General features: G+C 39.5%; 1 protein-coding gene across 5 annotated transcripts; it reads left to right on the top strand.

Moving 5' to 3' along the window:
• Positions 1-53641: 53641 nt before the first annotated feature.
• SGMS2 (sphingomyelin synthase 2) lies at positions 53642-134030 on the top strand. Of its 5 annotated transcripts, none has more exons than XM_057706472.1 (7): positions 53642-53709; positions 85072-85246; positions 115680-116379; positions 119777-119894; positions 124912-125065; positions 129780-129946; positions 131260-134030. In XM_057706472.1, exons 3-7 carry the CDS (start codon positions 115925-115927, stop codon positions 131461-131463), a joined length of 1098 nt encoding a protein of 365 aa, XP_057562455.1. In that variant the 5' UTR covers positions 53642-53709; positions 85072-85246; positions 115680-115924; the 3' UTR covers positions 131464-134030. The 5 variants fall into 5 exon arrangements, 4 of the variants coding, with proteins under 4 accessions (XP_057562455.1, XP_057562454.1, XP_057562452.1 ...); XR_009048840.1 differs by lacking the exons at positions 53642-53709; positions 131260-134030 and adding exons at positions 53799-54129; positions 128438-128563 and having other exon boundaries at positions 129780-129905; XM_057706471.1 differs by lacking the exon at positions 53642-53709 and adding an exon at positions 53799-54129 and having other exon boundaries at positions 85072-85191.
• Positions 134031-144179: the final 10149 nt, after the last annotated feature.

Below are 144179 nucleotides of genomic sequence, written 5' to 3'. Positions count from 1 at the left end.
TGGTGGTCCAGTGGTAAGGATTCCAAGCTTTCACTGCAGAGGGCTGAGGTTTATCCCTGATCCGGGAACTAAGATCCCACAAGTTGCATGGTGAGGCAAATAAATAAATAAATAAGAAATACACACAAATGCACAAGGAGTTACACTTCCTTTTCCCTTCCTACCCCTCCCGTGGGTATCATTCCCTCTGCCCTGTCTATCCCTTATCAAAAAACTTGCAAAAGAAAAGAAGCAAAACCCAGATGACCAGACAAACCAAGGATTTCTTCACACCAAAGTAACATAATGAATCACTGGAAATGATGTCTCAGGTCTCCGAGTGTAGAGATAGGTGTCATCAACCTAGGTCTCTGGAGAATGAATAGCATGCAGGATGGACTCTTTAAATGTCCATCAACCTCCAACTGGGGCAGGCAAGGAACAGGAACCTTAGAACCCCCCACCCAACCCCACACACGTTTAAGTAGCTGTGTCAGATAAAGTTCTAGAAACAGAATTACTGTGCAAGGTAATGCAAAATAAATTTGTGGACCAGTGTCAAATTTCTTCCCAAGATGGCTGTAACATTTTAAAATCCTTCATAATCGAATACTAGAGTAAAAATATAAAAATTATCTTATTTAATTTACATTAAATATTAAGCATATTTTTTTAAAAATGTCCATCAACAGAGGAATGGATAAAGAAGGTGTGGTACATCTATATAATGGAAAATTACTCAGCCATGAAAAGGAACAAAATTGGGCCATTTGTAGAGATGTGGGTGGACCTAGAGACTGTCATACAGAGTGAAGGAAGTCAGAAAGAGAAAAACAAATATAGTATATTGATGCACATATGTGGAATCTAGAAAAATGGTATAGATGATCTTATTTGCAAAGCAGAAATAGAGACACAGATGCAGAGAATAAATGTATGGATACCAAGGGGGAAAGAAGGGGGATGAAATGGGAGATTGGGATTAAGGTATATACACTATTTATACTATGTATAAAATAGATAGCTAATGAGAACCTATTGTATAGCTCCAGGAACTCTACTCATGGCTCTGTGGTGACCTAAATGGGAAGGAAATCCAAAAATGATGGGATATACGTATACATATAGCTGATTGACTTTGGCGTACAGTAGAAACTAACACAACATTGTAAAGCAGCTGTACTCCAATAAAACTTAATTTAAAAAAAAGTTCAACAGGAATCTAATGAAGTATGCTTTAATCTGTAACACACACACACATGCACACACACACACACACACAGCTTATAACTGTCTCCCTAGTGACTATATTCTTTTTTTAAATTGTAGTTAATTTACAATGTTATATTATCTTCAGGTGTACAACTTAGTGATTCACTATTCTTATAGACTGTACTCTACTTAAAGTTATTATAAAATATTGGCTATACTCTTTGTGCTATCCAATATATCTTCTATATTTTATACATAGTAGTTTGTACCTCTTAATCACCTACTCCTATCTTGTCCCTCCTCCCATCCCTCTCCCCACTGGTAACCACTAGTTTGTTCCCTGTATCAGTGAGTCTGTTTCTATTTTGTTATATTCATATTTGTTTTGGTTTTTAGGTTCTACATCTACGTGAAAACATACAGTATTTGTTTTTCTCTGTCTGACTAACCTCACTAAGCATATTACCCTCTAGGTCCATACATGTTGTTGCAAATGGAAAAATTTTATTCTTTTTTATCACTGAGTATTATTCCATTGTATATATATACTATAGTTTCTTTATCCCTTCATCTGTGAATGGACACTTAGTTGCTTCCATATCTTGGCTATTTTAAATAATGCTGCTATGAACATTGGGATGCATTTATCTTTTTGAATTAATGTTTTTGGTTTTTTTGCATATATACTCAGGAGTGGAATTATGGGTCACGTAGTAGTTTCATTTTTAGTTTTTTTTAGAACCTTTATACTGTTTTCACAGTGGCTGCACCAATTCACAATCCCACCAAGTGTCCAAGTGTTCCCCTCCTCCACATCCTCACCAATATCTGTTATTTGTGGTTTTTTTGATTATAGTCATTCTGACAGGTGTGAGGATATTTTATTGTGGTTTTGATTTACATTTCCCTAATAATTAGCAATCTTGAACATCTTTTCATGTGCCTATTGGCCATCTGTATGTCTTCCTTGGAAAAATGTCTATTCAGTTATTCTGCCTATTTTTTAATCAGGTTTTTTCTTTCTTTGATATGGAGTTGTATGAGCTGTTTATATATTTTGGATATTAACCCCTTATTGGTCATATCATTTGCAAATATTATCTTCCATTCAGTAGGCTATCTTTTTGTTTTGTTGATGGCTTCCTTTGCTGTGCAAAAACTTTTAAGTTTAATTAGGTCCCATTTGTTTATTTTTGCTTTTGTTTCCTTTGCCTGAGGAGACAGAGCCAAAAAATATATTGCTACAATTTTTGTCAAAGAGTGTTCTGCCTGGGTTTTCTTCTAGGAGTTTTATGGTTTCTGGTTTTACATTTAGGTCTTTAATCCATTTCGAGTTTATTTTTGTATATGTTGTGATAAAATGTTCTAATTTCATTCTTTCACATGTAGTTATATAGTTTGCCCAGCGCCATTTATTGAAGAAACTGTCTTTTCTCCATTGTATATTCTTGCCTCCTTTGTTGTAGGTTAATTGACCATATGTATGTAGATTTATTTCTGGGCTCTCTATTCTGTTCCATTGATCTATGTGTCTGTTTCTGTGCTAGTACCATGCTGTTTTGGTGACTGTAGCTGTGTATTATAGTCTGAAGTCAGGGAGCCTGATACCTCCAGCTTTGCTCTTTTCCCTAGTGACTGTATCCTTGAGTCAATATTTCTGATACACAAATTTCAGAAAGTGTAGGCTCCTGCAACTTCTTTGAAGGGAATTTTGGAAATAACTATACGAATGTAAAATATACTTACTCTTTAATCAGCAGCAGTTTAATTTCTAGAAATTTATTCTTCAGGACTACTCAAGTGCACAAAAAGCATGTACAAAGATGTTAGTAGAGCATTGTTTATAGTTGAGAAAAATTAGAAAGCACTTACATATCCATCAATGAGGAAGTATTGTAGGTGCTGGGGACACAGAAGTGGTACCTGCCCTCCTGGAGTTTCATTCCAGTGGACATCTGATTTATCCTGAAGTATCTGTCTTAATCTGAAGCACACTCTGTGAATTTGCATTCTGGAACCTCTCCATTGCTACCTCAGATGGTATCACTGAGAGATCATTAAATTAGCTTCCCTTATGCAGGCAAGGCAGGAACAACTAAATGGAGGACAAGCTAGCCTGTGTCATTATTTGTTTTGTTTAAATTAATCTACCTTTAATTTTTTTTTCTACTGGAACTCTTAAAATATGCTTTTCTCTCCCCAAAATGACAAGGAATTCACATTCTCTATTTGCCTTTCAGATTTTCTTGTAGTGACAGTGGCAGCTGGGTATCCAAATCAGTTTTTAAAACACCAGAGCCACCACTGGGATCCTTCCAGAATTCCCACGAAATACAGTAATTGTGGAAACAGGAGAATAACAGTGAAATTCCTTCATAGCCACTTTCCCCAAACAGAGGTTCAGGGACAAGGATTATAGTGTATGTGATATCCTGAAGTCAAACATCGCAAAATGTGAGCAAAATATATCTTTTGGAACGGAACTGAGCAACAAATATTGTAAATCTTTGAATGGGATTGCAGCCAACCTTTGTGTGTGTTTTCTAGAATCTGTTTACCCTTTTTTGCTAATACAACTAATTAGGAAAAGATGGGGAAAATCAGGTCAAAATCAATGTTGAGGCTATATATTTACTTTAAATAAATATAATTTTATTAATTTCATATAGTAATATATATGTAACTACCATAAGAATCATGCCAAAAATTTTTTTAAAGATATAGAGTATCCTTCCTTTAGCTTAGGACATTAACTATATGCAAATTGGATTCCCAGGGTTTTGATTGGGCAAAGGGAAGCTTCAGCATAGCCAAATCCACTATGTTATCACAAATTCAGAATAGTGAAATAAGGTTGGAAGAGATCTTATAGGTTATCTGATTGAATCATCCAATACTCCCTATCAGTTAGTAAATATATATTTGTTAGGCACATACTATGTGCCAAGCCTGTAATAGGTGATTTCTAGCCTATTCTGAAGAAAATCTCCAAAAGGAGGAACTCTCCCACCTCACAGAGCAAATTGTTCCTCCTTGGGCAGCTCTAACAACTAACTCTGAGCTGCCAGCAATATATCTTCCGAAACTGCCCTTACCACATTTGTCACTGACCTCCCTATTGCAAGAAACAGTGCCCTGTTTTTGAAGTAACTGGGGCACTTGACACCAAGGACTACATCTTTTTTTGAACTGCTGATCTAATTTCATTTATTCCCCCCAAATTAGATCAAGAGCCCCTGGTGAGAAGCTGTTATTGCACCCTATTGCCCTTTTCCTACAGAACACTGATGAGAGTTTGTAAATGCATGCTTCAGAGCATAGACCTCACTTCCAGGCAGCCTAGATTCAAATCCTGCCCTAACATGCACTAGCTGTGTGACCTTGGGCAAGTTTCCACTATCCATCTATAAAATTAGGCTAATATATTGATACCTACCTCACAGGCTGTTATAAGTATCAAATAAGTTAATATTTATAAAGTGCTTAGAAGAATGTAACTGGCAAATAGTAATCACTATGTGTTTGTAAATTAAATGTTTGTTTAAAATCTGTGGTTGCTACTAAATTATAAATTCCATGCGGATAAGATGAAGTCATGTCTACTCCACTGACCATTTTACATCCACTGCCAAGTTCTTGTGTCTTTCACATCAAAGTGTTAGTTGAATGCGTAAAAGAGTAAATTTACACGTGAAGGAAGAATCAATTCTGGGATAGGTTTTACTGTCTCATGTGCAGAGTGTACCCACTCAAGGATCCTCCCACATCTGGCCCATGATGGTTACTGGCAAACACCTATTCTAGATAGTTTCTCTGGAATGTACCCTCCTTGACAGCACTCAATCAGCAGCCCTTGGTCTCTTCTGCTGACTTTCATGTTTCTGATTCCAGAAGCTGAGCTTGAGAAATGCTCTGGCCCCTTCAATCTTAGCAGCCTGAGACGACATCACTTTCTAGAACACTTTCCCTCTTAGCCTTCAGTTTTGCTCGCTCCCTTGACTTTGGTGTTCCCTTGAAGCCCAGGGTCCACAGCCGGTGTGTATTTAAGCTGACACTAAACCCAGATGTCAGCTTACGATATATGATGTCATTTTAACTCTGGAAATCTGCAGTTCTTGGATAGAAGGTAAAGAAATTTGGCAATCTGTCACTCAGAACTTTTTATTCTCTTTATTTCTCTGAGGTAGGATCTTTCCATTTTGGCCAGATCGAAAGGTGTGGTTCCTATTCAAGGTTTGCCTAGTATACGTTCGATAAAATTAGCTTTGCATTTGCAACTTTGCTGTTTTGTTCTTGTTGTTGGGTTCTCTGTCATCCTTTAAAGGAATTGCCTTATAGCATTTCGATCCTACAAAACACTGGACCATGCCAGAAATTATTTGGCAAAAGGGAAGATTATGGTGGTAAAAAATCAGCACTTCTATAAAACAATGGCAAAGATCCTCATGGTCTTCAGGTTAAGAGATAATAACAGGGTGTAGGAGGAAAGGGATAACAACAAACAGACTTTGTGTAAAAATCTTAGTTTCCTCATATAATATTTAGTCATTAGGTCATGAATATGTGCCCACTGTAAAACATCTGGGCACAGAAACAAAATTTGAAAGCTACAACATAAATTCGTGGGTGTCAAAATGAGTTTATCTGTCTCCATTCATTTCCTTCAGGCAGAAATATTAGTAGAACTTGGTTGAGGAGGTAGACCTGTTGACCTTTGAAAGTAAAGAAAATTAATACAACAGAACCATAGGATAACTAAGGTCAAAGTTCATAAAAAGGGCTCTTCTCACCATCTCAATTTCCCCTCTGGATAGTTCTAAGACAATAAGATAGATAATAGATAGATGATAGATAGATAGATGATAGATATATAGATAGATAGATAGATAGATGATAGATAGATTCTATTTGCCCAGAAATAAGTCCTTCTCTAAGACAAGAAAAGTGGTGGTAAATTTAACTCCAAATTATGTGATTTCTAAAAATTATTAAAATGTTCAAACCTTTTCAAACATACACACACACATCACATTTCAAAGTTAATATTTGAGAATTTTTTATAAATGTTAATTTTGTTGTTTAAGATTTCTCTGGTGATACTATTTGCTATTTATCTGGTATTAAAGGAAAAGTTTACAATTTTGTATCAAGGAGACTCACATGGATTAAAAATAATGAAGTCTGTTTTTCTCTCATTTAAAAGTCCCACAGGGTGAGTAAGTGGGCTGCTGTGCCCCACCTAGTTATCCAGGGATCCAGGTTCTCTTCATCTCTCTAACTTATTTCACTTGCCTATCACACTTACTCCATATACCTCCTATCTTTCTTGCTGCTCCTTCTCAGTTTTTTGGGGTGGGGCTCGTTGTCCCTCATCAGCCATATCTCTAAAGGTACGGGGTTCAGTCCTTAGACCATTTATGTTTTCTATATCACTCACTTTCTAGGTGATCTCACCCAGTCTCGTGGTATTAAATAACAGCTATATTGATGACTTCCAGATGAATACTTGTAGTCTTAGATCTCTCCTGTGAACTGCAGACCCATATTTTACTGGTCACGTAACACCTCCGTTGGAGTCTAATAGGCATCACAACCTTGATATCCAAAACTGAGCTATGGATATTTCCCTCCAAACCCTCCTATGGCCTTCCCAATCTAAATTAACAGCAACACTATTTTTTGAGTTCCTCAAGCCAAAAATTTTGGTGTTAACTTTGACTGCTTTTTTTTTCAGTCTCTCCCACACCCCATTTCCAGTCCCTCAGCAAATCTCCTTGGATCTACCTTCAACATACATTCAGAATGCAACAGCTTCTCCTCCCATTGCCTTGTCTATACCACTATTTGGTCTCATTTAGTTTCCTATAATCACCTAATTCCCAGTCGAGATTTCAAATCTCCCTCCCCTGCTTTATTTTTCTCCTTAACACTTATTTCTAACAAACTATGCATTATATTGACTTATTTTTTTATTGTCCATTTGAGCTCAAGGGGAGCAGGGACTTTGATCTCTTTTGTTCACTGATGTATCCCCAGAATTTAGAATGCTGCCTGCATAGAGTAGACTTTCAGTAAATATTAGTTGCAAGAATGAATGTCCCATGTTTCTCCTCCACAGTCTAGGGTATTTTACTTACCTACGTGATTGAGACCTGGTCCTAGGATGGTCCATGTTTTATTCCTGGAGATGGGGAAGAGTACAGAGGAGTTTACATGTAGTGTTTCACAGTCTGAACCAGGAAATGGCACACATCACTTCCATTCATATTCTATCAGGGCCATAACTAGCTGTAAGGAGGTTTGGAAATGGCACTCCTAGCCTGTAAGCCACGGCTCACGTGCAACTCTATAATTTAAAAGGGTGGAACAGAATCTAGTAGACAGCTGGCAGTCTCCACCTTATCTGCTATTTACACAGCTCGTTTTATCCAGAATGACAACACAATCAAACCACTTTGGAGTTCCAGAAGTAAATTACAGACTGAAGGTAGACCAAGCCTTTCAGTGGGCTGCAAATGAAGAGTATTTTATAAATCATTGATCACAGGTTTGTTCACTAAAGCATAGCCAAAGCAAATCCCATTGGAAAGGCTGTGCCAAGGCTCAGATAGTCTTACTAATTGCTTTATATGTAAACTGCCTAGAACATATGGACCATATCTTGAGGCTTTTATTATTTTATTGCTTAGTGTGACTTACAAAAGTCGTGCAGAAATAATATTGAGAACTAAGGGTAAAAAGAAGTGTGGGTGAAAACTCCTGAAATAGTATAATGAAGGAAACTTGTTACTGAGTTTTCTATTCTTATCACCTCAGTTACTAGAACTCCTGAAATAACTAAACAATGGATTAACTTTCCTCCTTCTAAGAGATTCTAGCAGTCTATGAAGTGACCTCCAGAGAATTGGACAATGTAGAAAAACAGGGTGTGGAAAATCTACAATCTGAAGTCCAAGCATAGATCTTTGCAGGAAACACAATCTCAGGTGTTGGAATTAATCAGTAGGCTAATAATTACATTGCTGTGCTTTACCCAAAATAAAAAAAAAAAATCTTAAATCCTTTCTAATCTTGCAAGTTAATTAAAGAAATCTGAAAATAACCGTGGTTCATATCAAAAAGGGTTATTATTGCCTTATTGCAAGAATTGTGATATTTTAGGTAGTGAGTTTGTTCCTCTGCCAAGGAATCCGAAGAAACAATTTCAAATGACCATCCTTTTCTCCATTTCTCACACTGTCCCATGAAGAGTGTTCAGATAAAGGCAGCTGGTGTGAGCAAAGCAGAAAGATGGGGCCTCTCAAGTGTACATGTAAAACTAATATCTCAATGGCTGTAACTCCAAAATAGCTCAGGATCTAGATATTTTCTCCTCCTTTTAAAATAACTAACAGAATTTTGGATTTCACCTGACTTAAACTTTATTAACGTATTGGAAATATATACGATATGCAAAGTTAATTTTTAGTTACTATTTCAGAAGTTTCTTTTCTTGATTATAGCTATATCAGAAATTCAGTTTATTGAAGTTATGTACCTTTTGCTCTCACCATTTACTTGTTTTTATTTTATTTTATTTATTTTATTGAAGTACAGTTGTATAGTATTATATGTTATAGGTATACAAATACTGATTCACAATTTTAAAAGTTTACTCCATTTATAGTTATTATAAAATAGTGGCTACTATCCCTGTGTTTTACAATATACCCTTCCAGCTTATTTGATTGATTCATTGATTGATTGCAGATCTGACCAATTTTATGTTACTTAGTGAGTAATAACATTCATATAGGAAAGTGCATAAAGTGCACTAATCTTAAGCATTATAGTTTGAATTTTTACATTTGTATACATCTGAATACATGTGTACCATATATGTATATAGATACATCACATCTTTATCCATTTCATCTGTTGATGAAAATGTAAGTTGCTTCCATATCTTTGCTATTGTAAATAATGCTGCTGTGAACCTTCGGATGCATGTACCTTTTCAAATTTGTGTTTTGGGGTTTGGTTTTTTTTTTTTCTGGATATATACCCAAGAGTGGAATTGTGGGTCATAATGTAATTCTAATTTTAGGGGGGTTTTTTGTTTGTTTTTTTGGCCATGCTACACAACTTGTGGGATCTCAGTGCCCCGACCAGGGACTGAACCTGGGCCATAGCAGTGAAAGCCCGAAATCCTAAACACTAGGCCTCCATCGAACTCCCTATTTTTAGTTTTTTGAGGACTCTCCATACTGTTTTCCACAGTGGCTGCACCAATTCACATTCCTACCAACAGTGTACAAGATTTCCCATTTCTCCACATCCTAACCAACATTTGTTAGTTGTGGTCTTTTATTTATTTATTTATTTATTGGCTGCATTGGGTCTTCGTAGCTGCGTGCAGGCTTTCTCTAGTTGCAGCGAGCAGGGGCTACTCTTCATTGTGATGCGTTAGCTTCTCATTACGGTGGCTTCTCTTGTTGCAGAGCATGGGCTCTAGGTACGCGGACTTCAGTGATTGTGGCACGTGGGCTCAGTAGTTGTGGCTCATGGGCTCTGGAGTACAGGCTCAGTGGTTGTGGCGCACGGGCTTAGCTGCTCCACAGCATATGGGATCTTCCCGGACCAGAGATCAAATCTGTGTCTCCTACATTGGCAGGCAGATTCTTAACCACAGTGCCACTGGGGAAGTCCCAGTTGTGGTCTTTTTGATGATAGCCATTCTGACAGGTGTGAGGTGACATCTTGTGGTTTTGATTTACATTTCCCTAATGATTAGCAATGTAATTAGCCATCTGTATGTCTTCCTTGGAAAAAATGCCTATTCAGGTCTTCTGCTCACTTTTTAATCAGATTGTTTCTTTTCTTGATATTGAGTTATATGAGCTTGTTTATATATTTTGTATATTAACCCCTTATTGGTCATACCATTTGCAAATATTATCACCCATTCAGTAGGTTGCCTTTTCATTTTGTTGATGGTTTCCTTTGCTGTACAAAAGTTTTTAAGTTTAATTAGGTCCCATTTGTTTATTTTTGCTTTTGCTTCCTTTGTCTGAGGAGACATTTATGTCAAACGATTTATGTCAAAGAGTATTCTGCCTATATTTTCTTCTAGGAGTTTTATGGTTTGTGGTCTTATATTTAGGTATTTAATCCCTTTTGAGTTTATTTTTGTATATGGTATTAGAGAATATTCTAATTTAATTCTTTTACATGTGGCTGTCAGTTCTCTCAGTGCCACTTATTGAAGAGACTATCTTTTTTCCATTGTATTGAATATTCTCACCCCCTTTGTTGTAGATTAATTAGCCATAAGTGCATGGGTTTATTTCTGGGCTCTCTATTCTGTTCCATTGATCTATATGTCTGGTTTTTTTTTAAAATAAATAAATTTATTTATTTATTTATTTATTTATTTATTGGCTGTATTGCATCTGCATTGCTGGGCATGGGCTTTCTCTAGTTGCGGCGAGCCGGGGCTACTCTTTGTCGTGGTGCACAGGCTTCTCAGTGTGGTGGCTTCTCTTGTTGTGGAGCATGGGCTCTAGGCACACATACTTCAGTAGTTGCAGCACGCAGGCTCAGTAGTTGTGGCTCACTGGCTTAGTTGCTCCACGGCAGTGGGATCTTCCCAGACCAGGGATCAAACCCATGTTCCCTGCATTGGTAGGCAGATTCTTAACCACTGCACCACCAGGGAAGTCCCTACATGTCTGTTTTTGTGCGGAGTGCTTGGTTTGAAAATTTTTGCTAGACTAATAACAAATTTCATCAGGGTAGTCTGGGTCTCTCACTTACCACTGTAGTCCTGGTAACTAGCATGTAGCAAACAATAAATAAATATTCATTGAAAGAATGAACTTTATTTCTAGATTAACACATCAGGAGGAAAGGTCTCAGAACATTTGGCCAACCATTTTCCAGATTCTAGGTCCCTGCCCTATGATGTTTTTAAAAAGGGCCAGAATGTGCCTTTTAATTGTCACTGAGCCACTCATGCCCAGAGATTGCTATCCAGCCCCAGTCACTCAGCTAATCTTCAGAAAAACAACTAGCTTGTTCTCTGCCTGGTTCCAGCAAGAGAAGGCTAAATACAAGTGGACATAAAGTCCCTGTGTGTGATAGGCAGAAGCTATTTGTAACCTTCCCTCTGTTCTCCATACAGATTGTACACTTTCCCCACCTTCTTCTGGACATCTTCCTCTGCACAGTTAGAAGGCATTAAAGCACTCCTGATAACTGTTTTATGTCTTCAACCGTTGTTAGGTGAAATTAAGGAATGTTATCTTTCAAAATGCCTCAAATCAAATTGTCACGTGTTGTTAAGCCTGAACTTCAAGGAGACCACATCATAGGAGTGCCAAGTCCAACCCTTTTTCTACAGAGTCCTCTAACTGGGAGAGCTTAATGTGGGTGCTACTACTTTGGTGCAGGATAACTGTTGCTTCAAGACCTCCTTATGCAGCCATGGGAAAAGCCATGGCCAAAGAATGTTCAAACCAGCAATGCCACTGGCCCTGACATTGGCCACGTGCAGTCCTATCTCATGCCCTTCTGAAATTTCTGCACGTCATGACATGAGGAGAACACTGCCCAGTTGTCAAGGAAGGTCTCATGAGAGGAACTCGGTGGCCTGTGGGCCGTCATCTGTGGACATAACCATGGTCCTGAAGCCGCTCGAAATAGTAACCCTTAGTCCTAGGCAAGCACTGAGTCGTGTGTGCCCCATCCACAGCTGGCACCTGACCCATGGCTGTAGCCACACCAGAGACACGCCTTAGCATCTTCCAGGACCATGAGCATGACTACTAGCGGTTAGAAATAAATTATTATTAGAAATTCTTGCTCTAAGCCAGCTGACTTTACAGTTCTTGGGCCATTTATTTTAAGTGCAGTTCCCTTGCAGTTCTTAATAGATCTTGGCTATACATAATTTATAGCTTCTATTTTAAAATTGCTATCAGAAATCAGTAAGAAAACAAACACACCCACTGTTCAAAATGTCCTCACAGCAACTGTTGTCCCATGCCATGCTATTCTTTTCACAAAGGCGACTAGAACTGATGCCTTTTTTTACGTCAGTTGTTTCACGCAGGTTGAACCACAGCTGAACAAAATATTAGCTAGTATTAAGGAAGAGCACTCTACCCTGGGACTTCTAACTCAGGATGAATCATTTAAAACATAGGTAGAACTCAGCAGCACTGTAGCACAGTTGAGGTTTCAATATATTAAAGAATGTTTACTGTATAGATGATGTGGGATATTTTTCCGACCAGCAAATCTCATTTAAGTTACTACCATACAAGTCACCTTTTGGTATTTTTTTAAGTCTTCAATTATGTTACATTTATTTAGTAGTTTAACACTACAACGTGATCATCGTTTTATTAATGTATGACCAATACCTTCATTGTCATTCAATAAACACTTATTAAATGCCTCCTATATGCCATTCACCATGCCAGGGATTGATGTTACTGTGATGAATGTCTCCATCCCTGCCTTCAAATTGTCTTCCGCCTACTCCATTTCCATATTTAAGTTCTTCCCTAAACCCTGGAGGATAGGCAATAGGTCTCACTCATTTCTATATCCTCAGTGTCCTACCTAGTGCCTAGCACAATGTAGGTACACAGTAAATGCTTATTGAATAAATTAATAAGTGGATAAACTAATACATTGATAAACTAATAAATGAATGAATGAAGAAAAAGAAACTACTGAACAAATATTTAAAGATCCAAGATGCCCAGAGACCACCGGACCAAGAAGTAATATTCATTTTTCTCTCTCTTTGAGTTTAGGAAACAGAAAGGATATGGTCTTTGCCACCAGTCCTACCATTTGACTTCCACTCAGCCTCCAGTACCTACCATTTACCCATGAACATATTATTTCCCTTTGCTCTTCCACTTGTTCTGTGTGAAAAGATCATCTAGAGAAGCACGAGGACCAGGCTATTTAGTTTAATAAACAGCTAATAGCTGGGGCTTTCTCCCCTTCCATTTCCCAAAGCAGGTCACATGGTCAGTTACCATTAGACTTTGAGATTCTTCTAATATGCGCATGTCCCTCTGTGAATATACCACACCAAGCCTGTGCTCCAGGGGTTCCAGAAATCAGGCACCTCATGAGTAGCAGAATGTAACACAAAGTTCAGCCAATTCCTTGTATTCCAAAATTCACTATGTAAATGAACTCCAGGTTTGAATGGAGCAACAGATTCATCTGTGGTTCTCTAGTGACAATGGCCCAGAGTCACCCTTGTCCCACTTATTTTAGGAAGAGCCTGAGTCAGAGACAACTCAGCAGGTTCCTCGAAGACACCAAGGCACCCGGCATTGAGCACCACGCCCTGGACACTTCCATGAAGAGACCCAGGAAGAAATCGGGCTTTCTCAGTTTAAACTATGGGGAAAGTTCTAAATAATAAAAGAGACTGGTCAGCATATCGTCAGTGCTCTAATACAGATCCTTAGCCTGGATGTCTTTGTTTCTGCATGTACAGCAATCCTAATTCATGAATCATACTACTTTGAAGACTTTCTGATCCATAATAACTGTGTGGATCAGAAAACTCTTCAAGGGTTCTTTAGTAAAAAGTTATTCGTTGATTTAACTAAAACTTACCTACAAGGTGACAGACGGCAAATTAGGCAATGAACGTGAGTGTGGACCAGTTCCTGTTCCAGAGGGGCTCACAAATCAAGAAAGGGAAGAGCTCCAGATGTACTCGGTGCTGCGGAAGAAATTACAGAAACTGTTCTCAGGACACGGAGGTAAGAGCAGCCGCCTGTGTTTCAGACAAAGGAGGCTATGTAGCTCAGTGCTTAAGAGGACAAGCCCTGGAGACAGACTGCCCTGCCCCACAGCCCACCAGCAAGATACGCAGGGTGTGAGGATTAACCAAGCTAGTCCGTATCAGGTACATGGTAAACACTCAACAACTGTAGCTCCTCTCCCCAGACGAAGAGGCCTGACTCGTTCTAGCCATTGCTATTTGAAACACTATCTTTGCCTCATGTGTACCTCCATTTTTTCCCCTCATTATTGAATATTCATTCCCCTCGTCCAAATCTTCATTAAAAATCTAAATATGTTTTGTTGTTGTGTATTAGCTGCTAATCGCTCTTTCTAAAATGAATGAGGATATTTTTTCCCCTACCCCCCAAAAAAGGTCAGGCATGAAAGAAGCTTGTTCCCAAGGGCATAGCCAACTGAAAGTGGCCCCAAGTGCAATACCAGGGAGTCCTTGAGTCCCCCAGCATCTAGGTAACCAGTTTTTTCAGTACACACAGGGTCTACCCTTGGGCCCCAGGAGAGATGGAGGGACTCCAACTGACAAATTTTAAGGCAGGACCACAAACAGTTCTGAAGACCTATTTAAACCCAAAGTCATCCTTGGACTACATTTTGGTGATGGGGGTGGGGATGGGGATGTTTCCCTACTTTCTCATTTTCCATAGAGCAAGGGGGAGATTTCTCAATTCCAGCCGTAGGAGGAGAGAAAAGTCTGGGAGCACTTCTGGACTTCCTTGACCCCCTTTCACTCCCCCACAAGCAAGGAGACGTGATGTCTCTGATTGTTAACATGGGGAAGAAGGATCAGAACTTATTTTCAGTCCCTTCTCCTCTATTTTGGATGGCCTGGTCTCAGGATGTTATGGGTTGCACTGGGTCCTCCTAAAAAGGATACGTTAAAGTCCTGACCCCCAGTACCTCAGAATGGGACCTTATTTGGAAGTAGCATTTTACAGAGGTAATCAAATTAAAATAAGGTCATGGGACTTCCCTGGCAGTACAGTGGTTAAGAATCCACGCTTCCACTGCAGGGGGCACCGGTTCGATCTCTGGTCAGGGAACTAACATCCTGCAAGCCACACAGCACAGCCAAAAGAAGAAAAAAAAAAAAAAAAAAAAAAACACAAGGTCATTAGTGTGGTCCCTAATCCAATATGACTGATGTCTTTATAAAAAAGGGAAAATTTTAACATAGAGACAGACACACACGGAGGGAAGGCTGTGTGAAGAGATGGGAAAAATGCCATGTGATGATAAAGGCAGAGATGAGGATTATGCTGCCAAGGAACATCTGGGGCTAGAGACACTGGAAGAAGCAAGGAAGGATCCTTCCCCTACAGTTTTCAGAGGGTGCATGGCCCGGCTGATACCTTGATTTCAGACTTCTAGCCTCCAGAACTGTGAGACAGTAAATTTCTGTCGTTCTAATCCACCTAGTTTGTGATACTCTGTTACAGCAGCCCTAACAAACTAATACACAAGACATACACTCTGTTCACTCCTCTGTAATTACCTGGCCCTACAAAGAAAGCCTGCATGTCCATCTCTGCCTGTGACTGAGAGGCTGGAATCAAATGGGTGTGAAGTGGGTGAGGCAGGGTGGTGGTGAGTCATATCATATTAACAAACGCAGTAGCAAGCCTCCTCTAAACAGCTTTTGGGACTGATTTTCTGGCCAAAACTCCAGATTTTGGCTGAGATACACAGTTTACATGTATTAACTCATTTCACTGTCACAACAGCCCTCTAAGAGCCCTCTCAGAGTCTGTCCCTCCTGTTATGCACATTTTACAGATGAGACAGCTTAGGCAAGTAACTTGCTTAGGTCAAGAAACTTATCCGAGGACATTGAATGCTGAGGATTGGGTTGTAGGCAGCTTGGAGCCAGAGTCTGTCCTTGCTGCCTCTGCGATGGCTGCCTTCCAAGGAGCAAGTCCTTAAATGGTCCCATTAAAAGGATCCCACAGCCAAATATATAAAGAGAGCCCTGTGTGAAAAAAAAGCAAACTTTAATTTCTCCTGGTCTTCTCGGAGCCTTTACAATGCCAGTGTGTCCTGAGACTCTATCAGGATATGGAGGGCAGTGTTTGACCACAGAACACTTTTCAGGAAGCATCTATTGGGACTCATGCTCTGAGGAACACTGGTTTGGGAAACACTGAGAGACTACTTTAGGTGGGAGGTACTCTTTTGTTTGGATGCAGTTCTAGGATTTTTAAATAATTTCTATATGCCAATTAAAATACTCGGAAATTCCTTCATTTAAATTTTACAGAGAGTGATGTATGTTTACACAGTAAGGCTGGCCCTTGAGATCCAGGGCTGAAGCTGACACACATCTAGGCCGTCGCAATCCAAGACCCGGGAGCTGCCGGAACAGAGGTACAAAGCAGGGTTAGTGGAAGGTAAGGCACCTCAGAGGGAGAAAGGGATGATTTCACGGAGGAGCTGGGCTTTGAGCCGGCCTTGAAGGCTAGGTAGGACTTCTGGCGGTCATTTTGGATTAACTGCCTGAGGCCTAAGTTGGTTCTGCTCGAGGATGGGGTCAGAAACCCTGGTGACTCTAGAGGGCAGTTATGGTCTGAATTTGTATAGGGAGCATTATCCCCACAGCTAAGCAGAGATCACAGACAGGCAGCCACTAGGAAAGGTGTGGGCAGCAGACTCTTGTTTGGCCAACACACTGGCTGGTGTGTGTATATGTGTGTGTAGTGTGGGTTTAATTTAATCCATGAACTCTTGGGTCTCACTCTCACTCCCATTTTACTTGCTTGTTTGGTCCCGGAAGGCATCTGAGAGTTTCTCCTCCGGGCTGGTGTAGCCACAGGCCACAGCTGAAAGGCGTGCAGCCTTTACTCCTCCATCAACATTCTAATAAATGGACAGTATTACGGAAAATATCAGGGAGTTAGGTCCCTGATGAGGAATACTCATCAAATATCCATCTGGGAATGGCTGATTCTTATCAAGTTAGTTACCGCAACCTCCCTCCAAAATGAATTCTCACTCCAGGGCAGTGGCATATATCTGTACACTAGCCCTGCCTCTAGCATTCAAGTTCAGTAATTTTAATAATGAATCACATTACCTTAAACTCCGGCAGACCTATCATCCTCTTAAACATGCTGTAAAAGAAGCATAGGATGGGGCTTCCCTGGTGGCACAGTAGTTAAGAATCTGCCTGCCAGTGCAGGGGACATGGGTTCAATCCCTGGGCAGGGATGATCCCACATGCCACAGAGCAACTAAGCCCATGCGCCACAACTGCTGAGCCTGTGCCCTAGAGCCCGCTAGCCACAATATTGAGCCCACGTGCCACAACCACTGAAGCCCAGGCGGCTAGAGCCCATGCTTTTCAACAAGAGAAGCCACTGCAATAAGAAGCCCACGCACCGCAATGAAGTGTAGCCCCCACTCTCTGCAACTAGAGAAAGCCCGCCTGCAGCAATGAAGACCCAACGCAGCCAATAAATAAATAAATTTATAAAGAAAAAAAAAGAAACATAGGATGTCAAATAATTTAAAATATAATCTTTAAGAATCATTAGCTAATGACCTACATGCCATTTTCCTTAGGGGCTTTTTATGTTTGTCTTAAAATCTCTCATAGTTTTGGTTGTTCTTCTGTACTTGTATGGTTGTTTCATTAACGTTCAGAAAGTAAACACTGCATGTGTACAATACATTCTTATGGTTATAGGCACTTGAGTGCAATAAAATCTGTCCCTACCTACACACCATCCACAGTAGAGGAATGACCACAAGAACTCTCCAGTGCCTCTTTATAATTACGGTATACAGGTCTGGATAAAGATACCAACAGAAAGCTTTTGTGAGCCTCTTTTCACCTTTTCTTCTCAATAGTGGCAGAGACAGGAAATCAATCTCTTGACTTGTCCAAATCGAATTAGGCCTCACAGCTTTAAGCTCTGCCACAAACAGAACTGGATTTTTCTTTCCTCTTTGCACAGGTCCTAATGAGGACACTGTGATTCCAAGAAATCACAGGATTCTGCAGAGCAGTGCCCCAAAAATGCCCTAACTGCACGCTTCCCAGCCTCCCCTCTGGGTTTTCCTCTCTCTGAACGGGCTGCGTGGTGGTAAGACCTGGGCAGAGCCGTGTGCCAGATGGCTTGCTCACAGGCTGGTGAAACATTGCTCTCCGTTGGCAGAAATCCTGTTTGTGCCCTCCTCTCCCAGGGCAGGAAACTTCGTTCATGCTACTGGGCTGAGAGGAGCCATAGTTTAAATGTTTACAAACGAGTGAAAAGCAATGTGTTGGAAAAGGGCTGGGGGGGGCAGGAAACTTTGCTTTTCATTATAAACCCTGCACTCTTTGATTTGGTAACTAAACATTCTCACTTTAATTTAAAAACATTAGATCCAGCGAATTCCCTGGTGATCCAGTGGTTAGGATTCTGAGCTTTCACTGCAGGGAGAACGGTTCTATCCCTGGTTGGGAACGAAGATCCCGCGAGGTGCGAGCAAAAAAAAAAGAAAGAAAAATTTAGATTCACCCTTGAATATTTGAGCTGCTACCTCATCCCTTTGCTCCCCTCTGCCAGCAAAGCTTCCTCAAAGAGCTGTCCACACTTCCTATCTCTTCTTTTAAACCTCCCGTACAATATATTTTATGTATTTATTTTTTCAATTGATGTATAGTTGATTTATAATATTATGTAAGTTTCAGGTATACAATATAGCGATTCACAATTTTTAAAGGTTATATTCCATTTGTAGTTATTATAAAATATAGCCAATATTCAGCTGTGTAATACATCCTTTCAGCTTGTTAATTTTATTCATAGCAGTTTGTATCTTATAATCCCCTACCCCTATCTTGTCCCTCTCTCCCTCCGCCTCCCCACCAGGTAACCACTAGTTTATTCTATATATCAGTGAGTCTGTCTCTTTTTTGTTATATTCACTAATTTGTTTTATTTTTTAGATTCCACATGTGATACCATACAGCATTTGTCCCATACAGTATACATTTTTCAGTTTTTTTATTGAAGTATACATACAACATATTTTGAAAAGTTTTGTGTATCTGATTTTTATCCAACATATGCAAGTAAGTTTTAAATATTCAACTAGTAATGAAAGGCTTTAGTGACAACCACACTCCCTTGCCCAGTCCGCAGTCCTGCTCCTGCACCCCACTCCCAGTGGAAACCACTTTCAACACTTAAACTGCTTCTACTAGTAATTATTGAAATATTTTTATAGGAGTATACTGCTATTTCTTGATCTATTTTAAACATTTTCTAAACACCTCCTGTAATAGAAGTTAAAGTATTGGGTTGGCCAAAAAGTTCGTTTGTATTTCGCGTAGCATGTTATGAATGAACTTTTTGGCCAGCCCAATATGTTATCTCTCTCTTTCTCTCTCTCCCTCTCTCTCTCTCACACACACACACACACACACACACACACACACACATCCCTTTCCTTTCCTTCTTCATCCCCTCCATGTAACCTTATAATTTTTGGCTAAGTCAACTGTCATTTACATTGGTATAACCAGTAAAGATTCCCTATTTAACCCAAGCTGCATGTTATGAATATTTCCTTTTCATACAACATTTTGTTTTTCCTGGAGTTGAAATTGCCTTTGCTTAGCTTCCCATGTGTTTATTATTTATTTTTTTCTAAATGTTTCAATAGACTTGCTGAACCTTTACCAATAATTTTTCCCAAATGTTTGAACAAATCAGTTCCATTTTTCATTTGATGCCCTCCCTCCAAAAGCCCTCTATCTTCTGTTCTAGGCAGGAGAGGTTGATTGCCCTCTAGAGAAGTCTGGTGTATGGCTCTCTCTTCAGTAGTCTCCTCTGTTGGAACCCCTTGTATTAATCAAGCTGGGATAACTGCCATGAAAACCACATCCCAAATGTATTAAAAAACACACTATCAATGTTTATTTCTTATTCACTGACGTGGACTGAATTCTGTTCCCCACTAATGTCATATATTAGAGCTCTAAACCCAGTGTGATTGTATTTGGAGATAGAGTTTTTATGAGGTAATTTAATTAAGATTAAATGAGGTGATAAATTCAATAGGATTGGTGGCCTTATAAGAGGAAAAGAGCAGCTGTCTGCAAGTCAGGAAGAGGGCGCTCCTCAGAGACTGTACCTTTCAGTCATCTTGGACTTCCCAGCCTTCAAAACTGTGAGAAATGTGTCTGCTGTTTAAGCCACTCAGTCTATGATATTTTGTTATAGCAGCCTGAGCAGACTAAGACAGTACCTTTTTATCGTATGATTCTGAAAGTACCAGTATCTGTCAGTCTTTTCTCATGTGTAATTTAGATTCTCCAGAGAAGAATCCTCCAATCTACTTTCCAATCTATTGACAGAATTCTGGGAGTACAGCAGGAGAAGGGAGTCTAAGAATTATAATTCAGTATGAAATTCTTCACTTAGTTCCCACATTTATAACTCCACGCTTTGTTCTATCCTTGTCTTAGACCTGGTGTGCTGAAGTCGAGAGTCTGTTTCTAATCCAGTTTCTCCATAGAATAAAACTCTTTGGGCAGGCTGGAGGTACATGGAGTCGTAGTCCTCTGGGTAGGTCACGTAAGGAGGGGAATCAGTGAACTCAACTATTCTATAAAAATTTTCAACCACTATCCCTGATTCTATCCAGGCATATTACCTTTACCTTCTGTAGTACCTGCTAGATCCAAGGGCAGAACATCTAAAGAGTTCCACATGGCAAACTGACTTGTTCATCATCAAAACTCCTCCATTTTGCCACTGCCTCCAGGTACATAGGTGTATATGCCCCTGCTCGGCTAAGTTAATCAGCTTCTACTTCTTCACATCTTCCAAAAATGTATTGACATTGCTGATCTGCTGCTGTCTCCTTTCCTATTAGTTCTGACCCTGTGAGTTATTATCTCTTGTTATCCTTTGTTCTTATTTGGTGGAGCTGTATTAAAGAACAGCCCCCAGTATATCCTCAAGCCATTTTGGCAAACTCCACTTCAGCTTCCATCTTCCCAGAAACTGTTCCTACCAAGGTTGGCAGCGATCTCCATTGTTGCCTATATAATGGAGGCTTTTCTAGCCTTATCTTACCCAGCTACCGTGGGAGGAGATGACAGTACTGACCCCTCTCTTCTTTACACAATACTACCCCCCAGGCATCTCCTGGTTTTTCTCCTACATTACTGGTTCTAAATATCTGCCTTTTTAAAATTGGTTTCTCCATCTCTACCTGATGTCAAAACGTTGGCACTTCCTGGGTGTTAATATTAAAACCTCTCTTTACCTTGTCTTTACCTTGGGTAACTTTATTCATTCTCAGAGTTTTAACTAATTCACCCAGATGAATATTTCCAGACCTCAACTATCTTCTGAGGTCTAGACTCACCTATCCAACCATCTATCTGACATCTCTTAAACATCGAATAATTATTTTTACTCGCATTTAACCATACTCATAAGTAACCAATATTTATTGGGTACTTACTATGTGCCATGGAATATTCTAGGTTCATGATGCTTACACTCCAGTGAGAGGAAACGAAGATTAACAATTGACCTTACAAAAGAATCTTAGTATAGCGAATTCCCTGGCAGTCCAGTGGTTAGGACTCCAAGCTCTCACTGCCGAGGGCCTGGGTTCAATCCCTGGTCGGGGAACTAAGATCCCACAAGCCATGCAGTGTGGCCAGAAGAAAAAAAGCAAAAAAAAAAAAAAGGGGGGGGCTCCTAGTATAATAGAAAATGATGAAATAGAAGTGCTATTGTGCTATGTAAAAAGAGAAAGCAGAGTACTGGAGATGGAAGAGCAGTGATAGTTTTAAACAGGGTGATCAGCATAGACCTTACTGAGATGCTGAAATCTGGGCAAACGTTTGGAGAAGGTGAGTTCAGGAAGATAGCTAAGATATCTGTAGGAACAGCATTCCAGCAAAAGGGAAGAGACTGAGGTGGAAGTGTACCTGGTATGTTCAAGGGACAGCAGGGAGAACAGTACAGCTGGAAGGGAATGAGCAAGGACTAGTGTAGAAGATGAGGTCATGACTTTGGCTTTTATTTGGAGCTAGGTGTGGCGTCATTGGATGGCCCTGAGTTACAATTTAAAAGGATCCTCTCGCCTCTGCACAGTGAATAGATACTGTAATAGAGTGTGAGTAAAACAAGGGTGATCAGGTAGGGCCCTCATGCAGAAATGTCAAACTTAGCATGTACAAAATTGAATTTAAAAAATTTCTCCCCTAAATCTATTCTTGCGCAGTCTTCTCTCTGTCAAGAACTGACTCCACCCAGAAGCTAAAGCCACACACCTAGGAGTCATGCTTGTTTCTTCCTTTTCTGTCACCTTCTTCTCCTTAAATCCATTAACAAATCCTGTCCCTTATCTGTGAACTCCTCCCCATCACCAAGCCATTATCCCTGATCAGCAACCGTTGTCACCTGTCTTTAACAAAAGATAGCAGCCAAGTCAGGTAAGGGTCTGACCTCAACTTTGTGACAATTACTGGTGTCCCGTGCACCAGAGCTGCCATCTGCTGCGGGGACGCATCTCCTGCCGATGAGGGGGACCCCTCACTCACCTAGAGATCCTCTGGCCTTCATCTCCCCCAAGTCATCCTTCTTCCTCCACTCTCTGAAAAGTAAAATGTTTTCCATTAATTATTCAAAATTTTTTGTTTTATTAAAAGGAAAAAATGCTCAGATGGTCTTTTAAAACAAGTCATTGTGGTATAAACCATCAAAACAATTCAGAAATCAGAAGAAACAGCACTAGAATTTTCCATTTGGGGAAGGGAGAAAAACACAACTACGAAAGCATTCCTTTGCTTTTTTCTCTCTGCCACCCAAGTTCTATTTGTACTTGACAAGGCCAAACTAAACTGCTCTTTGCCTTGTTAGGAGCTACAGGGATTTTTCCATTCTTCGTTTTTGTCCCAGACCACAGCGGTCCTCTTCCAACACAGCAGGCTGACTTCAATTTTTCACCATAATCCCACTGGATTTCCCTCCCCATTTTCTCTAGAGAATGTCACTTGAGTACATGTCGCAGTGCTAAAAAGGAAATTTTGGTTGAATGTTTTTAAATCACTGATTACTACTCAGTGAAGCTGGGACACTCCAAGATAGAAAATTTTTTTCTTCCAAACATGTTTTCATTTGACGGGAACTATGCATCTATCTTTCTGTCGTGGGTACTGTGAAGACTTCATGGGAGGCTGTCTGAAGGACCAAGAAGTTGCCTTATTAAAGGTGGTCTTGGGGAATTCCCTGGTAGTCCAGTGATTAGCACTCTGGGCTTCCACTGCTGGTGATTGGGGTTCAATCCCTGGTCAGGGAACTATGATCCCATGAGCTGTGTGGTATGGCACAAAAAAAAAAAAAGGTGGTCTCGATTTGCTTTGCTTTATTGACTGTTTTATCTGTTTCCTTAACATTTCTGCAACTTGAAGCATTTCTGCTCATGCAAAGGAAGAACAGTCTGGCAGTTAAGAGTGCAGCAGTTCTGAAGCCAGCTGCTTAGATTTAAATACCAGCATGGCTGCTTCGCTGTGTGACCAAGGGCAGGTCACTTAACCTGTATCTCCGTTTCCCCATCCTATTGACATAAGACTGAGACATGCCCAGCACATTCCAAGTGCAATGTAAGTGCTAGCTACACTTCAGGGCTAGGTGTACATTTGTTGCTAGGGATCAAATGATAGGCAAGACTGACACCATCTTGCCCTATGGAGCTTTCTAGCTGTAGAACTTAAGCAAATGACTTAACATGAGCCTCGGTTTAATTACTTGTAAATAAGTGTTTCCCTCACAGGATTCTTACGGGAATCACATGAGCTATGCCAAGGAAAATGCTTAATAGGATGTGGTGAATATTAAACACTCAACGTAAGCTAATATTGTATAGCAAGACAGGCAGATAATTAAACACCCTAAGAGATGCAATAACTTATGATAGGAGAAGTTTAGGGTGTTACAGGAGCTCCCACTAGGATATCTAAATGGAGTCCTGAAAAATAAGGAGGAGTTCATCAGAAAAACAAAGAGGAAGAGAGTTCCCAGAAGAGGAAGCTCTCACCCGTTTAAAGAAACCTGAAGTTTAATGTAGTGAAGAATGAAAGCTGGGAGTGGCAGGTGGAAATCAAGTCATTAATAGAGCTTTTCAGCTATACTCGGAGTTGACCGATTTATCCTGAGAAATGGGAGAAATGAGAAGCCGTGTAATGGGCTCAAACGGGCGTGATAAAACCAGAATGGCATTTTAGAAAGAGTCTGATGACTGCAGACTGTGGAGTGGAATGGAGGGGGCCAGGACTGGAGGCAGGATGCTGGTTGGGAAGCTGCTGCAGGTTCTAGGTTCTCAGTGAGCGCTGGAAAGTGGTGACCTGGGACAGCATGGTGACAATGGGATGAGAGACCTGGTGTCCTTCCTCAGTCCTGCTGCTTTGGTGAGCACTTCATGGCTTCAGTTTGAAATCTTCTCTCCTATGTGGATTCCACTGTGACTGTTTCTCACCGCCTCTCACCTACTGCAGTGAGGGGTATTATTTGTCCTCCTGAAACTTCCCCAAACATCCTGCCACAGCAGCAGGCACTGGATGAGAGGTCACCAGCTTAGCTGGTTTGAGTGTTGATTGTCTCCCACAAAGAGAACCACTCTCTTTTTTTAAATATTTATTTATTTGGTTGTGCCTGGTCTTAGTTGCAGCACACGGGCTCCTTAGTTACAGCGAGCGAACTCTTAGTTGCGGCATGCTTGTGGGATCTCGTTCCCTGACCGGGGATCAAACCCAGGCCCCCTGCATTGGGAGCACAGAGTCTTATCCACTGTGCCACCAGGGAAGTCCCAGAACAATTCTTAATCAAATATTGCTTGAGGCCCCGCATTTGTTTTACCTGCTGCCATCTGTAGCTGCCCCCAGATATGTCATATGACCGCAGTGCCGCCAATATGATTAGGACTGCAGTTTTCCATCTAGAAAGTTAATATTTACCTCACCAGGAGGGAAGTGCAACTACTTCATACAATAAAATAATGATTTACAAACTTCTTCACCACCTGACCATACTGTGTCCAACTATTTATAAATAATCCCTTGGAAATGACATGGGTGTTGGGCAGTAAGGAGAGTAAATTAGCTCTGTCCTGGGAGCCCAATCCACCCTAATCACCTAATCCACCATCAGAGTTCAATGTAATCCCATACAGAAGTTGTGAGTAATGATAAGAGAGCAGTAAATAGCTAATCAAATGAAGAAGCAATGCCATTTTAGAAGTCATTGGCCTCACTGTGTTTCTGCTAAACCATTATGGGATTTGGGTAGGAGGTTAGTTTTATGGTTTGTTTCTGTTTTTGCTGTCATCTTTGCTCAATAGAAGCCCTGAGTGGAATTGCCTCAAGCGAAATTGTAAAGGTGGCGCCTTTAGAGAGCATCTTCTACTTTTCACCACTCTTTGCTTTTCTAATCTGCAATGCCTTCACCTGATACTCTCTTGAAAGCAAGAAAATGAATGAAATCATTTACAATAAGACTTTAGTATGTGTGTCTTAGTGTAAGGTAGACCCAGTCCCAGGGAAGCAAAGGCGACTTCAGACTCAGAGGGCCTGGAAAATTTGCTGAAAAACATGAATTTAGGGTCATGAAGATAATAGGAAGAAGTTCAAGTCAGTACCAGTTCAGCTAAGATCAGTGTCCAGTCTGAGAGCTGTGAACTTGAGTCTTCCTGCCCTCCTCCCCTCTGGTCATGCCCTGTGCAACTTTAACTTTTAACTTCATAAACTATCCAACACCCTAACTTCAAATCTTAACCGCCATACTGTAGCAAGCTTCATCCCATGGTACCTATGCAAAAAGTCCCTTGGCCAGAAATAGGTTAAATCGTATCACTTGGAACTGTGCCCACTCCAAAATAATAAACTGATAAATCTCTCTCTGAAAACAATGGCCTCAAACAATGGCCTACACTTCAAGTTCACAGAGACTTCAGTCTTTATCAAATTTCTCAACCTCAATCCTTCCTAGTTTTAGAGCCTTTCTAATCTACCCTGAATTCCATTCCCTGAACTAAACTTATCAAGTTTCTACTTTATGCCAGACATTGTTCTAGACCAGTTGTTGTCATCCTTGGCTGTAGACAGAATCATTCAGAGACCTTTAAAAAATATCACGCCTGGAACCCACCCAGAGATTCCAAGTTAATTGGTTCAAGATGCAGTTTAGGCATTATGAATTGCTGAGGCTCTCTAGGTTAATCCACAGATAAGCTCCAGGTACTGGAGATACAGCAATGAACAAGACAAGGCAGAACCCTTATTCTAACAAGTTCAGATTCTGCCCCTCCTCTGATTACCAGCTGCCTCAATACTCTTGCTAGCTCATCTTTACTGTTCTTGCTCTTCCAGGTCCTGGTCCTAGATGAAACCATCTAACACGGTCTCACCTCAAGCACCCACGTGTCCTGGCACAGCCGTGTGAAACACATAACTGCTGATTAGCTTCATTACAAATTCATGAGCTCCATTCTCAGTCTGGCTCTCAACATGCGCACATTTTTACTTATCTTTTGGCAGCTTCCTTTCTCATTTCTGATAGCAGATATTTCAAATCTTTATTTCGCTCTTAAAACCCCATATCAAGATCCCGTCTCTCTCACTCTTCAGCAGATAACGCAACCTCTTTTTAACAAAGAAAATAGTAGCCAGAGTGAACTCCCTCAGCATTCCTCCTTCCCACATTAACAAAGCATTCCTTTTCTCCCCCTTGTATCTGTAATTCCCCTCTTCGGCCAGATCTTTCTCTACTCACTACAAATATCCTCAAGCATCTGCCTATTAAACCTGCTCGGATGGGGGGGACTCGAGGGGGGGGGAGTCAAGGAAGGGAGGGAATACGGGGATATGTGTATAAAAACAGATGATTGAACCTGGTGTACCCCCCAAAAAATAATAAAATTAAAAAAAAAAAAAAAACCTGCTTGGAATCAGTCTATTCGCTCTCTCTGCTTTCTTTCACTGACATGTATATCTGGAAAGAATTCTCTATACTCACTGCCTCCACCTCCATTTCTCCAGCCAGTCCTCCTGAATTGCAATTTGACTTCCCTGCTATCACTCTACAGCTGTGCTTTCCAAACTTTGCCATGTCATGGCAACCAGAGGAAATTACTGTATTTATTTGGTATCCTAAGCACAACAATCAAGGCCACTCTTGCTCCCCCGGCCATGTCAGGAACTTAATGGGCTTAGTTTTCAGCTCACCTGCAATCATTCATGCTTACCAGCCCACCTTGGCATACCAGAGGGGAGGTTCTTCTCCACTGAAACGGCTCTGGCAAAGGACACCAGTGACCTCACTGACAAACGCAACATGCGCTTCTCTGTCCTCATCCATTCCATAGCAGAGTTTATTGATCCTGGAGATTCTATTTAAAATGACCACAGTTTGGTCAAGACAATGTGGAGCTGGACCCCAGGAAGTAGGTAGAGATGAGAACAGCAGGCTATTCGCCTTCACTGTCTCCTTGATCAGAGCCCAGTTGTTTAAGAGAATTAGCAGGCAATGCCTGAGAATCCATAGTCAGGTTATGTGGCCAGAGAAGGTCATTTGCTGCAGGCAAGGGGCCCCAGAGTTTGTTTGTTTGTTTGTTTGCATCTCTCTGCGCCATACAGGATCTTAGTTCCCCAACCGGGGATTGAACCCATGCCCCCTGCAGTGGAAGCATGGAGTATTAACCCCTGAACCACCAGGGAAGTCCCAGGGGCCTCAGAGTCTTAACTGACTAAGCAATTGGTAAATTGTGACATTCCAGAATCATTTTGTGTATTACTGTACCCCTAGAGTGATTTCACAAATTAATTCTAATTAATTAAGATCCTGAGCATGGACTATCTTTGTATTTCTGAGGAGAGGCCATTTAGGGAGTCTTTGCATTACAAAACTTAGGATGGTTTTTGTCATGTGTGTGGTTTAACTTGGGATTGTCCGTGGCATCATGTTGGCTTCATTTTCTCTCATTTGGCCCTTACTCTCAAGGTAAAGTTTGGCCTGACAAAAGAGCATTTTCCCACCAAAATAATGGGAGTAGAATGTTAACAACTTGGCTACATTTAAGTAGGGCAGTTGGTGTGCTGGTAAGGGGTTTGGGAGACTGGTTAAGTTAAATTCTAAGGACATAGGTCTCTTCAATTTGCACTGTTTTGCCTATTCCCAACCAGGCTGAGGATGCTGGAGTTCACTGCCTCAGAAATACCTTATCATAAACCCACCTGCCTAGACTCCCAAATCTCTGTAGGGATTTGTGCTGCTTATTCTCTATTTGCCCTTCCAGATCCATTCTCACACATCTCAGCTCTGTTCTGTACCCCTGGACCCTGAACCTCTACCAACTGCATCATCTGGGCCTTCTCACCCTTCAGCGTTGGATTAGGGTCAGTCACCAGCAGGAAATCTGAGGGCGGGAGGAGAGGTCAGGGTCATTGTTCTCAACCTTTCCCGTCTTGTAACAGTTCTGAGTGGTGACATTCCTCCCCCGAGCCTATAGCTCCCTTCCGGCAGCCCCTTTTCCCAGAGCTGGCTCTTATCTGGTGCTGGAAACACCGTTCCCTTTCTTCCCTCTTCAGGCCTAGACTTGGTAATGACTTCCCAATGTCCCCTGGAGCTTCATCATTTCTTGCTCTATCTTTGTATTGGCATCTCTGACTACAACCTTTTTTTTCCCTTTAAAAAGAATTTTATTGAGATATAATTGGCAGAATATAATAAATGGCATATATTTAAAGTGTATAGTTTGATTTCTTTCTTATTAGTCATTTATTTTATACATACTAATGTATATATGGCAATCCCAATCTCCCAATTCATCCCATCCCAACCACCGCCATCACCACCCCCACCCCCACTTTCCTCCCTTGGTGTTCGTATGTTTGTTCTCTATATCTGTGTCTCTATTACTGCTTTGCAAACCAGTTAATCTGTACCATTTTTCTAGACTCTGCATATATATGTTAATATACAATATTTGTTTTTCTCTTTGACTTACTTCACTCTATATGACAGACTCTAGGTCTATCCATGTCTCTACAAATGACCCAATTTCATTCCTTTTTATGGCTGAGTAATATTCCATTGTATAGATGTGCCACATCTTCTTTATCAGTTCTTCTGTTGGTGGACATTTAGGTTGCTTCCATGTCCTGGCTATTGTAAATACTGCTGCAATGAACATTGGGGTGCATGTGTCTTTTTGGATTATGGTTTTCTCTGGGTATATGCCCAGTAGTGGGATTGCTGGGTCATATGGTAATTCTATTTTTAGTTTTTTAAGGAACCTCCATATTGTTCTCCACAGTGGCTGTATCAATTTAGATTCCCACCAACAGTGCAAGAGGGTTCCCTTTTCTCCACACCCTCTCCAGCATTTATTGTTTGTAGATTTTCTGATGTTGCCCATTCTAACCAGTGTGAGGTGATACCTCATTGTAGTTTTTTTAAATAAGTTAATAAAGAAATTTATTTATTTATTTATTTATTTATTTATATTTTTGGCTGCATTGGGTCTTCGTAGCTGCACGTAGGCATTCTCTAGTTGCAGTGAGCAAGGGCTACTCTACCTTGCAGTGTGCGGGCTTATTGCAGTGGCTTATCTTGTTGCGGAGCACAGGCTCTAGTTGAGGGGGCTTCAGCAGTTGCGGCACTTGGGCTCAGTAGTTGTGGCTCAAGGGCTCTAGAACACAGGCTCAGTAGTTGTGACATGTGGGGTTAGTTGCATGTGGGATCTTCCTGGACCAGGGCTCGAACCCATGTCCCTTGCATTGGCAGGCAGATTCTTAACCACTGCACCACTAGGGAAGCCCACCTCATTGTAGTTTTGATTTGCATATCTCTAATAATCAGTGATGTTGAACAGCTTTTCATGTGCCTCTTGGCCATCTGTGTGTCTGCTTTGGAGAAATGCCTGTTTAGGTCTTCCTCCCATTTCTTGATTGGGTTGTTTGGGATTTTTTGATATTGAGCTGCATGAACTGTTTATATGTTATGGAGATTAATCCTTTGTCTGTTGATTTGTTTGCAAATATTTTCTCCCATTCTGAGGGTTGTATTTTCCCTTGTCTTGGTTATAGTTTCCTTTGCTATGCAAAAGCTTTTAAGTTTCATTATGTCCCACTTGTTTATTTTTGTTTTTATTTGCATTACTCTAGGAGGTGGGTCAAAAAAAGATCTTGCTGTGATTTATGTCAAAGAATGTTCTTCCTATGTTTTACTCTAAGTTTTATACTATCTGGCCTTACATTTAGGTCTTTAATCCATTTTGAGTTTATTTTTGTGTATGGTGTTAGGGAGTGTTCTAATTTCATTCTTTTGCGTGTAGCTGTCCAGTTTTCCCAGCACCACTTATTGAAGACACTGTCTTTTCTCCATTATATATTCTTGCTTCCTTTATCATAGATTAGTTGACCATAGGTGCATGGGTTTATCTCTGGGCTTCCTATCCTGTTCCATTGATCTATATTTCTGTTTTTGTGCCAGTACCATATTGTCTTCATTACTGTAGCTTTGTAGTATAGTCTGAAATCAGGAATCCTGATTCCTCAAGCTGTGTATTTTGTTTTGTTTTGTTTTCCTCAAGGTTGCTTTGGCTATGTGGGATCTTTTGTCTCCATACAAATTTTAAGATTTTTTGTTCTAGTTCTGTAAAAAATGCCACTGGTAATTTGATAGGGATTGCATTGAATCTGTAGATTGCTTTGGGTAATATGGTCCTTTTCACAATATTGATTCTTCCAATGGTATATCTCTCCATTTGTTTGTGTCATCTTTGATTTCTTTCATCAGTGTCTTATAGTTTTCTGAGTACAGGTCTTTTTCCTCCTTAGTTAGGTTTATTCCTAGGTATTTTATTCTTTTTGTTGCAATGGTAAATGGAATTGTTCCTTAATTTCTCTTTCTGATCTTTCATTGTTAGTATATAGGAATGCAAGAGATTTCTGTGTGTTAATTTTGTATCCTGAAACTTAACCAAATTCATTGATTAGCACTAATAGTTTTCTGGTGGTATCTTTGGGATTTTCTATGTATAGTACCACGTCTTCTGCAAACAGTGACAGTTTTACTTCTTCTTTTCCAATTTGGAGTCCTTTTATTTCTTTTTCTTCTCTGATTGCTGTGGCAAGGACTTCCAAAACTATGTTGAATAGTAGTGGCAAGAATGGACATCCTTGTCTTGTTCCTGATCTTAGAGGGAATGCTTCCAGTTTTTCACCATTGAGAATGATGTTTGCTGTGGGTTTGTTGAATATGGCCTTTATTATGTTGAGGCAGTTTCCCTCTATGCCCACTTTCTGGAGAGTTTTTATCCTAAATGGGTGTTGAATTTTGTTAAAAGCTTTTTCTGTATCTATTGAGAAGATCATGTGGTTTTTATTCTTCAATTTGTTAATATGGTGTATCACATTGATTGATTTGCATATATTGAAGAATCCTTGCATCCTTGGGATAAATCCCATTTGATCATGTTTTATGATCCTTTTAATGTATTGCTGGATTCTGTGCTAGTATTTGTTGAGGATTTTTGCATCTATATTAATCAGCGATATTGGCTTGTAACTTTCTTTTTTTGTACTATCTTGGTCTGGTTTTGGTATCAGGGTGATGGTGGCTTCATAAAATGAGTTTGGGAGTGTTCCTCCCTCTGCAATCTTTTGGAAGAGTTTGAAAAGGATGGGTTAGCCCTCCTATAAATATTTGATAGAATTCACCTGTTAATCCATCTGGTCCTGGACTTTTGTTTGTTGGAAGATTTTCAGTGACAATTTCAATTTCATTACTTGTGATTGGTTTGTTCATATTTTCTATTTCTTCCTGATTCAGTCTTGGAAGGTTATACCTTTCTAAGAGTTTGTCCATTTCTTCCAGGTTGTCCATTTTATTGGCATGTTGCTTGTAAACATCTCTTATGATGCTTTTTATTTCTGCAGTGTCTGTTGTAACATCTTCTGTTTCATTTCTAATTTTATTGATTTGAGTCCTCTTCCTCTTTTTCTTGATGAGTCTGGCTAAAGGTTTATCAATTTTGTTTATCTTCTCAAAGAACCAGGCTTTAGTTTTATTGATTTTTGCTATTGTTTTCTTTGTTTCTATTTCATTTGTTTCTGCCCTGATCTTTATGATTCCTTTCCTTCTACTAACTTTGAGGTTTTTTTGTTCTTCTTTCTCTAGTTCCTTTAGGTGTAAGGTTAGATTGTTTATTTGGGATTTTTCTTGTTTCTTGAGGTAGGATTGTATTGCTATGAACTTCCCTCTTAGAACTGTTTTTACTGCATCCCATATGTTATGGATTATCATGTTTTCATTGTCATTTGTTGCTAGGTTTTTTTTTTTAATTTTCCTCTTTGATTTCTTCAGTGATCTCTTGGTTATTTAGTAGCATATTGTTTAGCCTCCATATGTTTGTGTTTTTTACAGTTTTTTTTTCCTATAATTTCTTTCTTTTTTTTAAAGAATTTTATTGAGGTATAATTGACATACAATAAACTGCAGCTGTAATTTATTTCTAATCTCATAACATTGTGGTCAGAAAAGATACTTGATACGATTTCATTTTTTTTTAATTTACCAAGGCTTGATTTGTGACCCAAGATGTGATCTATCCTGGAGAATGATCTGTGCACACTTGAGAAGAACGTGTGATCTGCTGTTTTCAGTTGGAATGTCCTACAAATATCAATTAAATCTATCTGGTCTATTGTGGCATTTAAAGCTTGTGTTTTCTTATTAATTTTCTGTCTGGATGATCTGTCCATTGGTGTAAGTGGGGTGTTAAAGTCTCCCACTATTGTTGTGTTTCTGTTGATTTCCTCTTTTATAGTTGTTAGCATATGCCTTATGTATTGGGGTACTCCTATGTTGGGTGCATAAATATTTATGATTGTTATATCTTCTTCTTGGATTGACCCCTTGATCATTATGTAGTGTCCTGTCTTATCTCTTACAACATTCTTTATTTTAAAATCTATTTTATCTGATATGAGTATTGCTACTCCAGCTTTCTTTTGATTTCCATTTGCATGGAATATATTTTTCCATCCCCTAACTTTCAGTCTGTATATATCGCTAGCTCTGAAGTGGATCTCTTGTAGACAGCATATATATGGGTCTTGTTTTTGTATAAATTCAGCCAGTCTGTGTCTTTTGGTTGGAGCATTTAGTCCATTTACATTCAAGGTAATTATCGATATGTATGTTCCTATTACCATTTTCTTCACTGTTTTGGGTTTGTTTTTGTGGGTTCTTTTCTTCTCTTGTGTTTCCCACTTGCAGAAGTTCCTTTAGCATTTGTTGTAGGGCTGGTTTGGTGGTGCTGAATTCTCTTAACTTTTGCTTGTGTGTAAAGCTTTTGATTTCTCTGTCAAATCTGAATGAGATCCTTGCTGGGTAGAGTATTCTTGGTTGTAGGTTTTTCCCTTTTATCATTTTAAATATATTGTGCCACTCCCTTCTGGCTTGCAGAGTTTCTGCTGAGAAATCAGCTTTTAACCTTGTGGGAGTTCCCTTGTATGTTATTTGTCATTTTCCCCTTGTTGCTTTTAATAATTTTTCTTTGCCTTAAATTTTTGTCAGTTTGATTACTATGTGTCTTGGTGTGTTTCTCCTTGGGTTTATCCTGCCTGTGCTTCCTGCACTTGGACTTGGATTTCCTTTCCCATGTTAGGGAAGTTTTTGACTATAATCTCTTCCAGTATTTTCTCAGGTCCTTTCTCTCTCTTGTCTCCTTCTGGGACCCCTATAATGCGAATGTTGGTGCATTTAATGTTGTTCCAGAGGTCTGTTAGGCTGTCTTCATTTCTTTTCATTCTTTTTTCTTTATCCTGTTCTGCAGCAGTGATTTCCACCATTCTGTCTTCCAGGTCACTTATCCGTTCTTATGCCTCAGTTATTCTGCTATTGATTCCTTCTAGTGTATTTTGCATTTCTGTTATCATATTGCTTACCTCTGTTTGTTTGTTCTTTAATTCTTCTAAGTCTTTGTTAAACATTTCTCACATCTTTTAGATCTTTGCATCCAGTCTTTTTCTGAGGTCCTAGATTATCTTCACTATCATTATTCTGAATTATTTTCTTAGAAGGTTGCCTATCTCCATTCCATTTAGCTGTTTTTCTGGAGTTTTTTCTTTTTCCTTCATCTGATACAAAGTCTTTTGCCTTTTCATTTTGTCTATCTTTCTGTGATTGTGGTTTTCATTCCACAGGCTGCAGGATTATAGTTCTTGTTACTGCTGTTTACCCTTCTGACTACAGCCTTTATAACTAGTCCCTTCATTAAACTCTTTGTGGACTTCCCTGGTGGCACAGTGGTTAAGAATCTGCCTGTCAATGCAGGGGACATGGGTCCAATCCCTGGTCCAGGAAGATCCCACATGCCAGAAGCAACTAAGCCCTTGTGCACAATTACTGAGTCTATGCTCTAGAGTCCAAAAGCCACAACTACTGAGCCTGTGAACAACTACTGAGCCCACATGCTGCATACTGAAGCCCATGTGCCTAGAACCTGTGCTCCAAAACAAGAGAAGACAATGCAATGAGAAGCCCACGCACTGCAATGAGAAGCCCATGCACCACAATGAAGAGTAGCCCCAGCTTGCCACAACTAGAGAAAGCCAATGCAGCAACGAAGACCCAATGCAGCCAATAAATTTTAAAAAATAATAATTAAAAAAAACCAAAAATAAACTCTTTGTACTTAAACCCTTTGGGTATATCATCTTTTTCCTGCCAAGACCCTAACTGTATGAGGACACATATAGCCATATGCCTATGGTTCAGCATTTCATTGAGTATAATTACTATTGTTATTCTATGTTTTTCTCTTAACTTTTTCTGTTTATTTAGTTACTTATGACTTTAATTCCCTAACATATTTCAAAGGGTATTGTCCTAGGGATGGAGGGGCAGTGGAAAGCCAGAAGCTTTTGGCACTGGTAGACACAGTTACAGTGGGTTCTAAACAGCATGGCATATCATCTATGAGTTGGGTTGAAAACCTTTGAAAACAAATGTGAAATAAGTACATTACGTTTTAAGTTACTTCCAGGTGAAATATGATCACATTTTGATAAATGTAATTCTAATGTGTTTATCTTATTTTCCCAACTGTATTTAGAACATTTTGAGACCAGAAATATAGGCTATACTTGTGTCTCCCTTATAAAACTCAGTATTTTCTATAGTAAATACTACAGTACTACATACTACATGATCTACAGTGGGTTGAATCTGCAGATATGGAGGAACCGAGAAAATGGAGGGCCAGCTCTAAACTGTGCTCAGATTTTCAACTGTGTGGAGGGTCAGTACCCCTAACCCTAGAATTGTTCAAGTGTCAACTGTGTAATGAAGGAAAACCAGAGGAAGAGAGGATTAAAAGAAGTAGACGATTTGGGGATTATGGTTTTCTTTGGGTATATGCCCAGTAATGGGATTACTGGATCATATGGTAGTTCAATTTGTAGTTTTTTAAGGAACCTCCAAATTGTTTTCCATAGTGGCTGTACCAACTTACATTCCCACCAACAGTGCAGGAGAGTTCCCTTTTCTCCACACCCTCTCCAACATTAGTTGTTTCCATAATGTTTATTGCAGCACTATTTACAATAGCCAGGACATGGAAGCAACCTAAATGCCCATCAACAAATGAATGGATAAAGAAGATGTGGCATATATATACAATGGAATATTACTCAGCTATAAAAAAGGATGAGATGGAGCTATACGTAATGAGGTGGATAGAACTACAGTCTGTCATACAGAGTGAAGTAAGTCAGAAAGACAAATATTGTATGCTAACTCACATATACGGAATCTAAAAATGGTACTGATGAACTCAGTGACAAGAACAAGGATGCAGATACAGAGAATGGACTGGAGAACTCGAGGTTTGGGAGGGGGCAGGGGGTGAAGGGGAAGCTGAGATGAAGTGAGAGAGTAGCACAGACATATATATGCTACCAACTGTAAAGTAGATAGCCAGTGGGAAGCTGTGGTATAACAAAGGGAGTCCAACTCGAGGATGGAAGATGCCTTAGAGGACTGGGGTGGGGAGGGTGGGGGGGACTCGAGGTGGGGAGTCAAGGAAGGGAGGGAATACGGGGATATGTGTATAAAAACAGATGATTGAACTTGGTGTACCTCCAAAAAATAAAAAAATAATAAAAAAATAAAATAAAATAAAAAAAATAATAAATAAAAGTGAAAAAAAAAAAAGAAGTAGACGATTAATTAATTTAAGACCTAGCTGAAAAAGGACAAGGGCAGCAGAGAATGAAGATTGCCAGGTTGGGTGGGTGGGGTGATATAATGTCAAGAAATTAAATGGAAAACAATGGGTTTTAAAAGCACAAAGGAAAACAGAAAATGGTTTTTTAAAACTATTATAGGCGATTACTTTCTTCTGAATCTTGGAACATTTAATATTCAATACTGAATGCAGACTGAGTCATCAAAATTTAAGAGAATGTTGTAAAGATGTAATAAACAAGTTAATGACATGAAAGTACTCTGGATTCTTTTCAATAACAACATTAGTACAAAAGCAAGATGTTATTTCATGTTAAATTTATAGATTGCATATATGATATATACTCTAATGGCCACTATCTGAAAATACACCTAAGATTAGAAGGGTTGAAGAAACTGGAAAGTCAAAGATTTTCATCTATTATCACTCATCTTCTATATCTCTCTATCCCTGACAATATTTAACTACTAGAAAGTTGTAAAGATGATTGATATAGCATTTATTACATATCTGAGGTCACTGACTGAATATTCTCATATAGGAAGTACAACACAGTGCAATTATTACCTCCGCCCTTCATTACAGAAAAGGCTTGAATAAACAGGCAGACTTTGTATCTTTCTCATTAGACATTTTAGTTTGAGCTAACAGCTGAAAAGTCAGGGCTGCATAAAGTTGCCAGGTCCTTCAGCAATATCATCCTCCTTCACATTTTAAATTAAGGGGGGGGGGAGTCTGTTTTAATTTGCAATTCAAGTCCCATCCCTTTTAAGAAGGTCAAATTGGAGTGAGGTGACATGATCCTATACAGTGCCATAATAAACTGTATGGAGGAAGATGTGTGTATGCGTGCACATTCTAATCGGAATATGACCAGGGAAACAATTGGAGATCCAGCCAGTGAAGAAAGTGAGTGAGATCTGGGAGGCCAGCAGGCTGTCCAGATGTGTTCTACAGGGAGTCATTTTCCTGGTATGGGCACCAGTCTGTGAAGTCCAGTCTTTAGTTTGGTAGGATTTTCAACTTTGTTAGAATAGCAAGGTGACTGGCTTTCTAGAGACAGACTGACAAGAATTATGTCATATAACACTCTAAACATCAGAATATAACTATTAAGCTCATTAGTGGCTTCTCTTCCTCTTGGCTAGGGTCCAGACCAGCGACTGTCAGAGAAGCAGGTTGGGAGTGGGATGGTCTATTGAGAAGAAGCCTCAGTTTCTCTGGGAAATCTTAAATCCTTACTCTCCACCCTTCCTGCCACCTTCTTACCCAACCCCGGACAGTCTTTTAATTCTGATAGCCCCTTCCAGGATGTCATGGTCCCTGACTGAAGATTATGGCTAACATTTCTTTAGGACGAGTATAATTTGCTCAACTATATAGGGGAAAGGGGAGAGAATTATTACCTTGAGCTAAAATTTTCCAAGTTTTTCTCAGCATAAGCATCACCTCAGGGGAATTCCCTGGCGGTCCAGTGGTTAGGACTCGGCCCTTTCATTGCCAAGGGCCCGGGTTCAATCCCTGGTTGGGGGGAACTAAGATCTTGCGAGCCATGCAGCATGGCCAAAACAAAAAGTCACCTCAGGCATTTACTTAACATGGTGTCAGGAATCCCTCCCCTGAAGATTCATTAAGTCACGGGTGTGGGCATAATGATGGTATTTATAAAACTGGCAAGTTTGGGCAATGCTGCTTCAGGCTGATCTCTCTGGGAATCAAATTATTATCATGTAGGCCTCCTTTTTTGCTGTTGCTGAATTTTCCAAGGCACCTGTTCCTAGTGCCCTCCAGGAGACTCTCAGAACTATATCTGCCATTTCTCATATGGTCCTAACACTTGTCAAAGAGTGAAAACAAAGCAATCTTAACATTAGCCGGTCAAGCATACACACAGACCGCAGAGGTTAGATTATCCCTTACTTCTGGTTCAAGTATTATATTTCAACCAACCAGATTCCCCTGAAAGATGGACATTTGGTACTATTCTCTCTATCCCAGTCAATTTACTGCTCCATCCGCAGCTATATACTATCTTGTTTGATTCATGGCATCCGATCTTGACCAGCAGAGAGTGGCCCCCCAAGCTCCACCCTTACTAGAACTTTCTCTCTCTCTTCCCCAAAAGGAGCTGCTCAGTACTTTTAAACTTATTTTCTCCTGCCTATTCCCCAAATATGGCCATGATTTGTCATTCATTAGCAAGTGCATGTGAGTGCAGGTGGTTAGAGAAAAGTTAGTGGTTTTTGCATCCTACAGGAGGAAAAGGGGGAGAGCAGGGACCCTCACAGCAGTCTGACCTCTGAATGGAACAGCTAATATAAAATGAGGACATTTGTGCTAAGATTCGTCTCTTGATGTATCTCCTAAAATTTATTATGCTAAATAAGTATGTGTCCATTCCAGTCTTGAGTTACATTACACAAGACCACTTTCTGTTTACGATGACTTTGGCAAAGAGTCATGCTATCAGCTCCAAAAAAGGTAGGAGTAGGTTTAGGGAGAAAACCACCCCCATCACACTCACATGCCTATTCCATGTTCATACACTTATTTCCATAATACTTTGTGATTTATTTCCCCTGACCTCCCTGACTCTAACCATGGCCCCCAACCCTTCTCCTACATTCTCTGAAATCCCTGTTTAATGATCACGAACTCTTCTATATGCTCAGTCGCATCTCTGAATATTCCCTATATTTTTTGGCCTTAACTGAAATCTGCAGACACGCTTTGTCTGCAGCCTATCAAGGATGTCTGATTATGTTATCTATGTACCTTAGAATTGAAAGGTAAATTCTGTGTCCCTTTGATTTCTACAGATACTTCTGGACCAAGATTATACCAGGCTTTTGTGAAACTCCCCACTCCTTTGAGGCATTCATGTCTTCTATATCATCCTTTTCCTCTCCTCATTCCAACTCATCATTAATGGTTTTGATCCTGATTTACAGTCTGCTTCCCTGTCTCTGGTCTGGCCATCATTCTGCATAACTTCAGCATCCATGAGAATTACTCTTCTAATGCCCTGAACTCTGAAGTGACTTCTTTTTCTTCCCTTCCTTCCCTTCTCCTCACTTATCCACTCACAGCCACATGCTAGGCCCTGCCATTGCCCCAAACTGCTCAAATAAATTGTTCATAAATCTCACCACCTGATCTCTATGCTTCCAAAGTCTTCCATCACTAGCCCTAGTTCACATGTTCTGCAGTGTCACCAAGATCTCTAGGCCATTGATCCTTTTATTTTTCCCTTGTCCATTGGCTCCTCCTCTATTTGTTGTCTCCCTGACCATCTTTTATTCCCTAATCCATTGTTTCACTAACACTACCTTAGACTCTCTCTCTTTTGCCTGTCTGTTCCATCACTACCCCATTCTCTGTGCTGTGCTCAAGTGGCTGAGTGTTGCCAGAGAAAGCCACTCTTGGTATCACCATGGCCCCAACTTCAATTCAGTCTTCAGGGCCATCTGTCACATTTACAGAATTTCTCTAGTCAGTTCATGTTCTTACTCTCCAGCATAGCTCCTTCAAACTGTTTCCATTCTTTCTAAAACCTCCCACCTCTTCCACTTCCTGTTCTCAGTTGATGACATCACTTTGTGCTCAGCAGAATGGGTCTCTCCAAGATAACATGCCCTAATCCCTGAAACCTGTGAATACGTTATATTACATGGCAAAAGGGACTTTGCAGATGTAATTAAGATTATGGGTCCTACAAAAGAAAAAGTATCCTGAATTATCGAAGTGGGCCCCATTTAATCACACGAGTCCTTAGAAACAAAGAACCTTCTCCAACTGAGGCAAAGAGAGGTGGCAGATACAGAAGTAAGAAAGATTCCAATTGTGAGAAGGATTCAACATGCTATGACTGGCTCTGGGACAGATGCCTCTGCTGTCAGAGGCGACCCCTGAGCTGACAGCCAGCAGGGAAATCGAAACCTTTGTTCTGCAAGTGGAAAGAACTAGATTCTGCTAATGACTGAGGAGTTTGGAAGCCTGCCAGAGCCTGCTGATAAGAGCCCAGCTAGCCACACCTTGATTTCAGCGTCGTGAAACTTGGAGCAGAGAAACCAACAGACCTGCAGAACTGTGAGCTAATATATTTGTGTTATTTCAAGCTAGTAAGTTTGTGATTATTTGTTACAGCAACAATGGAAAACTAATACACACAGCCTAACTCACAGAAAAATGGAAGCATCTAAAAGGGTGATTTCAACTTTCTACACGCAGTCTACAAACATAACTGAGTCACTCCCACTCTTCTCTTTTTAACTTTCCCCCTCTCATTGTATTAGACTGGCTGTTCTTTCTCATCTCTCAGGCCACTCCTTCCATCTGTGTTCTGAGTACCACCTCCTCTTGACTTTGCCTGAACTTTGACTATTGATTATCCTCCCCGTTGTCTCCTTCCTCATTCCTTTTACTGATTCCTTCCCAACAGCATTCAGTCAACTGTGGAAAGTTTTCCTCACCTCAGAAAGAAACCCTATACCTGATAGTCCTCATTTTCCACCAACCCAAGTTGTATTTTATAAATTTATTCCGGTAATGCTTTAGCACCCCTCCAGGAAGATACTCACTGACCGGCTGCTGAACCCAGCTCTTTTTCACTCCCACTCAACCAGGATTCCACTCAACATAACATAACCAAACTCCCTCTGGTTAAGGCTAACAAAGATGTCTATGTTACCAAATCCAATGGACTTTTACATCTTTATTTTACCTGTGTTCTCAGGAGCATTTGCTATAGAGAAATGCCATTCTGCCTTTCTCAAAAAGTCTTTTCCTTGTTTTCCTGGAAACAGCACTCTCCTGGTTTTCTTCCTATTGCTCTAGTTGTGAATTTACAACATCATCTGCACCGTTCTTCTTTACCAAACCTAAAATATTGCACTCTCTCTTCAACACTCCATATTCTCTTTCCAGGCCATTTCATTTTTCCCTATGGCTTGCTTTTTTTTTTTTTTTTTGATAGGTAAGAAGTTTATTTAGAGATTTACTTAGAGAGAAACACACTCCAAAGACAGTGTGGGCCATCTCAGAAGGTGAGAAAGTTCTTTTTTTTTTTTTTTTATTGAGGTATAATTTATTTACAATATGTAAGTTTCAGGTGTACAACAGTGATTCACTATTTTTATGGATTATGCTACATTTATAGTTATTATAAAATATTGGCTGTATTCCCTGTGCTGTATAATAAATCCTTGTTGCTTATTTATTTTGTACATACTAGTTTGTATCTCTTAATTCCCTATTCCTATCTTGCCCCATCCTTTCCCTCTCCCCACTGGTAACCACAGTTTGTTCTCTATATCTCTGAGACTGTTTCTGTCTTGTTGTATTCATTCTTTTGTTTTAATTTTTAGATTTCACACATAAGTGATAACATACAGTATTTGTCTTTCTCTCTCTCTTATTTTACTAAGCATAATACCCTCCAGGCCCATCCTTGCTGTTGCAAATGGCAAAAGTTCATTCCTTTTTATTGCTGAGTAGTATTCCATTTTATATGTATACCTTCTTTTATATGTATATCTTCTTTATCCACTCATCTGTTGTTGGACACTTAGGTTGCTTCCATATGTTGGCAATTGTAAGTAATGCTGTTATGAACATTGGGGTGTGTGTATCTTTTCAAATTAATGTTTTCATTTTCTTCAGATATATGCCCAGGAGTGGAATTGCTAGATCACATGGTAGTTCTATTTTTAGTTTTTTGAGGCGCCTCCATACTATTTTCCACAGTGGGTGCACCAATTTATATTCCCACAAACAGTGTCCAAGGGGTCGCCTTTCTCCACATCCTCACCAACATTTGTTATTTGTGGTCTTTTTGATGATAGCCCTTCTGACAGTTGTGAGGTGATATCTCCTTGTTTCAATTTGCATTTCTCTGATAATTAGTGATTTTGAGAATTGTTTCATGTGCCTGTTGGGCATCTCTATGTATTCTTTGGGAAAATGTCTATTCATATCTTCTACCCCCACCCCCCACCCTGTTTTTTAATATTGAGTACTGTCAGCTGATTAGATATTTTTGACATCAACCCCTTATTGGTCACGTTACTTACAAATATTTTGTATCAGTATGTTGTCTTTTTGGTATTAATGGTTTCCTTTGCTGTGCAAAAGCTTTTAAGTTTAATTAGGTCCTATTTGTTTACTTTTTCTTTTGTTTCATTTGCCTTAGGTGACAGATCCAAAAAAATATTGCTACAATTTATGACAAAGAGTGTTCTGACAGTGTTTTCTTCTAGGAGTTTTAAGCTTTCCAGTCTTACATTTTGGTCTTTAATCCATTTTGAGTTTATTTTTGGAGATGGTGTGAGAAAATGTTTTAATGTCATTCTTTTACATGTAGCTGTCCACTTTTCCCAGTGCCACTTATTGAAGAGACTGTCTTTCCCTCATTGTATATTCTTTCCTCCTTTGTCATAGATTAATTGGCCATAAGTCATGGATTTATTTCTGGGGTCCCTATTCTGTTCTGTTGATCTATGTGTCTGTCATGCTGGTACCATACTGTTTTGATTGCTGTAGCTTTGTATTATAGTCTGAAGTCAGGGAACATGATACCTCCAGCTCTGTTCTTCTTTCTCAAGATTATTTTGGCTATTCAGGATCTTTTGTATTTCCATACAAATTTTAAGATTATTTTTTCTAGATCTCTGAAAAATGCATTGGTATTTTGATAGGGATTGCAGTGAATCTGTAGATTTCCTCGCATACTATGGTCATTTTAACAATTACTAATTTTTCCAGTCCACAAACACAGTATATCTTTCCATCTGTTTGTGTTATCTTCAGTTTCTTTCATCAGTATCTTATAGTTTTATTATGTTTGTTTGTTTGTTTTTGCCACACCACACAACATGCAGGATTTTAGCTCCCCAACCAGGGATCGAACCCATGCCCCCTGCATTGGGAGGATGGAGTCTTAACGACTGGACCACCAGTGAAGTCCCATTTTATAGTTTTCTAAGTACAGTAGATTTATTCCTAGGTATTTTATTCTTTTTGATGAAATTGTAAATGGTATTTTTTCCTTAATTTCTCTTTCTGATAGTTGTTAGTTTTAGAAATACAACTGATTTCTGCATATTAATTTTCTATCCTACAGCTTTACCAAATTCATTGATGAGCTCTAGTAGTTTTTTGGTGGCATCTTGAGGATTTTCTGTGTGTGGTACCATGTAATCTGCAGTGACAATTTTACTTCTTCCTCCCTAATTTTAATTCCATTTTTTTCTTTAAATTACAATTGTCTTTATGGCTGTTACCTTTGATTATTGTATCCTTTAGCTATTGCCACATAACAAGTGGTCCTAAATCAAATAGTTTAATATAATGCCTTTATTATTATTATTTTTAGTTTTTATTGAAACATAGTTCATTTACAATTTTACAATGCTGTGTTAGTTTCAGGTATACAGCAAAGTGGTTCAGATATATCTATATATCTATTTTATATATATATTGTTTTTTAGATTTTTTTCATTATAGGTTATTACAAGAGAATGAGTATAGTTCCCTGTGTATACAGTAGGTCCTTGTTTGCTATGTATTTTATATATAGTAGTGTGTATATTTTCAATTTGGATTCCTTTTATTTCTTTTTCTTTTCTGATTGCTGTGGCTAGGACTTCCAATACTATGTTGAATAAAAGTGGTGAAAGTGGGCATCCTTGTCTTGTTCCTCTTCTTAGAGGAAAAGTTTCAGCTTTTCACTATTGAATATCATGTTACCTGTTCGCTTATCATATACGGCCTTTATTATGTTGAGGTATGTTCTCTATATGGCCACTTTGTTTAGAGTGTGTGTGTGTGTGTGTGTGTGTATGTGTGTAGAGTTTTTATCATAAATGGATGTAGAACTTTTTCAGAAGCTTTTCTGCATCTATTGAGATGATAATATGATTTTTATTCTTAAATCTGTTAATCTGGTGTATCACATTGATTTATTTGCAGATACTGAACCATTCTTGTATTCCTAAGATAAATCCCACTTGATCATGATGTATTATCCTTTTAATGTATTGTTGGATTTGGTTTGCTAATATTTTGTTGAGAATTTTTGCATCTATATTCATCAGTGATATTGGCCTGTAATTTTCTTTCCTTTTTTGTGATATCTTTGATTTTGGTTATCACGGTGATGCTGGCCTCATAGAATGAATTTGGAAGCATTCCTTTATAATTATTTGCAATAGTTTGAGGAAAAATAGGGTTAACTCTTCTGTAAATGCTCAGGAGAATTCATCTGTGAAGCCATCTCTTAGACTTTTGTTTGTTGGGAGTTTGTAAATTACTGATTCAATTTCATTACTGGTAATTGGTCTGTTCATATTGTTTATTTCTTACTGATTCAGTCTTGGGAGATTATACATTTCTAAGAATTTGTCCATTTCTTCTAGGTTATCCATTTTATTGGTATATAGTTGTTCCTAGTAATCTCTTATGATGTTTTGTGTTTCTGTGGTGTCCATTGTAGTTTCTCCTTTTTCTTTTCTTTCCTTTTTTTTTTTTTAAGTTGATTTTGGCCACACCAGGTCTTAGTTGCAGCACACAGGATCTTTAGTTGTGACATGCGAGATCTTTTTTTAGTTGTGGCATGTGGACTTTTAGTTGTGGCATGCATGTGGGATCTAGTTCCCTGAATAGGTATTGAACGCTGGGCCCCTGCATTGGGAGCTTGGAGTCTTACCCACTGGACCACCAGGAAAGTCCCTCCTCTTTCATTTCTGATTTTATTGATTTGGGCCCTCTTTTTTTCTTGATGAGTCTGGCTAAAGGTTTATCAATTTTATCTTTTCAAAGAACCAGCTCTTGCTTGCTTGCTTCCTTCCTTCTGTCTTTTTTTTTTTTTTTGTCTCTATTTCATTTATTTCTGCTCTGATATTTATGATTACTTTCCTTCCACTAACTTTGGGTTGTCTTTGTTATTTTTCTAGTTACTTTAGGTGTAGGGTTATATTGTTTATCTGAGATTTTTCTTGTTTCCTGAGGTAGGCTTGTATCACTATAAAATTCCCTCTTAGAAAAGCTTTTGCTACATTCCATAGATTTGGGATTATTGTGTTTTCATTTTCCTTTGTCTCTGGGTATATTTTTCATTTCTTCTTTGATTCCTTCAGTGATCCATTGGTTGTTTAGTAGCATATTGTTTAGCCTCCATATGTTTTTATTTTCTAGTTTTTTATTTGTTTGTTTAGTTGATTTCTAGTCTTATAGCATTGTGGTTGGAAATGATGCTTGGTATGACTTAATTTTCTTAAATTTACCAAGGCTTGTTTTGTGGTCTAGTATGTGATCTGTCCTGGAGAATGTTCCATGTGCACTTGAAAAGAATATGTATTCTGCTGCTTTGAGATGAGATGTATTTGTTTTAATGTGTCATGTAAGGCCAGTGTTTCCTTATTGATTTTCTGTCTGGATTATCTGTCCATTGACGTAAGTGGGGTGTTATGTTCCCCTCTATTATTAGGTTGTCCTTGCCCTTGATTTCTCCCTTTATGTCTGTTAATATTTGCTTTATGTATTTAGGTGCTCCTAAGTTTGGTGCATATATATTTACAATTGTTATGTATTCTTCTTGGATTGATCCCTTGATCATTATGTGATGTCTTTCTTTGTCTCTTGTTATAGTCTTTGTTTAAATGTCTATTTTGTCTTGATATAAGTATTGCTACCCTGACTTTCTTTTGATTTCCATTTGCATGTTGTATCTTTTCCCATTCCTTCACTTTCAGTCTGTGTGTGTCTTTAGACCTGAAGTTAGTTTCTTGTAGGCAGCATATAGGTAGGTCTTGTATTTTTATCTATTCAGTCACCCTAAGTTTTTTGATTGGGACATTTAGTCCATTTACACTTGATTACGGATAGGTTGTACTTAATGTCATTTAGTTAATTGTTTTCTGGTTGTTTTTGTAGTTCTCTGTTTCTTTCTTCTTCTCTTGCTCTCTTGGTGATTTGATGATTTTCTTTAGTATTATATTTGAATTCCTTTCTCTTTACTTTTTATGTCTCTATATTAGGTTTTTGGTTCATGGTTACCATGAGGTTTATGTATAGCAATCTTTATACATACTTGACTATTTTAAGTTGCTGATGTCTTCATTTCAAATGAATTTTAACAAATTTGACATCATATTTTACATCTTTTTGTTCTGTGTATCCCTTAACTGCTTGTCACAGATATAAATGGTTTTACTACTTTTGTCTTTTTAACCTTCCTGCTAATTTTGTGTTAAACATGGTTAATTTACTACCTTTTGTGTATATTTGCCTTTACCAATGAGCTTTTTCTTTTTGTAATTTTCATGTTTCCAGTTGTGGCCTTTTCTTTCTCAGAGAAATCCCTTTAACATTTCTTGTAAAGCTGGTTTTGTGGTGCTGAACTCTTATCTTTTGCTTATCTGTAAAACTTTTGATCTCTCCGTCAAATCAGAAAGAGAGCCTTGCTTAGTGGATTATTCTTGGTTATATGTTTTTCCCTTTCATCACTTTAAATATATTGTGCCACTCCCTTCTGCCCAGCAGAGTTTCTGCTGAAAAGTCAGCTGATAGCCTGATGGGAGTTCTATTGTACATAATTTATTGCTTTTCCTTTGCTGCTTTTAATATTCTCTCTTTATCTTTAATTTTTATCATCTTAATTACAGTGTGTCTTGGTATGTTCTTCCTTAGGTTGATCCTGTTTTGGACTCTCTGTGCTTCCTGGACCTGGATGTCTGTTTCCTTTCCCAGGTTAGGTAAGTATTCAGTTATTATGTCTTCAAATATGTTCTCAGTTCCTTTCTCTCTCTCTCCTCTTTCTGGGACGCCTATAATGTAAATGTTAGTATGCTTGATGTTGTCCCAGAAGTCTCCTAAACTATCCTCATTTCCTCTTACTCTTTTTTCTGTGCAACTTCAGTGATTTCCACAACTCTGTCTTCCAGCTCACTGATACATTCTTCCATATCATTTAATGTACTCCTGATTCTTTCTAGTTTATTTTTCATTTCAGTTATTGTATTCTTTATCTCTTGTTCTTCTCTATATTTTCTCTTTGTTAAAAACTCCTAATTTCTCACTCTGTTCATCCATTTTTCTCCTGAGTTCTTTGATCATCTTTACAATCATTACCTTGAACTCTTTATCAGGTAGATTGCCTATCTCCACTTCACTTATTTCTTCATTTGGGGCTTTATCTTACTCCTTCATTTGGAACATCATCCTCTGTCACCTCATTTTCCAAGTTGCTATTTTTATTTCTATGTATCTGGTAGGTTGGTTACATTTCCAGACCTTGGAGAAGTGGCTGTTTGAAGGAGGTGTCCTATGCATCCCAGCAGTCACTCCCCTCTGATTACCAGAGCTATATGCTCTAGGGGTGCTCCCTATGTTGGGCTACATAGGTCTTTCTCTTGTAGTGGGCTGACTATTGTGGGCAGTTTGGTAGTCATGGCTGGTCTTCTAATCCAGTTGGTTGCCAGGTCCTGCCTTGTGCAGAGGCTGCCAGCTGCTGTTCGATGGGGCCAGGTCACAAGGTGGGTACCTATGGAACCCCAGGGGCTGGCTTATGATGGGCAGAGCTAGGTTTTGTGGTGGGTGGTTCTGGGGCTGGGCTTTCCAAATATAGTGTTGGCTGGTGGGTGGGATCAGTTCCTGACACAGCTGGCTGCAGATTCTGGGATTTCCCAAAGCTGGTGCTGGTTCCCCCACTGGTGAGTGTGGCTGGAGCCTAGGGTCGCTGACTGAGGAGTCCAGGTATCTCAGAGCTGGTGTTGGCCTGTTGGTGGGTGGCCCCAGGGCCCAGGGGGTTCCCAGGACTAGTGCTGGCTCACTGGTGTGTGGAGCTGGGTCTCTGGGTCTCTAGCTGCAGGGCCCTTGGTGTTCCAAAGCTGGTTTCAGTCTGCTGTTGAGTGGGGCTGGATCCTGGGGCTGCTGACTAAAAGGCACAAAGTGTCCCAGAGCTGGTGGCCATGCCCAGGGTCTGGGGGTTTCCAGGGCTGATGTCTGGCTGCTAATGTGTTGGTTGGGTCCCAACAAGGCAAGCTGCAGGACTGCATTGGTCCTGAGGCCAGTGTCTGCCTGCTTCTTTGTGGGGTCAGGGCCAAGAGATCCCAGAACTGGTGGGTCACCCACCTGGGTGTATGGGTCTTGTCTATACTATAACTCTACTCCTCCTACCATTCTCATTGTGGTTGCTTTCTTTATATCTTTAGTTGTTCATGATCTTTTCTGGTAAATTCTGGTCTTTCTCATTAAAAGTTGCTCTCTAAATATTTGTAATTTTGGTATGCCTGTGAGAGGAGGTGACCTCAGGATCTTCCTACTCCACCATCTTCACCAAGGTCTCCTTTGGCTTTCTTATATACATGCTGATTATTCTCAAATTTACATATGCATTTCTTGGTTCTTTTCTGAGTTCCAGACTACTATCATCAGCTGCCCACTTGACATCTCCAATTATACATCTCATATCTCAAAGTCATCATGTTTAAATAAAATAAACCATCTTCTTTCACAAACCTATTCTTATCTTGGCATTCCTTGTCCTGGTAAAGGGCACTACCATCTACCCACCCAAGTGCTCAAGTAAACAAAAAAAGTAGGAGTCATCTTTGGCTCCACCCCTATACCCAACTGATCTACAAGTTCTGTCCATTATACTTCAAATCTACTCTACTTTTTACATTCACATCACTACTCTCCTAATGCATTCACACCCAGACTGCTGCAAAGCTGCTTATTGCTCTCCCTACACCCTCCCCATTTTCCTCCAGTCCAGAAATAATATGGACAGTAATATTAATACAATGTGGCAAATAGTACATTTCACTTACTTTTCTGAATACCCAAAATACTTTCATTTAATATATAACATTTGTATATGTAGTGTAGTAGTACTAACTCTAAAAAAGATAGCCTAAGGGTTCTCATTAATAGAAAATATAAAAATATTAAATTAAATTGCTCCCCAATCAAGAACTAGACTACCAGATTTCAGAGAGACCAAGTTCGATGCATACAGATACATGTACAAGCATATATTTTTTTGGCACAGCTTCCAGACACTAAAACAATAATCCTGAGGAAAAAGCATATGATATAGTGCTAAATTTTCTAAAAAATCAGAATAAGAATCATTTGTATAATGTTGTTGAAATTATCTTAAACAATGGAAATCTAAGGGAAGGAGACCAGACATCAAAATTTTAACAGTGTTTATATTTTTTTCTTTGTTTTCCAATCGCTCCATAATATGGTACTATTGCCTTATAAAGTTTAAAATAAACATGTTTTAAAAACCAAAGTAAGAGTATTGTTACATCAAAAGAGTTTTATCAGTGTGGATGCAATTTAAGGAACAGTGGCCAAAAGCATGAACTTTGGGTCCAGAAGACCCTGGTTTTATGTCCCAATGATGCCACTTACTTTTTTTTTTCTTTTTCTCTTTTTATGTCATGTGGCTTTAGTTCCCCGACCAGGAATTGAAACTGGGCCCTTGGGAGTGAAAGTGCAGAGTCCTAACAATTGGACTGCCAGAGAATTCATATGATGCCACTTACTAGAATGTGATCTCCAGAAAATGACAATCTTTCTTTTCTTTGGTTACCTTATATGTAGAGAAGGGTATTATGAGTACCTATCTGAGGTTGTTGCTGAAATTATTAAATGAGATAACATAGGTAAAGCAATTTGCATAGTCCCTGGCATACAGTAAGCACTCAATAAATTGTAGGTGCTTGCTCTTTGGATGGACCTGGCACAGAACAAATAGCTGAAACCCTAAATTCAGAGAGTGATCAGCCTTAATCTCTAGTTGTTCTGGGTATTATTGTCTCTCCAACTACACAGTAAGCTTCCTTATGTCATGGACTTGTATTACTGCCTTCTCAGTTGTAATACTGCTTGTGTTGTTGTTTTTAATTTCAAAAACAATATGTCTCATTGAAAAACAGTCCAGAAATACTAGTTTCCCCGTCACATTCTTCCATTCTACACAGTTGCCCTCAGTATCTGCAGGGTATTGGTTCCAGGACCCTGGTGGATACCAAAATTCATGGATGCTCAAATCCCTTATATTAAATAGGAAATATGTTGCATATAAGCTATGCATATCCTCCCATATACTTCAAATCATCTCTAGATTACTTATAATACCTAATACAATGTAAATGCTATCTAAATAATTGCTGGCCCTGCAAATTAAAGTTTTACTTTTTGGAATTTCCTGGAATTTTTTTATGAATATTTTCAATTGCAGTTGGTTGAATCAGAGCCTACAGAACCTGCATATACAGAGGTCTGACTATATCTCATTGCAAGTGGTAATATATAGTTAGGTTCTGGATTTTTTGGGGGGAAGGTATGTTTGATTCATAAAAATAGTGTGTGTGTGTGTGTGTGTGTGTGTGTGACAAAGAATGTATTTCCCATAAGCTTATATTTTTCACTTAACAAGGACAGTTTTCTAAGTCAGAGCCTATGGGACTATTTTATTCTTTTTTTTTTCCTCTGTTGCCTATATAGTATCTCATAACGTGGGATCACTTCACTATTAGTTTGTTCTTTAAGGTGTGTTCATTCATTTATTTCACTCACTGAATAATTATATGACAGGCACCCGGATCCTGGGAAAATTATAAACAGCACTGCTATAAACATCCTTATGTAATTATTTTAAAAAAGCAAACTTTCCCATTGCTGAGACATATGTTTAGAAGATGCACATGGTGATTCTTAGATAAACAACGTGGGCACAAAGTGGGAACTCAACAAAACATTTGTTGCTTGAGTCAATGACTTAGGTACAGCCAGAGTAGGAGTTATTATAAGAGCAGATAAGTACTACAGATATGTGTTTTCCTAACTTAATCAGTATGTTTTATCATACCAAAGAAATAGCTGTAAAACTTGATTTACAATACGTACTTGTTTAGAAAAAAAATTGACAAGAACATAACTGTCAGCCCTTTCCTTTAGAACATTCAGCATTACTATTTTTGGAAGGTGATTAATCAGGGACTTAGTAAACTTTGATATGTTGTACGAACAAAAAGGTTCAGTTCAAAAAAATCGCCTCTTTCTGTGAGATGGACAAGTCAATAATAATGTTTTTCAAAACATGAAATTAAGATGAATAATTTGCTTTTTTACATGCTGATAATGAGTAGGGTGGAATAACTTCATGGCACTCAATCAGAATTATATTATTCACATATTATACACATATACACATATGTGTATAAAAACAGATGATTGAACTTGGTGTACCCCCCCCCAAAAAAAAAAAAAAGAATTATATTATTACATTTACTGGAGGACATTTAAGTGGTATAATAAAATCATCTAAATATTTATTTCACAATATTTAAACTGATACACAATAGTAACTGCAAATTTAAAACTACCCATTAAACAACCTCGCATACAGACAGTGACCTTTGTATGATAGAGCTGCAAGATTTACATCTGCAAGAAGTCACATAGGATGACAGACCTTTTTTTTTTTTTAATAAATTTATTTATTTATTTATTTAATTGTCTTTGTTGCTGCACACAGGCTTTCTCTAGTTGCAGCGAGTGGGGCTACTCTTCATTGTGGTGCACAGGCTCCTCATTGTGGTGGCCTCTCTCGTTGCGGAGCTCAGGCTCTAGGCCTGTGGGCTTCAGTAGTTGTGGCGCATGGGCTCAACAGTTGTGGCTCATGGGCTTAGTTGCTCCGTGGCATGTGGTATCTTCCTGGGGCAGGGATTGAACCCATGTCCCTTGCATTGGCAGGCAGATTCTTAACCACTGTGCCACCTAGGAAATCCTAGGCCTTCTTTTGAGCTTTTTGACTTCACCCATGTACATAGACCCTAAAACCCACAATATCATTTTTTGAGATCTGTAGAAAATCTTATTTAAACATATCTCCATAATGTCTAAACAGCTGGGTCATCAAGTAGGGAGTAGGTGGAATATTCACTCAAACTTGCCTGTGGCTATACATTTGAATCTAGTCCTTCTCTGTTACCAGTGGACAGGACACCTAAGTCTCTGATTACATCAGTGATTATCTATAAAAACTGTTGGTTTGAACCTCTATTTAATTTGCATCCTAGCAAACTAATCCATTTGCTAGCGCCTTCTAGGCAAAATGCCTGGGGTTTGTAAAAAACAAACTCCTTTTGAAAAGGAAATGTAAACCCAAGGAAAATAAATTTCAGTTGTCGGTGGAAAATAAATTTCAGTTGTCGGTGTTCTCTTCTGGGTTCTTACCCTTCTGTACCTAGAAATGCAGGTTTTCCACAACAATGATGTTGAACCTCTGGTTAAATTCAGGAGCATTTTCATTTCAGGGAAACTACTGTAGTGACAAAATCATGCAGTTGTCTGTTTTGGGACTGTCCTGCATGTTTGTTTGTTTTTCTGTTACCATCCTGTTTAATTATCATAAACAGATGATTGTTTACCTCCATGATTTCTGCACTGGGCACCCAGACATGCCTCTGGATTATTTTTGTTGATTATATGGAATCACCCATAAGCCAGTGCAAATCCTAAGTATAATTACCCTGTCCGAAAGTAGAAATTAACATAAAACATATCTGTCAATTAAATTCAATAAAGACTTGGCCAAATTTCCTCTGATTCATCCTAGTTAGAATCTGAAGCAGCCACCGTTTACTTTGAAAACTACCCAGCAGGTGTATGAATAGCAACTGCAAAAAATATAGAGCCTTGACCATTTTAAAGAAGGCAACACCCCTTCTAAAAACATAACTGCTGAGCTCATCAAAGAAATCTCACACGGCCGCCTCGTGCGCCAAAAGCTGCGGAAAAGCGCAGTGTTCAGCCGAGCAAAGAACTACTCTATCACTGTTTATTTTCGTTACTGTTTTTTACCCTTAATGAGAAGCAAATCAATTAACAGGACCTATGACGTGGTGCTTAGTCACCTAAGGGAAAGTATTATTAGCCTCATTAACTTGGAGAACCCTTCCAGCTCACACCTGGAGTTACCATCGAGCGGATCCATGACTAACCCTGCCAGGCAATCTTGTGAGGTTTGCAAACCCACCTCTTCTGACCTAGGCCCGGGCAATACCCCGTGAGTAACCGCGGGTGCCCCAAGCCCACTCACACCGACAGCAGGAAGCAGTTTCCGAAAAAGGCGAGGTGCGGGGGTGGGGGAATCTCTTTCCGGCCCCACCCTTGAAAGTTGCAGGGAGTGGCACCCAAAGAACTTTCCCAGATTGTTCCATGTCACCGCTCGGGGAGGTCCGCCCCAGCCTTTTCTTCCTGAGCCGATCTGCCCTGCCTGCCAAGCCCCTCCTTCCCTGCACCTTCAAGGGCTGGGAGAAGAGAGCGGCGGCTGGGGTTCACTTCTTGAGAAGTCGCACCGGTTTTTCGAGCTCGGCTCCGCGCCTGGAGAGCCCCAGCCGCGGGAGCGGGCGCCGCCGGGTGAGTCACTGTTTGGAAATGGAGTGGGCGGGCAAGGGTGTGAGAGAATGAATGATGTCAGGAGCGCGCAGGGCGGCGGGCGGGGAGAGCGGGCCGCGGGGCCGCGGTAAACACGGAGCGCCGCGCCGCGGCCCGAGCGGGGAGACCCCGCCCTCGGCGCGCAGGGAGCCGTCCTCGGCCGCCCGAGCCCGGCTGGTGCTGCAGCGCCGCCGAGAGCGGCCTCGGGGCCGGCAGCCGCGGGAGCGACCCGGAGAGCCGCTTCCCTGGCGGGGCCGAGGCAGGAGCGGGCGAGACCCCGAGCAAACTTTGCCGCGGCTTCGGCCGGGGGCGGCTGCGGCAGCGGGCTCGCTCCCCTAGCGGATCCCGGGCCCGGGAGCTAGCGCCTCCGGCTGGGAGGATCCGGAGCCCCAGCGGAGAGGGGTAAGGAGCGCCGGAGGGGCCGGGGAGGAGGATGGGCTGGAAAGCGGCGCCGCGGGCGCCGCGCGGGGCGGGCAGGCTGGACGGCGAACGGGGACGTGGCTCCAATTCGGCCCCTACGCGCCCCACCCCAGGGCATCCTTCCTTGATTTTGCCTGAGAGAGGATGGCCGTCCCCACGCTCTGAGCGTTCATCTCATTCATTTGCAACCATTGCGGGTAGCTCGGTCCTGACGTGGAAAGCACACAGATTGAACCATAGGTTGGTCCAGAGTCACTCTGGAGGTCAGGGCTGAAGTTCAGGAGGTGGAGGAGGGACTGTCTTTAAGCTTTTTGGAGAGGCACTTACTGATGATGTGTGAACAGTGGGAACCCCGCTCTGGGAGGCCCACACCGAAACCTTTCAGCGTTTGGCATTCCAGAGGTACTCCCCTTAAGGAAAGGGAGGTTTGGTGTTTCTGCGCAAGTAGGTGGGAGTGGACCTGTCCACTTCTCTGAGGTATGGAGAGCTCATAGCCCGCGGCTACGTCTTGAAACAACTCAAGCGTTACGTCCTGTGATTTTTTTTTTTTTATATCAGCCTTTGCCTTTCTTCTTTTTCGTCTTGCTTGCTCTAATATGACCTTGACACGTATGTCAAATTTTTTGAAGAGATTCAATTGTTTAGTGTCTCTAGGTGGGCGTGGATTTTGAACTTAACTTTCCAAGTGCTTGGTTTCACTCCCAGTCTCATCTATTAATGGTGGGTTCTCAGTCACATTAAACACTCTGAACTAGCAAAGTGGGAGTGTACCTACTTCAGAGGATAAGTAGCGAGGATTAAAGTTCAGAAGACCTATCATGATGTCTGGCACAAAACAGACCTCAACAAATTTTAACTGTTTATATGTAAATAAACAGTGTGTTCCAGCCGGCTTAGATAATCACCAGTTAAGTTCCACAAAATGTCCTAGTGGGTTGAGGTTTAGCGTGTGAAATCCTCTGGCAAGTTCCTCAGAGTGTGAAGTGAGGTGAGTTAAATGCTTCTGTGTGGATACCTGAAGGAGTTTGGGTTCCCAGCCAATGGCAGGGGAACTGCCATTCACTGTTTAAACAGAGTCAGAGCAGTGGCTGGACAGGTGGAATTTCGAGGAAGATAAGATGGATAACTAACTTTATCCGTAACTATATATATATATAGCCTTTTAAAAAAATAATCAGTACAAAATTATAGCCCTTTTCTTCTTTTGCAGCTAGCCTTACTTCACAATAGTCTGGTTGAAGTTTTTTTAGCGAGTTAATATTTAATTTGGTTTCTCTAGTTTCATTTTTAAGTAAAGCTGGTTGACTTATGAACATGGAGGGAAACACTCCAACCTCTTTGGGTCGCTGCCTATTTTTTTTAATAAATTTATTTATTTATTTTATTTATTTATTGGCTGAGTTGGGTCTTTGTTGCTGCACACGGGCTTTCTCTAGTTGCTGCGAGTGGGGGCTACTCTTTATTGTGGTGCGCAGGCTCCTCATTGTAGTGGTTTCTCTTGTTGTGGAGCACGGGCTCCAGGCGCATGGGCTTCAATAGTTGTGGCACATGGGCTCAGTAGTTGCGGCTCATGGGCTCTAGAACACAGACTCAATAGTTGTGGCACACGGGCTTAGTTGCTCCATGGCATGTGGAATCTTCCCAGGGCAGGGCTCGAACCCATGTCCCCTGCATTGGCAGGCGGATTCTTTACCACTGCGCCACCTAGGAAGTCCTGGGTCACTGCCTATTGTCCTCAGTTTCTCTTTTTAGGGAATCTTATAAAAGCCCCTAGGAAATATTTGGAGGGATAGGGAGCATTGCTCCGGTGTTACTGAAAACATTTGTTCCTACCTTATCTGCAACAACTTTTAGGATCAAAGGTTACAGGGAATTTTTTTTTTTTTTATTCCACAGTGTTATGTAGAGATCTTGGGCATCAGAATCCAGAAGACCTAAGGCTATCTGGGTGGTAACTGACTGGCTGTGTTACTGTGAGCAGTTTACTTAAACTCTCTGGACTTCTTGTGAGACTTTAAACAGAATATCTTACATCTATTAAAATAGACAATGGAATACAAATGAGAACTTTTTAAAGAAGTGATACTTTGAATTGAGATGTTTGTTTTCTTAAGGAAGAATTACTGAGAAATCTAGACAGTTTCAGATAGAGTAGCCTATCCACCTTTATCTAATTCTCTGATGAGGGATCTGAAGCCTCCATCCTGAACTACTGCTATTAAATATTTATTCAGTTGGTGAATGTTTAGTGAGCAGCTACTATATTCCAGCCACTATGCTAGATACTAGCAACGCTAAGATGAATGAGGCACTGTAACTGGCGTACAGTCTGGTAGAAAGCACCCCTAGGCTTTGATTATGCAGAGGAAAAAAAGAGTCAAAAAGGAGAGAGGAAGGGAGTTGGGAGGAAACCAGTAGTGATTAGGCTATGATAGACTGCCTCCCCTTGATGATTTGAGATCTGCTGGCTTTCTAATGGGTATTGAATTGGGGCTCGTAAGTTATGAGGTTGAACAATGCAAGTATGCCTTGTTTCACTCACATAGACAGATTTAGCCCTTAAGTCAAATAATTTTAAACATATCAGAGCAAACTTGTTTAAATGAAATCTGAAGGGTACAGTCGGTTCAGCCAAGATTTATTTACTGTGAGCAAAGAAAGCGCTGTCATAGATTTTTAAGAGAATAATCACTGTGTGTGAATAGCATTTCGGTTTATTTTCCCTCATATTATAATAAGTAGTATGTTACTTGTAGAGGTTTAAAAGTACAAGGTAAACAAATCAGCCACCACCCAGAAAATTATTTAGTGTTATATCCTCAAATTCTTTCTCACCGCTATGAACATGGAACGCCCAGAACTAACACGTATTGCACTTACTGTGGGTGGGGCAATGTACCAGTTACTTTATACACAGAATCTCCTGGTTAGCTTCACTCCAGCCCTATGAGGTACATACGATTCTGGAGGAAAAAACTGACTTAGAGAAATTAAGTAACTTTCCTGAAGTTACACAGCTAGAAAATTATTTTCTACAAAACTGGGTTCTTTCTCTACATACTGTTTTCTACATTTTCTTTTTTACCCAAATATGGATGCCTCTGTATCACTAAAATAAGTTTAAACAGCGTGTTTTATAGTTTTCAATTGAATGGCTGCATCTCAACTTAACCAGTCCCCTATTGTTGGACAGTTAGTTTATTTCCAGTTTTCACTATTTTACACAACTCTGCAGTAAGTATCCTTGTGTGCAATCCATGATTATTTTAGTCATTTTGCAGTTTAAAAAGTGAATTATGGTCTTTAATTTATCTGCCTTTTTTTCCACCATATTCAGAATTAGAAAACTTTCTCCTTTCTCTTTAAAATTTGTCTTAATTTCTGTGTTCCTTTAGTGTTTCTCATAAGATTTTAGCAATAGGATCAGCATTCCCTGTGGAGCTGCACAATAGGTCAGTAGCTCATTACGCAAGGGATTTATCTGATGAAAACGAACACAGAGGCTTTCTTAAAGAACTATTTGTATTTGTATTATTGTTATTACACATAAAGCTGAATTTCTTTTGTGGGGAAATAGAATGGAGCAGTGCTGACTTTACCAGGCAAAAAAGAAATTTTTAAAAAATTTTATCGAGGTATAGTTGATTTACAGTGTTGTGTTAATTTCTGCCGTACAGCACCGTGACTCAGTTTTACATATGTATATACATTCTTTTACATATTCTTTTCCATCATGGCTTATCACAGGATATTGAATATAGTTCCTTGTGCTATACAGTAGGACCTTGTTGTCTATCCATCCTATATATAATAGTTTGCATTGCTTAATCCCAAACTCCTGATACTTCCCTCCCCCACCCCACCTCCTCCCTTGGCAACCACAAGTCTGTTGTCTGTGTCTGTGAGTCTGTTTCTGTTTCGTAGCTATGTTAATTTGTGTTGTATTTTAGATTCTGCGTATAAGTGATGTCATGTGGTGTTTGTCTTTCTATTTCTGACTTCGCTTAGTATGGTAATCTCTAGGCTCATCCATGTCGCTGGAAATGGTATTATTTCATTCTTTTTTATGGCTGAGTAATATTCCATTGTAAATATGTACAGTATCTTCTTTATCCATTCATTTGTTGATGGGCATTTAGGTTGTTTCCATGTCTTGGCTATTGTAAATAGTGCTGCTATGAACATAGGGGTGCATATATCTCAGAAAAGAAATTCTCCTTCTATGATTTGCCTCCTTGGTACCCAGTAGGATAGACAGGTTACGTTTTACAGATATTACATTTAGCAGATTTATCACTAGATTTAGAATAAGCTCCATCACATTTAAATAGATCACCTTTAAAAAAAAAAAAACTTTAGACATTTGTTGTTTGATCTCTTGAAAAGTGTATCGTTGCTAAGACGTTTTCCGGTTGATTTAATGAAAGTGCAAGAAATATCTATTAGCTAGTTTTCATTATAGGTATAATGCATTTCTTCATTTAAACGTTTCTCAAGTTTTATTATAATATGATACCCTCTTTGCTACCATGGGTCAAACTTTTAATTTTGCTTTGGATTTATATTTCCATATCCAATGCTAGTTATTTTATCTGCATGGTTTGGAATATGAGTAGTGTTCAATTCAGTCTTTTCATACAGAAACTCAGATCAGTTCAATTTATTAATTCCTAAGAGTGACTTTTAATTCAAAGCAAAATTTAAAGAAACAACTAATAAAATTACAGTATAAATAGGGTAATCAGTTATTTGCTGATTAGTTTTCCCTACTGTCAAACCCTAATTTGATGATTTGCTTATAGTTTAAAATTCAGCCTTACAATTTTGTCTTTAGTTTGATAGTGTCACTTAAAACTTTCAAACAAACTTGTGTACGTTCTTAGATTTTTTTTTTTAAAGCAGTGCTAACTGGATTGAGTGCCCTATATTTACATCTTTACTCTCAGTAACCCCCTTGTACTATTTAAAGAGAATAAAACCACCTACTAAAATTGTTAAAGTGGAGGGAATAAAAGGAAATGAAAGGTAATTTTGAAGCCGAAGTGTCAGAAAAGGTAGCTAGCTTACTAAAAGTCAGATGAAGTGAAAGGCCCTGGAAGGGCCCTTCAGATAAGTATCATTTCTCTGCCTGGTACTGCCTGTGTTGATCTTCATTTAGGGTGATACATTTGACTGTGGAAAGAGAGATACCCAAATGTTAGAGCTGGCCTCAGGCAAAACTGAGAAACTGAGCTGAAATACTCACCTTAGGGCATCCTTAACTCTGAGTTTACCTGGCAGGACTTGCCTACACCAAGAAAGTGCTCGATGAGTACCTGTACAGGGGCAAATTGCTGTCCGATTGAAACTGTGAACCTGGAGGTATCACATTTATAGAAAACTAGGGGATGAGTATCTACGTCTGGAATTTTTTAGCCTCACCAGGCAGCACGAGGGACCTTAGTTCCCTGACCAGGGATCAAACCCGTGCCCTCTGCAATGGAAAAGCAGAGTCTTAAAACTGCTGGACCACCAGGGAAGTCCCCTACCTCTGGAATTTAATCACTTCTTTTCAGTTAAGATTATTAGAAATGCAAAATACATGACAAGAATTAAACTTTTGAAAAGCTTTTCCACAAATGGGAGGGACTCAAGGGAAGAGTAGCCCTGGAGGTGGGAAAACGACTGTGGAAAGAAAGATACAGATGTGCCAAAGGCAGATTCTGTGTCCCTTGGAAGGTAGTACCTGATCCCAAGGCTTGCTGGGAGTTGGCTCCTGCTCTTGGAACTGGGGTCACATGTGATCCTGAAGGGTCTGGCCTGCCAGGGGTGAACATGCATGTTCCGGGCCTCTCTGACCTGCTCTGCAGGTGAGAATCATCCTGAGAAGCACCTCTTAACACGCACCCCACCCAGATGGGTTAAGGGTACTTTTCCTTACCTGGGAGTACTTCAAGGAGGTAGTCCGATCTAACTAGAGAAAATGTGAAGGAATGAGTTTTCATTTAGGGGGTAGGAAAAAGGCTTAAAGAATAAGTGGTTTTGGATCAGGGATCGCTTAGCCAATTGGGATGCCAAGGAGGGATATCTCTAGATAGCAGCCCACTTCCAGTGAGAAGTGAAGACCTTTCAGGAAAAGACCGGCAGCAGTAGCTGAAAATGACGCTAAGCCTTTAAAACAGAGAGATGCCAGACACTTAAGTTGGTTCTCCCAGGCTTCACTGAACACAGAAGCTGGAGATAGTGCAGTAAAATAGTGATGGTTACATAATGGTAGATATGCTGAGATAGGTTCTAGAGAACATTAAATCAAATCGTTTGTCTCAGATAGCCCTGCAAAACAGAAATTGTATTATCTCCACCGTGGAAGTAGGGAAACAATTTAGAAAGGTTAATGTACTCAAGGCTGTAGGGTTGGTAGGAAGAGGAGCAGGAATTTGAAGCCAGGGCCAGCTGAGTCTCTTGCCCACGCACTGCCCAGTACCCCCTTAGCCTTTCTGTAGTCTCTGCACTAGCTTTGGAGATACGGCAAGTTTGAGGGGATATATTTTGATATGGGATTGCGTGTCTACCACCCCATCTCCTGGAGTGCTTCTCTGGTCTCTGTTGCCTTCAGGCCACGAAGTAATGCCAGAGAGATGAAGGCCTGTAGGCTTACTCAGGCCAACTTAGACTTAAGTCTCAGCAACACTCCTTACCACCAGGTGACCGTGAACAACTTTCTCCAATGAACCTCCGTTTCCTGGCTGCAAAATGCGAATCAAGTAGAATTTACTTCCCAGGGTGACTATGAATTATATTACTTTATGTGTATAAAACACTGAGGATAGTGCTTGGTTCATAGTTACTATTTGGGTGGCTCAGGCATTACTTTTTTGCATATAGGCTGTCCTGCTAACTTTTAAAACAAAGGGTTCATTCCTATTGTCCAAAAACCAAATTGTGTCTCATTATTTCTCATGGAGGTAGTGTATTTTTCTTGTAACGGAATAGCCGTTTGTCACATCTTGCCTATATTGGTAAGGTCTAGGTCCTACCCCTCTCTCCTCCTTTCTTTCGGGGTTAAAATGAAATGATGGAAATTGGTTGTCTACTGCCATTGAATTCAAGAACTTTCGTAAGAAGTATGTGACATCAGCTGTGAATGCTGAAAAGCTTTCAAAGCTGCCATCGCAATATGCTGGCCCTCTCAGCAGATGCTGGCAGCACTGGTGAGCACAGCCGCCGCTGTCTCTCACAGAGCTCAGCCTCCAGAGGAATATTGTACCATGAGCGCCACTGTCCCAGAAAATGCCAGGGCCATTAAGAATCACAGACCCTACTGTCCTCCCCGGACAGTATGCTGTACGTCTTTCTTTAGGAGGCCCTGAGACGGTTTATCTAACACAGCCACCACTGTTTTCTGAGATTTGCATTTGATCTGCAAGTTATTTAACCATCCAGTTATTACTGCCCCAGAAGTTACTACCAAACTTTAGTAGCTACAAAGGGACAAAGGGCATTGTTTCTGTTAAATTAATACCTATGTGTGTACATATGTGATATCATATCCTCGATGATGGATTAGTTAGTCCTGAGAGGTACACTCCCTTGGTGTATATGTGATTGGCAAGTTATAAGCAACAAGCAGGAACATTTCCAATTTTATTTTCCAAATACTTAAAGCCCTCACTATGTGGTGGGGTTTGTTCTGAGCACTTAGAACCCTTACTCATCTGTTCCTCCTTAAACACTCTGAAACAGGTATTATTATCTCCATTTTAAGAATCCTCTTTTGAGACAGAGAAGTTAAGTCACTTGCCTGAGGTTACACAGCGCGTATGAGGCAGAATTGGGTTTTGAACGCAGAGAGTTTGGCTGTGGAGTCTAACCACCGCACTGTCGTTTGTAGAATCGAGCATATATCTCACACTTTGGTTCTCATGTTGTCCTCGCACGTGCAGTTTTAGCAAAGGAAACGTCACACCTGTCCATACATGCTGTCAACTCCTTATGATTTACTGTGTGGAGGACTACGGCTAGGTCATACATTTGTGTTGCTATGGCAATGTGTTGGTGATGTGGTATTGTCAAATGCTGCTCTCTAAAAGCTTGGGAGTGCTCAGTCAGGCTTGGTGCTGTGTCCAGGAAAGCAGCAGTGCCTTCATTCTCCCAGTCCCCTGATCCTCATGCTCAGCTGCAACCTATTCCTGCTGCGTGACTGTCACGTATTTTTTAAGTTTTAGGGCTTTTACCTGTTGTAAATTAAAATATTTAAAAATCCTTATTGGAAGAGAACAGCTTGCCCTTGTGAGGTTTCTTTGAATGTTTTCTAGTTACTCTTGGAGGCGGTCCTAGGCAGAATAATGGTGCCCCAAAGGTGTTCACATCCTGATGCCCAGCAAGTGTGAATCTGTTATGTTACTTGTGAAGGAGGGATTAAGGTTGCTAATCAGCGGACTTAAGGTACGGAGACTATCCTAGGTTATCTGGGTAGACCCAATGTAATCACAAGGGTCTTTATAAGCGGAAAAGTGAAGGAGAAGAGTCAGAATCAGAGCGTTCACACTGTTAGAAGAACTCAAGCTGGCTTTGAAGATGGAAGGGGAACCTGGAGTGGAGGAATGCACGTGGTCTCTACGAAGCTGGGAAAGGCTGGGAAACGGATTCTTCCCTGGGCCTCCAGAAAGGAACACAGCCCTGCTGACATTTCACTGTTAACCCACTGAGTCCCCTTTTGGACTTCTGATTTCTGGAACTGTAAGAGAAGAAATTTGTGTTGTTTTAAGCCATTAAATTTATAGTAACTTATACAGCAGCAGCAGGAAACTGATACAGAGAGTTACTACAACAGTCAGGGCTTTAATTTGTTCCTTTATGCCAGCCCTGCGAAAGAGCTGCTTCATCCTGTGATTTATGTTATGGACATGTCAGGTATAGCAAGTGTTTACATTCGGGGGGCTGTTTTATTTTGCATGTAAACTGAACCACTTTGGGGCAGAGGGAGTTAACTTTTGATAATTATATACGTCTGTATACTTGTATACAAATGTGTATAAATATATAGTGTCTATTTTAAATGACAGTATCAAGGTTTTAGCAAAAAGAAAAGAAGTCTAGTTGATTCCAGATCAAGTCGAGCCACTTGGGCCTTTCATCGATTGCCTAACAGAAATGTGGCTCTGCACCCCATGCCCTTATAACCTTGCATTTGTTTGGGGTAAGATGATGGTCCCCATGTGGTAGTGGTGATGGTTGTGAACTTTACCCCTTGAGTTTTGACTCCAGATTCCCTTTATTTTTTATAGGGAATATAAAAAGGGGAAGAGACTGTGTAGAAGTAGAAAAAAATTGGAAACTTAAAACCACGGATAGGATATTTGGAGTCACTTTGTTAAGAACATATTTTATTTAAGAACATATTTTCAACCAGTATATGAAAATGTTATATTTAATATTATCGATTATAATCAATGTAAAAAGCTTTAACTTTTTTTCTAAATCTTCGAAATCTGGTGTGTATTCTGCACTTACTTCACATCTCAGCTTGGACTGGCCACACTTCAGATGCTTGGTAGCCACGTGGGGCTAGTGGCTGCTTTGACAGGCAGTGCAGCTCTGACCAGCCTAATCCTTTTTTTTCTGTTTGGCCGTGTTGAGTCTTCATTGCCGCACGCAGGTTTCTCTAGTTGTGGTGAGCAAGGGCTACTCTTCATTGCAGTGCGCGGGCTTCTCAGTGTGGTGGCTTCTCTTGTTGCGGAGCACGGGCTCTAGGCACTCGGGCTTCAGTAGTTGCAGCACATGGGCTCAGTAGTTGTGGCGCACAGGCTTAGTTGCTCTGCAGCATGAGGGATCTTCCTGGACCAGGGCTCGAACCTGTGTCCCCTGCATTGGCAGGTGGATTCTTAACCACTGGGCCACCAGGGAAGTCCCTGACCAGCCTTATCCTTAAGGACTAATAGCCTGCATGAATCTGAGCTTTTCCTCAGAACTATCCCTCAACAGTTGTCATTCAGTGACTTTGGTGTATTGTGTTTACAAACTGAATTATATCATGGAGTCACCAGAGAAAACTGGTTCTTGTGCCTTTTGCTAGAATGAGTGAACAGGCTGAATGATACAGTGGAACATCTCTCTAAGGTTATCTCTGTAATATAAATTTGTGAATTTCAATGCCAGGAGTTGTGCCTGGGCCTATAAATGAAATATTTAGAGTATTAGACTCATGTGTATAGGAAAGTTGGCTGCTCATATGCCTTTGTGAGCTGTGGTAGGTGGGATGTGGGCAGCATCTGCCCTAGTCCCAGCCCCAGAGCCTCACCACACTTACCTCCTCTCATGTGTCACCTCCCTGTCTACCTGTTCACCCACCACCTCCTTCACCTTATCCTTGCCCTGTCTATATCCATGATGTTGCTTACTAATTTGTGTTCTTGTTCAGTTGCTTGTTGTGACAATTTAGGAAGCAAGGCCACTGTAAAACCTACATCAGAGAAATCATTACTTGATATCAAATATCAGTCTGCCAGGAATAGATAAGATTAGACTGTAAGAAGACACAGGTGCAGTATGAGAGGGAGAGAAGAAGAGAGGGAGAGGGGTAGGGGAGAGAGGGGTAGAAGTGGGGGTGGGGAGGAAAGGAGGGAGGAAGGGAGGGAGGAAGGAAGGAGATGTTAAATGGCCAGCAGGGATTCTGAGAACCGCATTCAGGGACAAGATCAGGGCCAGCGGGTGTCAGCATAACAGTGCTATATAAAGTGATGGGAAAGCTAGACTCACCTGGGGAGATTCTGTAGGCAGAGAAGAGAAACAGAGATTAGGCCCTGAGGAATAACAGAGGTAATAAATAGATCAAGTAGGAGACCAGGGAGTGACCAGTGAGGTAGGAGGAGGACCAAAAGAGCAGTGTTCCAAACGCCAACAGAATTGAGTGTTTAAAGCAGGGTGGCGAAATCAGTTCTGTTGTAAGTTCTTGAGGAGTTGAGTAAGATGAGAACACAGTGTTCGTTGGTTTTACAATGTGGAGGATTCCTTTACATGATGAGCTTGTTGAACCTTTTGGAGGAGTGATTTAAAGCACAAGTGACCTCCAGCATCCCCTGCAGGGAGCTTTCCTTATTCTCTCCTTTCTCCACTTCAGCGCTGTGGGCTAGGTGTCCCCTCTTTGTTGCAGAATAGTTAGGCTTTTCTCTGTCACTGGACCACCATACTATAATATGATTTTTCTGCTGAAACTGTTTCTTCCAGATTAAGCTCCTTGGGAGCAAAATTTATACATTATTTTTGTTATTTTCCAGCATGAGGTAGGCACTCAACACATGTTTTCTAAATTAATGGGTATTCTCAAATACTGCTTTTTTAGTTGCATTATTTACCCCTGTGTTGTGTTGGGCAGAAGCCAGTGAAGAGCCCAGGTTTCCTGATTCCCAGTCTGCTGCCCTCTGGTTTCCATAGCCACTGTCTGGCCTGGGCCAAGGATGTATTTTGCCCAGGATTGGCCCACTTCTCTTCCCCCAGCTCACCAGTGGCCAGTGATTGGTTTGGGAGCCTAGCTTAGCTCTAATGCCCTCTTAGACGGTTTACCTGTACCTTGTACCCTATACCTTCTCCGGAGCCACGTGTGAAAACCTGTGGAAATCACTTCTTATCTATTTCAGGAACCTCATCTCTTCCCCACCTCAGAGTTCTTTGAGTGAAGTCATCTGCACTTGCTCCATACAGTTTATCATTTTGGAAACTTTTATTTGCCTCGTTGCATACTTAGGTATCTTAAAGGCCTAGTAGCCACTGACTAAAGCAACCCCCAAAGGGTTCTTTTTGGGAAGTTTCCTTTTTCCTTCTTGGTCGTTATTTTCCCACCAAGGCTGCGTGGAGATGTTATTTTCTTCTACACTACTTCTGTCACTTTGTTTTCCACTTCATTATTCTCCTGTTGCAACACCCCAATTATACTAGTTGCTGTGGAGATATTAAGTGTATTGCTAATAATGGAGGATTATTCCTTTAGGTGGAAGAATAGAAGCAAGAGAAGGATATAAATCTTGTTTTTGTGCTAATGTCTCCTAGTAACGGCAGTAACTAAGGTATTAGAGACTGTGGTACAGAAATGTCTATATGGGGTTGGTTTATGTTTTTAGAAAGGATTGGCTTTCTTAATTAAAGAAAATATTAATTTAAGCTTCTGGTCCTATTAGAGATTAACTCATGTTAATACTCTACTATTCATTCTTTAATTTATATCCTTTCTTTAATAGGATGTTGCTTCATATGGACAAAATCTTTTGTGGACTTGAGCTTTTACAATTCATTTCTTAAAATCTTTTTTTTTCTTTAAAAACTTTACTAAAGAAGGCACATTTTAATATTGTTCATCTGGTTTGTATTTCATGAAACTGTGCAATTTTCCATGGACTATGTTATAATTAAGGTGATTGTGTGTCCTAATTTGCCTAGGACAGTCCCAGTGTATACATATTGTCCTGGTGTAATTATTAAGTCTCTTTCACTCAAAACTGGCCTGGTTAGGATGTTAAATTATATGGTCACATTTAATGGAAAAGTGAGGAAATGAAGTATTTTACATATTTTTTTTGTTTTGGTCCATATAACTTATATGGATAGATAGATGTAGATGTATTTGGGTATATATGTGGATTATATACGTAGACGCGTACATATACACACATAAGTATATAGATGTTTTTTGTTTTACTTTCTCCAACTAAACTTATAGTTTAGAACCTTCCAAATATCTTGATACTGTGGAAAGATATATATTTGTTGTTGTATGATATCATGCCCGTGGTAGCTGTTCTGATTTGAAATGACTTCCTATATGTCAAGTTTTGTTTCCCTCTGCCCAATACACATGTCCCCTGTTGTTCATATTAGCATTTCCCCTCCTGCGTGTGGAATGGGTGTCCGTCCTAGACTGTTCCATTGCCTCTGTTAGCGGTTCCATTATGGATACTCCTGGAAGTAGAACAACAGCTGCTGGAGTAAGACGTGACAGGTCTTTTAAAATCTTGGACACCTTGAGGAATAGAAAGTGCAATTTTGATATTCAATCTTGCATTTAAAAAATATGCACATTCCTTCCCTGATCCATTTCCCTTCATATCAGGTTTATTGTTATAAAAACTCTGAAAATCATACTTAAGTTTTCATAATTGATCAAAGACCCCTGGGAAAATTTCTGGCAGGTTATGCTCTGGGGCTAAGGGGACCTCAAAATGGTGTTAAAAGAAAGTAAGAGTAAATGAGAAGTATTGGAGACCATCTCTTGCAGTTCATCTCTGGAAGAGGGTCCTGACACACCCTTCAGCATGTCCGGAGAATAAAAGTTGGTCAGGGGAACAGGGGAAAGGGCTTGACAAAAACCAGCAAGTGCCTGTTTTGTGCCAGGCGGGGTGAACTCCTGTAAACAAACAGGCGTGGTGCATCACCTCATGGAGCCTGTCACCCAGCGTGAGAGACATCCAGTCAAAACACGGAAACAACGGACTTACAAATTGTGAAAGTGGATCCGCAGTGCTGGGAGAGAATAAGGAGAGATTTACTATAGACAGTGGTTAGGAAAGGACTTCTTTGAGGAAGGAGCATTAAAGTTCTGTCTGGGTTCCTCTATCACTGTTCACTTTTTTTTTTTTTTCCATTATTGCCTTTTTGGACGGGTTTTTTTCTAACCACTCCCTTCCCCCTGAGAAATTTTAATGCCCTTTGGAGGACCACAAACCGTTTTCCACCCTTAGAGCACTAATTTTCACCACGGAGAAGGCACACTCAATCAGTTACTATCTGCTGGCCTTTTATTTTGGGGGCAGTCAGAAATAAGCTTTTATTAGGTTTAACATAGCGTCCTTGAATCTTCAACTGGATTTTAAGTTCCTTGAGGCAGAGAACCATCTCTAGTAAGGACAACATAATAATAAATGGCACTTAACATGACTTAAAAAAAAAAAAAAGGTCTTCCATGAGGTTGAGAAGGGTGGAATAAAAATGATGGAAGTAGAGTGTGAAAAAAAAAATCCGTAAATGGTCTAGTTAGTCTAATTGTTTATTTAGGTAAAGAAACTAAGCTTACTAGGAAGTTATTAATCAGTCTCTCTAATCCAATGTAGTGCCGTTTCCAGGACACTCTTGGTAAGGAGCAGATTCAGGCAGGTAGAGATGGTCAGGAGGAGGAGTTTGGTTTTTACTGTAGAGCCTGAAGATATGGATGTGCACAAAGTTGCGCTCCTAGGAAGATTAATTGGGCAGACTCTTCTAATTCTTTTCTGGGACATGATGGTGATCATGACAAGGGTCTTGTTGCTAATAGGGGCAAAGAGGAAAACTTCGATTAACAATTGCTTCTGTATTTCAGAGGCGGCACAACGCTTGTCTGCAAAGAAAACTTCATAGGAATTGAGGAGAAAAGTGAATGAAAGATACAGGATACTAATAACCTTTTTTCAGAGAAGGGAATTAAGGGGGTGATGTAACTGTTCTTTATCATTGAAACTCTTTTGTTATTTAGGGTGAGATTATACACGTCTAAAGGACGTGGGTTTATCAAGGTCATATAGTTCATGTGATGTATGTTAGGTTGGGAGGGAGGCAGGGAATGTATTTGAAGTTAAGAGAAGAAAGCTGTGTTCCGGAGCTTTTCCTGTGTATCTGTCTCTCTGTGTTAGTGTGTATGTGAGAGAAATGTAGCTCAAGCAGGTTCTAGTTGTCTGGCCAACAGTCATGGAAACTGGAGTAGGGTGTACCTGTCTTAATGAACGGTCTTGTAATTTCCAGTGGTGCCTCAATGAATTTTGGATGTAGGCTCAGTCTGTCAAGCAGACACATGCATTTTGCAGTGATTTCTTCCTTTTACTGTTTTTCCACCACTAGTCACATATAGACCTTAATTTTTTTTTAAAGACTCTGTATTCAGTGGTGTAATCTAAGCCTACTTCCTCCCAACCCCTTTTAACCTTTTTTTGTTTTGTTCTTCTTCTTGACAAGTCAGTTGCCTTTAGTAGGTGAGCAAGGAGCAGGAAAATTATGAAAGTTCTTTCTAAATGGCTTAGTAGCGAAGACGGAATACTAAAAGTAATATATGGTGTTAGACCCTAAGTTTCATTTCTGTTCTTTTTGCCCCATTTGCCATACATTTGAGCCCTGCCCTGCTCTGCCCTCATCATTAAAGAAAATGAGGCCGAATTCTTTTGTTTTAGACGATGTACTTGAACCTAGATTCTAAAATGCTGTTTGTAAAAATAATCTTAAGATTGGGTACATACTCATTTTTTCATACAAGTAATTAATTAGCTATTTTTGAATTCTAAGAATCCTTTGATCTCTTTCAACATGAATCTTAAAAAGAAGGAAATATTGGCAATATGCTTTTTTGAATCACTTGTCCTCAAACACACTTTTATTCATTTATTCATTTAAATGAGATTTGATTATATTCTAATGAGAATTTGGATTCACTCTTTAAGTATAACCAGTTCAACAAATACAGTTGTCTGATGAGCCAGCTTTATTATTAAGTATTTGTTTATAAACCACAAGTGTTACTACTAGTTTCTAAATATTGGGTATGGAAAGGGAAGTAGTGGAAGTAGTGTGGTGTCAGCTGTGAATTGCCATGGACACAGTTGTCAGTGACAAGCAGAGTGAGCAGAGGATGTGACAACAACAGGAAACTGGAGGTGGAGCTTTGAGGTGCAGAGTCCTTAGAGTCTACCTGCATCTTGTGATGCCCACAGAGGAAAAGGTTCAAAGATCTCAAAGATTAAATTGCCATGCGGGGGCTGCTTCTTTACAAAAGGTGATCAGGGTGACCAACTAGATCACCTGCACATGGTTCCACGTGCAATTCTGAACTGTAATTCACAGAAGCCTTAAGAAGGCTGTTTGAAGTTGAAATGTTTTAATTTAAAATCTCAGCATAAAAAACTCACATGGAATTTCGCAAATGGTTGAAAAAATATCTTTGGGGACCTGGCCGTTATTTCTGTGGTCAAATTTCTGTCTTATTGGCAGATGTGTCTCACGTTAGCTGCTTATTCTTAGCTGATAGCAAGGCTCTTGGTGTCAAGGTTCCTTGAGGGAAGCAGTTTGGGAACTCTTCACTTAGGGAGCTCTATTAAAGTGCATCTTTGGCTAGGAGAATGTTCTTAAGGGATATCCTAAAAATGTCATTTTGGAAGGAAAACAAGTCTTCTCTTAGGTGTAGTTTCATCAGGGTGCGAGTTTGCAAATGGCACGTGACAGATTTGTGCTCAGCCACCTCCTAATATGTGCTTATGCTGCACCTTAATGAAGCCTTTAACTTCAGCAGGATAAGATGTCCCCTGCCATTTGGTACACAAAGTGTCACCTTCACGCCTGTTGGAATGAATATGTACATAGAGTATGAAAACCTGTGGGGGCAGAGTTACAAAATGGAGTGCTGCCCTGACCACAAATGTTGTTTCATCAACATTAAGCAGTATTTAGAAAGTTCTCTATATTTGAAAGACGTAAGTGCTTTTGAATTATAAGGCAGCTTTAGATCAGTGGTTGGTGTTTGAGCAAATTGTCATTGTCCTTAAAGGACATAACTGCAGGCTATTTTGCCATTAATTTTCAAGTGTTGCTTTACAGGTTAAATCACAGTATTTGGAGTATTTATTTTCATTTTTCAAAAAAGTTATTGCTCTCTTAAACATGTCTTTAAAATGAAAGAGTTTATAGGTAATTCTGAGAAGTACTTTTTTGTAAATTAATAGGCTTTATTTTTTGGAGCAGTTTTAGGTTTAGAGAAAAATTGAGCAGGAGGTACAGAGTTCTTGAATGCTATGCCCCCAGTTTCCCCTATCATTAACATCTTGCATTAATGGGGTACATTTGTTACAATTGATGAGCCAATATTGATACATTATTATTAACTTAAGTCCACAGTTTAAATTAGGGTTCATTCTTGTACATTCTATACAATTTCTTTTTAAATTGGGGTTTATGGGCTTTCCTGGTGGCACAGTGGTTAAGAATCTGCCTGCTAATGCAGGGGACATGGGTTCAAGCCCTGGTCCGGGAAGATCCCACATGCCACAGAGAAGCTAAGCCCATGCACCACAACTACTGAGCCTGCGCTCGAGAGCCCGTGAGCCACAACTGTTGAGCCTACAAGCTGCAGCTTCTGAAGCCCGCGCACCTAGAGCCTGTGCTCCGCAACAAGAGAAGCTGCCGCAGTAAGAAGCCAGTGCACCGCAATGAGAAGAGTAGCCCCCACTTTCCGCAACTACAGAAAGCCCATGTGCAACAACAAAGACCCAATGCAGCCAATAAATTAAAAAAAAAAAAATGGGGTATAGTTGCTTTACAATGTTGTGTTAGTTTCTGCTGTACAAGGAAGTGAATCAGCTATATGTATACATATATCCCCTCCCTCTTGGTCTCCACCCCACCCCCATCCCACCTACATCACCAGAGAGCAGCAAGCTGAGCATAGCCATTATTTACAGTATCATATAGAATAGTTTTAGCACCCTAGAAATCCCCTGGCAACCCCTGATCTTTCTACTGTCTCTGTAGTTTTGCCTTTTCTAGAATGCCATATAGTTGGAATCATACAGTATGTAGCCTTTTCAGATTGGCAATTTTACTTAGCAGTTTGCACTTAAAGTTCTTCCATGTCTTTTTGTAGCTTGAGATAGCTCGTTACTTTTTGTCACTGAATAATATTCCATTGTATGATGTGTCACCGTTTGTCCATTGAAGGACATCTTGTTTGCTTCCAGTTTTTGGCAATTCTGAATAACCTTGCTATAAACATTCGTTTGTGTGCAGGTTTTTACGTGGACATAAGTTTTGGGTAAATATCAAGGAGCACGATTGCTAGATCATATGGTAAAAGTGTATTTACTTTTGTAAGACACCACTAGACTGTCTTCCAAAGTGGTTGTACCATTTTGTGAGTACTATATACTCACCATCATTTGGTTTTGTCAGTGTTCCAGATTTTGGGCATTCTGATAGGTGTAGTGGTATCTTATTGCTGTTTTAATTTGCATTTCACTGTGATGTATGATGTGAAGCATCTTTTCATATGCATGTTTGCCATCTCTATATCTTCTTCGGTGAGGTCTGTTCCCACCTTGACCCATTTATTAATTGGGTTGTTTGTTTTCTTATTGTTGAGCTTTAAGAGCTTTTGGTATATTTTGGAGAACGGTCCTTTATCATATGTTCTTTTGCAAACATTTTCTCCCAGTTTGTTGCTTGTTTTCTCATTCTCTTCACATTGCCTTTCACAGAGCACAAGGTTTTAATTTTAGGGAAGTCCAGCTTATCAATTACTTCTTTCAAGGACTGTGCTTTTGCTATTGTATCAAAAAAGTAATCTCCATACCCAAGGTCAGTTGGTTTTCTCCTGTGTTATCTTCTAGGAGTTAGATAGTTTTGTGTTTTACATTTAGGCCTCTGATCCATTTTGAGTTAACTTTTGTGAAGGGTGTAAGGTCTGTGTCTAGATTCACTTTTTGCATGTAAATGACCAGTTGTTCCAGTACCATTTATTGAAAAGACTATCTTTGCCTCAAGGTATTGTCTTTACTCCTTTGCCAAAGATCAGTTAACTTTATTTATGGGGGTCTGTTTCTGGGCTCTCTATTCTATTGCATTGACTCGTTTGTCTGTTCTTTCACCAATATGAGACTGTCTTGATTACTGTAGCTTTATATTTTCTTGAAGTCAGGTCGTGTTAGTCTTCTGACTTTGTTCTTCTACTTCAAAACTGTGTTGGCTATTCTGGATCTTCTGTTTCTTCATATAAACTTTAGAATCACTTTGTCAATCTCCACAAAATAACTTGCTGGGATTTTGATTGGGATTGTGTTGAATCTTTGGTTCAGTTTAAGAACCGACATCATAACAACAATAACTCTTCCTATTCATGAACATAGAATATCTCTCCATTTATTTAGTTTTTCTTTGATACCTTTAATCAGTCTTGTAGTTTTCCTCATGTAGATCTTATACATATTCATACCTAAGTATTTCATTTGGGGGGGGGGCTGCTAATGTAAATAGTTTTGTGTTTTAAATTTCAAATTCCAGTTGTTCATTGCTGATATATAGGAAAGTGGTTGACTTTGGTATGCTAACCTTGTATCCTGCAACCTTGCTCTCATTGCTTATAGTTCTAGGAGGTTTTTTGGCCACTTCTTTCAGATTTTCTACATAAATGATCATGTTGTTTGTGAAACAGATAGTTTTATTTCTCCCTTCCCAATCTCCACATTTTTTATTTCCTTTTCTTATCTCATGGTATGAGCCTGGATTTCCAATTTGATGTTAAAAAGCAGTGGTGAGAGGGAACCTGCTTACCTTGTTCCTGATCTTAGTGGTAACGCTTCAGGCTTTCCGCATTGAGGATGATGCTAGCTGGAGGCTTTTTGTAGATGTTCTTTGTCAGGTTGAGAAAGTTCCTCTCTCTCCCCAGTTGACGGAGAGTTTCTATCATGAATGGGTGCTGGATTTTGTCAGATGCTTTTCCTGCACTTGTTGATACGATCATGTGATTTTTTCTTCTCAGCCTGTTGATGTGATGGATCACACTAATTCATTTTCAGATGTTTAATTAGCTTGTATACCTGGTATAGATTTCATTTAGTCATGCTGTATAATTCTTTTTTTACATTGTTAGATTCAGTGTTTGGTATTTTGTTGAGGATTTTGCAACTATGTTCATGAGAGATAGTGGTCTACAGTTTTTCTTGTATTGTTTTTGTCTGTTTTTGGTTGATACTAGGGTAATGCTGGCTTCATAGAATGAATTAGGAAGTATTTCCACTTCTGTCTTCTGAAAGAGATTGGTATAATTTTGTCTTTAAATACTTGGTAGAATTCACTAGTGAACCCATCTGGGCCTGGTGCTTTCTAGTCTATAAAGTTATTAATTTTTTTTTTTCCACTGCGTGGCTTGTGGGATCTTGGTTCCCCAACCAGGGATCAAACCCAGGGCCCCAGAAGTGAGAGAGCTGAGTCCTAACCACTGGACTGCCAGGGAATTCCCAAGGTTATTAACTATTGATTCAATTTATTTAATAAATATAGGCTTATGCAGATGGCTTGTTTCTTGTGAGTTTTGGCAGATTGTGTCTTTGAAGGAATTGGTACATTTCACCTGGGTTACTAAATTTGTGGGCATAGATACATTCATTGCATTCCTTTATTATCCTTTTTTAAAAAATATTTATTTATTCATTTGGCTGTGCCGGGTCTTAGTTGCTGCATGAGGGATCTTCGTTGCTGCATGAGCTATCTTTAGTTGCAGCATGAGGGATTTTCAGTTGCAGCTTGCAGGCTCTTCATTGTGGCATGCAGGATCTAGTTCCCTGAGTAGGGATCAAACCCAGGTCCCCTGCATTGTGAGTCTTAACCACTGGACCACCAGAGAGGTCCCTATTATCCTTTTGATGTTTGTGGGATCTGCAGTGATGTCTTCTCTTTTATTTCTGTTATTAGTAGTTTGTGTTCTCTTTTTTTTCTTAGCCTGCCCAGAGACCTGTGTTTTTTCCTTTTTTAAGCTCTTTATTGAAGTATAGTTGCTTTACACTGTTGAGCCAGTTTCTGCTGTACAATGAAGTGAATCAGCTAAATTTATACATATATCCCCGTATCCCCTCCCTCCCACAACTCCTTCCCATCCTCCCTATCTCACCCCTCTAAGTCTTCACCAATCATCGAGTTGATCTCCCTGTGTTATGCAGCAGCTTCCCACTAGCTAGCTATTTTACATTTGGTAGTGTGTGTGTGTCAGTACTACTCTCTCACTTCGTCCCAGATTTTATTGATCTTTTCAAATAACTATCTTTTGGTTTCATTAATTTTCTCTTGATTTCCTGTTTTCAAGTCCATTGATTTATGCTCTAGTTTTGTATCATTTCTTTTCTTCTATTTACTTTAGGTTTAATTTGCTCTTCTTTTTCTAGTTTCATAAGGTATAAGCTTAGATGATTGATTTTAGATCTTCTTTTGTAAAATGTGCATTCATTGCTTTAAAAAAAATTTCCCTCTGCTTTTGCTGCATCCACAATTTGTTTTCTTTTTGTTTTTTGGCTGCACCTTGTGGCATGTGGAACTTCCCTGACCAGGGATCAAACCCGTGCCCCCTGCAGTGGAAGTGAAGAGTCTTAACTGCTGGACCACCAGGGGAGTCCAAATTTTTTTTTTTATAAACAAATTTATTTATTTATTTATTTATTTATTTATTTATTTATTTATTTTATTGGCTGTGTTGGGGCTTCGTTGTTGCACACGGGCTTTCTCTAGTTGTGGCGAGCGGGGGCTACTCTTCGTTGTGGTGCGCGGGCTTCTCATTGCGGTGGCCTCTCTTGTTGTAGAGCACGGGCTCTAGCCACGTGGGCTTCTGTAGTTGCGGCAAATGGGCTCTGTAGTTGCGGCAAATGGGCTCAATAGTTGTGGCTCACGGGCTCTCGAGTGCAGGCTCAGTAGTTGTGGCGCACGGGCTTAGTTGCTCCGTGGCATGTGGTATCTTCCTGGGGCAGGGATCAAACCCATGTCCCCTGCATTGGCAGGCGGATTCTTACCCATTGCTCCACCTAGGAAGTCCTGAATTTTTTTTTTTTGGCATGCCACGTGGCATGTGGAATCTTAGTTCCCTGACCAGGGATTGAACCTGCGCCCCCTGCATTGGAAGCTTGGAGTCTTAAACACTGGACTGCCAGGGAAGTCCTTGCATCCATAAGATTCGATGAGTTGTATTTTCATTTTTATTTAGTTCAAGATATTTTAAAAATTTCCCTTGGGATTTCTTTATTAGCTCATGTGTTAACTAGAAACGCATTATTTAATCTCCAAATATTTGGAGATTTTCCAGCTATCTTTCATTATTGATTTCTAATTTAATTTCATTTTGATCTGAAAGGAGACATTGTATAATTTCTATTCTTTTAAATTTATTAAGATGTGTTTTATGACTCAGAATGTGGTTTCTCTTGGTAAATGTTCATGTGAGCTTGAGAGGAATGTGTATTCTGCTGTTATGAGATGAAGTAGTCTGGAGATGTCGGTTAGATCCAGTGGATTGATTGTGTTGTTGAGTTCAACTGTGTCTTTGCTGATTTTCTGCATGCTGGGTCTGTTAAAGTGACATCTAAAGATCACACTTAGTAATATCAGAATCCAGATTCAAACCAGGTCTCCTGGTTGTAATAAAGTGTTCTTTGCCCATGCTCTGTCCCTCAGAAAGCCTCTTTACTTTCTTATTTTCATCATATTTCCCACTGCTCTCAGAGTGTGACTCACCACCTAATACATTATTATAGTTTAAAGTGCCGTGAAAGAGTGAAAAATGAATGTGTGTATTCTCACTGGGGAGAATATACATGCTTGCATTTCCTTGACATATTTTTGTTTGTTTGTTTAGAAATGTGATCCCACATTGGGATTATTTATGACATTGGGATTATTTATGATCTGTAAACCTTTCTGTAAGGGTGAATAGGAATTATTCTTTACTTTTCTCTATAGCAAGCTTTAGACACTTTGGGGAGGTTAGGGAGGACCTCAAAGTTTCTTTCTCAATGTGCTAAACCTCACCCTTCTTTTCTCTGAAATCAAGGTGATATCCAAAGTATCCAAAGCCCATGGATTGTATTTTGATAGCAAGAGAGAGGGTAGGATGGTCATTAATAATGACATTCATAATGCTTACTCAAGCTTTTCCTCCGTGTACTCTGAGGTATAGCCTCTGACCACGCCTGACTTAGAAGCTCAAAGTTAAAGCACGTGGCTGATTTATATACTTGGTCAGCATCACTATTCATTTTCATTATAGTCCTTTAGAGCCTGGTTTCTACCAGCAGCTCCTACCAGCAGGGCCTCTGGTTTACATCTTGATTCTCACCTCTGGCCCCTCCCCTCAAAATGTACTCATCATCCCTGACTTTTGGATGCTTTGCTTCATTTTCCTTTATTTTGCTCAAGGTTCAAAAATTTCTACTAGTGTGCCCCTCATTTCACTTCTGTCTTCTTCCCCTTTTCCAGTTATTCCTGGTATTTTAATTATTCTTTTATTTGGACACCAAATAACTTTTCATGGTCCTGAGAGTTTACTTTCTTGACTCACATTTTGTTCCCTGAGCATCATCCTTCCTCCAAGACTTAAAAAGAAAACCTTGACAGATGTTGCTTTGTGAGATAGAGCAGGGGTCCCCAACCCCTGGGCCATAGACTGGTACCAGTCTGCAGCCTGTTAGGAACGGGGCTGCACAGCAGGAAGTGAGCAGCAGGGGAGCCAGCGAAGCTTCATCTGCTGCTCCCCATCACTCCCCATTGCTCGAATTACTGCCTGGACCATCCCCTCCCCTACCCCGTCCGTGGAAAAATTGTCTTCCACGATACCAGTCCCTGGTAACACAAAGGTTGGGGACCACTGAGATAGAGGATTATGTAAATATGCCAAAATGTAATTTGCTTTGAGGTTGCTTAGAAGGAATGTTGGAAACCTGTTGGATGAGGATGTCTGAGATGGGTCATGAAACACAGGTAGACCAGGTAAACTTTAGGAGTTAAAGGAAGTACAAATTATTCATTTTCTAAAACAAGAGAAGCAAACTGCTGATAATTAGTGAGGAGGCTGTGGTATTCAACCTCTTAGAAATCTTAAGAGCAAGGACAACAAAAGATTAAGAGAGAGAAAAATAAGAACTGGAGGAAATGGATTACAGAGCTAAGAAACTTGGGAATCTAACGGAGACTTCTCAAGGAAGAGCTGGCGAGCTCGCACAAGTTTCGCGCTAACTAATTACTCAGGGGTAGCTAGTCTGCTCATTCTGTTAACCTACTCCGGTATCTCTACTACAGAATCCTTGCAGCTTTGATTATACTTCTATATCCTGAGGAGTTACTCTGCCTCCCCACAAACGTCCTTCCTCCCTGACCAGAGGTGAACGCTCTCTGTCTGGCAGCCTCTTTCTAATAATATCCCCCCACCCCCGCCGCGCCAATTTGTTTCTGTCTTAATTTACATTTATCCATGTCTGGTTTCATTTTTACTTCGTTTCATTTCAGTTTTCAAAGACAGCATTTTTTTTTTTTGAGCAAGAGTAATAATTACAGTAAATATGTACATTTTACTTTAATTTTATCAACTATATAATTATGCTATATTTAACTAGAGAGGCTGATGTCTGTGCTACCTAGTGGTATAACACCACGAATGGCGTCTTGCTAAAAACGAAGCTTTTTAAGTTTCCAGGACAGAATACTTTTATTTGCCTACCCCACACATAGTGACCAAAATGAAAAATGAGGCTTATTATTTTTATCCTTAGTACGTGATATTAAACAGACTATGTACTTATCGTAATAAACTGACTCAAGAGACTATTAATATGATAGCCGATAGTTAAATATTTATGTTGGGAGTTTGAGACTCACTTTTTCCCTTTAACTTTTAAATTATGATAACTCATGTTTATTTTAGAAAAGTGTGAATCTTGAGAAGCAAAGGGAAAACTTCAGTCATCTATAATCTATCATCTCAAAATTTTGTATGATCTTTCCAGTATTTACATTTATGCATGCAACTTTTTTTTTCCTTTTCCCCCATGCTGCCTGGTGTGAGGGATCTTAATTCCCCCATCAGGGATCGAACCCCTGCCCCCTGCAGTGGAAGCACTGGACCGCCAGGGAATTCCTGCATGCAGCTTTTAAAAAAACACGATAAGTAGGGTCATACACATATCACCATTTTGCACTCATAGATACATCAAGAATGTCTCACCACTCCCCACTCAACATGGTAGAGAAGTATTTCAGTATTCTGTTGCATTCATCCATCACAGTTTATTTAAGCAACCCCCTGTTGTTGCACACTTGGTGATTTCCAGTTTTTCACTGTGACTACTGATGTCAGCGGCTCAGAGTTAAATCTTGTTCACGTTCTTAGTGTGTTTGTAAAATATAAGAAATATATTTTACAGTAGTCCTGGAGAGCAGCTTGATATTTTTGTGGGGTTTTTTTTAGCCAATTTAATATGTTGAACCATGGCATCTCACTTTTTTGATTTGGATTTCTTTGCTCACCAGGAAGTTTAAAACACCTTCTCACGTTCATTGTTAAAGTACGAGTATAAAAAGGTGTTTTCTTTGGTTGCAGAAAGTCTGAAGGCATTTCTTAAAATTAAGTAATCATTGAAGTTTCACTGTTGTGATTCCATGTGATACTATTTCTTGTGACTTTTACTTGAAGGAGTTGAGGAATTGAGATGTAACAACAACTTTGTGTCTGAAGGAAAGAACTAGATTGAGGATTGTCTCTTCATGGAAGACCAACAGAAAAACAGTAGAGGCTGGGGACGCAGGGCTTTTTAATCTAGTAGTTCAACCTTTCTTTCTGAAAAAAAAAAGGACTCCTGTTTCTGGGATGTTTGAATGCTGCCTGTTTCAGGCAGAGGGAAGCACAGAGTGACCTTTCAAGACATTTCAAATTTAAGAGTCTATAATTAGAAAACACTATTTGAGTTCTCATCATACAATTTTACTCTTAAAGCCCCCGTCTAAATTAGTGGGTCATCCTTCCCCCTATTTCTCCCTCCCTCTCACACTCATACCTGCCTTGTGTACATCCAAGGACTCTGCTTATGAAAATCTTCAAGGCATCAAACTTGTAGGTTTGATGATTATCTAATGCTTTCCTCCCTTCCTCCCCCCTTTATAAGATTACTTCAGGGACTTTATTGTCTTACTTGCAAGGGGCTTATGGGGAACTCTTTAGGAACACAGCTGGCTGTCTTATAAAGCGGGGGTTAGTCAGTGAACAAATAACATTAACTCTATGCCAGGAAGACAGCAGAAAACCTGATGGATGTGGTCCCTTCCCTCATCGGGTTTACAGTCTGACAGAAGAAAGCCAGTAAATCTTTACCAATAATGACTAGATAATTACAATTAGCAAACAGTTATGATGGAGAAAAAATATAGAGCGATGTGGAGCAGGTAAAGGGGACCCTAATCCAATCTGGAAGAGTCCAGAAAAGGCTTCTTTAAGGAAGTGATGTTTGTCCAAGGGGGAATTTGTTATACATGCCATCCCCTGCTCTTCTTCCTTGCCAAATGCTATGTTTAGTGCCTGTGAACTGCAAGGGAATTAATCTATTTCTGCTTTCTTTGGGTGGCTTTACTAATACCCCCTAAGAATTAAAATGAAAATACGTTGCTATAGTTGATTGACAACTTTAAGATGAACACTATTTCAATCTGAAGAAACATTCTTAAATAATCAGTCTTAAGAACAACACACATCACCTGATAGAATGAAAAAGCTGACAAATCACTGGAACATCAGCGTACTCATAGGATTTGTGGAGTAGCCATGGGAGTTCAGCCGCCATGTCTTCCATGTATAGCAGGGGACTATCTGAAGGAACAAAGGTCCTTTGCTAGCTAAGGTTTGCTGTCTAATAACTAGTCTTTAAAATAAAAATTAATCTGTTTTCCAGCTTACAATCAAATGTGTCTGTAGCACAATGGCTTCTGTAATTTGGAAATGCTCCATGTTTAACTGTTAGGTAGCGCCTGAGCTGGCTATATGACAGATAGGAATATTCTTTTGACTTGTTTAATCCCCTGAGATAATTATGGCTGTTCTTTGGCCAGACAATGACTCTCAAGTCCATTAGACTTAAAAACAGATGCTTCCGTGGAACGTCACTCGCGGTGCATCAGGTTACTTAGTGGTTTTACGTGGCTGTATCTTGGCCATCTCCTGATGGTAGAGAACGTGTTCCGCAAATCTGGAACTGTCTTCTCTTCAGCTCTTATCAGATGCATGGCTGAGGGATGTGGAAGTAAAGGATGGATTTCTGGTGCAGCTGTGTCCCTGAAATGAGCCAGACCATCAGAGCCACTTATTTGTGTTGCATGGCCTTGGCTTCCTACCAAAGAAACTGTAGAGAGTTATGCTTCAGAATTTATTGAGGGTGGTGATGAAAAAGTATCATGTGACTTCATGCAGTGGTCTCCCTGGTCTGTGCTATCGCTCATTGCCTTTTGTGTACGGACCTACAGTGAGCGTGCTAGAGCTGTGTTGAGACACTTTTTTCCCCATGGGGAGCAAAACGTGGTTCCCCATTCCCCTCCCCCCAACACGTGCAGGTATGGAGATACGTACAGTCTGTCTCTGAGTTTGGAAAATTTTGTTTCTTCTCTTTTTTGCTCTAGCTGCAAAGGAACTGAGAGCTAAATGTGTAGCCCAGTTTTTGTTATGTTGTAAGACTTAACTAGTACACCCTACTTCCCCATTCTTTCCTTTCTATTTGTCAGTTAACAGATATGGATAATGCATACTGTTTGCCAGCTCTTTATAAACATTAACTCCTTCACCCCTCTTAAGGACCCTCTGAAGTTAGTGCTATTGTTATCCTTATTTATAGGTGAGGAAACTGGGGCACCGGGAGGTTACGTATCATGTCTGGAGTCCCAGAGGTGCTGCGTGTGGCAGTTCCTTACTGGGAGCAGATGAGATAGGAAACACACCCTCACTCTTCCCACTGCATCTTGTGATCAAGAACCCCTGGTCTCTATTTACCTGGCTTTCTGATCACACGTTACTTCTTTTGTAAGAGTGTTTTACTTTGTAAGTTGTGTCATTTACTTTATTCCTTTATGAAGTGATGCATGGTATATATACTTCAAATTCAAACAAATGAACTTCCGTGACACACGTTTAAGTGGGTCTTCTCTTAACTACCTTAGGACATGTACAGAGTGTTTGGAGTAGTCAGTATGAATTTGCATTCTAACAACCACCGCCTTTACCCATCTCCTTTTCGACAAGAGCACACATTTTAAGGTTGACTAGATGAAAAAAACTATGAGCTGACGATGTTATCGGCATCAATATCATGTTATAAACGATTATAATTGTCCACAGACTTAAGTTACGGCCCAGGAGCCACTATCTGCTCTTCTTTAATTCAACTCACCCCTGCTACCTAAGAAATAAACTGCTGCGCTGTTTTATGAGCTACTTTAAGTTTCAGCTTCTCCCAGCTTGACACTCTGGGCTTATTTCTGTATATTGCTGTGTGCAGGTACATGAAAAGCATTGGGCCTTTGGGATGTGTGCCTTCTTGAGAAATCTCTTCATTTGGGATGTGTGTCTTCCTGAGAAATCTCTTTGTTAGCCCAGTTCTTACCTTATCAGGTATTTATCTAAGCTAACTTAACTCTTGACCTTATAAATAGGTAATTAAATTTTGATAGAGAAGCTCAAGTTGGCAGATGCGAAGATTAGTCCATGAGATTATTGGTGGGTGTTAACAGTGCAGCCAGTGGCCCTGAAGGCAGGGACAGGCATGGTCTGGGGATACTTTGAGGCCATATTTGTAGGTACCTTTAATATTAAGAGGTACATGACCCTGATTGAATATGAATATACATTGATTTCTTCTAATAGTACCTCAGTGTTCGAGAAATGGCTTAAATATGGGGAACCTCTGAAGGGTTTAAAGTGAGACAGTAAATTTTTAGAAAGGTCAGTGTGGAAAATTGGGGGCAAGAGAAGATGAATGCAATCCAGGCGGAAACACGATGGTGGCTGGAAGTAGGGTCGGGTTAGTGGGGGTGGGGGGTAAAGTCAAGAGAGAGGTGACAGCTGGAGTGAGGTCCCAAGTGAAATGAGAAAAACATTCTCTGATGGTGGGGTGGTCTTTTCAGAGGAGTAAACATGGCCCACTGAGAGTATTGTATGGTATCTGAAATGTAAACTAGGTTGCTTCCTATTATGGGCCTTACTGGAAGGTAGCGTTTTTGACCAGTTGACGTTTATTTCATCGCTACCCAGCATTTCACATATACTTTTCGTTCTTTAATTTTTTTTTTTTTTTTCCACTGTGAGGCTTGCAGAATGTTAGTTCCCCAACTACGGATTGAATCTGGACCTGGCAATGAAAGCGCCGAGCCCTAACCACTGGACCACCAGGGAATTTCCTTGTTCTTTAACTTTTATAACAACTTTATGTTCAGATGTAATTCATACCATAAAACTCACCCTTTTAAAGAGTACAATTCAGTGATTTTTTAGTGTGTTCACAGAGTTGTGTACCATCACCGCTATCTAATTTTAGAACATTTACATCATCCCCAAAAGAAACCCCGTACACATTGGTATTCACTACCCATTCTCCTCTGCCTCCAGCCCCTGGCGATGCTCATCTGCTTTCTGTCTGTATGCATTTGCCTCTTCTGCACATTTCATGTAAATGGAATCATGCAATACATGATATTTTGTAACTGGCTTCTTTTATGTAGTATGATGTTGTCAGGATTCATCCGTATTCCAGCATGTATCACTCCCTCATTCTTTTTTATTGTCAGATAACCTTTTATTGTATGGGTGCACCACATTTTCTTTATCCATCCATCAGTTGGTGGACGTTTGGCTTGTTTCCATTTTTTGGCTGTTGTGGTAACGCGGAATGGACATTTGTGCACAAGTTTTTGTGTGGACTAGGGTTTTCCTTTTTCTTGGGTATATAACCAGGAGTGACACATTTGTTCTTGAGACTCTTCCAACAGTTGAGTATTTTTGGTGAAAGTGGAATCTCGGTTGAAAATCAGTTTCTGGTTGCAGATACGTATATGTCCTGTAATTGTTAAATGTAGATTTTAATGAAATGTGTTAAGCATTTGAAAGGTATATATACATCAGCTACCAAATCACATGCGTGCATGTGTGTGTGTGTGTGTGTGTGTTTATCTCTGGCTATACTCTTAGGATATTCATATGGTGGTTCTATGAATTGTAAACCTCTGGAAAATGGTGTACATTTTACTTTCACTCACCAGTCAAATTTCAGCTATTTAAAATCCATTGAAAGAGGGGAGGGAGAGATGAATAGATGGAGCACAGGGGATTTTTAGGGCAGCAAAGCTACTCTGATACTTTAATGGCAGATACACATCAGTATACACCTGTCCAAACCCATAGGAGGTACACCAGCAAGAGTGAACCTCCCTGTAAACTACAGACTCTGGATGATTTTGATGTGTCCACGTAGGTTCATCAATGGTAATGAATGTACCACTCACTCTGTGGGGAACGTTGATAAAGTAGGAGGCTGGGTATACTTGGGGAGGCAAGGGAAATAGGGGAGATCTCTGTACTTTCTGCTCAGTTTCACTGTGAATCTTGAAACTGCTCTAAAAAAAAAGTCTATTAAAAAAGCCCATTAAAGTCTCACAACAGTTGTATGTATTTCAGAGGGAATCTTTCACCATTGTGTTTGAACACGCACCTCCCAGCAGCTTGGGTTTTAGTGACACTGTGTTTGCCTGTGTATTGGCAGTTCCTCACCTGCTCTGCAAAGCCCTCGGTAACCTGGCCTCTGGCCTCTGGCCTCTGGCCTCTGCTCTCAGCTGCACTTCTCTATTCCTGGGTTTCGATGCTCCATTGCCTTTCCATTCTCTAAACCTGCCTGGCTCATTCCTGCCCCAGGGCCTTTGAATCAGCTGCTGCTTTGACCCGGAATGCCCTTCTTCTTCCATGTCCCACCCCCCCCACCCCCCATTATTATTACGTCTTTACTCAAATAGCCTCCCCTCACTCCCTAACCACTTGCTGTCAATCAGCCACACCAGCCTCGCTCTGATTCGGGCTGACTTCTCTCAGTGGCATTTATCACAGTCTTCTTGTTTATCTGCTGGTGAGCATCATGAGGGGTGGGAATTCGCCTGCCTTCCTTGCTCCACCTCTGAACAGGCCTGTCAGGTATTTATTAATGTTGGTGGAATGCATGGCCAAGCTGCCTTTCTCCTCCTGAAATGCTGTATCTGTTAGATCCAGAGTTCTCCCGTGACTCTTCTGGGTGGAGGGCAGTATCATAGAACTCGTCCTTTCACCCTCACCCCCAGAAAACCAGCAAAACATAACAAAGCATCATTCTTATTTAACCTGTCACTTTCTCTGCCTTTTAGAGCTGTCATCCTCTGCCCCTCCCGCTCTTCGCAGAAAGGATCTGCTACGAGACTGAATGTGTTGACTGCTGCAAGGACCACAGACCCCTGTGGGATTTGCTCTACTGCCATCTGCAAACAGTAGGTTGGGTGCTTCCTGGTGCTACATTATAAGTTTGATTTGCATCTGCTGAAGGTTGGTTGCCTACCAGTTGTCCTACAACTTCTCTGCTATCTTCCCTTTTCTAGTTAAGACATTTCAAAAATGCCTTAACTCTGAGAATTTCTATTTATCCTCAGGAAAGTCTTAGATTTCAAGCTGTTCCAGGTGAGTGGATGTTTCCACACTTGCTGGATTGTTGTCTTAAATGACAGCAAGAGAAATAGAGGTGGCACCAAAATTTCCTAACCTCTTTGCATGGCTGTCAAAAGACAGCACTCAGTAACTGCCTCAACTGTGCATTAGTAAAAATGAGTGGCACTAAATATCTTCAAAGAAACATCGGTTAGCTGTGCAGCTGTTCAACAACATTATTGGAATGATTACTAGCAAAGTTATTCTGTTTCCTGTAGTTTTTAAACTAAGGTCAAAGAGATGTGGTGGTTATACCCACTCTCGGCTCACTGAGGAGGAAGGAAGTTTTTGCGTTCATGATGGATACTGTGCAACTCAATTCACTGTCTAAACTAAGTTGAATTTAATTCCTAGGATAATTTTATTCTTGAAAATAAAAATAGGAGTTGCATTTTTGATGAACAAGATTTTTTTTCTTCTCTGTAGCTGTGGGCCCCTTAGGACTGGGGCTCAGTTGGTTCTTGTGATAGCCATTCTTTTTCATCATTACTAGTTAGTGTGGTGTTCGCCTAAAAAGTCTTCAGCCCAAAGATGGACGCCAGGGCCATGTAATCCCAAGTTAATTAAAAATAGGTGTTTATGAATATTTGAGTCACCATTCAGCAACAGCATTCTATAGGCTTATTTGTTTGTCTTCTGTAAAATTCAAAGTAATTCTAAGAATGTTGCTAGGATTAGAATGCCTATATTGGGCCCATACGAGGAATGACAACTATTTCTGCATATCTGACCACAGTGATATCTCTCCCTTTGTCTGATAATGTCTGTCCCATGGAAGCTGGGTAAAGAAAAGAATCCATTTATCCAACAAATACCTACTGAACGATTTCTGTGTGCCAGGCGCTCATTTCAGTGTTCCGAATGAGGCAGTGAACAAAGCAAAATTCCTGCTTTCATGGAGCTTTTAAAAAGCTCCCAAATATCCTCAGCAAACAAGTGGGAGAAGGGAGGCTCAGAGAACTTGACTCAGTCTCAGGTGTCCTGGGAAAAGTCCCTTCAAGATGGCAGACAGACACAAGATGAAAAGGAGAAAGTTGCAACCTGATTTGAAAAATAAGATAAAGCAATCTTAATACTCTCGTTTAATCACTGCAAAACAGAGAAGCTTATTAAAACAATACACAAAAAACAGGCGCCAGGGTGATCTGACCTAGACTTAGAAAAGAAGGATTACTTTTCAAGGATACCGCTTTACTTCATTTTTCTCCAGTTCACAGATTCTGCCCAAATTCTGCCTCCTCCACCACCCCCTCCCAGCCTCGGCTGTCACTGTCTGATGCAGCCTTCCAGAGTATCTCTATGCACAAGTATGAATTCATATTTGACCCCTTCATAAAGTAAAAGATAGCAAATTATACTTTTGAGCAATGTATTTTTTTCTCCTGATATATGTAGGAGAGTTTAACGAATCAGCACAGAGAGCGTCCTCGTCATTTTTTTTTCCTCCCTCAACAGTCACAGAGTAGTCCATTGTATGGATGTACCACAATTTAAATAGTGACCTATTGATGGACATTTGGGTTGTAGCCAATCCTGCTCTTTAACAATGCCACAATAAATAACTTTGTGTGTAGGTTATTCTGCACGTACACAATTATATGTGTATAAATTTGCAAAGTACAATTGCAGGGCATAAAGGATGTGTATAATTTTGGTAGCTATTTTGTCAAATTGCCTCCCAGAAAGGCTTTATCTTATTCTCACCCACTGCTAGAAACTTGTGAGACTAGCTGTTATTTGGGTCTAGACTTTTCACCAATCTGGTTAGTTAAATGGTTTCTCAAGAGTTTCAATGTAGGAATACTATTCATTCAGAATTTTCAATGGTATTTTTTAGAAGAAAGTGCTCAGAAAAATAAGCAAGACAGAATTCAGCTCTTTTTATTATACAAAAAAAAGGACACTAAAGGCCATCTTAGATCTATTGTGTAAGTTAAGACAATGTTTATCCATGTTAAAAGTGCTACACTTTAAATACTGAAAACATGCAAGGTAAAAGTGCTTCTTAGGCTCAGGATGTACCTAGGTGACTTGCTAAGAGTAAGACCTTTCTCCTGTAGTTTGGTCCCATATGATAGTTAACTGAAATAGTGTACAAATTGAGTTAACACAGCAGGCCTGAGACTTGTGCTCTTTAGAAACGCCTGCTTGCAAGGTTGGCCCTTGACTGGTGGTGCCTTGTTACTTAGATTTGAGGAGGGTTCCCACCATTTCCTGGTAAGAGCGGCTCACTGTTCCTGGACTGTTTGTGCATACAGTATGGTTTCTGTTGAATACCTGCTTACATTCCGGGAGTGTAGAATTTAGGTACATGCCTAGCAGAAGGTTCCTATGTGACCAGCCCCAATAAAAACGCCAGATACTGAGTCACTAATGAGCTTCATTGGTAGATGATATTTCACAGGTGCTGTCACAACTCCTTGGGAACATCGAGCAGCACCTGTGCGATTCCACAGGGAAACGACCCTTGGAAGCTTGCTCCTGGTCTCCTCTGGATTTTACCCCATGTACCTTTTTCCTTTGCTGATTTGCTTTGTACCCCTTTGCTGTAAAAATTAGCCATTAGTATGCCTGTATACTGGGCCCTGTGAGTCCTCCTAGTAAATCATTAAACTGGGAGGGATCTTGGGGACCCTGACCCAGTCAGCTTGCAAAGACTTTAATATTCTCTCCGTCTGAAGTGGTATCAGTGGTGAGCAACACAGGTATTTTTAGCATGCAATTAATTGACCTTCGGCACTGTAGCTTGACTTGTGATCTGTGTTCTGTTTTTAACGTGTAGTGCTTCAGATTTCTAACTGTGATTCAGCATTTACATCTAACAAGATGGAGGCAACAAGAAGGCTGCTGGATTTTGGAGAGTTTTATGTTTAGTGGTGAATCCACAACTGGTTTTTTGATCTTCCCAACTTCTATACTTAGGCTTAAACACTTCTTGCTTTAATTTTCTATAATTTGATTATTAAGTAAGTGGATTTACTCATATTCCTCTGGGTTCATAGCCACAGAATTGTAGCTAGACAGTCTGCTTTCTAAGTATTCTCTGATTCTGAAGCTTAACTGCAAATCAGTAGTCCTGGAAACATCACTTAGGGCAGCAGGTCTTTGTCCAAATAGCACATAAGGCCCAAAGATAGAAATAAAGCTCATTTTTGCATAACTGTATTATATTAGCATCCTGTTTAAAATTTTTCAAATGGAAAACTGAGAAAAGTGTTAAACATAAAAATTTATTCTTCAAGTTGCTTTTTAAAAAAGAAATTAGATGGCTTCTGAAGAGAAGTGTTTATACGGTTTAAAAATATTAAATGTAATCCAGAGCGGTGGTTCTTAATGCTTATGGTTGACTGGTGTATTTTTGTTGATAATGACTAAGGTTGAATGACATTGTGGCAGCCACTCTTCTTAGTGTTTTACGTATAGTACCTCATTAATTTTCACAGCAACTTTGTGAGGTAGCTATTATTAATTCCACTTTAAGAGAGAGAGGGTTTAAGCAACTGAAGTGCCCAAAGTTAAGTGATTGGCTGGCCGGAATGCAGTAGAACTAGAATTTGAATTTAGGTCATCTTTCTCTGTAGGCTGAGCTCATAGCCACTCTGCTTTCCTGGGTCCATGGTAGTGTCTCGCTGCTGCTACAGAAAATTGGTTATGTGAAGACTCTTATAGATTTACTCTTAGGTATAGGGATGACCTGGTCTTTTTCTGCTAAGAGTAAGAAATGTTCATCGCCTTAGTTTCTAAGTGTCAGGAATCATAAGTGGGATCCTTCCAAAACACAAAACTGAGCAGGTCACTCCTTGATCCCATTCTCCTGGGAGCAAAATCCAAGTATCATGAGGCCTTACCAGCCTCTTCATGAGCCAACCTTTCTGCACTTCAGCCAAGCTGACTTTCTTTTTGTTCCCATACACACAAACCACATCCTGCTTGCTCCTTAAGGCCTTTGCACAGGCTATTCCTTCTACCTTAAATAACCCCACCGCTACCTTGCTTGACTTCTCTTCAGCCTTCAGATCCGAATTCTGAGGTCCTTCTTCCGGGAAGCCTTTCCTGACTTTCCTGAACTGGGAGGCTTGTATGTCCCTATAGCGTCTTAATTTTACTTTCCAAATGTTTATCTTCTTGTGTGGTAGTTATTTGTTTCCCCAACTAGACACAAGCTGTGTGAGAGCAGGGACAAGCTTTGTCTGGTTTACTTGGTCATAACAGACATTCAAATAACAGACATTCAGATGTCTAAATGAAGGTTAAATAAGGTTTCAAAAGATGAGGCAGAATTAGCAGTTTAGCTTTCAGAGTACACAAATGCAATAAACTGTGCTTCGTATCATATATGAAGCTCTACTCCCATGAATTATCAGAGCTCTTCAGTTATAGCATGGGAATGAATATTCTTTTGTTACTGAAACTTGCATGAAGCAGGTAGTCAGCAACAAATTCATGAGCTTAAATACTAAGCTTTCTGCTGGCAGTTGCGTTTCCCAAGACTAAACTCCATTTTGGGAATCTGAAGAATGAAGCTTTACATCCCCAGGTGTGTGCGTGAGCCTGAGCATTTCATAGGGCTGCAGCAGGTCCACTCATCAGCTCTGAACCCCAAATTGGGAGAACCTGCTTAGACATGGTTAAGGACTTAATAATACTTTGGAGAGCCATTCACCCCCATATTGCTTGCCAGCAGTAATTGTGACCTACAGTTGTCCAGTTCTAGATAATGAGAGTATCCATTTCTTAAATCTGTTTTGGAATTTGTCTGGTGGACTTCAAGAATTTTTTTAGACGTGAAAAAAAATTTTCCCCTAAAAAATGCCTTTCGAAAAGAAAATATTTTGGAGAAGATAAAGTTTTAGTATATATTTAAGATGAAAATCTTTGCTGAGTAAACTTATACCCCCTTTTATAGCTGTCAAGAACAAAGTGAAATGTCTATTATTCATTAGACTTTTAATAGCACTTAAAGATATCAGGCACACTGAAACCCCTGTGTTAGGATGAATGTTATTTGATGAAGGGAAGAAGAAAACTTCCTAAATTATATTTGTCCCCTTCAGTCCATTAGCATTAAATACATTTAGGATTCAGGACTTTCCCACTAAGATTAGAGGTGCATTTAGGCGCATCGTTAAGTCTTACTTTCTAGGTCCATAGCAGGCATGGCTGAAAAGGACAAAACAAACAAACAAAAACAGCAGAGTATCTGATATGTGTGCATGTGTGTGGCCTTTATAAAACCACATTCCCCCTTTGACTATTTAATGCATAGAAATGATTAGGAAGAATGGTGGCTCCATGAAATACTAGGGAACTAGTAATAACTGGTGGAGAAATTACATGTGGTGCAAACCCAGGGTGTTTCATTCTAGACTTGTGGCTTCTGGAATGACCTAGGCATGTGTGCTAATTTATGTTTAACGACAAAGCTCAGCAAGGTGACCTTAGGCTGCCAGTAACATTTATTTATATTCATGGTGGTGTCTGAGGGTGAACCCCTTCAATTTTGAAGCTACTTATAGTATCAGTTCTTTCAAGTAAAAAGACAGGTATGTGTAAAGGTGTCATAGTTTTTCTGGCCTGGAATATGGCCCACTCAATGAGTCAACCCTCTGGTTTCCTGGAAAAAATTCCCTCTTTGACTATGAGGTCAGAATTAGTGACTCAGGGCCGTTTAGGAATATATTAACTGTAAATTCATGAGAGAATTAATTCTTATGGGGATGGCAAGTAACTTCCATGACAGCATATAATTCCAGTTCACTTTTATATGTAAGAATCCTATATTGCTTTTTCTGTTAAAGCTCTTCTTCAGAACTCAATAGAAAAAATAATGTAGCCCGTATTTCAGCTACAAGGGAATCTGTTGATTCTGTGCACAGCATAGTGGTCTCTGGATTCCCTGACTTGAAAAGAATTGAAGGAGCCTCTGCTCCCAGTGACATGGAAAAGAACGGTGTCAAGGTTAGGCATGAAATTAACAGTCTAGTGCCGGGAGGAGTTTGCGCCGAATAAATATCTGTCCTGTGTCTGACTGTACCTATGCTTGAGTCACCTTTCCCTTGCCAAACACAAGCAGGTTCCTAGGCAACAGGAGTGATTCAGACACTCTAAACACTTCGCCACAGTGAAATGTCCATCTGCAGGATTTCCAGGAAATACCCCTCTTGTAAGTCACTGGGGAGCTAGACAAGCATTGACACAGTCACCGAAGGCATCACATGACCCAGAGCTGGTAGCTGTGTGCTGGAAGGTGGGGCCAGCTAGTGTGTGAAAGGAGGTCACCTCGCGGGGAAAACACAGACTGTTATCTGCATGGTGACTGTGGGAAGGAAACGTGGAGGAGGAAAGGATGAATTCTTTCCCCGGGACTCATGGGGAAGGAAATCCATTGCTCTTGGGGTGGGGGGCAGTGGGGAGGAAGCCAACATATTCCAAATTATAAAAATAGAGCAAGATCTCAGAAAACCTAGCAGAGTGGCTAAGATTGCCTGGGTTCAAATTCCACGTGTACCAGTTGCTGGATTTCTAGGTTTCATTTCCTCATGCCTCACACGGAGGTGATAATGGAACTTACCCCCGTAAGGTGGTTGCGCATGTTAGCATGTTAATATTGGAGAAGCTCCAATGCCTGGTATCATAAGCTCTGGGGAGGTGTAAGCACGTCCTCCACCCACAGGCAACTCTCTAAGTAAGGGGTGGGGGCAGAGTTGTGTAGGAATGAAGGAAAACCCAAAGATAGGTGAGAACGTTTCGGGGATTTACCTATTCTCTGAGGATTTTGAGATTTGCAGTTATAGAAATTATAGCATCATTTAAGAAGCCTCCCCAAGGGTTTTCAGCATTACACACTTCGAAAATTATTTATATATTGAAGAACTACATGAGGACTATGCAAGAGGAGGGGGTTATAATCATGGAGATTGCTTGGGGGCTTCCAGGGTATCTGTAACGTTCTCAAGCTATATATGGGTTTTTGCTTTATTATTTTTTATCCCTTATGTTTTATCCCCCTCTTTATATAAGATATAAAGAAAAATGCAGTCACACGAAGTAAAGCACTCTAAGTTGGGTGAAATTTGGGAATCTTGTATCCCATATGGAAATTATAATTATGCAGACGCATCATTGACTCCTTTAGAAAAAGAAATGTGCCTGTGGTACTTTGGGGAAGGGTGAGATACAGCTGGCATCTTCAGCACGTGAGCTGACACATCCATTCACAGCCATTCTCGTGCCTCTGAATGCCAGACCCTGGGCTGGTGACCAGGGACGTTGATACAAATCAGACGTGGACTGTCCTTGCACCTTCTGACCCAACAGAGGAGATACCCTGTGTAGGCTGCCACCTACAAACCCATAGGCTGGACTAAAGAAACGGGAAGAGCATAGGTAAGGGTTTCCGGAAAGCCATGCATTAAATCCCAGTCTGATCTTTTAAGAGTTCTCACTTCCCTTGCATTTCTTTCTTGAAGGGAAAGCAGAACATTAACAAGTTGGGTTGAGAATACGTTGCTGCACGTAGGGCTAGTGGCACAGCAGAGCCAAGGTTACGCGAGAAAGTTGTGAGATTAGGAACTGTTCTTCTTCCTGAATTTGTAGGATCTGGTTCTGTCAGGTGAGGGTATTTCCCCGGGAAAGATCCGCTGTGAAGTCAAGAGGAAGAAGTGGATTAGAGGAGTGCCTCTCAGGGTTGTCTCAAGAGCTCATCATTAGTACCTGACACCATTTTATTCAATAACCATACAGATTTCTTTATTACTGAAATACTGAAATAACAGCCAAATGACTTAAGGTTAACTTTTAACCCTCTATAAAAAGCAAGAGAAAAACCCATTTAACTGTAAAATTTCTCACTTTCCCTAAAGCCGCAATATATATTGCTTCATTCACTGAATTTAGCCTTGAAGGTAGCATTGTTTTATATGCAGTCTTATTTTTTTTATTGGAATATAATTGCATTACACTCTTGTACCAGTTTTTGAGGTACACCAAGGTCAATCATCTGTATTTATACACATATCCCTGTATTCCCACCCTCCCCGTCCCAGTCCTCTAAGGCATTATCCATCATCGAGTTGAACTCCCTTTGTCATACAGCAACTTCCCACTGGCTATCTGTTTTACAGTTGGTAGTATATATATGTCTATGCTACTCTCTCACTTCGTCTCAGCTTCCCCTTCACCCCCTGCCCCCCCCAAACCTCAAGTTCTCCAGTCCATTCTCTGCATCTGCATCCTTATTCTTGTCTTGTCACTGAGTTCATCAGTACCATTTTTAGATTCCATATATATGAGTTAGCATACAGTATTTGTCTTTCTGACTTACTTCACTCTGTATGACAGACTCTAGGTCTATCCACCCCATTACATATAGCTCCATCTCATTCCTTTTCATGGCTGAGTAATATTCCATTGTATATATATGCCACATCTTCTTTATCCATTCATTTGTTGATGGGCATTTAGGTTGCTTCCATGTCCTGGCTATTGTAAATAGTGCTGCAGTAAACATTATGGTACATGTTTCTTTTGGGATTATGGTTTTCTCTGGGTATGTGCCCAATAGTGGGATTACTGGATCATTTGGTAGTTCTATTTTTAGTTTTTTAAGGACCCTCCAAACTGTTTTCCATAGTGGCTGTACCAACTTAAATTCCCACCAACAGTGCAGGAGAGTTCCCTTTTCTCCACACCCTCTCCAGCATTTGTTGTTTCCAGATTTTGTGATGATGGCCATTCTGACTGGTGTGAGGTGATATACCTCGTTGTGGCTTTTACTTGCATTTCTCTGATAATTAGTGATGTTGAACATCTTTTCATGTGTTTGTTGGCCATCTGTATGTCTTCTTTGGAGAAGTGTCTGTTTAGGTCTTCCGCCCATTTGTGGATTGGGTTATTTGCTTTTTTGGTATTAAGCTGCATGAGCTGCTTGTATACAGTCTTATACTTTGAATAAGTTTCAGAGTGTAGAATGTTGATTTGGGGGAAGTTCTTTTTTTTGGCTGCACCACACAGCATGTGGGATCTTAGTTCCCCAAGCAGGGATCAAAATCAAACCTGTGCCCCCTGCGTTGGAAGCATGGAGTCCTAACCACAGGACTGCCAGGGAATTCCCAGGGAATGCTTTTAAGTCTGACTTGTTTTATAAAGCACCTAGAGTTTTCCCATTAATTAATTAATTAATTATTCAATAATTAATTATTGAAGGATAGTTGCTATACAGTCATATTATATGTTACAAGTGTACAATATAGTGATTCACAGTTTTTAAAGGTTACACTGCATTTCTAGTTACTATAAAACATTGGCTCTGTTCCCTCTGTTGTACAGTATATCCTTGTAGCTTATTTTATAGCTAATAGTTTGTACCTTCCATTAATTTAGATTCTTAATCTTTCATCAGGAATCTTATGTTATTTGATGGAAAACTGTATTAAGCATTATTCGTAAAAGCTTACTGAACAAACATAACTTATTTTCAAAAACAAGAAGCCATAAATAATACCTCAAATGATTCAAATAAACTTTGATGGAGTTCACTTACTTTGTTTATTTGTTGCAAAAATGTTTGCAGTAGGAATTTGTTATTTTAATTGATGAAGTTCTAATACATGATCAGCTGCTTTTCCAAAGTTATTTGTTCTTCTGTGTATGTGTGGTGTCTGATGTTAAAACTGGAATAGTCTGCTACCCAGAAAAGTGTATATATAATGTAGGATTGCTAATCCTAATTACCAGAGAAATCTAGTCTTATTTGACACTGTAAATTGTCTGCCTTTAAACATTAATGCTGGTAGAATAGTTAAACTTTTCAAATCAAGATATACAATTTCTGGTTACTTGAAATATTTTTACTTCTTAATTTTAAGATTTCACAAAAGGTCTTTTATTTATTTTTTTAATTTTATTTTATTATTTGGCTGTGTCGGGTGTTAGTTGCAGCACACGGGCTCTTTGTCGTGGCTTGTAGACTTCTCTAGTTGCGGCACGTGGGCTTAGATGCCCCACCGCATGTGGGATCTTAGTTCCCAGACCAGGGATCGAACCCACGTCCCCTGCATTGGAAGGTGGATTCTTAACCACTGGACCACCAGGGAAGTCTCATAAAAGGACTTTTAAAACATAATTTATGCTAATTTGTATTATATTATTTCCTAATTTTGAATCTGCGTCCGCATAATGATCAGCTGGTATAATAAACCATAACATGTAATTCTTCTGTATTAACTCAGGAGCTTTCTGTTTACCTTGCTCTTGTTCTATGGGATATGACCTTCCACTTCAACCTTATGAAATTATTTTCTTCAGTTTTAATGTCTTATTTCTTCTCTGATTAATTAACCTAAGATCAGAAACTCTGTTAAAATCTTATTTAATTGGCTTCAATCATGGTAGGAAAGGGGGTTCCACATCAGCGCCACCCCTCCCCCACAATGTCTTCTTACTGCATACAGATGCCTGAATAGTGAATGGAACCTAATGGGTGATTCTTCCATGAATTTACTTCCCTTTTCATGTGACCTTTTCTGACAATGTGACTTCTGACATTGTGAAAGAAAGACATAAGCTCACCATTTTTAAATTGTAATATACCAGTAGCCAGTCATTTAACATATTCCCCTATCTGAGAACGTGAGAGAGGTAAGGCTGAAGAAACTGAGGACCAAGGGGATTGCTTTAATTCTCATCAAGTGGTAGAGTCAGGGTTAGAATCCAGGTCTTAGGATTCTAAGATGTTATCATGCAGTGTTGACCTGTAATTTGTTTCTGATATTAGCAAGGGCATGTTTTAGGGGCCAAGGTTGTTGAATGAACTTTCGTTGTTCATTTTTTTAATAAACTCAAATGGACCTGCTACCCATAAATTACCTATATCAAGCTAACTAAAATGCCAAAAATTTTAAATCTTTGAGGGAATTGATTTCCCACTCGTAGGACCAATCTCGTGGTATTGTAAGCACTAAGAAGAAATACACAGAGCCTCTGATGGTCAGAACACTCTTTATCAGTAAGTTACCTTACCCTACTTCTTTTCTTTCTGTGAGAAATGAGATTTTTGTTTGCCTTCTTTAACTGTCTTTGGTGAAATCACCAAAAATATAATAATCAATTGGCTTCACAATATAAATTAGATTTGTTAAAGCCCCAGAGAAATTTTCTCTTCGCCCTCGTTATTATGCATGGTCTTATTTTTGTAGATATTGAAAGCTACACAAAGTGGTCAACCAACATTTCCTAGAAAATTTTCTGACAGTTGATCTTCAAATATAGGTTTCTGATTGCACTCTGGTGAAAATCTCTGCAAAGAATGTCTCTTTAGCCATTTGTCTGCTGAAGTACACTGATGTCCTTGATGAGTGAATTTTTGTTTTTAGAGTTGGTGTCACTTTTAGAATAAAACAAATCAATTATCTGCTCCAGTGACAATAGGATTCTGGGGCTTGTTTTAGAGTTAGGGTCTTCTTTTGTCACCAGCTCTTTTGTCCTTGTCGCTACCACACCCAGATATTTGCCAAATATCTAATTCACATTTGAAAGCTTCATGATTATTAAATACAGTGTTTAAGTAATTCTGTGGGTTTTCTTACTGCTGAAATCTTTGCACTAAAGTCTGATTTGCCCCTCTAGAACACCGTTTATAAGAGGTTTGTATAATAATTGTGCATGAATGTATAGTCGAAAGGCAAAGTAAAGAATGGTGACCATACCATGAAAATGTCAGACACAAAGCACCCCAGAGGGGAAGGTTGGTTTCTATCTAACAAGCTGGAAGTTATAAATTAGCATTTGTCTTTGAATGGGAACTTGAGGAAGGGTACACTAGGTTTTGTAACCTCCCTAGACCGTGAGTGCTGTATTTGACAATTCATTTCTGAGTCCAGGAGTTGTAACTGGAAAGGTTTCTTGGAGAAAGTACATCTAAGCTGGGACCTGAAAGCATGAGAGGCAGGTATGTAAACAAGAGGGTAGGGATGGGAGGAGGTTTAGGCTGCTGAAAAATTATATGGAAAGGCCTGATAAGAGGGGATATTGAATGTGAAGGGAACAGAAATTAAGCAATTACATCTGGAAACACAGGATTTAGGGAAAGGGGAAAAAAATGAGTCTCAAGCTGAGCCTGAAAAGGAAGGCAGAGGCCGGATTATGAAGGTCCTTGTAAGCAGTGCCACCGGTCAGAAGGACACACCAGCATCTAAGAAGCAGTCTGGAGAAAAAGGATAACTGGGGAAAGGTGATCTGACCAGATATTTGTCATTAAGGAAATAAAGTTTATTTTGTTTACCTATAATGGCATTTGTTTTGTTGTTGTTTTTGCTTTTGTTTTTGTTTTTTTTAAAGAGAGCCTTAAAGAGGCATACTAAAATATTTACAAGTGAAATGATGTTTGGGATTGTTTCCAAAATAAACCCAGGGCAGAGGATAGATGAAATAGATTTCCCATGATGATCATTGTAGCCGATGAGGTTTGCTATACTATTCTCTGTACTTTCAATACATTTGAAATTTTCTTTTATAAGATTTTGTTTTTGTTTTTGTTTTAAAGTCAAAATAAGCAATGGACATTTGGCCATAGGGAGCCACTTAAGGGCTTTAAAGAAGCCAGTAAAGCAGGAAATGGACTGGGAACAAAACCAGAGAGGGAGAGAGTGCTGCATTAAGTATTTGCTCAGTCCTTTTCCCACAGTGAATGTGGCGCTTCAGTTTCTCCTTGTGCAAGATTCATGATTTCATGTCTTCTCAGCGACCCGCTCTCTATTATCCACTTCCTCTGAATACTTTCACTTTGTATTCAGTAGTCCAAAATACTAGTAGTACCCAATATTCCTAGCACTACATCAGCTTTTTTTATTAAATTTTTTTAATGTATCTTTTTGGTGGATGGATTTAATCCATTAAAAATTCGTTGCAGCTATTGATATGTTTGGACTAATTCACGCCCTCTGTAAGGAAGGGTGTTTGTGAGCTGAACTAAGCTAGAGAGAGCAGAGTTAGGTAGATGGATTGAGGAGTAAAATGAACAGGACCTGGGGTGACCGTCAGGGGAGCAGAGGAGGACTTTGAAGCTTAGATGATAAGTAAGGTTTTATTTACCCTGTACCCCCCCCAACCCCCGCCAAAGGCGCCAAATGGCCAAATGGAATTCATTCATTTCCTTCAAAGAAAGTACACCCAACACCCCACCCCACCCCTGTCAACCCATCATCCTTTCTAACATTCTGAAGAAGTGCTTCTAAAGTATATAAACATATTAACCAGAATGTCATTTTCGGTCTTTTTGGCCTTGGAAACGGACTCTCAATCTTCTAATATCTTTGCTGCTGCAGATTAAGCTATAGAAGAAAAAAGCAAAACCAAAGAACCCTCAAAATCGAAAAATGAAAAACTTCTAGGCTATTACTTTGTTTCAATTTTTTTTTAAATATAGGTTTTTGATAGCATTTTTTGAAAAAACAATTTCAAGTGAGTATTTATAATCGAATCCTTTTATTTATGTAGTCATCAATGAAAATTACATTTAATGGAAATAACATTAAATATGGAATTACGTCTTTTAGCTTCCTGATACTAATTGAGCATTGAGTTTATAGCATTTCCTGACTACCTCTTGGCATGAGGTTCAGGTCTTAGAGACAGCGCTTTTAATCATCCTTTGTTTTTCTAAACCTGCTTCACTGTATAGAAAACAGTCTGACCATAGTTTACTCCCAAGGTTAGACCAGTGCTAAACCGAATAGAATGATTTTCTATTCATTACTGATTAGTGGAGCTTGGAGTTTTAAAAAGCTGTTTTTTAAAAAAAAAAGACTTCTACTTTTTAAAAATTTTGTTTTCAGTTTTCATCTATATACCCTAGACTTTTAAAGATTCTAAGACATACATATGTATATATATCTCTCCACCCTCCCATTTTATGTTCATTATTTGAATTTTCTTTTTACTTTCTACTTCTATCTGGTATATGGTTTTACTAAACTTCAGATGTTATTTCAGGCTCTTCTCTAATTGATAAAAGTTGTTGCTATTGCTCGCTGGTCTTTTGAAGTGACTTCTGGGTGGAAGGGGGAGGTGGGAGTTACCTAAGCAAAAACCTCTTGAGGATAGGAGCCAGCCTTCTCTTCGGCTACCTTCCTGAGCACTTAGAGCCGAATTCCACACAGAACGGAAGGCGAGAAATAATTCTCTCTTCTGGTTGGCTGGCCGTTCATTTGCCTCACCTTCCGGGCTTTCAGCAGGGCGGGCAACATTTGCTATATATTTAACCCTTGAGCATTGCTTGTCTTGAGTTTGGTCGCTCTATTTCATTAAGTTTTCTATATCTGTAATTTCTGTCCTACCTATTCAAGATAAAATAAAATGTCTCCATTGAAAGTCAAATTGAGTTCTGAATCCTACTGGATATTTGATAGCTTCAACGTTTCTGTCCCCACATAATATCTTTGTTGTTATTCTTCCTGTGTTTATATATTAATATTGCATCTTTAACCTTTTCTCAGAAGCCTCGTGTGGGTTAAACATTTCTTAGAAGATGCACTGGGGCGATCAATTTTTTAAAAGTCCATTATGACTTTTAGAAAATAGAATAGAAATTAGAATACTGTCAACATACATATGTTATTTTAATCTATTAGAAATGGAAAAGAACTCAAAGGCAGAAATCCAGAATTGAGTAAGTATGGGAGCATTTTCAGTGGAGTTCCTTTTTAGTTTTGAAAAGTTATATTTGTGGGACTCCCCTGGTGGTCCAGTGGCTAAGACTCCACGTTTCCAGTGCAGGGGGCCCTGGTTCAATTCCTGGTCAGGGAACTAGATCCCACGTGCTGCAACTAAGAGTTCGCAGGCCACAACTAAAAGATCCCACATGCTGCAACTAAGACCCGGCACAGCCAAATAAATAAATAAATATATTTTTAAAGTTATATTTATACAGGTTTCTAGAGGCTATTAACCATAATTGGGTTTCAGCAAGTTGGAATATAGATGTTCTTGATATTCTTTTGACTTGATGGTGTACTGATTTTTTTTCTGATAATGAGTATTCATTTAAAAATTTTAAATTGAGTGTTGCCTCATAAACTGGTGATCTAACTTTGAATAACTCTCCAGTTTTATTTTTCATAGCACTTTAAATCTTTTTGTTGTTGCTGTTGTTGTACAACATTAGCAGAATATAAACTCTGTGAGAGAAGTGACTTTTTAAAAACTTTTGTGTACCTACAACAGTCCCTAATACAGAGTATGTACTCACTAAATATTATTGAATCAATAATTATCTCCACCTCCTAGAGTAATGGAAATAAAAACAAAAACAAGTGGGACCTAATGAAACTTAAAAGCTTTTGCACAGCAAAGGAAACTATAAACAAGATGAAAAGACAACCCTCACAATGGGAGAAAATATTTGCAAACGAATCAACAGACAAAGGATTAATCTCCAAAATATATAAACAGTTCATACAGCTCAACATCAAAAAAAGACAACCCAATCAAAAACTGGGCAGAAGACCTAAATAAAGATGGCCTAGAGGTACATGAAAAGCTGATCAGCATCACTAATTAGTAGAGAAATGCAAATCAAAACTACAATGAGGTATCACCTCACACCGGTTAGAATGGGCATCATCAGAAAATCCACAGACAATAAATGCTGGAGAAAGTGTGGAGAAAAGGGAACCCTCTTGCACTGTTGGTGGGAATGTAAATTGATACAGCCAGTATGGAGAACAGTATGGAGGTTCCTTAAAAGACTGAAAATAGAATTACCATGTGACTCAGCAATCCCACTACTGGGCATATTCCCAGAGAAAACCATAATCCAAAAAGACACATGCATCCCAATGTTCATTGCAGCACTGTTTACAATAGCCAGGTCATGAAAGCACCTAAATGTCCATCAACAGAGGAATTGATAAGATGTGGTACATCTATACAATGGAATATTACTCAGCCATAAAAGGGAATGAAATTGGGACATTTGTAGAGACATGGTTGGACCTAGAGACTGTCATACAGAGTGAAGTAAGTCAGAAGGAAAAGAACAAATATTGTATATTAAAGCATATATGCAGAATCTAGAAAAATGGTACAGATCAACTGGCTTACAAGGCAGAAATAGAGACACAGATGTAGAGAACAAACATACGGACACCAAGTGGGGAAAGCGAGGGTGGTGGTGGGGGTTGGTGGTTGAGATGGGATGAATTGGGAGATTGGGATTGCCATATATACATTACTACTAAGAAAAAAAATCAAATTCTACACTTTAAATATATGCAGTTTATTATATGTCAATTATATCTCAACAAAAAGAAAAGAAATGGCCTTGTAACTAAAAAAAAAATAATAATCTTTGCTTTTAGGCAGTAAAAGCAAAAATCTGCTGGTTATTTATTTTTTCAATACAAAAAGTTAGAAAGTGAAGTATCAATAAATATTCCATGTAATATCACCTTTCCAGTAACCATGTAATTTTATTTACACATAGCACAATTTTTCCCCACACTAAAGAATTATATGTACCATTTTGTAACTTACTTTCTTCACCTAACATTGTATTAGTATAATGGTATTTCATTGTAAAGATAATATTTATAATGTTACTAGTCCCATCTTGATGAACAATGTGATTTGAGTCATATAGGTTCAGAATCGCTTGTCTGCAATTTCAAAATCTAAACTTCTAAAAACCAAAGGCCCTTCCTTCCCTCCTTCCCTGTGGGAAGTGTCAAAACACTTCTTGAACTAACCAAAAGCTCTTTATACTTTTCATTCCTCTAAGTTAGTGTGAATATATCCACATTTCTCATTCAGGTATATTAGTGTTTGAATATCTGGTGTTTCCCAGGTCCAGCAAGGTGACAGTGGTGAGCTGTGGGACATAATATATGCTGTATGTACTTACAGCTTTTTTGAAATCCAAAGTTCTGAATTTTAAAATGCATCTGTTGTCAAAAAAATTCTGATGAGTGGATTTAGCAAACAATGCAAAGATGCTTGTGCAAGTATCTTTAGATAAATTCCTAGAAGTAATTCAAAGTGGGTAACCTGTAACTTTTTAAATTAGAGAGAAAAATACTAATATAATTTTTTTTAAAGAAGATATAGAACCAGAATTTTGGAGTACTTGGGACTGTTATTTTTTAAATATTTTTGTGGATTTTTGCAAACTGGTTTAAATTACTGTTTTCAATCATTCTTTCCATTTAAAAAATAATTGTTATGTATAGTGTACATACTCTTGAAAGCGATCATTTATTTAACTGATCATTTGGTGATTTTAGGTTATTTCTGAAGTTTTATTGCCACAGAGAACAGAGAACAAAACCTCTTAGCTGGTAATGAGTACAATAAAGAAAAACCCCACCAAATATCAGAAAAAAGGTTTTAAAAAATGCTTAAATACACAAGCTTACTAATACGTTCATGGTGCACTAAAATTACCAATATTCACAAAGGAGGGCTTGGAGATCTGCATTTTTGACTGAATTGCCTTCTCCATCAAAATCAGGTTTGGTCTCATTCTCTGCACTTTAGCAGCTGGTTTTGTTCAGGGGAAGCAACATCAAATAAGTGACTGACTGGTTTCCTTTTGTGAGATAATGAGTGACATCCATTCTATGGAAATTTGTGAAGCAGTCTTCACCCTTCTCGGGAATAAACCCTGCAAAAGATATCACACTTTAGTACAATGAAGTCTCTTTTTGAAAGTTGGACACTAAGTAAAGACTAATTTAATTGTATGCATATATCAAGTTAGGACTATAACATCCAGATAGTGGTTTACCACGCTTTCTCAACAGCAGCAATATTGCAGACTTGTCCAAAACGCAACATTCTAAGCATATGCTTTTTATTGCAGTTAATTGAGACTGAGTGAAGACATGAAATAAAGAGATTTAAGTAGATAAATATTTCTGTAGAAATAACAACTATTCACGGTTTCTAATAGTTTTAGCTATAAAATGACACATTGATAATGAAAATACTTTTAAATGTGGCCTATACACAAATGTAGGAAGGAAAAAAATCTCATACTCCTACCACTTGGACAACCATTCTTAATATTTTAGTGTACTTGTGCTGACTTTTCTGTACATGCATTTTTTACATATTTGAAATTGTATGAAACAAAATACCTTTTTAAAGAACAGAAGCACATTTTCCCTATTAACTCTGTCAATACTTTTATAATTAAAATAGCCATTAGCTTTTTCCTGATTATAAGAATGATTAATGTGGAAAATTAGAAAATACAATCCAGAATAAAGAAAAAAATTAAAATCACCCATAAATTCATCAAGCAGTATTAATATTTGGTGTATTTTCTTCAGACTTTTAAAAATATATATGTAACATACATCTTTACACTGCTGAAATCATACTGTGATTTCCTCATCATTAAAATCTTAAACATAATTTTTATAAACTATTTGGGAATACAGTTGTATCAGACATGGGTGAATACTTTTATGGCAGAAAATTTGGAGAAAATAGGAAAGTACCAAAGAAAACAAAAAAATAATTGGTAAATCTCACGACCAGCAGTAACACCTTACCTTTGTTTTGGTGTATTTATTAACTTGTTTTTTTTTAAATGTCATACGTTTATGTTTTTATGAAAATAAGAATATGGTGCTGTTTTTTAAACAGCTAGTTTAATGCATTTCATGGAACCTCAAAATGCCTACTGCTTTAATGTTTCGCTGAATGTATTTTTGGATGATGTTTTTTCTGTATTTAAAACTTGTTTCAGGGCTTCTCTAGTGGCGCAGTGGTTAAGAATCTGCCTGCCAACGCAGGGGACACGGGTTTGAGCCCTGGTCCAGGAAGATCCCACGTGCCGCAGAGCAGCTAAGCCCGTGCTCCACAACTACTGAGCCTGTGCTTTTGAGTCCACGTGCCTAGAGCCCGTGCTCCACAACAGGAGAAGCCACCGCAATGAGAAGGCTGTGCGCTGCAATGAAGACCCAGTGCAGCCAATAAAGAAATATATAAATTAACTTGTTCAAAATAAATTCTCAGTAATAGTTACTATGTTAAGAACTATAAGCATTTTAAAAACTCATGATGTGTTTAAAAAGAGATTTTCCAAAAAAAATGTACCAATTGATGATCCTACCAGTAATTCATTGTATTTTTTGTGCTTCTTTCTGAATACAGCTTAAACTACATTTTAATGGGCTTTGTTTCAAGGTAACTTTCCAATGTTCTTATCCATGGGTTACAATAGGGTAGAAGCTTGTGTATTTAATCTGTGTGAGACATTCTGTAGGAAGTTTTTGTCATTAGTAGCTGGGAGACATTTAGTCACAGGAATTCTTTTCTTAGGATTTGTCAGAGGAGGTGTAGAAAGTAAGGAAATGAACTCTGGCTCTGAGACCGAGCCACAGCAATTTTATCCTCTACTTCTGTTCCCTTCCCTGACCATTCTTCACTCACCACAGAGATAAACCAGCAAATATCATTCTCTGTTCCTCTTGTCTCTTTCCATGTTCTCCCAGTGGCTTTTGAAGGTGGACTTCAGGGGTTGGGTTCATGGAGTCACCTGCCCTTACTGCAATGACTATGAAAATGAAAAGCTGACTTAATCTGCAAAGAAAAATGAGAGCCAAGGCCCCACGTGAAAGCCGTGATTAAATAGATCATCATAATTAAAGGATTTTGCACGTTATTTGTATAGAACCTATTTTTGTTACAATTATACATTTATTTGTTTATTTACATAAAATAGCCACCCATTTCTGCAAGAGTATCTGACTTTTCCATACGCTGAATTAATTTTCATTGTGGTTGTGTTTACCATTGCTTGGGAAGAAGTGTTTCAATAAAGAGAATCCCCAGACTTTCAAAACTATGTTGCTGTGTAACAGCGCCAAGCCCCAATCCCTACCACAGGGTTCTGGTTTTCTATCTAAATCCTTGGGGCTCTCCTGCTTGAAGACGGATGCTCACCTCCAGTGCCCCTCTGGACTCCCCAGCCTGTAGGTGCCCTTTTATGGAACTTGTCTTATTAGGAGCCATTTAAGTACAGCTCTGATGTCTATACTTTTCCATCTTATCTTTCTCTTTGAAGGCTTCCTTGTAAAACCTCTGGCTTTTGTTCTGTTATCCCCTTTCTTTCCAAACTCTTTTTACTCTATTTCTAGTGATCTCCCGGAGGGACAGCTTGGGTGTATTAGAACTAAATTCCTCATGTTATGGTATTCCTAAAAGAGATACAAACTAAAAACTGTATATCCTGTTCTAGATTTTTGCTTAAGGGAAACGGGCAGTTGGCTGAGGATCACTACGAAACCAATGGTGTGCAGATACTCGCTCTGTGGCCTTTATCATAGAAACAGCCACCTGCGCTTGGTGGCGGCGTGCTCAAGCTCCATACAGCGGACATTTGGTAGAGTAGGCAACAAAGGACACATTTGTGTATTAAAGTTTGCAACTTTGTGAACCAGCACAGTGGGTCACAAAAGGAAATAAAACTCTTAAGTGAGCTGTTCTCCCTGTTTTGAAAGAGAAATTGGTCAGAACATTTTGACACAGCTGAAGGTTCCTGGATCACTTGCTCTTGCTAAAGATATTGAGATTTAGTTCTGAATAGCCTCATTTTTCCTAGCAGATCATGCTGTTGGCAGTTATTATCCAGATATTCACTAATATTTCCTAAAACAGTATTTAAATACTATGGTGTATAAACCAAATTACTTTATTTCCTTCACAGGAATTTTTTTTAATATGCAAACTTTCTGGTGAAAATTATAGAAATGGATACTTTGTGACAGTTTCTTCTTTTCCTTAATTTACTAGGACAAGTAAAAATTCAATAGATAAATATTTTATAGATTTGTTTCAAGTCCCAATGTAACAGTCACTTACATTCCTTAAAATTGTTAACATGGCATTGTTAGTCTCAGGATTTTAGTCCTTTCAGTTACTCTTTTGCTGCCTCTTCCCTACACGTGCCATTTGTTGTGTTGGAGTTATTTGCAGAAACCAAAGCCTAGGTTGGAAGCATTGGTCAAATAAGTGCTTTTGAGAAAGAAATAATTTATTTAAATACAACATAGTAGTTTAAGTTCGGAAAGCCAAATATAGTGACCTTAATGGCTTTGGAGAAAGGCATTGCTTTTTATAGCCTCATACCATTTGAAAGCAATGGCTTATTCGGCCAGTCATTGCAAAAAAACCTTTTTGTGGTTGGCAGAAGAGAATGAGAAATGGAGGCTTTATACAGACCTCTCTGGGTCTTCCATGTTTGCTTTCCTTTCCTACTCTTTCTTTATATGAAACAGTGCTCTGCCTTGAGGATGCCAGATGGGCTGCAGCACAGGACTTTAAAAACCCAAAGAGTCCTCCAGCCTTCCTGCTCCCAACTTGCCTTTGGTCTCTACCAAAGCCTGTAGAACACCACACCTAAATTGCAGCAAGCAGATGGGACTAACCTGCTGAAGGTGCAGATTCTGGAAGCTTCCTTTTCCTTAATTTTTCAGTGTTTAATTCTTGCTAACAGGAAGTGTTCCCCTTAATCTCTTAGGCTATATTAAGTCATTTTTTGAAACTGTTTTGTTGGCACAGAGCACTAAGCAGAAATATAATAAGTAACCCATTGTATTTTAAATACATATTGAAATGTCTAATTCTAGACTTTAGACCTCTACAAGGAAATTGTGTTAAAGTGTACCTAAGTGCCCTTTCTACAGCAGCACTGGGGATTGAGTAAGCTTCCTGTTCTTAGGCATCTGCCTCTGTTTACAACTATGAAATGTACTAACCGCAAGCTCTGGGTTCAGTGTTTCTCCTAAAGTCTTCCCTTTGGCTCCACGCTAGAGTAGGAACTAGAGCAGGATTATTTAACTCTTTTCTATAGATTCTTGCGTAAAGGTGATTTCACTCAGATTTCAAAACAGTGTGTTAATTATTTTCTTCTAGCGTACTAGTAAACAGCAAGCAAAGTTTCAAGATGTCATTTTTTGAATACTCATTTAAATAGCCTGTTATATTAATGCAGACTTTTTGAAATCCTGTAAAATATACACAGAGTTTGGTCATCATGTGGTAGAGGGAGAAATCAATAGGTGTATTTTAAAACAATCTGAAAGGCGTGTAGTAAAGGAGCTTTGTTAAACGAAAGAGTTATGAAGTTATTTTTGAGGAACTATTCTTTTTTTCCTTCTCATGGTTTTCCTATAATAAGTTACTGTGCTTCCAAATCTAGAAAATTTGTCGTTGTCGTTGACAGAGAAATATACTGTTGGCTTTTGGTTGCGACCTATTTATTTATTTAGAGTGAGCTGTCTAATATAGTTTAGAAAATGTTGTGTGGTTTGGGGAGTAGAGTGTTAAGCTATTAGACCCAGCTTCTGCTTTTCTCTCTTTCTTAGACCAGCTGCTGTTGTTAGGAGAAAATGTAAGCTCCACTATCATTTAAAAATATTAAATGGAGTGTTTTTTTATGATTTTCAGAAACCTCTCAGTTCAGTAGGTAATCTGTGCAGACTCCTGTTACAGAGTAATAAGTATTAAAACCTACGGGAATCAGTTTCTAGGTATATAAACCTTTGGGGTATATGAGGAAAGCTAGGAATGGAGAAGCAGATAATTACCACTGTTGTTCAGTTAGGCTGTTGGAGTTAACCTTTCTGATAAAGCCCCCAGGGTGTTTCTGCTAAGCCAGTGCCAGCAGCTTTTGTTTGACCATTAAACACAGAGCAGGTGGTGCCAGTTACCACAGAATGATTCTCTGACCAAACATCTCTCTGGCAGGGTTGCTCAGGAATTAACAGAATCACAGTGCAGGTTGTTAACAGTACAAATGTCTGTGTTTAAATTAGTGGGGACTTCTTTTGCCCACCTGCTAAAGTAGATGTAAGCATTTTACCGCAAACACAAGCCTTCAACTCACCTTATTCTCCAGGGTCATGGGTTTATCATACTGGCCGTAAATTCATAAAGGGGTGAGAAATAAAACATTCTTGCCTTGTTCTTTCTTCCCAACACTGAAAACACCCAGGCAGAGGAGCAAGAAACCACCTGGAAAGTCCACCCACCCCACCCTCCAGAAGTTCTCTAAGCTCCTAGGGATATCAGGAATGGAGGTGGGGAGAGGGGTTTGGGGCAAGCATAACGCAGTATTTGGGGAAAATGTGTGATGTTCCCCCATTCTACCGCTTAACTCTCAGAACCTCTGATGTAGGCTGTTTCCCAAAGAAATACAAATATTCCCTCGTCTTTCACCTTGTTTTACAGCCCTCTTCTATCTTCAGGGTCCCATCTGTCTGTGTGTTTACTTCTTTAATCTAATCTGTCCATCTACCTGCTCATTCCTTTATTTTTTTCATATTTTTTTTTTATACTTTTTAAAAGTAAGTAATTTGGTTGTGCCGGGTCTTAGTTGCAACAGGTGGGCTCCTTAGTTGTGGCATGCGAATTCTTAGTTGCAGTATGCATGGGGGATCTAGTTCCCTGACCAGGGATCGAACCTGAGTGCCTTGTGTTGGGAGTACAGAGTCCTAACCACTGCGCAACCAGGGAAGTCCTTCATTCCTTTATTTATTCATTTGTTCATTCATTCTCCTTACCACATGTTCCACATTATACCAGGAATGGTTAAATTGTCTTTCCCTGGGACTCCACCTCTGTTTAAGATTCCTCTCCTAGAATCAGATCTGATCTTCGGAATTCTCCAGCCACAAATAAAAAGATGAACAGGGAATAGAAGCCAAAATTTAAAACATCCTATGGAACATTTTGCACATCAGATTTTAGTGAAGGTACTTTATTCTGTCAACTTAGAGACCTCGGAAACAGTTGCTCCAGGCCGAGTGCTGTACCGTCCTCTCACGCTACCCTGTGGACTGCAGAATATCCCTCCTTGTGAAATACTCCCAGTCCCACAATTCGTGTTCAGATTTGCACAGCTAATATTTGCTCTGTGTAAATAAGTAGTATTCATTTCAACAAGTATTAAATTGTCTACCTCGCCAGTTAAAGTGATCAATTTTTTTTTAAGTGAGAAAGAAAACAGACCATCTCTTTTTCCTTGGGATCCAACTCCTAGTAAATTTTGATGAATTCTATCAGAAAATCCATCTGTTTTTTGTCTCTTCATATTATTTAGTTACAAGTTTATTTTTGGAGCACAGTTTACACAAATTTTGTTAAACAGTCTGCATTTTATTGGCTGATTCTTGATCCTGTCTGTAGAAAACTTTAAAATGTGTGTTATTTCAGATTCACTGCTGAAGAAGCGCTCACCTGGTAAGTACAACACTTTAAAGGGATAAGTGAGCCTGGGACATATTGGTAATGAGAGAACATGGGTTAGTCCTTGGTTTCTAATTCTTTAGAAACTGTATGTCTCAATGGGCTATGGCTTTAAAAAAAAAAGTTTAATTGAGAGTTGTAAGTTTCATCCTATAAAATTCATGTTTTAAGGATATAATTAAATGATTTTTAGTACATTTACAGAATTGTGCAACCATCATCACGATCTAATTTTAGAACATTTCCATCATCCCCAAAAGAAACTTCCAGCCTTTTTGCAGTTGCTCTCCATTCTCACCAGCAGCCACTATTGATACGCTGAGTCTTTCTCTTATAGCAAGTGGATACAGAACTAAAGTTGTCCAGTCTACCTTAGCATGAGATAGCAAATTAGTACCAGAAATCAAAACATCTGTTCTCTACCCAAGCATCTCTCTCCCAGAGTTTAGAATTACAGTCATTGGTAGCTGCTTTTTCAATTCTTTTAAATTTAGAAAAAAAATGTTTCCCCCAGTCCATTCTCAGAATAGTGTCACAAAGCTACCTTACAAGCCTGCCCATTTTCCTAATTTAAATCTATCATACTTATACAGATGTGGGAGCTAGTGGCAGATGTGGGAACTATAATGATCTGACAAGGGCTGTTTTCCATGTTACTTTTGTTGGGAAAGTTTTTCACAAATATACACAATAATTTTTTAATAAACAGTGAGTCCTTTTCAGTTTTCAAGAACTTGTTAGTAAAAATATTTGACAAATTTTATGGGTGTTTCTGAAATAGAATGCCATGACTCACAAGGCACCCTTGTTTCTGTAAGCATATTAATGCCTATTCATTTTAAGCAGAAGGATTTTTATAAGTAAATTAAGCTCTAAGAATGTTAATAAGGAAAAGCTAAGATATCGTGGTCTCTGAAAAAACTTTTATAGGGGTAAAATTTCTTAGCTAAACTAGATCCTGTTAACAGCAATATACCTATATTATAAATGTAATATAGTAGTTTGTTAGTTACAGTCATTATAATTAAATGGCAAATATGGGTGACAGGAAAATACGGATTAACGGATTCCTTCCCTCTCCCCTCCGAGAGAGGTGATTTATATATTAAATTTTTTTCTAAGTTTATTTTTGCAACATTATGAAGATTTAAAAATGCCTATAATGTTATCGAGACTTGTATGTATTTATATATCTCTCTGTTTTTTTAAAAAAAAAACTTGTAATTGATTATCTCAATCTTTTTCACTATTTTGTGGGTTTTTTACATTTATTTTATTTTATTTTTTTAATTTATTTATTTATTTATTTATTTATTTATTTATTTATTTATTTATTTATGGCTGTGTTGGGTCTTCATTGCTGTGCGTGGGCTTTATCTAGTTGTGGCGAGCGGGGGCTGCTCTTCATTGCAGTGTTTGGGCTTCTCAGTGTGGTGGTTTCTCTTGTTGCGGAGCACGGGCTCGAGGCATGCGAGCTGTGGTAGTTGCTGCATGTGGGCTCAATAGTTATGATACATGGGCTGTAGGGTGCAGGCTCAGTAGCTGTGGTGCATAGTTGCTCCGCAAAATGTGGGATCTTCCTGGACCAGGGCTCCAACCTGTGTCCCCTACATTGGCAGGTGGATTCTTAACCACTGTGCCACCAAAGAAGTCCCTGTCTGTTTTGTTGACCTCTAATATGAATGGTACTAGAGGTAGTGATATGGTATGAAGAACGGGGACTCCTGAGATCAGATTCCTGGTTCAAATCTGAGGTCTGCCACTTCCTACCTGTCTGACCTTGAACACCTCACTTATCTCAATTTCTTTTCTTTAAAATATTTCCTAGGGTTGTTATGAGGATTAATTAGATAATACACAAAGCACAGTACCTGGCACAGTAACATTTGCTGAGAACTATTATATTGTGGCCGGTTTATTCTCCTACTTCACTTTGAACGGTTTTATGGTGAAACTGGGTTTTCTTTTTTAAGGGCTGAGAAAGCTTTAATGTCTGTTGAGAAACTCCATCAGTTCTTTTGTTTCCATTTATCTTCAACTCTGTTTCAGGACCCTGTTTTTCTTAAGCTTTTAAACAGTATCTAAATCTCTTTCATTCATAATTGCAATTTGTAAAAGTTAGCAACACATTTTCTTTGGTCAATGTTTAACCTCTGTCTTCAACAGAATTACATCTTTCCAAACATTGAAACCCACATGTAAACTTAGATACGTTTCCTTAATTTTTAAACTACATTTGCACGTTTAATACATCTTATCTTCTTAGCCACTCCAAATGCACAACAAGGCCAACATACAAGCAAATTTAACAAGCAAAGCATTTCTAAGCCCATCAGCTGGAGCTCATGTCTGTGTTTAGTCTCTCCTGTGGGATGCTGTCCGTGAGCCTCAGATCAGAACTGGGAGTGAGTCACGAGTCTCACACTTGCTCCTTTTCTTCGAGCCTTGAACCTCTGTCACATGGCCCCTTTCCCATTTTTGGTAAACCGTAACCTCTGACATGAATTCCTGAGGTCTTACACCACCTATTCAGATCTAAGTTTGTACTTAATTGGATACTGCATCCTTCCTATAGTATTTATAAACTTGTCTCACAGTTTTGTAGCTACTGTATCAAAATACAGTGTTTTAAGTATATTAAGATGGCTATAATTTATTTAATCCCCTGTTGTTGCATATTAGACTGTTTCCAATTTGCTCTTTTAAATAATTGTGTTGGAAGCATACTTGTATAAATATTTTGTGTACATCCTCATTCCCTTGGGATACCCCAAAACAGAATAACTGAGTACCATTACCCCAATATTGGTTGTGTAATGTAGTCTAATATCTACTTCTGTCCCCATTTTTACTCCCTGATGAACCTAAGAATCATTTTGTCAAATTCCAGGAAAAATACTGTTGGGATTATTAAGAGAAAATGACTAATGTTGCATATTAATATGGTAAGATCAAACCCTTTATGGTATAATAGAGGTGAAGTAAAACAAGCAAAATTATGTATTTTCTTGTAATTTAACAGAAAGACCCTGAAGTTCCCTTAGGGATGAAAAGTGGAGGATTTTTTTCCACTAGATATTAGAACACGTTACACAGCTAAAATTGTGATATTGACATCGAAAGAGCATAGCTTTGTATATACTTCTGTTCCTACTGTATTGAGTAGTTTCTCTCCCCCAAGTCAAGTGGATACTGAATTTTATTAAATGCCTTTTTCACTTCACTCAAGATGATCATATCTTTTCTGTTTATATTTCTTTGTATTTAATAAAATACAAATTACAGTCATTTCCTAATTTGAAACTTTCCTCATGTGTCTGGAGTAAATCATATTTAGTTCTTTTAAAAAAACAAAAAACCTAGCAAAACAGTATCACTGTACTAAAAGTTTCAGACTTTTGTAGTTGCCTTCAAAAGAAAGACTAATCTTTAGAGATCTTAAAATTTACAATATTATCTAGACTAAGTTCCCGTATATTGCAATGTAAGAGGACTTGGAAAGCTGTTCATCTGCTTTGTGTTCTGAGTATCCTAAACAAATGACCTAATGGGATTGCCATCCCTGAAGAGGAACTATTGTGGCTTTTGTCACTTTCCAAATACTTACTGGTAGGAAAGTCTCACCATAGGAATGAGTATGTTGTAATCATCATCTTGATGACAAACATTGCATCCCAAGATTGGTTGACATAGGGTAAATGTGCTTTGTATATTTAATCTTCTTAATGAAACCCCAAGGAAAATATCAATCCTACCACTAATGACAGTAAATGCACTTTGTACTCACAGTGCTCTTACTCCCAGGAGAACATGCTCTTCACAATTAATTATTTCAGTCATTCTCACAGTTGTTCCAGGAGGTGGTAGCTGAATTCTTTCTCTTTAAAAAAAACAAATAACTGTTTTCTTCTTTTCTATATTCTGTGTTCTAGAACCAGGTAGCTACCTTTTCAAAGACCATCTGTTTGTCCACGGGTGGACCTGGGTTTCAAAATCACAAGCTTCTTTCACCTATAGACACCAGGCTCGGAGCAGATGTGGAGTAGTAAAGTTGGACCAAATTTGGATAATAGTTTGGCAAGATGCTATGAGTGATGTAGCCTGAAGTTGGTACAAAAGAGACAGGCAATGGCTGAGTTAGTGCTTTGGTACCTCCATTAGAAGTAGTTGTCCATGGTGTTGAAGGTTTGTTTTTGAAAATACCTTACTGAGGTACTGCTTCATTATACTTACTCTTCCTACAACATTGAGCTGTGGCACTACAGAGAATCTCTGTCAGTCTTCCTTTACAGAGAGGGGCCCTCCTCCTCTTTTCACCCTGCTCTATGCATTAGTATGTGAGGGCTTTGCACAGGTACACTAGAACAGTAGAAAGGTGAGAGATCCGAAATTTTTGGTAATTAGCCGATCTCCAGCTCTTAGTGAGCCTCTGTTTCCCTGCCAGGCTAACTTTCCTCTTGCTTTGGCTTCCTTGGAAATGGACGATGACTTTCTGTGGACACTTCTTGTAGGGATTCAACTGAAGCTACATTTTGATCTAGTGATCCACCTCATCCTTCTTCTTCTTACATGTGCCAGTCAGTCTTCTCCAAAGTTTTGTTATTTTAGTTCTGTCTCTTCGGTTAGACTTCAAGCTCTTTGGGTGAACATTCAGGTCAGTGCTTTTTTTTTTTTTTTTTTTTTTTTAAACTCCTTTTTTAATTGCCCCTACGTATCCCTCAGTGCCAGGACATCTAGGTGCACCATAAACACTTGTGGTTGATCTGTTCACCTTTCACAACTGTCAAGAAATATTGCCTGTCCATCCTGACTGTGCCATTTTAACTTTTTTTCCCCCTTTTTCTTTCGTTAAATAAAGGCTTAGCTGTCACCACTTTGAGTTTTTCCTCCTCCCTGTTTTTTTCCCTCTGAAGTTACCCTAAAGGGAGGTCTTTAAAATGCAAAGGACTGTGCTTAAGTTGTACAGTGTACTCTGGGTGGGGACTAATTACGAGGTTTGGAAACCTCTTCAGGTGGCTGGGTTCTGGAGCGGGACAAAAATACTGCTTTCCTAAATTGAGAACAGCTGGAGCCGTGTTGCTGGCACGTATAAAAGAGATGGTGCTGGAGGCCTGTGTTGTGGAGAAGTCTTTGCTCTTTGGAGCCTGTGGAGCTTTAAGCGGAGGGCACCTTTCATCCCTGATGTTGTGGTGGGTAAGTGCCCAAGCTGGTCCTCTGGGTCCCCGTTTCTGTTGTTCGGTAGAAATTGTGGTGGCTGTATCGAAATGTTGTCAGTTACGAATTTACCGTGTTAGTTGTAGTAAATGATTTCATCCTTCCAGTAACAAGTGGAATTTCTCCCTAAATGGGACATAGCTAACTAATAGAGGTTGTGTGTCTTTTCACTGTATTATTTTGAAGGCTGTCCACTTCCCTTCTGCATGGTGTGCATCTCTGAATATAAAAAAATAAATGGAGGTAGTGCCATTTGAAATATCTTGAATGTGTCGTTCTTGAATATGTTCTGCAAAGTAGTCACTTAAAAAGATTCCGGTTTTTAATATGAAAGTAGAAAGTTGACCATTTTGACAAATGCAGAGAGTAACAATTATTCCGTGCATATAAGCAACTCATCACAGTTTTTTATTTAAGGTTCATAGAAAAGATGCAGTCTTAGGAAGGAATGATGTGATCTCTGGGGGGATTCTGGCTTATTATGACTTCACGGTTAGCAACTAGTGATAGTGTCTGAAGTGTTTGCAGTGCTGGGTCCTGACTCTTATTTACAGAAATTTAAAAGGAATTGTTTATTAAAATGTTCCTATTTATACTGACATCAGCTCAAAAAGAGAATTCCAAGATGAAACAGTTCAATGTTTTATAAACAAACCCCATCTCAGCAGCTTTAACTATCTTCTGATGATGTATTTATAAAGCAAATGGCTTTGGTATTTGTTTCCTTATCTTGATAATGTTTTCGTTTTGGATGGTTGGCAATTGGACAAGCACCGTTTCTGAACATAGTTCTGTTTTGTTTTTACAGGTGGGATAGTAACATCTTTGGGGGAAAGAAAATTGGCTTCCTTTCCTGAAAGCAGTGAATGTACAGCAGATGGTTGCCCAGGAGGAACACTAGTCAGATGGTCACCTTCTGCGTCTTGTACTAGGAAACAGAATCAGCTGTAAGAGTCCATGTTGATCTTGGCAACAGGAGGATTAGAAGAAGTTGAGTTTCCACAAAGAACAAGAACTTTACCATCTCCTTTTTGATCTGAAGACTGGGGGACGATGGATATCATAGAGACAGCAAAACTTGAAGAGCATATGGAAAACCAAACCAACGATCCTGCAAACACTTACAGAAGACCTCCTGAACCTGTTGAAGAAGAGAACAAAAATGGCAACGGGAAACCTAAGAGCTTATCCAATGGGTTGCGAAAGGGCACCAAAAAGTACCCGGACTATATCCAAATTGCTATGCCCACGGAATCAAGGAACAAATTCCCCCTAGAGTGGTGGAAAACGGGCATTGCCTTTGTGTACGCTCTTTTCAACCTCGTCCTGACAACTGTCATGATCACGGTTGTGCACGAGAGGGTCCCTCCCAAGGAGCTCAGCCCTCCACTCCCAGACAAGTTTTTTGATTACATAGATCGGGTGAAATGGGCATTTTCTGTATCAGAAATAAATGGAATTATATTAGTTGGATTATGGATCACCCAGTGGCTCTTTCTGAGATACAAGTAAGTAAGGTCTAACATGCTTGGGGGGGGATTTGCCGTGAGTGTCCATCTTCGTGAGGAGGTGTGCGATGGCAATGCTCTTTCTCGGTTTTATCTGATACGTTCAGTCTTATCCAGGGACTTGATGAAAAGAATCAACAGAAAGACCTCCAGCCTTGAGCACATCCAGTCATCATTCCGTAAGCATTTATTGAGCAGCTGTGTGAAAGTGGCAGCTGTGTGTGAAGCTGCAGAAGTACTGTGGTGGGTGACTCAGAGTTTGTAAATTTAAGGTGCAGTTCTAATTTCAGGCAACTTGGCACTGTGGTGTTTGCATGAGACATTAAGAGGCTTGGAAAGGAGTATTCACTTCATCATGCTTGTGTTATTCCAGGCTCTTGAGAGGTGGGGAAAGTCGTAGGCTGGGAAGCTTTTTGCTCCATTACTTCATAACGTGATGACTCTATCGGTCTACAGTCGGTCGCAGGCTTTGAGGTTTGCTTTCTCTTCAAGAGTTCTCAGATTTTACATTTCTTTTCCGTTTGCCTTTTGGCAGTCCAGTCGCAAGAGTTTGTTTAATAAAACTGCATTTAGAACTGGGTCCACACGATTTGGGTTTTAGATTTCTAAGTAAACGTGCCTTCTAGTTTCCTCACGCCATCACAAAGGAGCATTCAGTTCCTCGGTTTCGGTCTTCCCATGTTAGAATAGCAGGAATCGGGACGTGTAGTAAGCCAGGTACTTTCTCTTTGAAGACACTTAAAAATAGGATGTAGCTCTGAAGTGGTTATTTCTGCTTCCCTGTGAATTCTGACTGCTAGTCCATTAAAAAACATGGGGGCGGGGGTGGAATGCCCTCAGGTCCCCTTTTCTTCTCAGCCATCATTTAGGTGTTTTTTTCTCTACTAAGGTTCTAGGAATTAAATCACAAATATAAGTTTCATCAAAACATTGCCCATAAACAGAGCCTTTTGAAAGCATAATGTATGCTAACATACTCAGTACACTTCAGGGTCAAATAGGACGTCAGTAGTAATGCCACAAGATCATTTTTTGAAGAGGGAATTTATGCTGTATTGTTCTTGCAATTGGATGTTGCTGTGAGATTTGAAGAGTTCAATCTATCTTTGCTAAAGAATTCCCCACGTGCAAGTTTGCAGTTTTGAAAACTTATTCCACAAACTGAAGTCATTCCTAAGCATCTTCTGTAAAATACTCTCTTCATATGTGTAAGTAAAAGACATAGCTGTCAATTGTCTTTTATTTGTAGGAGAAGCTTTTGCTGAAGTTGTTAGTTATGACATGCTTTATGCGAAAAGCAAACAATGTGTTTGTTGAACTTCAGTGTTTTTCTTTTTAGTGTCTGGAGTTGATACTGAATATGAGAGAGACTTCTCAGGCCAAAGTTATTTGCTCTCTCCTTTATTTTAGAGCAAAGTTTTATTTGTATATGTGTGTGAAAGAGAAATTTTCCAGGGTCCAGTAAGTAGCTGGCTTCCAGCCTGCAGTACAGTCTCAGTGTGTTTGAATCTTCACCTAGAGAATTGTTACTGCCTCTCCACCGCCACCTTTGGTTTTACCATGTCAAAACTTGTGGTCACACAGGCCAACCACACATTTTAATGATATCCACTGTTTGGGTCACAATCCACCAGCAAAAACTTGGGGAAATCACACTAATTTTCCTTTTTACTTTTCATGTAGAACTGGATCTTATATTTTAGTAACTGGTGGAGTCATTTTTATAACCTGTTTTCAACATTCCAGCTGAATAAGAATTCTACTTGTTCTCTCTCTCTCGCTCTCACTTAAAAGCACCTTCAAAGCTATGGGGGGAAAATCATTGGCAGTAGTTCTTTATCTAAACAAGGCTGTAGACTGCATGTTTCACCTCTAAGTTAATTTTCCGTTCTGAGCACAGCTGAACTCAGAATACTAGAATGAATATAATTGACTCATAATAATTCCTGCTTATTCCTTCACCTTGTGTAACTGCATGGAGCACAATTCAGCACTCTATGTGAACCTGGGTTTGAATCAAAGGGAGAATAGTTTTTCACGTAACCAAATGAAGACACTCAGCAGTGTTTATCACCTGTTCCTTTTCAGTACTACAAAAGGCAGAGCGAGAATAGCAAACCTTTGAAAGAAATGCCTTGCAATAAAATAAATACTTTGATCAACTAGTCAAGGTGGTATTTCTCTCTATATTTTGACTCCCGAAACCCTGGAATCTTCTTAAAATAGCTCTGGGAGACAGGCAGCTAAAATTATATTTGTACATAATTCTTTAACTTAGAAGTCCCCACAGTTACCTGAATTAGACCTTGATCCATGGCAGACCGCAGTCTTGGAGAAAACTGAAAATATACCACATGCCTGAAACTGCCTGTTTTTCCAGAGGGCTTTGATCAGTACTGGTTTGGGAAGTTGGAGAGCTCTGAAAATGGGAGACTTGGAATAATATATTTTATAACCAGTAATTCTAGGGGCTTTGCTGATCCCACGCGTCTTTAATCCCCAGAGCCCAGAGTTTATAGGTTCACCTCTAACTACACAACAGAGTCACCTTCAGATCTCTTGATGCCCATTCAGGTACCCATGAGGCCGTGGTGCAGACGGGCAGAGCCCTTCCCTTTGGAGGACAGTGGGCTCAAAGCCAGCTTGTGGGAACCACTGCCTTAGACTGAGGACTCAGGGGGCGAAGGACAGGGACTAACATTAGTCAGGACAACTGTCTTCACCAAGACATATAAAGTGGAAAAGGACTTGTGGGATTTTTTTCTTTTACTGCCTCTTTTGATCACCATGGCATAAAATCAGGGTAAACTAATCAGTTTACAGCTTCACTCTTAAATGTCCTTAAATGCATGAGGACGCTTTGAACATCTTCAAAATATAATCCTCTGAAAATCTCTATAGTCGTAGACAAAATAGTTCATGCCCAAGTTGTCGGCATATTTTTGGATGGTCCCCAAATAAACCTTGCTTATGTAGCTTAGGTGAGATGAGTTGTGCCACTTCCCTATGTGCCCAATTATGTCGTATCACCCTAGCTCATGAGTTAATTCCTGTGTGACCACGGCTCGCTTATACCTTTGCTGTGTTCTCAAGAGAGGGTTTATAAATGCAGTGAGTTGACTGACAACATAGAGAGGTTCATTGAATTCTCTGGCAAAGAGTGCCTTTTTTAGGAGTGGTAGTTGTCGAAAACCCTTCGTCTGCTTTAACACCCCCACTCCCCAGAGACTCATTCCTCTGGGGCCCGACCCACCTAGGTTTATTGTGGTGTGTGAATCTTCAGTTCTGAAAACTGCAATGATTCTTTATTCTGTTAAACATTATTTTATATTGTCTCAGGAGCGAAAAAAAAAAAAAACCCGTAAACCTATTTTCCCCATCCCTGTTTTTCCTTTAGGTCAATAGTGGGGCGCAGATTCTTTTTTATCATTGGAACTTTATACCTGTATCGCTGTATCACGATGTATGTCACTACTCTCCCTGTGCCTGGAATGCATTTCCAGTGTGCTCCAAAGGTAAGCCCCTCTGATTTACCATTTAGAGGATATTAAGCCAGCAGTGACTGAACACCTGCCCTCTGTTGTACATTTTCCTAGACATGTTCATATGTGTTAATCTGGCATATTTTCTGTTTTGCTTTGGATCTGAGGGGGAAACATGAAAATGGGTTCATAAAATGTATGTTTGTGCATAAAAAATTCATTTTCTGCTAACTGGAAGTTACTCTTGGATCTTTGACTCTGCTTTTTTTTGCCTTTCATTTATTCACTCACTCATCCATTCATGAATCCGTTTTGAAAGTATTAAGTTCCTGTTATATAGCAGGCACTGTGTGACAGCAATGACCAAAACAACAAGCTCTCCTCTTCCGAGAACGTATGTTCTCATTGAAGGACGGCAACGGATAAATAAAGTTGTAACTTGTTACATGGTGGTAAGTCAGGTGGCTATCAGTTGGAGAACAGTAATGCTGAGTACGGGTGAAAGGGACTATGAGGGTAGCTACTATTTTATAGAGTAGTCAGGAGATACTTCTTCAGTAAGAAAGCTTTGGGGCAACTGAGATGAGGGAGTGAGCCATGTGGATGGGGTGAGAACTCCAGGACAAGGAAATAACTTAGTCACGGTGCATTCAGGAAAGAGCAGGGAGACGCGTGTGGCTGCATAGGGTTGTGAAGAGGTGATGCAGCCACGCATCTCACAGGACCTTTGCGCCCATTGTAGGAACTTGAACCTCGGTGGTGGCCGTGGAAGTGAGGGGAAGTCATTCAATTAGGGATATATTTTGAAGGTAGAGCCAACAGGATGTGCTTGTAAGTTGGATATGGGGTTAAGAGAGAGAAGTCAAGGATGACCTCTTAAGTTTTTAGTAACTGGAAAGGTGGAGTGGCCTTTCACTGAGATACAGTGTGAGAATGGATACTGAAACTATTGTAAGCAGGATGTATAGTTTCTCCGGGTAGAGTCATTTCTCAAGAGAGCTGTTCATCATCTTAGACCCCAGTGTGCCCTGGTTTATAAAAAAGGAGACTTACAAATCATGTGCTTTCTGGGCAAGGGAATGAAGTCTATCATATTTTACTGAACACTAAGCAGACGTCCAAAGTGGAAGGAAAAATAGAGTTGTTCTGAAGAAGTCAACAGTCTCCTTCACCAAATATAGGTGTGGTTTGGAGAAGCTGTAATTTTCTAAAGCCATCAAAGCAGAAAGTGTCTGTAATTAAAACAGTGTACATATTGAATTTAAACATTGCCTGATTTTTAGTGAAACTAATTTAAGGCATGGGAGAAGTTTAAGGCATAATAAAACACTTCTAAGGGGTTATTGCAGTGGGTTAAATGAAGAAATGGCCACAGGAAAGAAGGCAAGCCCATCCTAGTAACGGGTGAGGTTTGCAGGGATGAATTGCTATGATTACAGAGAGAAGGTAAAGATTATCTTCTGTGGAAAAGTTGCAATTTTCAGAAGCCACAGGAGCAAATGTACTGCCGGATAACCAAGCTACAAGTACTCACAATGGAAGCTCTGGGAACATCCTAGCTAATCAGCCCCTGTGCTCAGTTGCCAAGTCCTAAGACCCTTTCCTGAAGCATCAGCGACTATTGGTGCCTAGATCGTGGTTCAGTAAAACAAACACAAATCAATTTGTTTGACTAGAGATGACGTGGTCTTATAGAACAGGAGGCAGAACTGCATTCTAAATGTAGTGCAACCGCTGGCTCCTTAGATTTTTGTGGTTACAAAGCTATTAGATAACCTATCTGTCTCCTTTGTTGCTGACTGTATAGAATGCCCTTAGTGACAGAGCAATGACAGCTGTGTATACTGAAGCCACTTGCTATGGGAGGGTGTCTGACTAGTCACTGATGCCTCACATCACTTGTTTCTCACCAGATGTGATCACAGAATAGGCCCTTGGTAAAGACCTTGGCCCTCAGAGTTTTCCAGTTGCCTCCCCACTTCTCTATCCTATGGTTTCCCTCAAGTCCTTGGCTTACAGTTTGCTTCATCCCACCCACCCAAGCTTTGGTTTGCAGCTGCAAAATTAGAGTTCTGAAAATTGTGTTTAGATAAATGTTGACCTAGTTATTAGGACTCACATGAAATGATTTAGCTTTTCAAACCCCCTTTGCCACAGGAATGTTGGGCTAGCACAGTTACATTCCTTTGCCTGAGAAAGCTTCCCTCTTAGGCTGGCTGTAGAGGTCCAAAGGCCTTCTCTTCTAAATTGAAGGGATGACGTGGAGGGTAAGGTTTCTGGTTTGGCAGCAGCCAGGTTGGGCTGTCTTGTACCTAATTTATTTTTGTGGGAAATGTTGTGTGGAGGTCATCGTTTGAAGAACCCTTGAGAACACTGAGCTCTGTTTTGGCTGTTATGATCAATGCTTCTCCTCCTGGTTTTCTACATCTTCCTTTTCATATCCAGGAATGGCATAGAATGGGTATGAAAGATGAGAAGATTAAGAGGAACTGTAGTCTTAAGTGATGTGTGATAGTGGGCCTCAATGAAATAGAACAGAACTAGAAAATAGTCCATTAATCCCATCTCTCGCTATAACCCCCTCTTTCCCCAGTTTTCTTTCCACCCTGTTTTAAAATTCCCTTTCTTGAAGTTCTCTTTAGCATTTTTGCTGAGCGTGATCTAACATCTTAAGATAGCAGTGACAGGATTGAGAAATTAAGAACTGAGAAAGTACAGCAAGAGCAAGAAGAGAGTCCTTCCTCTGTTCTGTGAAGGCATATTGAATCAAAAGCTATCAGAAATCTCAACACACCAACACTGCCGAAAGAAAGAGAGGAGAAGAGAGTGTGTGGCAGTATTTTAACTCCTGATTTATGTATGCCTTTGGAGCCATCTAACCCCAAGTAAAGAGATTTAAGTGTTTCTGCCCTTAGAAAATTCAAGTGTTGAGTTGGGGTGGGTGAGTGGATAAAAAAAAAAAAACTATTATGGTTTTGAAATGAAGAATAATGTGTTCTTTAAACTGGGAACACAATGGTCAGGCAGAACGTGTGTACCTTTCTATTTGATCTCATTGTTGACAGTTGTTTGTACCAACCGCAAGACCAGAAATTCCTGAAGGTCTGGCTGATCTGATAAAGCGCATGCTAGATTCTATCCTCCACATCAAGGGCTTTCACGTCATTTTACGTGGTTTGCAGTACGCCTTTCCCGAGGGGCACCTGAAGTGAGTCTTGCAGCTTTGTCAACAGTCCTCATGTCCCCCGGGTATAGATCCTCTACTGCCTTGTCTTTTCAAGGCGGGGTCACCTGTTACTTTTCATGTTGGATTTAAGGACTGTCAACTCTTGATAAAATGCATATGTCCTCTTGGTTTTGCCAGCTAGGCTTGGCCTAAGCAAGCTTTAGAAGAAAGTTAAGTTTCTTCGAAATCTCGTTTCTCACCCTGCCCTCTGATCCTGTTTCACGTCATGTTCTGCCGCAAAGCCTTATTCTCAACTAGCACTCAATCACGGTGTGTTTGCCTTTTCACAAAGATCACCTGAATACCAGAAAGCATTCCAGATCCATAAGGTATTTTTAATCAGGAAAGTTTTAGGCAAGGAATCCTGCCCCAGTTCCTATCGTACTGGATAGGATGGTTTTCCACCTGCTTTGGAGACTGACAATATCTCTACGCCTAGACTGTCTTCTCCTTCATCTCTACACATCTTACCCTCCTTCACCACTACACGTGTACTTGAACTAGGCATTACTTGTTTCTACCACCAGACAGGTTAACCACCACCCGCGTGGCCTGGCCATGCTTCAGGGGCCAGTTGTCCAGAAGGATCATCATTGAGCATGAAAGGCACCATGTCGTACAGCTGTGCCCCCAGGTCCCAAGTGAAGTCGTGAATGGTCTTTCTGTATTTCTCTTAGTGTGTATACTCTTACTCCATTTCATTCCTGAGTATCATTCTTTGATTTTCTAAACCTATTCGCTTGATATTAGACTGATCTGAAACCCTCCATCCGGCCCCCCAGCGATTTGGGTTTCCGGGGGGTGCGGTTAATACAATTTTTAAAGGTTGCACTCCATTTGCAGTGATTAAGAAATACCGGCTGTATTCCCCGTGCTGTACATACGTCCGTGAGCCTGTCTTACACCCAATAGCTTGTACCTCCCACTCCCCTGCTCCAGTATTCTCCCGCCCCGTCCCCTCCCCACGGGTAACCACTAGTTCTCTGTATCTGTGAGTCTGCTTCCTTTTTTGTTATATTCACTAGTTTGTTGCATTTTTAGATTCCACGTATAAATGGTATCTGTATGCTTAAGTTTCCGTGGGACATAAACTTTTGACTGTGGCCTCCGACTCCTGCCCTAGCCCATCATTGTTTCCCGTGTCATCACAGCAGCTCAGGGCTCCTGCCCCCTTGCCCAAGGGAGCACTCTCCCGACCCCCTGACACAGCACGCAGGTTATTGCCGTGGAGGATGTTTTCCCTGATCAAGCTACTCATTTTAAAGCTGCCGGTACATCCCTGATCCATCCTTTTCAAACCTATTTAAATTATTTAACGTATCGCAGCTCTTTTTCACTGTGAATGTTTTGATCAGATGTTAATACAGCTATATGCACACTTTAGGCTGCCCACTTAACACAAGGTGTGAACACACTGTAGAAATATGAGTAACGTGGAGTGCAGCCGGATCAAATATTAACATCCGAAACCCAGACGTCCCCCTGCAAAGAGGAAAGAAAGGAGCTTTGATCTTTTCAGTGCATAACTGTGGTGAAGTCATTGGTTATTCATATTTTTAAAAGCTTTGCCCAAGGACACACCACCACCAAAATGTATTATTAGTAACCTATTGAATAATTTAAAACGTGTCACTCAAACTGGCCAATGCAATGAATAAAACCCAGTTCGAGGAGCTTCCCCCTTGGATTCCTTTTGACTTAAGTTAAAAAGAAAAAAAAAAAAAAAAAATCGCAACCTGGTGACCTTTCCAAATATCACCTAAATTAGGCTAAACCATGATTTTATCAGCTTGTAAATTTTCTTCCTGATCTTGTGTCATTCAGCTCAACGGAGACTCTCAGGCAAAAGTACAGCGGATTCTACGGTTGATTTCTGGGGGCGGGTTGTCCATAACTGGATCACACATCCTGTGTGGAGACTTCCTCTTCAGCGGTCACACAGTTGTGCTGACACTGACCTACTTGTTCATCAAAGAATGTAAGTAATAACTCATTCCTGCTTCATTGATTGGTGTCGTGGGTGGGAACCCTAGGCCCCGGAGCTGATGGGAGCCTTTATTCTATTGGAACTGATAGCTATGGAAAGGGGCGGGGCGTGTCTGTGTTTAAATTGTTTCAACCAGTCGTGTGATTTGAACACTGAAGTCTCAGAGCTTGGCCCTGGCCTCTTGCTAACATTTAGCATGCCTCCAAAATGCCTCCCTCCTTGGTTAGCACTTCTTAAGGTACGAAAAGCTATTTTAATGTTGGAATGAAGAAGAATCGTTGTTAAGTTTATGGCAAAAAGAATCAGTGTGCTCCAGGGCCAAATGGAAAGGACTTTGGAATGAAATTTCCATTGTCTGAAACGTCCATTCCGTCATCCTGAATTCTTTGGTTAATGTTTTCCCCCCTTTTTAAACCTTTTTTAACGTTTCCTTGTCCTACTTTATTTTAATGTCATCATTTCCAGTAGCCTTCTGTGCTTTAATAGGCATCTTCATGAAACATTTTGCCAACACTGACCATTTTCTCCTTAAAAAGCAACATGGAGATGAGAATGTGAAATACGTCCCCATGTTTATGTACTTAATTCCCATTATACAAAATCCTTGTCTATTCCAGTAGCTTTTTTTTTTTTTGGCTGGAATAATGTCGTGTTCATTGTGGGGGAGAGGTGGTATTTCGTTTTAGCTGCCTAGCAGGTCCTTTTGTAGATTTCTGAGGCTTTGTATATTTGGACTGATTATCTCAAAATCCTTTTGAAGCAGTGATGTGTCTACCTCCGTTTTTACCAGGCTGGTCGGTATTAACCTTCATCTTTAGTTCCAAGGTACCCCATCCCCATGCCCATTGTTCTTTTAGAGGCTTACCTCAATTCCCTTCACTCACGTAGTGTACCGTAAAGGTCTTTGGGCAGAGACCAGGGGAAGGAGGCCCTCCCCCTCTGTCCTCCTTGGTTAGTCCTCTTCTCTGTCTTCATCCCTTAGCCTGTCATTAACCCAGACAGGTTTAGACCCATCAGGGTTTTATCTTCCAATGATGCAGAAGTGAATTCTTGCCCCGTAGATCGCCCGGGGTTATAGGTTTTAATTCTGCTTTGAGAGCAATATGACAGAGAGATGCGAGTCTCTGTAGTAGATGAAGTCTTTTTTTTGTATATCTTCTGAATTGTTTTCTTTCTAAATGCTACAGACAAGCTTTGAGTAGGGAGAGCAGCGTGTTAAGTGTTCGGCCCTTGTCATACTTGTCCGACTTGAAGGCAGAGGGCCTTCTGCACCTTTCCCCTTAGTTCTGTTCTTATACTGTCAGGGAGGTGGTGGAGAGGAGGAACCTAGCTCTGTCTTTGCGCCAATACCTCCCCCTTAAATTTCAGTCTGCTGACATTTCTAATTTCTCATTCCTAGTTCTTGGTTCTGGGCGGCAGGCAGAGCGATCTGTGTCGTTTCTGCTTCTCACTCTGACTTTTGCTGTGGAAAGTTCCATCTCTGTGTAGGATCAGTCATTTCCAAGCCTGGAGGTTCATTTGGGTTGTAGGATCTTCTCCCTAATCTACAGATCATAAAAACTTATACAATATGAGGATGAGGGCAGGGAGGAGTTGTGTGTTAGAGTGAAGCTACTAGGGGTGGAAAACATAAGGTAATGAAGAGAAAACATCCCAGGAAACTGAGAGTCGGTTTTATCAAATAACTGAAGACCAAGTGATATTGCCAATAACAACAAATAGACATAGTACTTACTCTGTGCCAGGCACCATTTTAAGCCCTTGATGTAATTAACTCGTTTAATCCTTGTGGCCACCCCATGCGGGAAGCACTGTTTTCCCCATTTTTCAGAGGAAATTTAAGCATAAAGAAAGCGAATGGATTAAACCACAGTCCACAGTTAGTAATTGGAGGATGGTGTATTCAAACTCAAGCAGGCTGACTCCAGAGGTTATGCAATCAATTTCTTGGCTTTGTTTAGAATTTTTGGAAACCCAAGGTGTCTGATCTTATAGAATTGCTAAGAAATAGCCTAGATAATGTTGCTTATTGTTGTTCTTTCACCTCAGAGCAATAGCAGGGCAACTTTGTGGTTATTTCTGTGCTTTAATAAAGGCTATTGCAGTACGTAGAGACATTTTCTTCACCAGGTATGATTTGGGCTTGAGGTTTTTAAAATTATGTAAGTTTATGTATAGCAAGGAAAGAATTAAATTCTACTTTTCCCAAGTTTTGGTGAGAAACAAAAGAGCAAATCTGTAATGCTTAATACAAACCCAACTTTAGAATCAGTTCTGTACGTAAACTGGCCATTCCATGTTTATGCCCGTTTCCTACGCAATTAGGAAAAACAGTCACCTTCTAAATTATACCATGTGTTGTTGTTCAGAGTAAGCAGTGGTTCCAGTGGTTTCTTTGAACATTCTGCCTCTAGAATTAGACGCATCATTTATATATTTTTTGCTTTCCTGCCCTTTGATCATTTTGGACTCTCCTTGTTTACTCCGTTGTCATGAGCAGATTTGAATTTAGTCATGAGAGTAGTTGAACACGTGGGACTAGAATCGTTTTGTGGATTCATAAGAGAGGGTCTCACACAGTTGTGCAAATATTATCATTGGGACCTAGGTTCCTTATAAAATTAGCCTGAAGAAATCAATGTAGCCCTTAGAACCAAATGTCTTGCTAGTCAAGAAAACTACAAGGGTGTGTCAAAAATTATCTGCGCTCTAGCTGTAGAATTTACGGAAGTTTTAGTATAACTGGGGTGTGGATAATTTTTTTTTTTAACCTTGCTGCTACACAAAGTCCATGGTCTCTATTACTCACTGACAATGAGCGCTAGGGCTGGGATCCCACACAGACAGTGGAGTTCACTAATAATTATGTCATCATCTCTCAGCTCAAGATTATCCCTGTGGGTAGAATGAGAGAGCAGAGAGGATTACCATTTTGCCATTTCTATTTCAAAATAGTTTCTATTAAATCTTTTCTCTGGGTCAGCCAGTGTTCTCAATTAAAGAGCAGTGGTCCCAGCGTGGTAGCTAACAGAGAATATGTGTTTATGGGAGAGCAGTGCAGGGGCATCTAGCCACTCCTAAAACCTCATTTTCAATTCCATGAGTAGTAAAATGTCCATTCGGGCCACCTCCTTACTCCCTACCTACTTCAGCTTTGCTTCCTGTGGATAAACAAATGCAAAATAGTTCTGGTTTGCTCAGATGTTTTGGACATTGAAGGTAAATGCCCGATGACCTATAAGGAAGGGAAGCGGGGCTTGTTGTGAGACTTCAGGGAGGGGTGAGTGCATCTGTGCCGCTGGAGAGTGCATATTTAGTGAAATCTCCACATTTCTGAATGTTATTTCAATTTTTAACATTCAGAGCCTAACGGAACACTTTTGGGGACTGGATCCGGCCCCCCAGGCTACAGAAGTAAGGCCTCTCCCAGCTATAAAATTCTTGGATTCCACGAGTTATCTGCCAGAACCTCGTGGCAGGATGAACCAAGTAAGAGATGGAAATAAGGAGCTGCACATTCAGAAGTAGAAAATCAGACTTTCAGATGCAAATACAGGTTTATCATCTTACTGTTCCACATGGGACCAAAAGAGCAGCAGCTGTTTTGTTTTTCACTTGAACCAAGGCTGACCTGATGTGTCATTTAAAGTTCTGGAAGTGGATCTTTCTGCTATTCCACCATTCTTCCACACTTGAAAGTAAATGTCACTACAAATATAAACACAGTTAAATATGAAATAAATTTCAGTGTATTCGATTATCATCTTTGTGAGCTAACAACGCTTTAAAACAGAAAAGCAAGAAACAGGTATTCAAAGAAAAGTTATTAGAGGTGCGCGCTGGTTCCGTTTACACCTGTGTCATTACCGCCTGTGTGGGAAGGCTGGGGCCGTGTGAGCACGTTTAACCTGCTGAGCGCTTTAGTTCTGTCTTAGAGCTGATCGACGTCGTGAACTTAGTGGCCTCCCTAGGTAAGGCTCAAACCTATAAGTGCATGGGCAAGAATCCCAAGCTTTACTGGGGAGCGTCTTATAGTTGCTATTGGCAACAGCGGTATAAAATTGCTGAGAATCACAATATTGCTAGCCGCAAATGCCATTTTTCTCCCCCTACAGAAATCAAAGTAAATGTCTATACAAGACCTAAAATCACGCTTGCTTTCTCCTCCCCCTACCCAACAGCAATTTCATAGACAACTGTCCTTTCTCTTACTTGTTCCGGCCGCACAGCGCAGTTTGTGGTATGTGAGGTCCCGGACCAGGGATTGAACCCAGCTGTGGCAGTGAACGTGCCAAGTCCTAACCGCTGGACAGCCAGGGAATTCCCAACAACTACCCTTTCTTTGGACCTCTACTATTTTTCTTTCCGGCGAGGTCCCTGTGGGAGCCAGTATGAGCCAATTCCAACCTCATGTGAAATATTTCTGTTCTCTTCCTTATTATTAAACAGTGTGGGCCAGACCTAGAGTATCTAGTGTTGCCAACCAGGGAATGACTATGAGACCTGCCCCCCGTCTGTCCCCCCCCACACCCTCCACCCACCAACTGAGCAAATCCCGGGCAGTTCACAGTGACTCATTTTGGGTTATCCGTTTCCTCCTTCAGTGACTTCCCGGCTTTGGACTTTCCTCAGGTCATCAGGGTAGACTGTCATCGTTCAGCCCATCTCTGGAAATCCTATTAACTGTGATTTTTCCGCTGTGCAGATTCGCCGCGTCACTTCTGGTGGTATCACTTAATCTGCTGGCTGCTGAGCGCTGCCGGAATCATCTGCATTCTTGTAGCACACGAACACTATACTGTCGATGTGATCGTTGCTTATTATATCACAACACGGCTCTTTTGGTGGTACCATTCCATGGCCAATGAAAAGGTGAGAGCAGTGAAATTATCCTCGGGTAATTTCTTTTCTTTAAATACAGCAGACCCCTTTTCACACAGCAGGGTTTCCATAGTTTCTGTTGCCGCCTAAACGTGTGGTTTAGGTCAGTTCGCTGAAACGTATAGTAAACGACTGCCTCTTAAAATAAAGAATGTCACAAATATAAATGGCACTTAAGAGTAAAAGTGCTGTCTAATTGTAGAGCACAGTGTTTTCCTAATTCAGCTAATTTATAGGAGAATTAAAATTGAATAAAAGTTTTTAGGAACCTTCTTTGTAGAAACATCGTGGTGCAGCTGGGTGAGACACACTCCCTGCCCTTTGAGGAAAAGACAGCAACTATTTTAAAATTCAGGCAAAATGAGTAACCAATGGATAACTGGACTTGGTGCCTCTTTTGGTGATACTGTGCTCTCTGGCTTCCCTTCTCATCCTTCCTTATTTGTTTCTGCTGCCTGCTGTTCCCAGGTGACTTTTTTTTTCTTCTCCCATTCATTCTGAAAGAGCTGGCTCAGATGCCATCTCTTCTGAGAAGCCTTTCCTATCTCCTGCTCTCTGCCTCTAGTCCCAAGACACAGCGATTCCTTCTCTATGTCTCCCTAGCCTTAGTGTTAATGGAGTTAGTCTGTGCGCCGTGACTGACTTGTCATGGGATCGTCTCGCGTATTGTCTTTTGGATATAATGTTGGGCGGATTTGTGAGCACCTGAAATATGTCATTCCCCAAGGATCCAAATCCAGTTCTCAGTTAGTGGTGTCCACCAGTAAATGCCCTTTCTATGGATTACTTTATTTGTCTTTGTGGCTCTGTTTCCTATTTTGTCATCTCCTATTTCCATCTTCCTTCTTCCACTCCCATCTAGATGTCTCCTGACACCACTGCACCAAAATCTTCATCTTTCTCCTTAAATATACTCAACCTTATGAGCTCTCCTTTCACTCCCCCATCTTCCTTGACCCACAGATCTGATCACTCACACAACCTGAAAGATCTTCCTCCTGGAGAGCTCTCACATCCACCCTGAGCCTGCATTCTTACTGGAATCGCAGGCAGGAGATTTGCTTGAGCCACAGAGAGGGAAAGGTGGGGGGGCGGGGGGAGGGAAAGAGCCGGGGCGGGGGAGGGGGCTGGGTGCAGAGTTGGGGCTGAGTTAGGGGAAAGGAGCAAAGACAAGCATTGCCTTGCCATCCAGATTCTGCTGCTTCCCCTGTTCAGTTATAGCAAAAGACAGTTTAATTAAGAAACAAACTAGGATGCAAAGCATGAAAAATATGTCTCGTTTTACTTTTTTCTACCTTTTACAGAACTTGAAGGTGTCTTCACAGACTAATTTCTTGTCTCGAGCATGGTGGTTCCCCATCTTTTATTTTTTTGAGAAAAACGTACAAGGCTCAATTCCTTGCTGCTTCTCTTGGCCACTGTCCTGGCCTCCTGGCTGCTTTAAATCATCTTGCAAGAAGTACTCACGGGTTCAGAAGATCGGTGAAGATAATGAGAAATCTACCTGAGGAGTGAAAGAAAGGCATCAGCTCTTAGACCAAAAGAGTCATCGCTGCAACCAAAGGTATAGTTTTGTTTTGTTTTTTTTAAATTTTAGGAGAACTGATTGCTAAATGAAGAAGTGGACCAAATTTTGTGCAAATGATTAGAAAGATGAACAAAGTATCACCCTTTGACTGGTTTTTTTATTCATCCTGAGAAAGTTACATTCTCCTGCGGCTCTTCATTCGTTGGTGACAAGCCCTCGAACTGGGATTTTACTAATGAGCTTGTTAAAGAGGTGCCAAAGAACATCCTACTCCTTCCCTCATCCTTTCTCCACTGAAGCTGTCTACTTCAGAATTTTTTCAGGATTTTTTTTTCCCCTCCAAGGTCAAAAGAATTTGTTAATGTTTTAAATAAAAAATATCTGGGTATATACAGCTACTGTGTAAATAGAATCGCCTAATGTTGAGAGCGATTTTTAGCATCAGGCTTATCAGTGAAGGGGAGATTCATGGGTTGTGAGTGAAGTTCGGGTGAACTTTGTTTCTGCCTTGTTGAGTGGAAGGTCAGGGTCAAGTCTGGGAATATGCACTGCTGCTACCACCCAATGTACTATGTATCACTTTCACTTTATTTTTTTTTAACTGATAATTTTATAACAAAAAAAAGGTGAACTAAGTAAATATAAAAGTATTTGACACACCCCACAGACTTTACATGTGTAAATATTTCATTTTAAGATCTCTGGGACATATACAGGAGACATGTATGCTAACGGGGGCCCTTCCACTGTCTACCTGGTGAACTAGCACCCGTACCCTTAGAGCAGTCAACAGTGTAGCCCAGGCTGAACACACATAGGTGTGTGAAGTGATGCTCTTGCCCCATGGGGAACAAGCCTGTGTTTTTCTCCCAGGTCACACCCTGTGTGAGATCTGTTTTAAAGCTGTGAATTGGAACTCAGAAATACAACTGGTCACATTTCACCAAAAACCATTACTTCCTAGTTACATTGTGCTTTATGGAAAAAGCAAGATGGAGTCCAAACATTTAATGCATCCTTGCCTTTTAGCAAGAGACTCTGTTTCTCATGTACTGGTCCTAAGGACACACACCACAATTGAGTAATTTTACTTTGACCCTGAAACTATACCACGGTGCTGCACTATGATCTGCGGTTGGAATCGGTGTGTTAGACGGTTACAGCTGCTCAATAAAGGGGGATAATCGTTTCTAAAGTTCTTTCAGATGATGCAAAAAAAAAAAAAAAAGATGGATTTTTAAAAATCTGACCAGATTTAGTGCATTGTTTCATGCCATTGAATCTTTTGGGTAATTCTTGGCTTAATTTCTTTAGACTTCTAGTAACCATAGAAAAAAAATTTAAGGTTACAAAATCATCAACAGTAGTGAGAGGGTGGAGAGGCCCATGGGGATGGTAGGAGGCAGTTACATTTATATCAGAGAAGAAAATCTCTCCCCACTTAGAATGAAAAACATCCCTAAATCTGTCATGGTGAACAAGTCAGCCTTGGTGCGGTACACAAAATTGACCTTTAAATTGTTTGAGAGAAGCACAATACAGATCTGTTCAGAAGGGTCATCATTCTTTGGTGCTAAAATTCTGTATATGTTTTCAGTATGGCTCTTTCTCTGTGTAAAAAAGAAACACTAAAGGTTGAATTCAAAGGCAGAAAGACAGACTAATCTGGTTATTTAAAACAAGAATTAAAACCCTAAACATCCTTAGCAGGCTTTGAAATGCAAGACGTTTTTCTGGTATTTATGATTAAGTCAATAACAAACATATGTATAGCTTACCTGTTGTGTTTAGCTATAATTCTACATAATTTTCACTTATTTTCATTTGTTAAATATTGACACTTGCGATAAGATAATGTGTTCTACTTGAAAACACTGATTTTAAATTTCTGCTAATTATGAGGAAAAGTATCTGACATGGAAGCCCAGGATTTGCTCTAACATTGGTATATTCTTTGAGCCTCGAATTCAAATAAAACAGCCTAATATACCTTAGAGCCTTATTCAACTGCATCTTGGATAACCCACTCTTCTTCAAATTAAGTGAGGAAAGATGTTTAAGCTTTAAAAATCATGGAGATCCTTGATTGTTGGAGATCCTTGAAAACAGTTTAAACCTTGCATTTTAGTCAAATAATCCTCTTTTGTTTTGCTTTTTTAATAATACCATCACCTTTTAAAGAACTTTTAAAACATCTATGACCTCATGTGTGGACACTACTACTCCCACGTTCTTTACATGTATATGCCCTAGCTCTCTAATAAATGCTGTGAAAGTGTGTGGTATGAAAATAAGGGGGTGGTGGTGGGGGAGTATCAAAGTTTCAAGATGGGAAAATGAGAGAAATAGCAAAACCCATTTACATTTAGGAAAGCAAACTTGAGTTTCAACCCAACATGCCACTTTGGGATATAAAACAGAAACGATTACTAGACTTACGATGGTGATCATTTCATAGTATATACAAGTAAATCATTACATTGTATACCTAAAATTAATGTAATGCTATATGGCGATTATACCTCGATTAAAAAATCATAATTACGAGCTTGCCTTTTGAAACAGTAAATTTTTGGAGCTCCTTTTCCTTGCTAATCAGTGTGTAAAGTCTTATCAGTTATCCTTGTTTTTGTAAGCCAGTGCTCCTGTCTGAAGCTTTTCTGTGATTAAAATCTCGGTGCAATATTTCTGTAACATATAATTTCTGTAAATGATGCCACATTTTTTTCTAAATTCTTTCAAATGAAAATGAGTTCCTTTCAGATTCTATTTTTTGAGCACCTCTACTAGCTCTGAAAGTAAAGCTTTCGTACCCACTCAGTTCCACCCAAACTACTTTAGAATTTGTTATTTAATTTACTGGCATCTTGGGAAACAAGTTTTGCTGTGGAAGGAAGGTGGTTGTGAGTGAGCCTGAGTTTCTAGTCTTGGTTGATGGATGACATTGCATCAGGTTCTTTGCTGTATAGCAGTGCCCCCTTGTGGAAATACATTGTATGACTTGGAACACAAATTTGGCCACTTTTTAAACTGTATTTTCAAGTTTTTAAAGGCATTTTTTAAAAATTTTTGCCAATAATCTGAAAGCATCGTACAAAGGGATAATTATTTTAAAGGCATTTTAAACCTTTCCCAAAGGGAAAGTGTGTTTAGATCACGGGGGTTTCAATTCTCATTTTTGTCCATTTGATCAAGGAAAATTTGCAGACCATTTTTACCTCTCACTATCACAATCATTAATGTCTCCCTTTATAACTACCTATACTTTGTTTACTTTGAAACACCAAGTTGGCTGTCTTTCTTATGTGTTCTTTTTTTACAGGCAAGAACTCATGCAGTTTCTTTTTTGAGAGTTCACATCTCGTTCCTTTAATATTTTGAACGTTACTTTTAAAATTCTTTTATATTGTCTTTGTTTTGCACTGTAAAACTGATTAAAAGTTTAAGCTGGTCTTAACACACTCACTTCTGTAGTGTAAGGAAGTGTGAGAAGGAATTTCTTAATAACTGAGTTTACATGTTTAAATCAAGCATATTATAGTTAATGTGCCCTGTGTTAAAGCCTTTTCTATTTGTATATATACAGTCCTTTTTTTAATGTCATTGTGTTGCAATAATTTAACTCCTTTGACTTACTTGCTAAAAATATTTCTTCTGTTAAGAAGTGCTCTTGATTGCAGTACCTAAACACTGAAAATCATGTCGAAAGGTACCCAAAAATAAGTTTTTTATACAGATACACACCTTATAAGTTCTGATTTATTTTATTATTCATTAATCTAAGTATGTTGTGTTCTGAATGAATCATGAATGAGAATAGTTCTTTATTGTGGAATTATTTAAAACTGTCCTTTAAAAGAAAAAGAAGAAACTATAAGCTAGTCTAGTTGCCAAGTTGGAATTCATTATTTAATTTACCTCCTATGCAATGATTAATGCTGCAAAATTATGGTTATGTTATAGTATATTCACAAAAGAAATATTATTACAAGGTTTGAGAGGTAGCCAATTGCATCTTTTGGAAATTTACTGTACTGTTTCAATGTGTTAAGTGCCTTGTTGTAAAGTAAAATTTTAAGTCTAGAATTCATTATTTTCCTGATGTATATTTTTCATTATGATATATACTATATATTATTGTAATAATTTTATTAAATGCTTACATTTTAATTAAATATGTAAATTTCAGAACCTCTTTTCTCCTACCCACCAGTACCTTAATCATTGGTCTGTCATATGGATTTGAATTCAGGTTCTTTTTTTTAAAAAGCGGAAATTATCTTAGTTTAGAAATATGTTTTCCATGCTTCTGCTTTTGTGTTTGTAAAAACATTTCAGGAGGAATTTAGGATTGTAACTATAGTTTGTACTTCAAAATGTCATTTTACATTTACATTTTAAGTGCCTAATTGTTAGTTAAAACTAATTTATGTTTCTATTCTAAAGAGAATATGTTTACTTGGTTTCTAATCTCTTTGGCTTTGCTTAAGAAAATAAAAAAAGCAAGAGCCTATACTTTGTATTTACCCAATAAACCACCGTGACATCAACAGTCTTTTCAGAGTTAGTATTACTAGGTTTTTTTCAATTAAAAAAAAAAATTGTGTTCTTTAAAGGTTTGTAAAAATTATCTAGTTTTAAGTAGTTATTAAAGCCACAAGAGGGTTATTTTCTTCAAGCACTGTTGTTTAAATAAACTGATAACCTTCAGTTAATGGCACACTAAATAGGCTGGAGGGTGTTATTTTTCCTGCCCTTGGATTTAAGGTGAGAAATAATTCACAACAATATAAGGTCATTCATGGAGGAGGATAAAATCAGTTACATGTTCCATGATTCTGATTCTCATTGTTCACAGAGGGACATAAATCATTAATTCTTCAAAGAAAGCAGAGTCCTTTCTGTTGCTCAATTCTGAAAGAAGTACCATCCTCTTCCTTCACAAAGGGGGCACCAGGGTAATGCCCTCATCCAGACTTCAGTAGTCACTGCAACAGTAGTTTGCTGTAGGTTGTTTTTGGACCCCCTGATAAAAGATGAAGGCATGACTCTCAACAACAAACCCTCAAAGTAACTCAGTGGAATGAAGGGACAAGAATAAGATAATACGGTCCAATGAACAAGTTGATCCAGGTTTCTTGGGGTTATCTGGAAATGATAGCGTATAAATCACAGCAGTCTTTCTGCCACCTCCACCCAGGGCTTGGATCAAAACTTGTCCCATCCTCCTGTTTGAAACATTGGCTTGCTGATGTTGCTGGCCAGAGCCTCAAAGACTGCCCTTACTATCTCAGAATGCGTTATACAAGGAACTAAGGTGATGCTTCACGAGCCTTAATCCCTAACATTTTATTTTCTTCTAATAAAATATATAAGAATATCAGAAGCATAAACCAGATTACTTGCCGACGTTAGAACAATAGTGGATTATTTACTACTGTGTGCCTGTGCAATGCTTATGTAATTCATACGTGGCAGGTGTAATGAGACATCGCATTTTATGGTTTTTATGCTTTTACATACATTCTTGAATCTTCACAAAACCCCACGAGGTGGGCAGGAGGGAAAGGGCTGGTGACCCCATTTTGTGAGAGGAAAGAGCTCAGAAGTGTTAGAGCTGGAACGTGAATTTTGTTTTCTCTGTTTTGCTACCTTCCCGTGATAATTGCTATGGTCACCATCAGTGTTCAGAGATTTTGTTGTTGCCGTTGTTGTTGCTTGTTTTTCAGGGGAGTTTATTCCCTTACTAGCCAATTAGTTTGTTGTAGCGAAACTGGTCCTTGGAACAGGTTCTTTTGTCAAATGCTACTGACTTTTCCTGTGGTTAGAATTTACTTCATTTCAGAGGGGAGAAAAAAGTCAATTCTTCTAGTGCAAAATGGCCTTGAAAGCAGAAGAATCCCCAAGTGTTTGAGCTTATACATTTGTTAGAATGAAGCAAAGTCATTGCAAGTATCATTTATGGGATGCTACGTAATTACGTACCTTAGCTACACAGGTTAACAGTGGAGGGGGGGGGGTGGAGGGACACCAAAGTGCACAAGGCTTTATCTCTAAATGTGACTCTCTCGGGGATTGTTCCCGAGGGAATGTCAGAAGGAGGGAGAGATACAATGACCAGCTTTCAAAGGACAGCAGAGCTCTGAGGAAATGGAACGGGGTCTTGGGACACATTGTAGTCTGGGTTGACGCTGGGCTCCCCGGGGGACCAAAGTGAAGCCATAGGATTGCTTGGTCCTGCTGTGAACTGGTGAGATGCCTGTGCTAAAAACCTGCCCAACCTGTGTACTTGCTTCTGACCAAGTTTCTGGGCACACTTTACTTCAATTCTTATACCCAAGAAGGTATCTCTTTTTCTTCCTAAGTTCCTTAAATGATGCGTTTATTTGGATAAGGAGAAAAGAAGCCACTGCTTTTGAGAAACCACCGTGGGTCAGGCACCGCAAGTTGGCTTCCTCTTGTTTAAAGCCAGTTATGCTCTTTTTACACTTGAGGGAACTCAAGACTCAGAGAGTAAAATACGGGCCAGGGAGCCCAGCTGACCGGCATACGATTGCCCAAAGCCCATAATTTTCCCACTGCACCAGGGTGATGGAAGAGTCACCCTATGTGAGAGGAATGCAGGAGAGGAAGAATTGCCTCTTCCAGAAATCTTTTGACAACCAAGTTTTGTGTTGTTGAGTGCCAAGTTAAAGAATGCTTGAGCTTGAGCCCTGTAAGCGTCTGTGACCCACACTCAGTAGATTTCCTGTCTCCATGTTAACTCTAGTCCTTTCATCTGTAAATATGTTCTTTTCCTCTTTATACCCTCATGCCCTACAACTGATATGTGATGAAGGGGACAAAACTCAGTCACCCCATCATCCCTCAGCTGTCATCACACACCTGCCTCTGGCCGAGGGGCCTGCGAGGAAACGGAGCCCCCACCCCAGGTCCCCAAGCACACAGGGCTTTCCAGGGAGGAAGTGATATTTTTGAACATATTTATATTACATCTGGTCAGTTTCCCAGTCCACGTTTTGAAGGCAATATTTACATTTGACACCGGGGGAAGACATTTCCCTGGTGTCCGAGTTGGTTTAAGCTGTTTTGACAAAATACCGTAAACTGGGTAGCTTGAACAGCACACCTTTATTTCTCACAGTTCTGGAGGTTGGGAAGTCCGAGGCCAGGGTGCCAGCGTCGTCAGGTTCTGGTGAGGGCCCTCTTCTGGGTTTCCTCCCGTGTGGTACATGCTGGGGAGAGCGAGAGCTCTAGTCTCTTTCTCTTCTTCTAAGGACGCTAATCTCGTCACCCTCCTGACCTCATAAAAACCTAATTACCTCCCAAAGACCATACCTTCTAATACCATCCTCTCGGGGGGTTAGGGTTTCAACCTGCGAATTTTGGGGAGAATGTAGTCCATAACACCTGGGTTTCTTGATTTTATACAAATAAAACTTTCAAAAGCAAAGTGCACTTTTTTGTACAAGGTCTTAAGCTCTCTGGGTCCCCTGGCTCTTGCTAATCTGTGAGCCTGCAGATGCAAGGCACTTTCCCACTGCTTCAACGCTCAGTGCCCTCTGTCCTGATCAGACTGCTGTCATCCCAGTTCTCTGTGCTGCAGTGCCCAGTCCATCCACGTGAGATGCTTCCCCCAACCAGACTGTCACCCGTGTACCAAAGACACAAGGTAACATGGTGGTGCTGTGCTCTCTGGGTTTGAATCTCAGTTCTCCCAGTAACTTACTGGCTGATGTGGAAGACCTCAAACAAGTTGCCTAACCTCTGTGCCTTGGTTTCTTTATCTGTGGGATGGAAATAATATTAGTCCATGTCTCACAGAATTGTTGGAAAGACTAAAGATGTTGTTATTCACATTCAGTAAGTGTTAGCCAAATTCAGTTTAATATTGTAGGTACCTAGTTCTAGTTCTGAAATTATTCATGTATCAGTATATGCAGATCTTGCTTGTCCTCAAAGTTCAGGTGAAGTCTTATCTCCTGAAAGCTTTTCCTTAATGTCTCTGAGTCTGAATTCCTCCCTAGAAGATACATAATTGTTAAAATGTGAGAGAACACTCACTGCTTTAAGATTTTAAAAAATATGCCCTGTTAACATACCAAATTAAAGTTTCTTAAGAGAAAGAATTGTCTTAGTATTCGTTCCAGTGTCTAATAAAGTTCTTATCACATACAGCAAATATTTGTTGAATGAGTTTTTTTTTTTAATGTCATCTTTTGTGTTTGGAATATTAACAGAATGTGTGAGGCTTCGATGAAAAGGAAATTGCCCATCATCTCTCTAATTTGGTTTAAAATAATTGAAGCACTTATTAAACCATCAGATGTTTATAACTTAAATGTTTTAGTAGCCATCACATTAAATGTACTTTGTGAGATTTTGGCCAAAAATATGGATTGAAAAATAAAGGCTGAAGTGGAAAATCCAAAGACTTTGGACTCAGCCCCTAGGTTTAATTCCTAAGCAAGTTACTTTACCTTTCTGAATCATCATGTCTGTCCCTTCTGTAACATGAGAATGAAGAGACCTACTTCCCAATGTCATGGTGAGAATTGGAGATAATGTATAGTAAAGCACTTGATACTACCTGACTCATTAATATATATTAAAGTCTAATCAGAAAATAAATTCATGGAATTTTAAAACTTTTTAATTTTATTGAAAGGAATTCTAGAATTTTTAAATTGCAAAGATTTAAGAATTTTCTACTTAATACAAGGTACATATATTTGTCATGCTGTACAACCTATTAGATTTCAGTTGAGAACAATGCCAGGTGTTTAAACTTACGTTTCCGAAGTCTCCACTCTGTCTCTTCCCCACATTTTGTACTCTAATCAGATACATGAATTGTTTTGCAGTATCTCTCCAGAAACATCCAGAAAAGCGAGTGACGAATTGCTAGTGTGGAAACAGGCTTTCCTAATGCAAAAGGATAATTCGTTCAATAAAGTAAACTGTGGCTCACCCTGACCTGCTGCCCTTGACCATGGGATTAAGGGTGATTGTTTTATCCCGGTCGTAAGTAGCTACAGCTGGTGCATCACAGTGGGGTTATATGTCTGGTGCAATGTTGAACTACCAACAAAGTTACTGGATTTCACTGGAAACTAATCTAGTGAGCTGACTTTTGAATGACCCACCTATATATTGGGGGAACACCAGAATTTGGGCAAGCCCCAAAGGGTATTGAGATTAAATTATATCAAAGAGAGTTAAGCTCAAAGGCAGAAGTTGTTAAAGGCTGTTTTGCTATACAACAGCTTTTCCAAGAGAAGTGATGAGAAATCTGTTGCTGGAGCTATTTAAAATGAATTGTCCAAACAGAAAAATTCACAAAAATATGAGAATTAACCAATACACTCTTAACCAATGGGTCAAGGAGAAAGTCACAAGGGAGATTTGAAAATACTTTGAGACAAATGACAATGAGAAAAGAAAAAGGCAAAATGTGTGGGATACAGTGAAAGTAGTGCTGAGAGGGAAATTTATAAATGCAAACATTAAAAAAAAGATTTCAAATCAATAACCTAACTGTAGCTCTTAAGGAACTAAAGAGCAGCAAACTATACCCAAAGTTAGCAGATGGCAGGAAATAAAAGTTAAAGTAGAGATAGAGAATAGAAAAACAGCAGAGAAATCAATGAAGACAAAAGTTGCTTCTTTGAAAAGACCAACAAAATTGACAAACTTTTAGCTCGATTGACTGAGAAAAGAGAGAAGGCTCAAATTACTAAAATCAGAATGGAAATGGGGACATTATTACTTGATTTTACAGAAATAAAAAATTTATAAAAGCATATTGTGAATAATTGTAAACAAATTGGAAAACTTAGATGAAATGGACAAATTCCTAGAAGCACAAAGCCAGCCAGTACTGAATCATGAAGAAATAGACAATTTGAATAAACCTTTAATAATGAGAACTGAATTAGTAATCAGAAATCTCCCAACAAAGAATAGCCCTGGACCAGAAGGTTGCCCTGGTGAATTCTACCAAATATTTAAAGAAGAATCAACAGCAGTCTTAATCTCTTCCAGAAAATTGAAGAGAATACTTCCTAACTCATTCTATGAGGCCAGAATTACCCTGACACCAAAGCCAAAGACCCTGTGAGAAAAGAGAACTGCACACCAATATCCCTTATGGATACTGACACAAAAAGAAGCATAATATTAGTAAAACCAAATTCAGCAGCATATTCACAGCATTATACACCATGACCAAGTGGGATTAGTTACTTAAATGCAAGGATGATTCAATACATGAAAATCAGTCAATAAAATACACTAACAGAATGAAGGGGGGAAATAGCACGATCATTTCAATTGGTACAGAAAAAGCATTTGACAAAAGTCAACACCTTTCATGATAAAAAAAGAAAACTCAAGAAATTAGGAATAAAAGGAAACTACTTCAATGTAATAAGTGGTATATATGAAAAACCCACAGCTAACATCACACAATGTTTTTCCTCTAAGGTCAGGTAAAAGACAAGGATGCCTGCTTTCGTCACTTCCGCATAGTATTGAAAGTTATAGCCAGAATAATCATGCAAGAAAAAGAAACAGCATCCAAATTGAAGAGGAAGAAGTAAAATTAACTCTGTTCAAAGATGATGTGATCTTATATGTAGAAAACCCCAAAGATTCCACACATACAAAAAACTATTAGCTCAAATAAATGAATTCAGCAAAGTTGCAGGATATAAAGTCAAAAGACAAAAATCAAATATATGCAGTTTATTGCATGTCAATTATATCTCAAAAGTTCTTAAAAAGACAAAAATCAGTCACATTTCTACACACTTAACAGTGAACAATCTAAAAAGGAAATATAGAAAACAATTTGATTTACAATAGCATTAAAAAGAAAAAAATAGGAATAAATTTATCCAAGGAGGTGAAAGATTTGTATACTAAAAAGCACAACACATGACTGAAAGGAATTAAAGAAGACCTAAATGAATGGGAAGATATTCCATGTTCATGGATTGGAAGACAATATTAAGATGATAGTACTACCCAAAGTAATCTACAGATTCAATGCTATCTGTATTAAAATTTCAATGGCATTTTTAACAGAAAAAGAAAAACCCATCCATATGTTCAAATGAAGTCCCAAGGGACCAAAACAATTGCAAAACAGTAGCCAAACTGTCTGTATAGCTAAATTTGCCAGAATAGCCAAAACAATCTTGAAAAAGGAGAAATAGTTGGATATCTCGAACTTTCTAATTTCTAATTTTAAAACTTACTCTAAAGGTACAGTAGTACCTGGTACTGGCATAAGGATGAACATACAGACCAATGGAACAGAATGGAGAGCCCAGAAATAAACCCTTGCATTACTGGTCAATTTTTGACAAAGTTGCCAACAGCATTCAATGGGGGGAAAGACAAGTGTTTTCAACAAATTGTCCTAGAAAAACTGGATCTCCACATGCAGAAGAATAAAGTTGGACCTTTAGCATATGCCACACACAAAAATTAACTTGAAAAATGAATCAAGACCTAAATTTAAGAGCTAAAACTATAAAATTCTTAGAACAAAACATAAGTGAAAATCTTCAGAACCTTGGATTAGACAGTGTTTTCTTAAGCATGACACCAAAAGCACAGGCAATAAAAGAAAAACCACATAAATTGGACTTAAATTAAAAACCTTTGTGCATCAGAGAACAATATCAAGAAAGTGAAAAGACAATCACAAAATGGGAGAAAATATTTGCAAATCATATATCTGATAAAGGATAAGCATCGAGAATGTATGAAGAACCACAACTGAGAAACAACAAAACACCCAATTCAAAAATAGGCAAAGGATTTGAACAGGCATTTCTCTAAAGAATGTATACAAATGGCACATAAATATATACAATAAGCACATGAAAAGAAGCTCATTAGTCATTAGAAAAATATGAATCAAAGCCTCAATGAAATACCACTTCATACTCATTAGGATGACCATTATGAAAAAATAAAAAGAACAACAAATTAACAAGTTTGGTAAGGATATAGAGAAATTGGAGCCCTTGTCATTGCTGGTGGGAATGGTAAAACTGGTACAGCTACTGTAGAGAAAGTTTGGTGATTCCTCAAAAAGTTGAACATGGAGTTACCCTATGATTCAGCAATTCCACCCCTAGATATATACCTGAAAGAATTGAAAGCTGGGGCTCCATCAGACATTCACGCGCCAGTGTTCATCACAGCATTAGTCACAATAGGCAGAAGTGGAAAAAGCCCAAATATCATCAATGGTTGAATGGATAAACAGAAGGTAGTATATACATACAGACAGCCCCTGACTTAAGATGGTTCAATTTAGGATTTTTTGACTTTCCAACGGTGTGAAAGTGATATGCCTTCAGCAGAAAGTATACACTGAATTTTGAATTTTGATCTTTTCCTGGGGTAGCGATATGTATTACAATACTCTTTGAGGACACTGGGAAGCAGCAAGCAGCCTCAGTACCCAGGCAGCCACGCAATCACAGGGGTGAACAATCAATAAACTAACAACCATTCAGTATCCAGACAATGTTTCTGTTTTTCACTTTCCATACAGCAGCCAATAAATTACATGATTTTGCCCAACTATAGGCTGACGTAAGTGTTCTGAGCACATTTAATATAGGTTAGGCTAAGCTATGATGTTTGGTAGGTTAAGTGTATTAAATACACTCTCGA

Source organism: Hippopotamus amphibius, chromosome 13 (assembly GCF_030028045.1).
Source record: "Hippopotamus amphibius kiboko isolate mHipAmp2 chromosome 13, mHipAmp2.hap2, whole genome shotgun sequence".
Classification (NCBI taxonomy): Eukaryota; Metazoa; Chordata; class Mammalia; order Artiodactyla; family Hippopotamidae; genus Hippopotamus; species Hippopotamus amphibius.
This window is presented reverse-complemented; position numbering and strand designations above follow the sequence as displayed.

Bases quoted from the DNA above. Each gene is read 5' to 3' on its own strand.
- SGMS2 (XM_057706472.1), top strand. From the start codon at position 115,925: ATGGATATCATAGAGACAGCAAAACTTGAAGAGCATATGGAAAACCAA. The intron at 125,066-129,779 runs GTAAGTAATAAC...TCCGCTGTGCAG, and splicing joins CTACTTGTTCATCAAAGAAT to ATTCGCCGCGTCACTTCTGG. The intron at 129,947-131,259 runs GTGAGAGCAGTG...TACCTTTTACAG, and splicing joins ATTCCATGGCCAATGAAAAG to AACTTGAAGGTGTCTTCACA.